The sequence below is a fragment of the Podarcis liolepis genome (assembly GCF_965112155.1).
Source record: "Podarcis liolepis genome assembly, chromosome: 11".
Lineage (NCBI taxonomy): Eukaryota > Metazoa > Chordata > Lepidosauria > Squamata > Lacertidae > Podarcis > Podarcis liolepis.
This window is the reverse complement of record NC_139565.1, coordinates 46,561,756-46,676,009: the sequence shown is the minus strand read 5'-3', so window position 1 is coordinate 46,676,009 and position 114,254 is coordinate 46,561,756. Positions and strand designations below refer to the sequence as shown.

Genomic DNA, 114,254 nt, shown 5'->3' with positions numbered 1-114,254 from the left:
TATTTTGTTTTACCAGTCTGATTTAGATGGGATATCTTCTCCCTTCCAGCCTTTTGCGATTAGGATTCTGGCAGCAACTGTAACATACATAAAGACTCTCCTGAACTTTTTGGGGGATTTCATTACCCATAATTCCTAGCAGGAAGCTTCAGGGTTATATCTAACTTTGCATCTCTATGTCTAAATTAGCACCAGGCCATGGAGAGGCAATGGGATCCTCTCTCACTGCTGCTGCCACTATGGGCAAACTCTGGCTCATCCTCCACCCCGAGCTCAGTGGCAGCAGCACTGGCGGATCAAATCAGAAGCTTTCATAATTCCGGGACTATGCCTGGAAAATCAGGGCACTTGGAGGGGATGTTCTGATACTGAATCAGACTATTGGTCCCACTAGTTTAGCGTTGCCTACACTTTCTGGCAGACGCGTGTGGCGCTGTGGGTTAAACCACAGAGCCTAGGACTTGCCGATCAGAAGGTCGGCGGTTTGAATCCCTGTGATGGGGTGAGCTCCCATTGCTCAGTCCCTGCTCCTGCCAACCTAGCAGTTTGAAAGCACGTCAGAGTGCAAGTAGATAAATAGGTACCACTCTGGCGGGAAGGTAAACGGCATTTCCGTGCCCTGCTTTGGTTTGCCAGAAGTGGCTTAGTCATGCTGGCCACATGTCCCGGAAGCTGTACACCGGTTCCCTTGGCCAATAAAGCGAAATGAGCGCCGCAACCCCAGAGTCGGCCACGACTGGACCTAATGGTCAGGGGTCCCTTTACCTTTACACTTTCTGGCAGTGACTCTCCAGAATTGCAGGCAGGGGACATTCCCAGCCCTACCCAGAGGTGCTGGGGATTGAACCTGAGATCTGCATACCAAGAAGATGCTCTGCCACTGTGCTACTCCCCTAAAGAGCCCAGAAAGCAGATGACAGTCAAAGTCGTAGACAACGCTGGTCTAAATGGATAAACAGTCTGACATGTTGCAAGGCAGCTTACTAGACTCTTAAAAAAAAATTCACCAGGGCTATATTCCACTCCAAGCCAAGCTTTGTTTTATAATCTAGTTCTTACTATTTTAAGATACTTGGGCAGTTACAGGAACAGGCTGTTAGTGTCCCTAGAGGAGAGGAGATGGGTTATTGTTAACATTCCTCCGTATTGCTTAAGGCCTCTCTTGTGAAAGAAAAAGCAGAACCGCCAGGCAGGCTTAGTCGCCAGAAGTTTTGAGACAGACAGACTGACGACGGCTCCTCCTGGTTCTAAATTGCCTTCTTCTCCCGGAGGAGGAATGTTTTCTTCGCTGCTAGTTGCCGTGTAGCTTGAGCGTTTCTCCCAACATGAAGGTAAGGCAATCATTGAGCCAATTTCTGCAGATGAAACCCAAGTCTAATGCAATATTCATTTATGCAAGGCATATGGATGCAGAAGTACCAGGATGTAAGGGGGGGGGAGTGTCGATGGGGACATGGTGAGTTGCAATAACTGGAGCCTTTAAATTCAGCCACACGACTTTCACAGCTTCTTGCCTTTGAGTTCTGCCTGATTTGGATGCGATCCTAACCCCATTTACCTGGGATTTGGCTCCCTTGCAGTCAATACAAGTTGCTTCTGAGTAGGCATGGTTAGGCTTATGCTGTTATACTTGGAAAATCAGTCCAAATGTGAGCCAAACAATAATCCAAGCCTTCCCTTCCTTCTTTTTAGGCCCTTGGAACATTCGTTCTGATGGCAATTGTGGGCTCCTTTCCTGCTTTTTCAAGGTGAGCGGTTCTTTGGCACTTTGAAAAAGGATGAGCATATCTATTCAGCATGTATTTTCCCCTGTTCAGCGGTAGGGCTTGAGTAGCTAGTATAAGTTTAGGATTGAGGGTGATCTTTCCTTCTTCTTATCTAGGTTGCCAACTTTTCTCTCTCTCTGGTAGGGCTCCTGTGCATTTAACAGCTGCACGATAGGCAGAAATTCAGCTGGTATAATAATAATAATAATAATAATAATAATAATAATAATAATAATAATATCTTTATTGTCATTGCCCCCTTCGGGGACAACAAAATTACTTGACTGCTCCATAAAAACACTAATTAAACAATACAGTATAATACAGCAAGGGAGATTAGATGACTTTCAAAGTCCAGGCTTCCCATTCAGGGCCGAGATTGCTCTGGAGAAGAAGCTGTTCTTAAGACGGCTCGTTCTTGTCTTCATCGTCCTGTATCTCCGTCCCGACGGCAGGAGCTCGAAGAGACAGTGACCAGGATGCGATGGATCTTTTACTATGTCCAGTGCCTTCCTATGGCACCTTGTGGCATAAATCTGCTCTAAGGTGGAGAGTGGGCAGCCAACAATACTCTCTGCTGCCTTAACAACCCTGCACAACCCCATCCTGTCCTGGGCAGTACAGCTTCCGTACCACACACATAAGCCATAAGTGAGCACGCTCTCAATGGCACAGTGATAGAAGGCAAGCAGCAGTATAAACAGGTAGACAAAGGCTATTGCAAGGGAGGGGGTGGAATCACAAACTGAATTCCTGCTTTTAATGCAATTGTTAAAGGTAGAAGTCCTGGACACTGACGGCTGCACAAAAATTAGAAAGTCAAATCTGTGATTTCCACCACCCTGCAAGAGCTCGGGGGGAAAGAACCCCATAGCTATTGCATGTGCAATCTCCATATGAGATTTTTCATATTAAGATAGAATCATAGAACCATAGAGTTGGAGGAGACCTTGTAGACCATATCATCTCACTCCAACATCCCTAACAGATCACATCTACACTTATACTACTTTAGCAGTCACGGCTCCCTCCAAATAATCCTGGGAACAATCGCTTTTAAGGGTGCTGAGAGTCGTCAGGAGACCTACAATTCCCTGCAAACAAACCACAGTTCCCAAGATTATTTGGCAGAAGCTGTGACTGTAAGAGCAGAACAAGTGGTACCACTTCAGTTTCTTCAGAGTAAACAGGCTTTGATACTTGCTGCACATTTCCCAGTGCCAGGAAGCGCTGCTGTACAGTGGCACCTCGGGTTACATACGCTTCAGGTTACATACGCTTCAGGTTACAGACTCCGCTAACCCAGAAATATTGCTTCAGGTTAAGAACTTTGCTTCAGGATAAGAACAGAAATCGGGCTCCAGCAGCGCGGCGGCAGCAGCAGGCCCCATTAGCTAAAGTGGTGCTTCAGGTTAAGAACAGTTTCAGGTTAAGAATGGACCTCCGGAACGAATTAAGTACTTAACCTGAGGTACCACTGTACTTTTGTAAAATCAATTGCTGGTGAAGCTGCAGCAACCACTGGCTGTGCTGCTTCAAACTTCCATATGATCTGCTACATAAAAAGCATGGCCTTGTGCAGTAACAGAAGGGGGAAGAGCTGTGGCCAGGCAAGCAGAGAACTGGAGCAGCCCAGCAGCAAGGCAAGAAGAGCAAATGGCTTTTCTCAATACAGTCTTATAGTGGGGGATAGCAATCTTCCTGCACCTCCATTAATTCTCTGTTGTCCGTAGGACGTTCTCCTCCAAATCACTGCCTTCCCATACTTTCTCCTATATCAGTCTGGATTTTCTCTTACCAGGGATACTCCAAAAGGAGAGGGAATGAGAAAATCTGGATTGAGGAAGGAGAAAGTGTGGGAAGGCAGTGATTTGGAGGAGAACGTCCTACGACAAGGAAGAATTGATGGATGCACAGGAAGCTTACTATTGGCATCATATGACCATATGCATGAGCCTCTCATCAGCAAGATGTGCAGCCTAATAATAATAATAATAATAATAATAATAATAATAATAATAATAATAATAATAATAATAATTTATTATTTATACCCCGCCCATCTGGCTGGGTTTCCCCAGCCATTCTGAGTGGCTTCCAACAAACTATTAAAATACAATAGTCTATTAAACATTAAAAGCTTCCCTAAACAGGGCTGCCTTCAGATGTCTTCTAAAAGTCTGGTAGTTGTTTTTCTCTTTGACATCTGGTGGGAGGGAGTTCCACAGGGCAGGTGCCACTACCAAGAAGGCTCTCTGCCTGGTTCCCGGTAACTTGGCTTCTTGCAGCGAGGGAACCACCAGAAGGCCCTCAGCGCTGTACCTCAGTGTCTGGGCTGAACGATGGGGGTGGAGACGCTCCTTCAGGTATACTGGACCGAGGCCATTTAGGGCTTTAAAGGTCAGCACCAACACTTTGAATTGTGCTCGGAAACATACTGGGAGCCAGTGTAGGCCTTTCAAAACCGGTGTTACATGGTCTCGGCGGCCGCCCCTAGTCACCAGTCTAGCTGCCGCATTCTGGATTAGTTGTAGTTTCCGGGTCACCTTCAAAGGTAGCCCCACGTAGAGTGCATTGCAGTAGTCCAAGCGGGAGATAACCAGAGCATGCGCCACTCTGGCGAGACAATCCACTAGCAGGTAGAGTCTCAGCCTGCATACCAGATGGACCTGGTAAACAGCTGCCCTGGACACAGAATTGACCTGCACCTCCATGGACAGCTGTGAGTCCAGAATGACTCCCAGGCTGCGTACCTGGTCCTTCAGGGGCACAGTTACCCCATTCAGGAATCTTAGCCACATTTACTCAGAACTTTCTCCCAAGGAAATGTTCATAGGGCAGTAGCAGCACAGGGTTGTAGCCAATGCTACTCCTTCTCAGAGTAGTCCCACTGATGTTAATGGACATGATTAACTTAGGTTTGTTACCTGGATCTGCTCTGAGCAGGACTGACTATAACTCATAGTTTATATAGGGACTAGGTTGGAAGGGGCAGTGCTGAGCAGGATGATAGAGATGCAGGCCACCCACTAACTCTGGGATTCCTCAAGATTACATTGTTATGGAGGAAATCAACAACTTTTCAAAACAGACAACTACAAGATCAAATGGGAATCTTTACGAGACCTTCCTGCAGATGCTTGTGATTGAACCTGGGAACTTCTGCATGTTCTTTACCATTGGGCCTATGGTCCTTCTCCCAATGTTGAAACCCTGGCAACATTTTTCTTTCTCCCCATATAAAATCCATCAGGGCTTCTCCAGTCGATTGCAGCTGGAATCCATTTGGTCCTTGGTCAGAATGTGATGGCTGTACTAAGACTCAGGTACAGTATAAATGTGTGCCATTTGTACGCTACTCGGGTAGTAATAATAATAACAACAGCAATCTTGTTGCCCAATATTTTACCCAATATTACCCAAGATTTTGTTACCCAATATTTTGAGGATCATATGTTTATTAATAATCATGAATTAATTGCATTATAGAGGTAATTTGTTGATTTTAAGTGGTGGTTACGGATGAAGATCTAGGACAGGAATGGGCAGACTTGTGTGATGCACTTAGTTCTTTTATTAATACTCCAGTATCTACCAACCAGAACCAGGTGCAAATAGCATATACTTAAAATTTTAATGACACACACACACACACACACACACACACACACACACACACGGTGCTTTGAAGTACATTCTGAACCCTAGGGGATTTATTTTCAGCACCAGAATAGAACTCAGCTTAACCCTTTCATGGGAAATCCTTTTAGCTTTCCTTCATTTCAGCAGTCTAGCTGAGATGGGAAAATCATTTTGTTATTACTGTTAAACGACTAAAAAATTGGAAACCCTGGCCAATCTACTGCAGATCTCCCAAAGATCTACCAGTAGATTGCCCACCCTTGGTCTAGGGCACAATCGTTTTGGAAGTTCTCCTGCTCAAGTGCCTTGGAATGGGAACTGCACAGCAACACTGCTGAGCTTCTGCGCAGCCTGTTATTTCAAAAGGGTTTGCACAGGAGAACTTTCCAGAGGATCGTGCCCTAGATAAGGGGTTCCCAAACTGTGGTCTTCAGGCCAGCAGGTGACCTAAAATGTATCTGTGGATTTGTGGTTTAAGATGGGAGATGGTATATCCATCATATTAAATTGGTGTTTGATTGTATTTTTGTTGTTTCTTTTATTTCTTATATTGTATTTCATGGCAATATGAATCCACAATTACACATTAAGTTGCAATACAATGAAATACAATATATAATTTGGGGGGGAAAAAATAAAAATACACTTAGTATCGTACTACCACAATACATTAAAATTGCTACATTGGGCAGAAAAACCATTACAGGGTCCAGCAAGAAGACACTCTACCATTTGCAAGTGGTCTGTGAAGAGAAAGATTGGGAACTGCTGCCCTAGATCTTCTTCTGCAATCATTGCTTAAAGTCATTCTTCTCCAATAACTACAGGTGCAACCAGAAGTCCTGTTTATGAGCATTCATTCATTTATTTTAACTTGGGAAGGTTAAATGATGCTGGCTATTTGAACATTCATTCTGATTTGTTTGTGGGAAGATTAGACAACATTGTGTGATGGGTAGCTCAGTTGTTACAGCATGAGACTCTTTAATCTGAAGGTTGTGGGTTCGAGCCCCATGTTGGGCAAAGAGATTCCTGCATTGCACATAGCTGTCAACTTTTCCCTTTTCTTGCGAGGAATCCTATTCGGAATAAGGGAATTTCCCTTAAAAAAAAGGAAAATGTTGACAGCTATGGCATTGCAGGGGGTTGGATTGGATGGCCCTTGTGGCCTCTTCCAGATCTATGATGCTGTGATTGTGGCAGAGCAAGTGTTATCCCACACTTTCCAGTGCATCTTCCCCTACAAGGCCTCTCTAACTGTGCAAAGTTAATTTGCCAGTACAGTGGTACCTCGGTTTTCAAACACCTCCGTAGTCAAACGTTTCAGAACTCGAACACCAAAAACCCAGAAGTAAATGCCTCAGTTTTCGAACTCGCCTCGGAAGTCGAACAGGAAATGCAGCTTCCATTTTGAGTTCTCAATATTGAGGCTTCCGTTTTGAGGCTTCCACTTTCAGTTTTCGGTTTGCAAATGTTTCAGAACTCGAAGGGACTTCCGGGACGGATTACGTTCAAAAAATGAGGTACCTCTGTATGTGATTGAATCCCACCTGAAACACCCTATATTTCACACCTCAATCTTATTTATGTTTACTCATAAGTAAATCCTACTGAGTTAAGTGGGACTACATGTGCATAGGATTGCTGCCTCACAGGGCAATCTTATGTGTGCCTATGTAGGCACAAGTCCCATTGTGCTCAATGGAGTTTACTCCCAAGGTATAGGATTGCAACCTCAGCTAGCTAAACTACACTACTTTAGCTTTCCTATATTGATTAATTTCCTCGCATCTGAGTTCTCTAGCAGAGGATATATAAATCCAGGAACAGACAGCCTATAAACCAAACCGCTGTTTTTCATTTGCTGCTGATGTGGCCAAATAGAACCGCCTGTTTCTCCCACAACAATAACTCTCAAATTAAAATGCAAATTATTTCCATGTTTATATTCTTTGCTGGTTACTTTTACAAGATTCATTGCCTGAGTGGCTGAAATGTTCCTCGATTAAGGCAGCGCCAGTGAACAATCCAAGTTTTCTTACCAGATTATTAGTTAATTTTCTCTTTAAGCAAACTCCCACACCATAAATGGTGAACATGTGGTCTAGCAATACAGAGTTTTTGGCCTACAGTAACCAATGCAGGGAAACTTAATAAGGTTTTCTGCTTGAGTGACAATTTGAAAGTGGGTCTCTCGTATCTAAATACAACACTTCTGAATATGCGGCAGTATAAAACACACATGGGTACGGTTGCCAACTTTTAAACCAGGTCCTACTCCTACGCCTTATAACAGCAGCTTGTTCTGCAGACAGGTGAACATGTGATGTTGCCAGTGACGCAATTAGGACTGCACTTTGGGGATGAAGTTCATGGCCCTACATCTGACCACTGAGAGCGGCAGATGATGGAGATAGAGGCAAAAAGGCCCAGCATTGACCTACCTGCCTCCACAGGAAATTTGTGACATTCCCCTTTCTTTGAAGGGCACAATTTCAGAGCTAACATATCATCCCCCTTACCCCTAAGAGCACCACCGGAACCTACATCTAGCCTAAAGGATTGCTTTTTGGATTTAGATTCGCAGACGGACCGTAGCAGTTTATGGGCAGTTTGGAGGACAGCCATGTCCAGGAAGTTCCTTTGAATCCCGTCCTTGTGTTCCTACGAGAGGGTGCCCAACAGAAGATGGATGTGGCAATCGTTTTAGATGTTCATCGGGTACGTTGCTTCAAGAATCCAACCGACCTGTTCTTTGTCCTTTCCAACTCTATAATTCTATTATTCTATGACTGTTTCACAGCAGAAGCCAATAGGACCAAAAAGGGGGAGATATGGGAATGCAAGTGTAACTCTTCATTATGATTTTTACTATTCATACAGAGACAGAGAGAGAGTTCTTTACGCAGGGTCTCTAGAGGGACTCACAGTAAATGACTTCTACACTGGTAAATAACAGAACTCTCAGGCATCAGATAACAGCACATAAATATTGTTGCCTGCACCCCAATCTCTGAGCTTTGAGAGACCCCAGGAGTTCCAGTGCTTACCCAGGGTACAGTTTCCTTGGAATGAAGGTTAATGGACACTTGATGTCTTTAGGATATATGGTTTTATTTACACATATATACAACTTGAGGATAGGATAGAAGGGCTCACTACACTCCAGCGGACCTTGCTTGCCCATGAGGTTTCCAGAGAAGCCCCTAAAGGGCCTGCCAAGGAGATTTGCCTTGTCACAAAGGACAAATAACTAATCCAGAAACTTAGTAGGAGGCGGAGGCTGGCTTTCCGTCTCAAATACCAAACCAAAGCAACCCATCTCACAGAAAGAAAATTCCAAGACACTTGAAGAAACATGGAGGAGTCTCAGAGGAATCAGTTCTGTTCTCTAGGTGGGTGCAAGAGTTTTTTGACATCGTTCCTGTGTTACAGTACCTGTCTTTATGGCCATAGGGCAGTGCATTAGCAAATCTTTGGTGTGCAATGGAGATCACGACTGTGAGGAAGATGGCGCTGATGAGGACCGATGTGATGAGATCAAGACAGTGTGTGAAAACACCAAGCCACCTTTGAAGCCGCCTCCTAATGTAGAGCTCACAGGAGCAGGGTGAGTTCTTTGTCATTCTTATTCATTTTGTTGCAATGATTATTGGTTATTTATGAGGAACAACAACATTTAGCTACTATATAGGGCGAAGCGTTTATGTAGTTTCAGGTCTTCAAAGTATTTCGCATCCATTGTCTCATGGCCATATGATATAATAATAATAATAATAATAATAATAATAATAATAATAATAATATATTATTTATTATTTATAGCCCGCCCATCTGGCTGGATTTCCCCAGCCACTCTGGGCGGCTTCCAAAAGAATATTAAAATACTATAATACATCAAACATTAAAAGCTTCCCAAAACAGGGCTGCCTTCAGATGTCTTCTAAAAGCCTGGTAGTTGTTTTTATCTTTGACATCTGGTGGGAGGGCGTTCCACAGGGTGGGTGCCACTACCGAGAAGGCCCTCTGCCTGGTTCCCTGTAACTTGGCTTCTCGCAGTGAGGGAACTGCCAGAAGGCCCTCGGTGCTGGACCTCAGTGTCCGGGTAGAACGATGGGGGTGGAGACGCTCCTTCAGATATACTGGACCAAGGCCGTTTAGGGCTTTAAAGGTCAGCACCAACACTTTGAATTGTGCTCGGAAACGTATTTATCTTTTCATGAGCGTTGTAGCTCGGACAGGCCATTTGGAATTTGTTTTGGGAGGTCCTCAGGGAGAGAGTTGCTCTTAAGGGGCTCTCCTCCCAGAGCACGAGGACCATTTCTTTCTTGCCATTGTTGTTGCTACTGCCCATTTTCCTCTCTCTCCCTCTGAGCCTTACCTTCCTTGCCTTCCTCAAAGAGAGAACAAGGCCGTCTTTAGCATATGCACCACCGGGGTGCAAAGATCCGCCCAGCACCCCCAAATTAACTTTTATTTAGCTCTTTTTTTGGGGGGGGGGAGCCAACGTTGTTGACCTTTTCTGGGGGAGTGGGGAAGCCAAAGTTGACCTTTTTTTTAGGGGGGAAATCACTCATCTGTAACAACAACGCAGTGGGGGGGGGGGACTGCTTTTGTTTCCTGACTCATCAGGAATATTTGATGTTACAGAGTAACAGAGCGACCGGGGGGGGGGGGACTTTCGCTCCATTGCTTTTCACTGCCACTGCTCGAGAGGGACCAATATACATTTGTCACCCCCCAGAATTCAGCTCCCGGGTGCCCCGCACCCCTTGCACACCTGGGTAAAGACGGCCCTGCAAGGCATGAAGAGGTTGCTACTGCTGCTCTTGTCACTGCTTGCTTGAGCAGCTACAGCAAGGCCAGGAGGCCCCAGAGCTCCAGAGGCATGGGCCTTGCGTGACAATGTAGACTTCTGACCAGAAGTGCCATCTTCTCAAGTTGATTGTGGGGGCCCACCGAGACATCTTGACGTCACACATGTGATGTCACGGGAGGGGGCAGAGTTGAACAGCATACAATAATTACCTCAGCTATTCTTACAAAACACACGTGGGATAGGCCAATATAATAATCCCTATGTTGCAGGTGGGGGAGGTATACCCTAGCACCTCCCTGCAATGGCTCATAGGAACGGTCACAGTGAACTACTGCTGCTATTCCTTAGCTCTCGGTGGATTTACCAGAACTTCAGCATAAATGGCAGGTGATTATTTCAAAGCAAATAAATTACAGGCTTTATGTGTCCCCGTGGCCTTGTTGGTGACCTCAATTCAGGCTGAGCACAGGAGGAGAAAAAAGATGCAAGGAGATTGACCATTGTTGTTTGTCAAGTTGCATTAATTTTACCTGGAAATGTAACATAGCAAGGGCAGTTGCCATAGAGATAAAATGCATTAGAATTATCAGGTGCTTGCTCTTTTCTGTTGACACACTCCAGGGGAAACATTTTGTTTTATTTTCCCTGATGTAACTTGCAATGGCAGGGATTTGCATCGTAGCTCTGCCAGTACAAAATCTCATTACAGAGTGCCCTGTTCTTTGCATAATTTAGTTTTGGAAGTAGTCTGCTGATGTATGCTAACATTTAGTTAACAACTGATGTTTCTAAATCCTGTGAACTTTGCAATCTGTGTCCTGACTCTGATTGGTTGCAGCTTTGACGCCCTTACGGGTGAGAGCAGAGGTGGAGTCATCCATACTAAGAGCTTTGGTGGCCAATGCAGAAAAGTGTTCAGTGGAGACCAGAGAGAATACTATCGGCTGAGTGACAGTGTCCTTGCTTACACATTCCAGGTGTGTTTGATTGCTTGTTTTTCAGTCACAGTATCATCTGAGGATAGGAACAGAAGCAGCCCACTGGCTGAGCGGGGGCAGAACTTTAGCATCCTGGCAGCTGGGTCTCTGTTGCCTATCTGGCAAGGAGAAGAGTTTGGTGCAGTGCAAACACACTGGCAAGAGAGCTGGATTGGCTCAGCTGGTGCATTTGCACCTTGCTGAACTACTTCCACTATGCTCCTCCTGACAACCAATAGCAACGCACCTGAGAGCCAGTGTGGTGTAGTGGTTAAGAGTGGTGGACTCGTAATCTGGTGAACCAGGTTCGCGTCTCCGCTCCTCCACATGCAGCTGCTGGGTGACCTTGGGCCAGTCACACTTCTCTGAAGTCTCTCAGCCCCACTCACCTCACAGAGTGTTTGTTGTGGGGAAGGAAGGGAAAGGAGAATGTTAGCTGCTTTGAGACTCTTTCGGGTAGTGATAAAGCGGGATATCAAATCCAAACTCTTCTTCTTCTGTATGGAAGCTAGTGTAGTGCTTCTGTCCCACCCGGCAAACTGCTTCTAGACAGGAGCATAAGAAGCTGCCTTATACTGAGCCAGCCCGTTGGCTCATCTAGTTCAGTTTGTTCTACACTGACTAGCAGTTGCTCTCCATGATTTCAAGCAGGGCTCTCTCTCAGCCCTACATGAAGATGCTGATGCCTGAATCTGGGACTTTCTGCATGCAAGCAAATTCCCTACCACTGGTATACGGTCTTTCTCATGGGCGGCTCAGTCTACTTCCAGTCGGAGTCCATTTTTCATGTGTTCATTCACAAGTCTATGCCAGCTCGTTTTCTCAATTTAAAAAGGACCGAAAAACTTTAAATATACTCATCACATGTTTTTTTTATTTTTATTATGGATTTTGTGGCTTGTTTGTTTTTATATTGTGAATCGCCCTAAGATCTACGGGTATTGGGTGGTATACAAATAATAATCATAATATTAATAATAGGTATACAAATATAAATGTTTTATCTCAATGCACACATTTCTAAAAGCACTTTATTCTGCAGTATGCATTTTAGGTATGTTTTTAAAGCTAAGAACTGTATTGCAATGTAGAACGTGTGAAACCCATAGCATAATTATTTTAAGATCCAGTGATTAGTCCAGGTGATGTGAATTAGGTTGGCTTGCTTAAAAATACAAGCTGAACAACATTTTTTTTAATGCAAAGGTGTGTTGGGGGACGCAAGAATGCACATTATCTTTAGGATTCAGGTTGAGCTATACTGCATGGGCACAGCGTTTGTCCACATTTTCCAGGAAGAAGTCCACAAATGCTCCGTCTCCGAGTGGTTTTTTTGACTTTAGCCTTCCCCACTAAAACCCACTCTTTAAAGCTAAATCAGAGCAGTCAATTTGGGTTTTCTGTGGATGGATGTTTACTCCAATTGAGCTTTAAAGAGCGGTTTTTGAGGGGAAAGCTCCAGAGCAAAGACAGGGGCTTGGAGACACAGCTTTAAATTGTGGGCCTTGCCTGGAAGGAACAGAGGAAAGGCAACTCTGAAGAACCTGCGGTACATCACAATAACTTTAAAGAGAAAGCATGTATCTGGCAGTCATGACAGAATTGCTGGGGAGGGGGACAGGTGTTTTATAATACACTAAATTTGGTGTGGTTTGTGGATTTTTAGGTTTAATGTTTCACACACAATTTTGGGTGGCATGAGTTAAATTTGTACATTTCCTCAAGAAAATAGCTAGCATGGAGGTACCTAGTATCTGGGCTGAGAAACAACAGAATTGCCAATATTTTATTTCTTTCTAGAGAATTTTATATATAGATACCTTTTGCTTCTTTTTAATAGGTGACCATTCAGAATGACTTCAGCGCTGAATTTTACAACAGTTCCTGGGCTTATAGAAAACACACAGAGAGTCTTGCAACTGGAAAAGATTACCGCCGGAAAGAAGAAGATACAATTGAAAATAGCCATTCAAAGGTACCGTGTTCTGCATAATTTCTTGCAAGCAATTTCCCCAAATTTAATGCATTTTTAATGTTATTTTCACTATTTGTGTGCTTTTATACACAAGTGTCTATTAACATACACAGTTATGCGTGCATATTGTAAGTTGGAGACGTGCAAAATTTAAAGGATCACTGTGCTTTGATTTGTGTTCTGTTTTACACATCAAATTCTAAATGTGAATAGAACTGAATTTCTTCCCCACCCCTCATCATCCATTACTGCAGTGGTTTTCAACCAGTGTGCCGTGGCACCCTGGGGTGCCTTGACTGATGGTCAGGGGTGCTGTGGACAACACCGGCCCTCTTTCCTCCTCTCCGTTCTCTGATGCCCTCTTGCATCTCTGCCTCTCAAAGGCCTGCACAGCTGTTTGTTGCAGCAGCCCTGGCTACAGACTCCACAGTAAATGGTGCCTCTGGGGCTGGCCAGGGGGTGCTGGTTGCCAGGAGCTGAGGCGGCCTCGGGGCAGGTGGAGCAGCTCAGAGACTCAGAGACCAAGCAGAGCAGAGAGGAGAGGAGGCTGAGGAAACATTCCACAAGGGAGGGTGTTCGAAAAGAGTGAGAGGCCGCCAGCTCTGCAGGCAAGGGGTGATATAACAGAGCTCCTGAACCCCACAGGGGTGCCGCAGAAATAATGTAGTTGGTCAAGGGAGCTGTGGACCCAAAAAGGTTGAAAATCTTTGCATTACTGGATCAGGGAGTTTGAAATTTCAGTATTTCCCTGTTTGCTGAACTCTGACACCAACTAGCTAACCAGCATGTGGAATTCAGCAGTTAACAAAGAATTCTTTATCCAGGAGATATCAGCTGTAAATTGCTCTTTTTATAAACACTTTCCTACTATTGTGAAAATAACTGCCTGAGTTCTATATATGCTTTTTGCTTTCCTAGAGTAATCTGCTCATGGTTATCGAAAACAGTGTGGAAGTTGCTCAGTTCATCAATAAGCAGCCGGAACTTCTAAATCTTGCTGAGCCCTTCTGGAAAGAGCTTGCTAACCTTCCCACCTTCTATGAATATAATGCATACCGAAGGCTGATTGAACGTTTCGGAACACATTTCCTGCACTCTGGATCTTTGGGAGGACATTACAAAGTTCTGTTTCATGTTGCTTCAGACAGTGCAAAAGAACAAGGTAGTGCACTCATTCCCAAATAGTAAAGGAGTGAGGTAAAGGGACCCCTGACCATTAGGTCCAGTCGCAGACAATTCTGGGGTTGTGGCAGTCATCTCGCTTAACTGGCCGAGGGAGCCGGCATACAGCTTCTGGGTCATGTGGCCAGCATGACTAAACTGCTTCTGGTGAAGCCAGAGCAGCGCACAGAAACGCTGTTTACCTTCCCGCCGCAGCGGTACCTATTTATCTACTTGCACTTATGACGTGCTTTCGAACTGCTAGGTGGGCAGTTGCAGGGACCAAGCAACGGGAGCTCACCCCGTCACGGAGAGTCGAACCGCCAACCTTCTGATCGGCAAGTCCTAGGCTCTGTGGTTTAGACCACAGCGCCAACTGCAGTATAAAGGAGTGAGTTTGGGAATAAAATGCATTCTATTCTTGCATGCAAGCAGCAGAGAAACCCCAAAACATTATTCTCTGTTTATATGAAATGCAGAGGAGCCCTTAACCTAGTAAGCAAGAGTAGAATCTAGTTCTAGAACACTTCCAGACTGTCACTGTTTTGCCGGTGGGATACAATGGTGTAAGGTAAAGGGGACCCCTGACCATTAGATCCAGTCGTGACCCACTCTGGAGTTGTGGCGCTCATCTCGCTTTATTGGCCAAGGGAGCCTGCGTACAGCTTCCGGGTCATGTGGCAATAATGACTAAGCCACTTCTGGCGAACCAGAGCAGCGCACGGAACTGCCATCTACCTTCCCGCCAGAGTGGTACCTATTTATCTACTTGCACTTTGACATGCTTTCAAACTGCTAGGTGGGCAGGAGCAGGGACCAAGCAACGGGAGCTCACCCCCGTTGAATCCCTGTCACGGGGATTCGAACCGCCGACGTTCTGATCAGCAAGTCCTAGGGTCTGTGGTTTAACCCACAGCGGTGTATCAGACATTAAATTCGCTCTCTGTTTTCCCACTCCCTCCCACCCCCAGAGGACCCTCAGAATGCGACTATACTCTTACTTCAGAATATACTTGTTGGAGTTGTTGCTACAAGAGCTCAGACCCCCTTTAAATCACTGGAGTCCTTGGCATTGATCCTGCTTCTTACCCCTATTAGCTGTATGATCCACAGATCTCCTGTTACAGGCTGCCACTGGTATATCCAAACCTGTTTTTCTCCTCCCACCTTCCTTTGGATGCTGCTGTCACTCACCATTTTTACCTGATTTCCTCTCCCTCTTCCAGAGTCTGGGATACTTACCTCTTTAGTTAGCCTTCCTCCCCCAAGATGGTAAAAGATTCATGCAGCTAGCCTATGTAGGTTGTGACACTACCCATCGAAATGGCTATTCATCTGCGTCTTCATCTACTAATATAGGTGATGTCAGCATCTTCATCTCTGCTTGCCAGCTGATTTCTGGCAAGTTGTGCTTGGCCTTGATGGAACCAGAGACTGGAGTCACCTCTTGATGGTTCCTTTACAGTTCTGTTTGAGACCTTAAAAAAAATGTGTAGGCTGCCTTGAAGCCTTTCGCTTAGGCAGAAAGGTGGGGTGCAGCTCTTAATAAACAAGCAAATCAGTAAATAAATCCATCTTGCTTAAGAAGTTCCAAGCTACCTTGGGACCCAGTTCTGTGGGACATTTTCCTGCACATTGGAAATGATTGCATCGATCGTTCATTGATCATCAAGGTTAATGCCCATTTCTTGGCCTAGGTTTGAGCATGCTGGACATGCACAAATGCACTTCATCAGGCTGGAATTTTCTGTTCATAAAGAAGAAGAAAACAGAATGCAACAAACTAGATCAACTGCTGAAACAATCTTCAGGTAAATAGTTGTGTGTGTGTGTTCTTGGAGAGGCTTCCTGATCAATAGCAGTCGTCCGGCTTAACCGATTGGAATGTTTCACTAAAGCAAACAGGAGCCTGCCGGTCCTACTGTATTCAGCTCTGCAGCTCCCTTGTCTCCAAGGGCACAGAGAAGCATGTAGCAGAGCAGAGAGCACATGGGGTCCCTTCTCTGAAGGAGTTCAAGACTGCTGTGGAAACAGGTGGATGAGGAGGAGATGCAGGGGGAAGTGCGAGGCTCTGGCAACTGCTTAACCGAGGCCAGTCTTGCCGTACGTTTCTCTGTTTGTATTCTGTTTCATTGAGCAAAAAATCAACTTGACTGCTTGTCTCTGAGTCTCTGTGCGGACCTGCAGCTGAACGAGCCCTGACCCAATGATGGCCCCCAACCTGGTGTCAGGAGTTCAGCCTACACTCGAGTACGACCCTGGTAGAGACACATGCCTGACTGGCATGTTCCCTCCCTCCTGGTCGATCGTTCGGGAGCTTCATAAGCTTTCTTCAGCCCAAACATCACAGCGACCGATGCCAACAGACACCAGCACACTTAGGGATCCACAGAGTTTGTGCAGTTGCATAACAGAACCCCAGCAACTCAGCATTTTGGCTAATCTACTTTATTTACATATAAACACACACAGAGCACTGCAACATGGCTCCCTCTCTCTCTAGCATCAAACAGCAAAGAGAGAGAAAACAAAGGACAATAGTCCCACTTCACGGAACACAGTAACACAAACATCCTGTCTCCGTCACTTCCCACTCTGTAGAGTCAAAACACATACCGTCATGTGATAGACAAAAATCCCATGACTGCAATCATGGAGCAGGAATTCTAACACTTGGATGTTCTTTACAAAGAGAGTTAGAAACATTCATGGAGATGGCTGTGCTCTGTCTCCAAGGTCAGAGGCAGCCATGCTACTGAATATCAGGTGCCACATTAGGGAAGAGGGCTCTTGCCCTTGAGTCCTGCTTGTAGGTTTTCTATAAACCTCTCATTGGCGACTGTGAGAATAGGTTGCTTAACTAGATCAGCCACTGGCCTGATCCAGAAGGCTCTTCTTTTATGTTCTTATACTATACAGTCGTATGTTGGAAGTCGAACGGAATCCGTTCCGGAAGTCTGTCCGACTTCCAAAAGCATTTGGAAACCAAAGCTCAGCTTCTGATTGGCTCCAGAAAGCTCCTGCAGCCAATCGGAAGCCCCGTCGGACGTTTGGGTTCCAAAGAACATTCGCAAACTGGAACACTTACTTCTGGGTTTGCAGCTTTTGGGGGCCAAAACATCTGAGTACCAAGGCGTTCAGGACCCAAGGTACAACTGTACTTAATTTATATGTTCTTAAGTCCATTTAGATGTCAGTTGTACGTGCCACGACACAACTGTTTGACAATAGAAAACGCTTGTTTTTAAACTGCTGTGCTCTTTTTGTGCTTCCAGGTACCAGAAACAATCAGATTCGAGCTGACCCGTTAGTAGAGGGAGGAAGTCCCGGAGCTGTAGCTGGGCTAAGCTACATGGACATAAATGATCCTGTGGCAAATACGCAACGATACTCCTTCTGGGCTAGATCGGTGTCCCATTCTCCTAGAGTCATTAAGCAAAAGGTAAAACTCTGATTTGTGTGATTTATTTTTTTTATTAGATGAATCATTCTCACACAGTTAAACGCCAGGGATTTTCAGCACATGAAGTGGGAATATGCTTCTGAATACCAATTGCTGGAAGCCAGATGTCAGGGAATTGACATCAGAGCGAGAGGCGAAGGGGAGGCTCTCTGATGATGCGGGAGAAGGACCCAGCCGCAGGGGGAGAAACAGCCCAGTAGAGGGGGAAGCAATTCAGCGCAACACCAGGGATAGAGGGGGGCTGATGGGGGAATTGGAGAGAGGGCTCCAGGATTCTTCATTGGAGATAAGTGAGGAGAGCCCAGGTCCTCCGCTGCCCACACCCTCCCTGCGCAGGAGGCTCCTGCGCAGTGAGAGAAGGCGGAGACTGGGCGTCAAACAACTTTTATGCTGGAAGAGGTTCAAGAAACACCCACTGACGGATTCTGCCAGCGATTAAGGCAGCCACTATGAGAAGGGGCTGCACAGTCAGAAAGGTTTAACAAGGCAAATTAGCCTAGAGAGGCACCAGTTTACGCACGAGTAACTCATACCTACTACACCAGAGGAGGAGAGAGAGCTCTTGTGCTAGAATCCTGCTTTTAGCTGTTCAGCCCCTGTGAGAACAGGATGCTGGACTAGATGGCCATTGCATTGACCCAGCAGGGTTATTCTTATGTTCTTATCATGCTTTTTGTCATTGTTTCCAACCTTCAAATGTTGATCTCATCTTCTGCACAGAGCTTACACACATACCACTTGCATGCTGCATGAACCCTAGAGATAGGTGCAACTGTTTCAGCTACTCTCATTTTTCCAGTCTTACATTCAGTTCTCCACAAAATGCCTCTTTATATGTTCTCCCCAAAATTAATCAGTCTTTTAGTGCACATTTATCCCAATGTAAACATTTTTATATGCCTCATTTTGCCTAATAGACACATTTCTGCAAGCAATTTCTCCTAATATAATGCATTTTTGCATTATTATTTTTTAAAGAATGCTCACAATTTTATGCAAACTTCCCTCCAGACATGTGCATTATTCAACATATTATTTGGTTGGAGAATGGCGTTGCAAAGTTCAGAGACGTGCAAATTTCAAAGGATAGTTTGGTTTCCATTTGCATCTTGGTTTGGGAGTTGTGAATTAGATCGGCTTGCAGTTAATGCAAACTGAACCAAATTTCTCCCTCGTCCCTAAGGTGTGATCTAGTGCACTGCAAAATGCAGGCTTCACCCATCACACACAGAGAGCTTATGTGCATATAATGTGTGCATGCAGATGCTCTGTTTTTACAAAGGAGCAATCAATGCTTGGGTATCAGGAGCAAGGCAGTGGGCATGATGTTGAGCATCCTTGAGTCGTGACCATCTGAGAATGTCTATTGGCTTCTTATAAGTGCAAAAGGAGGACTCCTACTGGAAGGCATCCTGAGAGAGGCTTATGCCTTCAGTTCAATATCACTGAAGCAGCTCTACCATCACTGTCCCTGACATGTTACAGATAGGTAGCCGTGTTGGTCTGCCATAGTCAAAATAAAAAAATTCCTTCCAGTAGCACCTTAAAGACCAACTAAGTTAGTTCTTGGTATGAGCTTTCGTGTGCATGCACACTTCTTCAGATACACTGGTCTTTAAGGTGCTACTGGAAGGATTTTTTTTATTTTGTCCCTGACATGGTTACTGCCACCCAGAACTAGACAAGACTTCCATTTAGTGTAAATTACTCATGCCCACTTTTTTAAAAAATCAAATAAATCTCCTTTCTTTTTCTCCTTCATTGCAGTTTCCCCCAAAAACGCTATTCAAGTGAAAGGAAGTTGCTGCTGAGCTTGCTAAGTCAAATAAATCAAATAAAAGCAGAAATCCCTGTGAGCATTGTACCTTGTTTGCAAGTTAATTAAGGTCCCTATACTCAGCCTGAGCATCTAGTTTGCTCAGATCCAGTGAGTAAGCAGAAATTTCAAGATGTCAGATTTAAGCAAAGCAATTCAGCGTTATTGCATTTGACATAATTAAGATTCATATGCACAATGCTTGCCAGCTGTGTAGCCCCCATGAGCAAGTTTGGTTGGGTATAGGCATCACACAGCAAACATTATCCTGGGTGACTGGCTAACTTCATCTAATGAATGAAACACCCCCCCCCCCCAAAAAAAGAAAAAACCTCAACAGATGCACAGGTCAATACTTACTCACTGTAGGTAGCCATGTTGGTCTGCTGTAGTCGAAACAAAATAAAAAAAAAATCCTTCCAGTAATTTCGTGTGCATGCACACGAAAAGTGTATCTGAAGAAGTGTGCATGCACACGAAAGCTCATACCAATAACTAACTTAGTTGGTCTCTAAGGTGCTACTGGAAGGAATGATTTTATTTCATCTGCCAAAAGATGGACTTGCTTTAGATTATTCAAAGAAAAAAAGAATGTAAACCAGGTTGAGGCAAACACACTGCATCTTGCACGCCACATGTAGTTTTAATTCTTAAAGCAATTCCACTAGCAATTAAAATAGTTTTAACTACTGATTATTTTGGGCTGTTTAGTCATTATTGTTGTCTTTCATCTGTTAATGTTGCTGCTGTCCTTTTGGAAGTTGCTCTAGAAATATGGCAAAAGGCAAAGTTAAATAAAGAAATAAAAATAAACAATAGAAGTTTTCCACTCTGATGTCCAAGGAATAGTCTGAGGATGCTCAGATTCTTTGTCACCTTTAAGCAGGTCTGAACCTACTCACCTCTTGAGCGAAATGCCACCTGGAAGCCCTATTATCAGGATCGTAACAAATAAAGGTCATTTAGGTCCCACTGATTTTTACAGGAATTTTAATCACACAGGACTGACAAGCATTAATGTTGGCTGTGTTGAACATTGCTCCTAGTTTCTTGAGGCAAGAGTAGCATTAATACTGTGCCAAAATTTGGCCTCCAATTTCACAGAAGTTTTCTTCCCCTGCAAAAAGAAAATAGGTTTCATTTTTTTTCCTGCCTAATTTTCAGGGCAGTTGAAAATTCCATTAAAATTTCAGGAGTTTGGAGCGTGCTCCTTGTCATTGCAAGGTGGCTAGGCATTGGGTTGGCGGTCCTGCTTTCCAGTAAAGATCGGACCAGCATTGTGCAGCCTCCCCAGCTGTCCACGCTTACTGATTAAAAAAACAACCACCATGGGAGGAATTGCCTCCAGGTGTCTTTTCCTGGGTTTTAATTGAAACATGTGCACCTTACTCAAAAGTAAGGGAAATTCAACAAAAACCCCACACGTTAATTTCATCTTCTCTCCCTTTGAATAATTTTTGAGTGCATTTTCCCCCTCGTGGAGAAAAAATGGGGAGCCAAGTAGAATGTAAGAAAAAAGTAATGTTCTTTGAAAACAAATAAACAGTTGGACATGTTAATTATATATATATATAGCTCACACCACTGTATGAGTTGGTGAAGGAGGTACCTTGTGCATCCATCAAAAGGCATCACCTGAAACGAGCCATCGAAGAGTACCTGAGCGAAAACGATCCATGCAAATGCCGCCCGTGTCAAAATGGCGGTGAGCCGGCTGTTGTGGAAACTCAGTGCCTATGCTTCTGCAAACCGTATACTTTCGGAGCAGCTTGCGAACTGGGAACTCTTGTGCAAGACCAGCCAGGCAAGTCATTTCTCTCCTGTTTTAGAGTGGAAGTGTTTAAAGCAGGTAGTGCAATGTGTGGACACTACAGGTCCTCCCCTAATGCACACATTATGTTACTGTGATTTGAAGTTACTTAGGGCTTATCCACTCTATATTTCTCCCACTGCTTCCCCACCCCAAGGGAAACCTGATATTTCAGGCTTCCTCAACCTCGGCCCTCCAGATGTTTTTCGTCTACAAGTCCCATGATCCCTAGCTAGCAGTACCAGTGGTCAGGGATGATGGGAATTGTAGTCTCAGAACATCTGGGGGTCGAGGTTGAGGAAGCCTGTGATATTTAGTGCTGACTTGGAGCAAACAGCAATGGGGTTTTCTGCCAGTTGCCTTTTTGTTCTGATTTAGTGCTAAAAAGTGGGCTTTCGGGGGGGGGGGGAGGGCAGTGGGGCATGCTGATTCCCGTACCATCCGCGGGCTGGATTGAGAAGGCTATTGGGCCGGATTCGGCCCCTGGACCTTAGTTTGCCTACCCATGGTTAACAGCTTAGCTATTTTCACCTCTAAGAAGGGAAGCAGCTGAAACTGAAGGCTGGTGCATAGACAAGGGTGCAGTTGGCCCTCACTCCTTAAGGGGAATCAAATATGTCAAATTTCCCAATATTGTCCAGGTTTCAAGCTCTTTCCTCTGGAGGAAGGAGGGTGCAGGTGAATATCTTGTGACGGTGAGTTGCATAGTATCCTGTGTCTGATCCAATGAAAAATGATGCATGACCTTTCCTGCCATTATGAAGGAGTCACTGATGGGAGCTGGAGCTGCTGGTCCTCATGGAGTCCTTGTACAGGAGGAAGGAAATCAAGAAGTCGAAGCTGTAATAATCCCAGTCCCAGTGGTGGTGGAAGGTCCTGCATCGGAGAAGCAACTGAAAACCGCCCATGTGAGGATGAGGATTTGCAACATTTTCGGTAGGTGGAAATGATACTTGCTAAGAGGAAATATGGTTTGGCAAGTCCTGGAGTCACCTGAGACTTGTTGCAAATTAGACATTGAAGAGAGAGTCAATGTATTGCTCTCCAGAAGCTGCTGAGCTACAGTTCCCATTATGCCTGACCACTGGTCATGCTAAATGAAGCTGATGGGAGTTGTCATCCTACAACATCTGGAGGTCAGCCCATATACATGGTGGAGTAAAGTGGTTCTCAAACAGTGATCTTTGGACCACCAGTGATCCACAAGGTTCATTCAAGTGATCTACAGTGCATCTGTGAATTTGTGGTTGAAGACAGAAGACAGGACATCCATCACACTGAATATGCCTATTGGCTTTTATTGGTATTTCAATTGCTTCTTCTATTTCTTATGTTGTATTACAGGCATTCTGTGTTGATTTTGCCACACATCCTACCATTTTTACTTTGTGCTCATAAAGTAGTATGAATAATTATAAAACAACATGGAGGCAGGGAGACCCAGTTTTGGTGCTAGGTGAATGGGTGAATGGCTTGGAGTTTTGAAACTACCACAAATGTCTAACAAGTGTTGAAGATTAAACTTTTCAGTGCCTTCAACAAATGGTTTGGGAGGACCTGAAATGGCAACATTGCAGAAATTGGGCAAGCACAGTTCTGGATGGAAAATCCAGTTGTATGATCAGGATATAAACCCTTTTTTTAAATTGCGATTTTAAAATCTCATTAGAGAATTATTTGTGACCTGGAAAAAGTTAGCTCAAAATACTTTTTTCCATGCAAGGATTTGGAGCATTTCATTTAGGCTGGGACAAGAAAGGGACAAAAGTTAGTGAGCATCCATAAGCTGCTTTTTCTCTATGAGTGTTTGTGTCCCTCTCCAGATGCTGATAATTTAAATTTGATAGAAGTTTAATGGCCTTGCAGAAACAGACCCCTCTGAGAAGTAAAGTGTTTTGAAATGAAAGGTGACAAATCTCTTGAACTCTAAAATAAATTATAATCAAAATGTTTTGCTTTATAGTTCAATAGAACCACACTGCTTTGATGTGTCTACGCTGGGCACAGAATCCTGCCCACCACCTCCTCCCTTGGAAAATGGATATGTGCAGGTAAGTGAAGCACAATAGAATTCCCACCTCATGCAGGTTCTCTGCATACATAAGAGTAGTAAAATTTAGGTTGCAGTTCTGCGTACCTCTAAGGTAGCCCATGCGGTAAGCTCCAGGTGTTGTGGAACTACAATTTCCATCAGCCAGCATGGGCAACAGTCAGGGCTGATGGAAGTTGTAATAATCCAAACAGGATCTGAAGGCAACCTGTAATTCCCAATGCAATTCTGGGCTGCATCAATAGGAGTATAGCATCTAGATCAAGGGAAGTAATAGTGCCACTGTATTCTGCTCTGGTCAGACCTCACCTGGAGTACTTTGTCCAGTTCTGGGCACCACAATTCAAGAAGGGACACTGACAAACTGGAACGTGTCCAGAGGAGGGCAACCAAAATGGTCAAAGGCCTGGAAACGATGCCTTATGAGGAACGGTTAAGGGAGCTGGGCATGTTTAGCCTGGAGAAGAGGACGTTAAGGGGTGATATGATAGCCATGTTCAAATATATAAAAGGATGTCACATAGAGGAGGGAGAAAGGTTGTTTTTGGCTGCTCCAGGGAAGCGGACACGGAGCAATAGATTCAAACTACAAGAAAGAAGATTCCACCTAAACATTAGGAAGAACTTCCTGACAGTAAGAGCTGTTTGACAGTGGAATTTGCTGCCAAGGAGTGTGGTGGAGTCTCCTACTTTGGAGGTCTTTAAGCAGAGGCTTGACAATCATATGTCAGGAGTGCTCTGATTGTGTTTCCTGCTTGGCAGGGGGTTGGACTCGATGGCCCTTGTGGTCTCTTCCAACTCTATGATTCTATGATTCTAATTCCCACTTGCCCAGGAGTAGGCCCCATTGAAATCAGTGGAACTTAACTTCTGAGTCCATATGTTTGTACTTTGATTGTACTACAGTGGTACCTCAGGCTACAGACACTTCAGGTTACAGACGCTTCAGGTTACAGACTCCGCTAACCCAGAAATAGTACCTCGGGTTAAGAACTTTGCTTCAGGATGAGAACAGAAATCATGCTCCGGCGGTGCAGCGGCAGCGGGAGGCCCCAGTAGCTAAAGTGGTACCTCAGGTTAAGAACAGTTTCAGGTTAAGAATGGACCTCCAGAACGAATTAAGTTCTTAACCCGAAGTACCACTGTATATGGATTTCATATATGGATTTCATTGCTGGTTCACTGGTTTATTTAGGCAGTAAACAAGTTTACCTAGGCAGAAATATCCATGTCCTGGGCCACGATGCTGATCATTCAAAAATGCAAATATATAATTCTATAACACTGTATATTTTGAATAATTATGTAAGAATTATTCAAGCATGTAAGAATAGAGAGGCATCCTTCCACTCAGTGACCCTCAATTTTTCTACTTTTTAGGATGCCGATTCATCCTATCCTGTGGGGAAGAGCATCATTTACACCTGCAATAGTGGATATGCTGTTGTCGGGGACCCGGTGGTGACCTGTGGCGAAGGCTTGAGGTGGACCATTGGACAGATGAGCTGCCAGAGTATGTATTTGTAAGCCTGGCTGCAAAGTACAATTCACCATTTACATTTGTGTGCCCAGGCGGAGACCCACCCCCCGACCCCAGGCGACACCCGGGTGGAATAACGACTCGTGACAATGTGTTATGGGATTAAAATTGGCCACAACTTTATTAAAGATTCAGATGTAGAAAGACCTTGGCTTAGGCATTGGTCGTTTATCCCTCCCAGTCCCCGGTTGGGGATCTGGGGCACATCAGGGTTAGCCAATCTGTCTGGGGACTGGGCTGGCTCTGGAAGACGTATGTTTAAGCAGAGAGCCTGCCCCCTATTTCACTGCAACACAGGGGAGAGCACTGACAACCTTTCAGCTTATGGCCAGTGACTTCCCTCAACACAACCCCTTTAACAGGGAACCCTGGGATCGTCGCGGGGGGGGGGGGGACGGGACGTGTGTCACGGCTTCACACCCCCTACCCATTTAGGTAAGATAAACTAAAGGATTCCGCCCAAGGCCTATAACCGCCAAAGTTGTGACGTTTTGCTACGGGGAAGGCGAAACCTGCCAATGCAAGGAAATTCCTTCCCGGGCCTTCAACAGCAACCATTGTAAGACTGTAGCAGTGCCTTGATGAGCTATGCAGAACTGGCTAAATTGACATACAAACTGCGGGACAAGGACAACTGTGACTTTAAGGAAGAATGGGACAGCAAAATGAACTGGACCCCTTGGCAGGTTTTGAATAAACATGCACAAATTTATTGGTTGATAACATGATAGATAGATAGATAGATAGAGTAAGGATATGTATAATTTTATAACATGCAGAGAACAATATGTGCTGAGAAATCAGAGAGAGGAGCTGAGGGAAGTCTTGAGGGGGGAGGGAGGGTTTCAAGGGGGGGAAGGGGAAAATAATGAATATGATATGTTTTGACAGTGTGCATGTTGAAATTGTTAATAAATATATATATATATTTTAAAAAGATTAATATAAAAAAATTAAAAAGACTGTAGCAGTGCCTGCATACCTGTAAAGAAGTAGTTAAACGTAAAGGGACCCCTGACCATTAGGTCCAGTCGTGGCTGACTCTGGGGTTGCGGTGCTCATCTCGCTTTATTGGCCGAGGGAGCCGGTGTACAGCTTCCAGGCCATGTGGTCAGCATGACTAAGCCGCTTCTGGCGAACCAGAGCAGCGCACGGAAACACCGTTTACCTTCCTGCCAGAGTGGCACCTATTTATCTACTTGCACTTTGACGTGCTTTCGAACTGCTAGGTTGGCAGGAGCAGGGGCAGAGCAACGGGAGCTCACCCCGTCCTGGGTATTCGAACCGCCGACCTTCTGATCGGCAAGTCCTAGGCTCTGTGGTTTAACCCACAGTGCCACCCGCATCCCTAAAGAAGAAGTTAACCTGCAATAAAAGGCCTAAACGAAAGGCAGGTAGGCTGGGTGAAGCTCTGGAGCTGACTAAGAGCTCCCATGTAGGCTCCGCCCCCCTTTATGTTTAAAGAGCGGACCCAATCCTTATTGTTCCGCTCACCTGGCTCTGCCTCCCCAGTCGCGATTGGCTCTTTGAACGGAGGTTTGGCGGGAACCTCAGGGTTTGTGACTTGGGGTCGTGGTCCAGGAGCGCTCCACCGGGAGTCATATAGGACCGGGGTGCTGTGCGTGAGCACGAAAAGGGCGCCCTCCATTTGGGGAGCGGTCATTCTATGCCAGAAAAAGACGCCGTTCTTAAATTTCTGTCATGCAGCTGTTCATGACCATTGCCGAAGGAGATGAGGAAAGGGAGTAACAATAGTGTGGTGTAGTGGTTAAGAGCAGTAGATTTGTAATCTGCTGAACTGGGTTCGATTCCCCGCTCCTCCACATGCAGCTGCTGGGTGACCTTGGGCTAGTCACACTTCTTTGAAGTCTCTCAGCCCCACTCACCTCTGTGCGGGAGGAAGGGAAAGGAGAGTGTTAGCCGCTTTGAGACTCCTTCGGGTAGTGATAAAGTGGGATATCAAATCCAAACTCTTCTTCTTCTTCTTCTTCTTCTTCTAGGTGACTGCGGAGAGGGAGCATTTGTTTGCACCTCACAGCCCTCAAGGGCTAGGGATACAAATGTGTTTTCATTCTTCCCTCCCTCTGGATATAGTCCTGACACAGCTCTCCCTTGCCCAGTTTATCTTCGGGGCAGGGCCTTAATGTTCACCCTAATGAACCAGCCCCCACAACTTGGTTCTCCTCTTTATTCCCTAGAAACGGCTTGTGTCTTGCCTGCGTTGGAAGGAGGACTGAGTGCGGACCCAGTGAAACCATTGTATCAGATCGGAGAGAAGGTAAAGCTGTTGTGCCCAGAAGACACGCAGTTGGAAGGAGCAGCTGTCCTTTTGTGCGAGCCCACCCTGAAGTGGTCTCCTAACATCAACAACACCCAGTGCCGGAGGAGAGGTATGTAGTTCTAGGCCTTTTTTTTTTTGGTGCACTTGTAGCCTGATCTTTCTTTGGAAACTTCAGAGCAGCGCCTGTGGGCCTCCAGAGAAACATTCCACTATCCAAACTTAACTGAGCATGTTAAGACCAGATCAGTTTTAGCCATTTAACAACACCCTGCACCGCAAAAGCTATTCACTGGGGGCAGAGACATTAACTGGATTTCAGAGAGTCTTCTCCCATTTGAAGGAAGGCAAGTCTTGTCACTTTTGCCTGTGTGGGATCAGTGTTGTTTTTCTAGAAAAAGAGGTGCCAGAACTCACTGTGAACACCTCTTTTGTTCTCTTAGAATGGCAATGGTGCTCACCTGAGAGGTGCTGGAACTGAGTAATAATAATAATAATAATAATAATAATAATAATAATAATAATAATAATAATAATAATAATAATAATATAATATTTATACCCCACCCATCTGGCTGGGCTCCCCCAGCCACTCTGGGCGACTTCCAACAAAATATTAAAATACAGTGATCCATCAAACATTCAAAGCTTCCCTAAACAAGGCTGCCTTCAGATGTCTTCTAAAAGGTTGGTAGTTGTTTTTCTCTTTGACATCTGGTGGGAGGGCGTTCCACAGGGCGGATGCCACTACCAAGAAGGCCCTCTGCCTGGTTCCCTGTAACTTGGCTTCTTGCAGTGAGGGAACCACCAGAAGGCCCTCGGTGCTGGACCTCAGTGTCCGGGCAGAATGATGGGGGTGGAGACGCTCCTTCAGGTATACTGAACCAAGACCGTTTAGGGCTTTAAAGATCAGCATCAACACTTTGAGTTGTGCTCAGAAATGTACTGTTCCTTTGAGTTCCCCCTGAAAAAAGCCCTGGGTGGGATGATGATGATGATAATAATAATAGTAATGCCACCAATTTGGAGTCAGCTGGTAGGCTTAACTCCTCTCTTTCCCTCATTTTCAATGGGAGAAGGTTGAGTTTCAGAGCACTATAGTGGGCACTTGCTGCAGCATCCAAGGGTCCAGGGGAACTACATTTCCTCTGCTTCCCAGCATTACTAAATTGTGCAGCAACAATGCACCATAGCACCCATGTCCTCAGTCCCAGCTATGGCATTCCTTGGACGCCCCCGCCCCCAACAATCCATGCTTCTTTTCACTGGTAAGTTGCACAGTGTGAGAGGAGGAGGATGGGGAGAACTCCAGAGAATGATGTAGCACAGAATGGGGGAGGTATATGATGGATTGATTAAATTTCTATACCACCCTTCCTCTGAAGATCCCAGGGGAGTTCACAACATAAAAATACAAAATGAAAACACAAAATACAGAATAAAATGAGAACAAAAACAAACCAGTGACAACCCCCAAACACATTTAAAAGGCCATAAAAAGTCCAGTCAACCCAAGGCCTGGTTATGGAGAAACATTTTTCACCTAAAGATATGTAACAAAGGCACCAGGCAAACCTCCTTAGGGAGAACATTCCACAAATGGGGTGCCACTGCAGAAAAGGCCCGTTATCATGTTGCCACCCTCTAGAACTCTCACCAAGAAGATGGGCCTCAGATGATGATCGCAGGGTCCAGGTCAATTCATACGGGGATAAGCAGTCCTTGAAGTAGAAGAAGAGTTTGGATTTGATATTCTGCTTTGAGACCCGAAGGAGTCTCAAAGCGGCTAACATTCTCCTTTCCCTTCCTCCCCCACAACAAGCACTCTGTGAGGTGAGTGGGGCTGAGAGACTTCAGAGAAATGTGACTGGCTCAAGGTCACCCAGCAGCTGCATGTGGAGGAGCGGAAATGCAAACCCAGTTCACCAGATTACGAGACTACCGCTCTTAACCACTACACCACACTGCCTCTTTTGCGGTCCTAAGCTGTTTAAGGTTTTATAGGTCAAAACCAGCTCTTTGAATTGGGCCGAGAAATTAATTGGCAGCCAGTGCAGTTGGGCCAGGATGTTTCAACCATCTTGGCCACTGAATTCTGTACCAGCTGAAGCTTCTGAACTTCTAACTCAGTGCTAAAGCCCCTGCTTTGGATGCAAAAGGTCTCAGGAAGGACTCCAGCTTGAAACCAGCTTCTGCCGTTCTGTGTCAACGATACTGAAGCCAATGGACTGACTCTGTATGAGACAGCTCCCTCTGTTTCCAGTTATGGATCCAGTTCAGAAGGTTTGGGATTCAATTCAAAAGTATATTGGGAGGAGGAGATACCTATAATTTGGCTCCAAACTTCCCCTCCCCACTTCCCCTCCCCTCCTCATTTTGGAATTTGCCCCATGGCCGCTGCTATATCAGGGTTAGCCAACGTGATGCCCTCCAGATGCTGTTGCACTACAACTCCCATCAGCCCCTGCCAGCATAGCTAATGATCAGGGGTGATGGGAGTTGTAGTGCAGCAACAACTGGAGGGCACCGCGTTGGCTACTCCTGTGCTAGATGGTTAAATTCAGCCCAAGGTTGTCAGTTGTTAACCCTTTCAGTACCGTGTGGGCAGAGAGAAGCATCAGTGATGAAGAAAGAGAATGCCTTTTCAAAAAAAGTTCACAAAAGAAATGAGTTGCCTTAAAACAGGTATATTAAAAATGAATGGGCTGCATTAACTGTGTTTGTGAGAGCTTCTAAAGTAAACATAATTGGCCTTTTTGAGTCACGGTACTGTGAAGGAAAAAAATCAATAGATTTTGCCCTCATTGTAAAACCAGAGGGAAAAGACAGGTCTAGTCGCTCCAGAGGCTGCAAAGGGGAAGGATTTTAATTATGTTTTGATGGATTGGGATTACATTTCAAGTAGAAATAACTCAGGACCGGAGGTTCAGTAACAGAAAAGGCCACAAACAGGCCAGTCGTCAAGCATCAAATTTGTGCAGTTTCTTTTCCTGGTCCTTTGGTGGTTGTTCTTTTGTATTGCTATGTGTGCCTCCAATCTCCAAGAAATCTCAGGGGTGGGGCTCGGCATGCATCTCTTCTTGGAGCAAAGGTCACCGGAGTCTTATGGCGTCTTTCTGATAGATGGTTTTGTTTACAGGCTGAGCATAGGCTAGAAGGTGCACAGCATTAGCATTCGCAGCCGATCTTCCTTTCCCATCAGGTTTCTAGCAGGGCCGCCAGTGCCATTTCTTTGGATTCTTGCAGAAAGCAAATCAGACCATTGTTTGTTTTGAGCTGGCTGGCTGTTCTTCTTCCACACTTGCTCCCAGCCCAGGGAAAGAGAGGGAAACTGAGGCCCCATTCCCAAACGGCTTTCCTTCCAGCAAAGCCCATCAACTGAGAGGAACCTAGAATGCTGCCTTATAGCGAGTCAGACTCCATCTTGTTCATTGCGCTGATTTGCAGCTGGGCCAAGCTCAAGGTGTTACTATCAATATATAAAGGCCTTAACAACCGGGGGGCCAGTTTACCTGTGAGATCGCCTTGCCCCATATGTGCCTCCTTGGCTGCATCGATCAGCGGAATTGACACAGGTACCACAAAACACCCCTTCCACATTTGCGAGAATTCAATCTTTCAGGGTGGTTGCATCTACCCTTTGAAACTCCCTGCCTATGGAAATCAGGCAGGCACCTTCACTGTGCTCTTTTTGGCACCTGCTGACAACACAGCTTGAAGGAGCATCTCCACCCCCCGTCATTCTGCCTGGACACTGAGGTCCAGCTCTGAGGGCTTTCTGGCGGTTCCCTCACTGCGAGAAGTGAGGTTACAGGGAACCAGGCAGAGGGCTTTCTTGGTGGTAGCTCCCACCCTGTGGAACGCCCTCCCATGTCAAGGAAATAAGCAACTATCTGACTTTTAGAAGACATCTGAAGGCACCCCTCTTTAATGTTTTTAATGTTTAATGCTGTATTGTGTTTTTAATATTCAGTTGGGAGCCGCCCAGAGTGGCTGGGGAAACCCAGCCAGATGGGTGGGGTATTCTTATTCTTATTATTATCATTAATAATAATAATAATATACTATTCTTTTGACAAGCCTATCAAGAGATGTAGGAAGTTGATGTGCGTTTTGGTCTGCTTTTTAGCCCTATTGTTGTTTTAAGTTTTGCATCAATTTTTGTTTCTTCGGGGATCGTTTTATTGTTTTAACTCTTTATTAAACTGCTTTTAGGTGATTCTTTTTTTTTTACAATCAAGCGGTGCATAAATTTTATGAAATAAATAAAAGATATCATTGTCTACACTGACTGCCAGCAGCTCTCCAGGGTTTCAAGCAGGGATCACACGCCCAGCCCAAATTTGGAGATTGAACCTGAGCCCTTCTGCATGCAAAGCAGATGTCCTGCCACTGAAATGTGGCCCTTCCTGCCGAACCCACTTAATGCTTGGATGGTGTCGAGGTCTTACCGAACATGCTAACAGAGTTAAAAGGGCATCCTTCATAGAATCATAGAATCATAGAGTTGGAAGAGACCACAAGGGCCATCGAGTCCAACCCCCTGCCAAGCAGGAAACACCATCAGAGCACTCCTGACATATGGTTGTCAAGCCTCTGCTTAAAGACCTCCAAAGTAGGAGACTCCACCACACTCCTTGGCAGCAAATTCCACTGTCGAACAGCTCTTACTGTCAGGAAGTTCTTCCTAATGTTTAGGTGGAATCTTCTTTCTTGTAGTTTGGATCCATTGCTCCGTGTCCGCTTCTCTGGAGCAGCAGAAAACAACCTTTCTCCCTCCTCTATGTGACATCCTTTTATATATTTGAACATGGCTATCATATCACCCCTTAACCTCCTCTTCTCCAGGCTAAACATGCCCAGCTCCCTTAGCCGTTCCTCATAAGGCATCGTTTCCAGGCCTTTGACCATTTTGGTTGCCCTCCTCTGGACACGTTCCAGTTTGTCAGTGTCCTTCTTGAATTGTGGTGCCCAGAACTGGACACAGTACTCCAGGTGAGGTCTGACCAGAGCAGAATACAGTGGCACTATTACTTCCCTTGATCTAGATGCTATACTCCTATTGATGCAGCCCAGAATTGCATTGGCTTTTTTAGCTGCCGCGTCACACTGTTGGCTCATGTCAAGTTTGTGGTCAACCAAGACTCCTAGATCCTTTTCACATGTACTGCTCTCAAGCCAGGTGTCCCCCATCTTGTATTTGTGCCTCTCATTTTTTTTTGCCCAAGTGCAATACTTTACATTTCTCCCTGTTAAAATTCATCTTGTTTGTTTTTGCCCAGTTCTCTAATCTGTCAAGGTCGTTTTGAAGTGTGATCCTGTCCTCTGGGGTGTTAGCCACCCCTCCCAGTTTGGTGTCATCTGCAAATTTGATCAGAATGCCCTTGAGTCCATCATCCAAGTCGTTGATAAAGATGTTGAATAAGACCGGGCCCAAGACAGAACCCTGTGGCACCCCACTAGTCACTCTTCTCCAGGATGAAGAGGAACCATTGATGAGCACCCTTTGGGTTCGGTCAGCCAGCCAGTTACAAATCCTTCAAAATTAGCCAGGCGCCAGGCTCATTTTGTGACTGGGGATTGTCAGGAGGGGAGAGCGCTTCGAGAAGCCTTGTCACCGTGTATGGCTGCGGAGACTCGATAATAAAATTGCCGCTGCTGGCACTGAGATTGCGGGAGAGGAAATGCCTCGCCACCCAACTCCAGAGAAAACAAAGCAGGAAGGAACATTGTCGGCTCTGCCAGGGCTATCAAGATAATCTCTGGCCTGTCTGCTCATTCCATTCTAGATCTTCTGTTTCTTCTTTCTCCTCAGTTCCCACCACAGATACTGGGCCAGCTGCCCCTGAATGCCAGCCATGGGAGAAAGCCCAAGAGGCAAAATGTGTGTGTAAGATGCCATATGAATGTGGGTGAGTTGCCATAGGTATCTCATTTCTGTTAGAAAGCTAAACCCTCCAAGGGCATGAGCCCATGACAGATTAGAAAGCTTTGGAGAAATAAAGTGAGCTTTGCTACCAATAAAATACCGTTTTCTCAGCCCTGTCCCACTTTAGTCCTTTTCATCTTTTTACCTGCCTTGATGGAGCTGTCGTTTGGTATTAGTAGAGAGATAGCTTGGCTAAAAGAACAGAAAGGGGAAAGAGGGCTTTGGTTGTGTAAAACAGGGAGAGAAAAGGAGACAAAAACATATATTCTGGAGATTTGGAAGTGTGGCAGCGAGTTACCTTAGATCCTGCAGGGACCTTTTTCTAACAAAGGCAAGTGAGCATGTGAAATAAAAATGGATGGTTTTTATTTGGGGGATGCTAGTCAGATAAGTAATAAATAATTTGATTCCCTTTTTCCACTGAAGCGCTGGAGAATCCGTCCTGTGATATTGGGAATCTCTGTCAAGTAATGTGTGCCCAACCTGACATTCTTCTTTTAAGTTTATTCCTAAGGGCCCCTCCAGACTGCTGGGTGTATTTTTTGTGTGGGTATATTCTGCAACATGTCATTGATGGGTTTATACTGAACTGTCCACACATCATTATTTTGCTATGTGGACTGTAGAGAATTCTGGTTGATGGGAAGCATTTGGCTTTGTGGGTCACAAATTGTGCAGGCTGTCCCCGTAAAGCAGGGATAGGTAACCTGTCACCTTTCAGTTTTTGTTGGGCTTCAACTCCCATCATGCTGGTTGGTGCAGACTTAAGACAGGGCCTTTCCAGTGGTGGTCCCCCAATTGTGGAATGCCCTCCCTATCAAGGTATGTCTGTTTCCCCTTTTATCAACTTTCAGGAGGGATTTGAAAACATCCGTGTTTACTCAGGCATTTGGTGACTGAAGAATACTGTTCCTGCCAACCTGGGATCATTGTTTTTAACCACAACTGCTTTTAGGGTGTTTTAACTTGTAGGTTTTTAATTCTTTTCAGAATATTTTAACTGTTTTGAAATGTTTTTGCTTTGTTGGTTTTTAGAATGTGTTCCGTTTACGAGGTATAAATTCAAAAAAAATTTAAAAAAATCCCTCACCATTTGCTACTCTTGTTGGAACTGATGGGAGTTGGTGTCAAAAAACATCTTGGAAGGCTGCAGATTCCTGCTGTAAATTTCAGCCCCCTGTCAATAGTGTGATTTCTTGCTTTTCCTCCCAGCTCTTCCCTGGACATCTGTGCTACAGACCAAAGAACCAAGAGAAGCACATGGATAACCATCTGCAAGCTACACGCATTGGAGTGCATGGGCAGGCAGTATGCTTTGGTCAGCAAGGAAACCTGCAGGACTCCTGCTGCATCCACAAGAACTTGTGGCTCATGCCAGCTGTGGGAGACATGTCATGGTAAGAGGTTTCCCCAACATCCTTCTGAACCCAAATTCCTGACCAGATAATTCAATTTGTGAGTGCACTTGCTTCCCACCCCACCCCGCTACTTCTAAATGTGAAATTCCCATGCCACCCTACCGACCCCTGTGGTGCCCAACGCCACGCCCCCCCCCCCGTGCAGAACTTAGGAGTGGGCTGTGTGACTATGCCAGATTCTAGAGCACTTGGATGTCAACTGACCAATATGGCTGATCATACAGGTGGCAACTCCACCATTTAACTGGCTTATTTATGAAAGGTTTGCTGTCTTTTGAGAGAGGAAAGAGGGAGAGGTTGGGTGGGGAAACTGAGAGAAAAGCTGAGAGAAGAAAGAGACTGAAAGAGGAAAACAGAGAAAGTATATGGTTAAAGATTTGGAGTTCCATGATTGAGATGACTAGAGGACCCCTCTGCTGCAAGTTGAAGCTTAGAGCAGTTTTGAAGAAGTTGAAGATGACTGTGTTAGAGTATGGCAGTGCATTTTGTTTGGTAGGTCTTTAGCTGTCTCAAGCCATCAGTAACACAACACTTATTTCATATTGTCTTAAAGCAAGCAGATGGACTGTACAGAGCCAGACTTTGTCAGCCAACCTGAAATACTCAAAGGTCATGACTTATCTTGTATCAATAAAGTGGGAGAGAGGCATCTAGCTGAGATAAGGAGAGGTGCAGTGTTTAAACATCAGGGCCCCCTCCTCCTTGCAGAAGCAGCTGTCTCCAAGAGACTCTGGGAGATGGACTCAGAGTCCCGCAGAGGCTGTATATCATCTGCCTGAGCGGCTGAGCTTCCCCAAACCAGCCCCAAACCTTGCATTGGTGCTGGGGAGGATAAAAGGAACGCCTTCGAAGTTGGCTTCTTTTGGTCTTCCTGTAGCTGCTTGTTAATCCAGGTCGTTCAGTGAATTACTGTCTCATTCACTATTGTTTAATTTTTCTCATTTGTGGCGGTTGTTTAGATCCAACCAACCAGTGCACGTGCAAAGAAGCTGGACAATGCGGCGACACAGGAATAAGCATTTGCGTTGAAGTGGAAGGAAGGGTCGCGCAGCAGACCATGACTGAATGTGAGGCTGGCATCCTCAAGTGCCAGGGGGAGAACATCACTGTTGCTAGCATAAGACCGTGCGATGTACAAAATCCCTAGTCTACAGTTTGCTTATTGCACTAAGATAACCACTCGGTTTTCCAGTGTATTATACACTGTATTACATTACTGCTGCAACCTTAGGCCAAGTCTCTCTGGGGCATATAACTCAGTTATGTATACTTGTTGGTTTTTGTTGATTACATTTGTATATTATTGAGAATTGTTTTATTTTGTTTTATCTACCCTGCTTAGGAATCATTTGATTAAGCAGTTTATATGTTCTTCTAAATAAAATAAAAAAGTAAAGGGTCAGGATAATGGTGGGATGAGGATTATTAAAACTAGCAAAATGGATATAACTTTGTAGGTGATAGGGGAAGAGAAGGCTTGTTTATTTCAAGGACATATGGGGGGGAGTGCATCCCTCCCCGATGGCTGTCATAGAGGAGCAGCCCACCCAGTGTCAAAAACAGGATAGATTTTATTCATATTTCAGATGTGTACTTAAATTTGGCACTTCACTTTTTCCTGTGGTGGTAAATGGCATCTGTTCATTGGTATGGGAGAAAGTAAAGGAGGGCATCTGAGGAAACTAGTGATGTGCTATTAAATTGTTCTCTGCACTTACTGACTCACCCATGGAAAACCAGGCCTCCCCTCTCTTCTTCTCTGGTCTCCTTTGGGAGGAAGGTTCAGATATAAATTTAATAAATAGCCAAGAATATCTTCATAGGCTCACAGTTAGCTCTACTTCTTGACTATGCCAGATTCTAGAGCACTTGGACGTCAACTGACCAATATGGCTGATCACACAGGTGGCAACTCCACCATTTAACTGGCTTATTTATTGGAAGGTTTGCTGTCTTTTAAGAGAGGAAAGAGGGAGAAGTTGGGTGGGGAAACCGAGAAGAAAGAGAGTGAAAGAGGAAAACAAAGAAACTTGGACATACAGGAATTCCATGACTGAGATGACTAGAGGACCCTTCTGCTGCAAGTTGATGCTTAAACTGGGTTTGGAGAAGTTGAAGATGACTGTGTTAGAGTATGGTAGTACATTTTGCTTAGTAGGTCTTTAGCTGTCTCAAGCCAGCAATAACCCAGAACACTTATTTCATATTGTCTTAAAGCAAGCAGATGGACTGTACAGAGCCAGACTTTGTCAGCCATCCTGAAATACTCAAAGATCATGGCTTATCTTGTATCAATAAATAATGGTTGTTGTGTTTGTTTGTTTGTTTGTTTGTTTTTTAAAAAAGGCTTTGGTGTGATTCCTGTTCATAATCCCCTTGGAATTGTTTTATAACTTGTTGTTTGCCACCCTGGGCTCCTTTGGGAGGAAAGGTGAGATATAAATTAACTTCCCAGAATGCCTTGGGGGTGATGCAACATGATGTAGCCTTACTCTTAAGACAGTACAGTCGTACCTTGGATCTCAAACTCCTTGGCTCCCGAACGATCAAAAATCAAAAGTGAGTGTTCCAGTTTGCGAATGATTTTCGGAAGCCGAACATCCGGCACAGCTTCCAACGGGCTGCAGGAGCCATGCTTTGGTTTCTGAATGTTTTGGAAGCTGAACGAACTTCCAGAACAAATTCCGTTTGACTTCCAAGGTATGACTGTAAAGGGAATGTGGCCAGTGGGAAGCAGCAGAGAGAGAGCATTGAGCTTAAAGGAAGAAAGAAAAACGTTAGCTACATCCTAAGTTTAAGTAAGGTAAATGGCAACTCCATCTCATATCCCTCAATATTTTTGGGGAGGGATTCATTTCATCACACACACCCATTCCACCTAATGAATGGTTGAAAAAGACAGTTCTGAAATCTTCAGCAATGCTGTACTTTTAGGACATATGTAAAGCACTCCTTACTTCAGTGATTGTCATATATTGATACCAAAGTACTAACGTCCATTGATGTTTATTCTGAATATACCATGCTACCGAAATATGTCTGTCCATAAGGAGATGAGTTTTGATGTCTATTTTAAGGCAAGCAGTTCCCAGGATGAAAGGATTCCACCCTCGTCTTGGTGCACTTCATGGCCCCCAATGCACAGAGGGTGTATGTCCTCTGTGAACGCCCTCTTCTGGTCTGGATGCAGTAAAGGTGGCCCTCATCCTTTGGGCACTGGTTTGGAAGCAAGCAGGTACACCGCGATTCCGTTTCTGTGAATGGGAAATGGCTTCGGGTCAGCTGAGCATGATTTCTGTTTGCTTGTTCAGAGCAGGGGTGGATCACTTTCTGGCCCCCAGATGCTGCTGAAATATAATGACATCATCCCCAACAAACATGGCTGATGGCCTGGGATGATGGGAGTTGTAGTTCAGCAGCATCTTTCAGGCCAAAGGTTCTCCACGACCTGATCAAAGGTTTATACAGTGCATCATCATGTTTTCTACAGCGGCCAACCAGATGCTTATAGGAAACCCACAAGCAGGAAAGTTAAAAAAGAAAAAAGAAGAAGCAACAGTCTTTTCTTGCTGTTGCTTAGTTATTGGTTTAACTTATATCTGCTTTTCCATCAAATGGTACTCAGAGTTGATGAGCTCCATATGCTCCTCACTCCCCTCTAGCATGTGTAGAAACAGCCTTCTTGACTGCTGGACCTACTACTGGTTTCGTCTGCTCCATCCGCCAGAGCCTGTCTTTGCATGCGGGGAGAAGTCCTAACTCACTGAGGGTTTGAGACCCATCAGCTATTCTCACCTGGTTTAGCTGGCCAGTCAAAACCATTCCTGGGTTGTGACTGCTGTCACATGCTGACAGCTTCTAGGAGTCACAGGAGAGAGCTGAGTGCAGGTTGGGGACCAAAGGGGGACAAATTACTCCAAGGAGCACAGTGTCCTCCATGAGAGGTAAAGGTAAAAGGACCCCTGACAGTTAAGTCCAGTCGCGAACGACTCTGGGGTTGCGGCACTCATCTCGCTTTACAGGCCGAGGGAGCCAGCATTTGTCCGCTCCACAGACAGTTTTCCCGGGTCATGTGGCCAGCATGATCACTTCTGGCGCAATGGAACACTGACACCACAGCAGCACACAGAAACACCGTTTACCTTCCCACCAGAGTGGTACCTATTAATCTACTTGCAATTTTTGGTGTGTTTTTGAACTGCTAGGTTGGCAGGAGCTGGGACCAAGCAACAGGAGCTCACCCCATCGCGGGGATTCAAACCGCCGACCTTTTGATTGGCAAGCCCAAGGCTCAGTGGTACCCCACACACTATATAAAGTGTAAAAAATAGGGGATTACACCACGTCAAATATGATCTTTGAATTGATTATAACATAATAATGGAAATGGTGTCCGTAAGCTCCTGTTGCATGACAAGGCCTCCTTCCAAGCATATATCACACATTCATTTTGACACATTGAGGGCATTCAATTGCAATGCCAGCAGTGGTGGTTAATTTAGGAATACCAGCTAAAATACACACCACCTATTTCCGGAATAAATCAGTTGCACCTCCATTAGCAGAATGTTTTAAATAGAATTTGGGATTTTGCCTTTGGGGCCATTCAGACACAATGCCCTCACTGCAATCTGACATGACAAGAGTACGCCAGCACAAGCTTCAGGGTCCTACACTCGCTCCCTCTTCTCGCTGCACATGGTGCAAAAATAACAACGATAGTAATAACAAAGTCTGACCATAGCTTGTGACAAACCGTAGTTTGCTTTTGCATCCAAACCTGTTATACTCTGACAACAATCCTCCATCTGACTCAGAGGCAGACTCAGAAGGAGCTGAGGCAATCGCTTTACCCTCCTCCCAGATAATCCAACGTCAGATTATCAGGTTTTAACAGACCCTTCCAGGCCAGAGTACAGTCCTTCAATTCTATTATTATTATTATTATTATTATTATTATTATTATTATTATTATTATTATTATTATTATTTGATTGATTGGATTTATATACCACCCTATACCCGGGTGTCCCTTAGCACCTCCATGCCATAGAAGTCAGAATAGGGCAACTGCTCTTTAAATGAAAATATGGTTCCTCAGAAGGGGTGGGCCAAATAGGAAGTTGAGGCCAGCCAGCCTTCATAAGAACTCACTAAGGTGCTGGGGCAATAACTCTCTGAGTGAATACTTCCCTGTGAGCTCTCCAGGGTGCTGACAAGCTACCTTTTTGCCCTGGTTGGAACATGGTAGCTCCCTCCTGACTTGCTTTGCAATGGCCTTGCTTTTGGGGATGTGACCTCTGTCATCAGTAAGTGCCTGGTGTTCACCTGGCCTCCGCTAGGACTGTTAGAAGGAGAGAGAAAAATCCAGCAGAAATGGTTTGTTTGGCTACAAACCAGGACTGCAAACTATGAGTACAGGCAAAACAGCAAACTCTCATCTGCTACAAAACATGGCTGTATCAGACATTAGTCTTACTCAGAGTAGACACACTGAAGGTCAACTAATTGTCAATTAATTTCAGTGGGTCTACTCTGAGCAGGGCAGCCCACGGCATTTTGGAACCTCGGGCAGACCCCAGAATGGCTCCTACTCCCGTCCAGGGAGGAAGGGTTGAAGGAAGATCTACATCAAGAACAGGGGGGTTGGGAAGAAAGAGTGACATTGGGATTGGCTGCCCCAGTGAATCTTGCCACCTGAAGCAGTTGCCTCACCTTGCCTTATGGGTAGGCCGGCCCTGACTCTGACTATGGCTCAGTTGGATACAGCCCCATGACTAGAGCTTTCTAATATGTGTCTACATTTGGAGGAGGCAGCACCGTGCCTGCTCACTCTCCTAATGCGAAATCATTAGCACTAGCTGCTTTAAATCAGGTGTCACCTCCCTTGTCAATATTTTGAACCACCACTTGTAAATAATATATAATGTTTTGTTTTTCTAATCTCTTCTGATGCAACTGGAAGTTGCTTCCATCAATGAAACAGTCTAATGACAGTACTGAGACCAAGCTCTTCTACCTAGGGCTGCCTTGCCCTGTAGCAGTCAGATTGTAGCTGCAGAGGGGATATTATTTCCCTGCTTCCAATCACTATATGTCATTTTCATAAAGAAAAATCGTTCTCATCCAAATTGGAAGGATGAGCGAGTGCAGTTTGGCTTCAGGTGTGAAAGCGTCTAGGGTGGTTTCTGCTTCTGCTTCTGGCTAAAAGGAAGATGATCGTCTTGGGTGAGGGGGGAGAAGGGAGAATTTAACCAGACAAACCATCTTTTTCCTGGCAGAAAAATTATTCATGTGTTCTCAGCCAAGGCAATTTACGAGAAAACCCACAATTGTTATCACCCTGTTGCACAGTGAACAACAAGTTGCATAACAAACATTGACACGAGGTTTCGTTTTTGCAGAGATCTACTAACCAAAAAGGCATTTTCTTGCAGCCGCTTTCCCTCTGAAATCCATAAATAAACATGGATCTCACGCATGTTCTCTCTCCCCCCCCCCCCATTTAAGAATATGATTTTGAAATGTCTTGGAAATGAAACAGAATGACCCTCTCCACATTTTTTTCCTACTCAGTAATAAGCCCTCTAGATTTCAGTGCCACTGAACTCTCAGGAAGTATGTGGAGGAGTGCAGAGGCATTAGCAAAATTATTTCAATAGTTGTAGGTTGATCGCCCACTAGCAAACAGACAAATCAAAAGGCAGGTGACTTTTGGACCAAGCTTGACAAGGTGAGAGCACTTTTAGATGCCCAAGTGACAACAGTGGCTAGAGGGGGTTAATCTCTTACCACCTCCAGGTTAGATTAATGTGCTTTGCAAGGGGATAATAATAATAATAATAATACCTTTATTGTCAATGTACAACCTGTGTACAGTGAAATTAACTGAGCCTCCCCCACAACACAAACACTCAATCTCATTGCACTCTGTGTGCTTGTCGCACAACACACCAACCCCGAAAGTCAGTTGCACTATATTATTTTCCGTTCAGCAGCCTAACAGCCCACGGATAGAAACTCTTTTTAGCCTGTTGGTACAACTGATTATACTTCTATATCTCCTGCCCGAGGATAGAAGGTTAAAGAGGTGCTGGCCGGGGTGTGAATTGTCCCTGAGAATTTTTCTCGCTCTCCTAAGGCAACGATCCCTTGCAATGTCATCTAGCGGGCTCAGGGGACAGCCCATGATATCATGTGCTGTGTTCACCACCCTCTGTACCTCTGTAAAGACTTTCTGTCTGTGGCTGTCAAGCCAACATACCACACTGTGATACAATATGAGAGGACACTTTCTATTGTGGTCCGGTAGAAAGGTGGTGCTGTGGTCTAAACCACTGAGCCTAGGGATTGCCAATCGAAAGGTCACAGTTCGAATCCCCACGATGGGATGAGCTCCCTTTGCTCTGTCCCAGCTCCTGCCAACCTAGCAGTTCAAAAGCACATCCAAGTGCAAGTAGATAAATAGGTACCGCTGCAGCGGGAAGGTAAACGGTGTTTCTGTGTGCTGCTCTGGTTCGCCAGATGCGGCTTAGACATGCTGACCCGGAAGCTGTATGCCGGCTCCCTCGGCTAGTAAAGCAAGATGAGCGCCGCAACCCCAGAGTCGTCCGTGACTGGACCTAACGGTCAGGGGTCCCTTTACCTTTTTAGAAGGAGGTCATCAATTGTTGTTTAACATTGTTCTTTCGCAAGACCCTGATAAAATGGAGTCTCTGTTGGGCCTTCCTAACCACCTGAGTTATATTGTTTTTCCAAGTGATGTTTTCATTAAGGTAAACTTCTAGGAATTTAAAGGAAGAGAGTCATATGGGGACTCATAGCCCCATATGGGGATTAATATATCCCATATCAAATGGCAGCGAGGCAAGGAGTGGGCCTGCAGCAATTAGTCCCACCCTGACATCGCATGCTCGCTCCCGGATTCTTGAGTTTACTGCACAAACGTCTGCAGGGAGTAGGCTTCACATATGTAGTTGCCTAACCAGAGGCAACCTCAGATTCTACAACTCTAATTGTTCAGGGTTCCAAACTCACGGTTTGCAATCCTGGATTGTGGACAAACCACAGTTTGTAAGAATTGGATGAAAAGGCAAACTTTAAGTTGCAAGCTAATTTGACCAAACAGCAACAGGAAAATTAGTGATATTGTGATAATCAATTAATAAAATTAATTGTTACTATATGTGTGCTTGTGTTACACACACACACACACACACACACACACACACTGCGATTGCTTGGATTTATATTCTGACCAGTCATGGATTTACATATAAGCTAAACAAGCTATAGCTCAGGGCATCACTCTCTTGGCTCCACCCCCCCAAAAAAAATTAAAGTAAAAAACACCTGGATATACTTTTCCAAAATATAAGATAAAAAACAAAAAAAATAAAACCTACATACAGCAACAGTGTTTTGTGTTGTGTAGGCTCCTAGTTGTTATGTGCAAATGACTTTAGATACCTATTAGGTCCATAAATTACACAAAAAACAGTGACAATTTGTTGTTGACAAAGGACAGCTGGACATATAAAGGGCCTCATTACCTTCAGTAGCTTAAGGCCTCATCAAACCTAAATCCAGCCCTGATTCTGATGATAGAAGCATGCATCTATAGTGTTTCATAATTTATGTATTAGCTGAAATTGTATATTTTCTCTTAACACTTAACTGTCTCTTTTCAACATGCCTTTCAATTTACATTTAAAAAGTTCATCCTTCCAGGTCAACAAACTTACCTGAACATGTTTCCCAGTCATAACACACATCATATCCACAAGGTTCTTTCTTTGTGCTGTTTGCTGAAAAGCTTGCCCTCTCGACGGCCCAGTTCAAAGGCGTGTCATCGTGGCAGGGTCCAGAATGGAGGAAATGGAACTGTTCGGAGCCATTGCACCTTTCAACCAGATACTGGCAGCTCGGTTTTGTAAGGGCTTGTTCAGATGCCCCATCCAGCACACAGATCTCTTCAGAGTAGAGACTGTAAGAGATAAAGGTGAGGACTGGGAGACAATATGGTCCCACCGTTCGTTGCTTGCTTTTCTGAGGTGGCCTTTTAACAGTCTAATGCATCCCCAGAACACCTGATCTTCCTTTGCTGCTTTAAAAAAATTACATTGAAAAGAGCAGTACACAGGCTTTTCACAGCTATTCCAGAGTTCAAGAGATGCCAAGGACTTTGCTGCTTCATATCTGCGCTTGTGTTGGGCTCCAATTTATGCCCTTAATCTATCATTAGGACAAAACTAAGTAATCATTACTCTTGACAGGTGCATTCATCTGACACATCTCACAATTACACAATAATTATTGTATTTTAATATTTTGTTAGAAGCCGCCCAGAGTGGCTGGGGAAACCCATCCAGATGGGCAGGGTATAAAATTATTATTATTATTATTATTATTATTATTATTATTATTATTATTATTTTATTTTACACTGGATAGAAATGCATCTCCCTTCACAACCATCCAGTTCTCCATAAAATCCTTATTTAAGCATGAGATTGCAGGTATTAGGAATTTCAGACTCCTCCAGAAAGTTGATGTGCAATTTCCCCCTCATAGATCGCTGAGCTCCAGGCTCACCCCCCCTCCTGTTCCACTTGTTCTGATCTTATCTTTAACATCAGCTTATGGCCACCATAAAGAGAAGTCAGGACTTTGGAGGGAATCATTAAAATATTTATTTATTTTATTTATTATATTTGTATACTGCCCTTCATCCATAGATCTCACGGCAGTTCACAGCATTTGAAATTGTGTGTGTGTGTGTGTGTGTGTGTGTGTGTGTGTGTGTGTGTGTGTGTGCTGGTGGCTTACCCTGGGCAGACCCTTTTGAACAATGACATCAACACTTTAACAGAGGTCGCCAGTGTGGTGATCACGTACCCACAGGTGCCCACCATGGCCTTCCCTGATGCCCGCAGGGTCCCCTCTCTATATTGAAATTAGATCTGAAAGAATAAGTCTATTGTAGCCAAGAGAACAGTGTGTGTGCTTGGTTGCAGTTTTGCAGCCCATGAAAGTTTCACAGGTTTGCAATGTGCCTACAGGCCCCAAAAGGTAAAAGGTTGACAACCTCTTCTTTAGAACAACAGCATCAACACATTTGCCCTGTTTCTTTTGGCATTTTGACATCAGGTTGTTGTTTCAGAGAGCTTTGAGACCTCCCAGAATCTGAGACGGTTTTTCCTCCTGGCTGTTTTTCTTTGTGAAGCATCTTCTGCCAAATTGCTTTGCTGCTTTTCTTCTTCTTGCTGTTGGTTTTACCTGATTGTTGCTGTCTAATTTGATTAGGTCCAGTTGATTAATTTTTTTTAATACTATTAAGCTTTGATTATGGTGTGTGTGTGTGTGTGTGTGTGTGTGTGTTTGTTTGTTTAGGGCCATGCAAAATTTGCTGGACCCAAAAGGTAGGATATGAATGTATTAACAAATAAATATGGGTGCACAAAGGATGGAGTGAAGACAAGGACACTCCTATTCTTATCACCAAATAAACTTTGACGCAGATCATAATCTGTGAGGCAGAATGCACAACATCAGACGTGTATTATCTGGTCCACCAGGAGCTCAACAATCATCCTGTTTTTGCTGTCCTGCAACTACAGGAAGATTGCTGAGCAACCGTCAGGCCACAAGACCAGGCTTATGGTCAGAATTAACTTCATCAGGCTTACTTACTCACAGTCCTCCTCAGCAGATATACAAACACATTGAGAGTCCACCTCTTTTTGTCCAAGTGGACAATTCCCTCTTGAATTCATCTGCCCATCTGAAGAAAAAGAATTAAGCAAGCATCACATATTGGCAGTTCACAGATACAGGCTTCACAGTGGACTGCTGAGTTGGTGAGCAAAGTTTCATTATCCTAACTAGTCTGGAAGAAGAACAGAAGTTCTGGACAACCCACAGCCCACCAACCCTGTATCATTGCCTATTGAAGGTTTGACAGCCCATTGGGTACCAGCTGGCTAGCAAGCCAGATTGAATAAGCCCTGAGTGGGACACCATATCCTGGCTGGTAGACAGTGTTTGATTTATTGTCTCACAATTTGTGCATGCTTGATTCAGAGCCAGTGGTTGTCCCCTGCTAAGCCTTCAGCACAGGGTGAGGAAAATACAGTAAATGGTGAATACATAAGAAGCCTAAAGTCATGAGTGCAGAAACTGGCATTGGTAGAGACTTACCTTCCTTGCAAGTAAGTGATGTCAAAACAGGAGGTGTCCATGACAGATCAGCCCCACAGGTGTACTTCTTTTGGCCAGTAACAACACGACCACCTGGGCAACTTAGGTGGATGATGTCCCCAATCCGGTACTGGAATTTAAATGGGGTGATTCTGATATCATCGGAGATGGGTGGTCTGGAGCAAGTCGACACTGGAGTTTAAGAGATAAATTTGGATGTCTGAATGAATAAGTTGATCTTTGGATGAAGGGTGGAGGGAGGGAGGAAACATCCCACTTCCTGAAAATGTAATGGGAGAACTGGGATAAATGTTGCACCCAATGCTGTTAAGTGTGTGTGTGTGTGTGTGTGTGTGTGTAATAGAGTTCTGTCTACACAATGGGACTTCACATTCGCTGTGCCCCAAAATCTGCTCTGCAATGGGGTGGGCAGCCTCTGGATCAGATTTTGGATGTGCATGAGAAGCTGCAGGTGGTGGAGAGGAGGAATGTGAAAACCCATTCTCTGAGTCCACTTCCACAATGTTGGATTCTGTCCATAGATGATAAGGAGCTTGACTTCTATTCTTTACACCAGAGACAGGGAACCTGTGGTCCTCTAGATACTGGTGGCCTGTAATTCCCATCACATCTGCCCATTGGCCATGCTGGCTAGGGCTGATGGGAGTTGTGGAGTCCCAAGGAATATCTAGAAAGCCACGGGTTCCCCATCCCCACTTTCCACTAAAGCTATTCTGCTGCTTCTTACATTGGCACTCGACCGTGTGTTGATTCCATGTTTCGTCCGGCAGGCACCTGAGGAACTGGTACCCAACAAGGTTATAGCCACTCAGGCAGACGATTTCTGCTTCTTCTCCAATGGAATAGTGTGTTTTCTCATTCTGCAATCAGGGTAAGAACAAGTCATGAAGTGGGTGATTCACTGGCTAAATGACAAAAACTAGATGACCCCGAGGTCTAGTGTTGAGGGGGGAGAGAGGTAGTAACACTTAATTAAGTATAACATGCAGCTGCTTCCTAAGCAGCAATGAGAAGATTAGAAGCAACGCTGGGTTGTCACACACACCTCCTGGGGAAGGACAACACACCCCCACAGGCCACAAACTTGAATGGTTTTAAAAGCGTATTGGCCAAATTCATGGAGGTCAAGGCTATCAGTGATTGCTATGCTCTGCTTCCATGATTGGAGACAGCAAGTCTTCTGAAGAGTGCTTTTGTGCTTGGGTCCTGTTAGTGGGTTTCCAACAGGTATCGGGGGGGGGGGCAAGGTGGGAACAAGATGCTGAACTAGGTGGGCCATTGGCCTGATCCAGCATGTTCTTACATTCTTACTCCAGGTCTTTTAAAATTGTGCCATGTTGCTACTGAATGGTCTCTCCATCTTTGGTTCTGGTGAACGTCTAACTAGTTCTGGCACATTTTAGTCTGTAAAGGTAAAGGAGGTAAAGGGACCCCTGACCTTTAGGTCCAGTCGTGGCCGACTCTGGGGTTGCGGCGCTCATCTCGCTTTATTGGCCACGGGAGCCGGCGTACAGCTTCTGGGTCATGTGGCCAGCATGACTAAGCCTCTTCTGACAAACCAGAGCAGCGCATGGAAACACCGTTTACCTTCCTGCTGGAGTGGTACCTATTTATCTACTTGCACTGGCATGCTTTCGAACTGCTAGGTTGGCAGGAGCTGGGACTTGGCAACGGGAGCTCACCCCGTCGTGGGGATTCGAACCGCTGACCTTCTGATCGGCAAGTCCTAGGCTCTGTGGTTTAACCCACAGCACCACCCGTGCCCCTATTTTAGTCTGTACATGCTCACAAAACCATTTCAAAAAGGCGATTCTCATTAACATGTTCCAGAATTAGTTCCTTGAGCCAAAGCCTTTGCCAGATGGTTTGAGACACCCCTCCCCCTCCAAAAAACCCCCTTTCTGTTGCTGTTTGTGAAATGTTCCTCACCCTGATGAATCCATTTTCTGGAGGTACTGGAGTCACGCATCCCAAGTCTTGTTCAGGTTGATACAGATCTACTTCTCTTATGGCTTCATCGTCATTTATGCAAGGAGCCCCTCTGAAAATGCATGAGTTAGGAGCTTATTAAACAAACAAGAGTAATAGAGAAGACACTACAGCCTTAGAGTGCAGTAAAGCTGTCACCCCCTCCACATCAGAATGGCTTCATTAGTGTCAGGTTCATTTCTGTTTGTGTACACACCAGGTGGTGTTAACAGAGTGGGGGGTGTCCATGGAGAAGATCCTAGGTCCAGCTCCCAGCATCTCTAGGTACAGCTGGGAAAGACCCTTGTCTGAAACCTTGGAGAGCCACCTCCAGTCAGTGCCTTCCCCAACCAGATATTTTGGACTACAACTCCCATCATCCATTGCCATACTGGAGTTGGTAAGTGTTGCAGCCCCAAAATCTGGAGGGCTAGATAGACCAGTGGCTTGACTTGGTATAAGACAACTTCCTGCATTCCTATGTACCACCCACCTCCTCCAGATTCGGGGGGGGGGCTCGAAAATGCTAGTGCCAGCACTATTTGGGTTGCACCCACATGGTGACCTTGAAAGGGGACTTCATTGTTTTTAATCCAGTGCACATTCACTCCCTCTGGTGCACTCACTTATCTTTCACACATACCATCTCGGGACTATTTAATTGCTCATCGTCTAACATTGTGTATGCCATCAAATGCCAACAGTGTCCTTCAGCTCTCTATATTGGACAAACAGGCCAAATCTTACGCCAAAGAATAAACGGACATAAATCTGACATCAAGAATCACAAAACAGAGAAACCAGTAGGAGAACACTTCAATCTCCCAGGACATTCTATACAAGATCTCAAAGTAGCTGTTTTACTACAAAGGAATTTCAGAAACAGACTGGAAAGAGAAGCTGCTGAATTACAACTCATTACCAAACTTAAAACAATGGAAAAACCTGGGCTGAACAAAGACATTGGATTCTTATCTCACTATACATGACTATACCATTTCTCACCTTCTCACCCCTTGCCTTTTCCTGTAAGACCTATTACAGTCGTTAAGAGTCGTCAACAGGCTCTCCCAGCTATCTGCCTATCTCCCATTCCCACCACCCTTCTGAGTAACACCCCTCCCCACCTTCTCACTATATAGAAGGATCTGGCAACTTCTGTTTCAGTGTATCTGAAGAAGTGTGCATGCACACGAAAGCTCATACCAAGAACTAACTTAGTTGGTCTTTAAGGTGCTACTGGAAGGAATTTTTTTATTTTGACTATGGCAGACCAACACGGCTACCTATCTATCACTTATCTTTATCACTCAGCACTGCAGGATCAGGGGATGGGGCAAACTTTAGGGTACAGTATGATGTGTAGCTTGAGCTTGAGCAATGATGATGTGATTCTTACTTGTCTTCAAACAGTGAAATATAGCAGTCTTCCTCTCCTTCTCCATCACCTTCACAAGGTTTTCCTCCACTTGTGGGCGGGGGATTGTTGCACAACCGAGTTCTCCTCCTCTTGAAAGATGCATCGCATGAACTCCAGGCAGACCAGCAGCTCCAGAAGCCATCTACTGCAACTAGCATTCAACACAACAAGGTGCAGATGTGAGCTCATCTGAATACCACTGGTATCAACAGAAAGCCTGTTACCAAACTCAGTGGCTGCATCCATATTTAATAAAACCAATTTCCTGCTTTATGGTTTAGTATGAACAGACAGAAGTGTACTCTCACATTGCCCGATCACCCCAGCTTCACTTCTCCCCTGGTGTGAGCAGAATAAGCAAACCCTAATAGGCCACTAACACTAGCCAACTTCAAGAGATGACTTGCTTAGGGGGAACAAATCCTGATCTCTGGTTCAGATGCAATGGGACACCAAGGCTTCTTGGATGGTTTGCCCTGCTCATGCCAGGGGAGGAGGAAAGCCTTAGAAACCGGACAAATTGCAGAAGCACAGCACTCATTCCCAGTAAGCCATGATAAGCAGAAAGTCTGGCTTATTGTTCTGGAAAGCCAGTGTGGCAGTGTGGTTAGGAGGACCTGAGAGACCAGGTTCAAATCCCCCAAGGTCACTGCCTCTCAACCTAACCTACAACACAGGGTTGTTGTGGAGATCAAATGAGGAGAGGGATGAAGCATGTATCATCACCTTGAGCTCCTTGGAGAAAAGGTTGCGGATCGGTGGAGTAAATGCTTTGCACGCAAATTATCCCCACTTCAGTTCCAAGCATCTCCAAGCAGGAGAGACCTCTTTTCTGAAACTCTGGAGTACTGTTAGCAGACATTGTAGACATTGCTGAGTTAGATCTGGCTTAGCATAAGGCAGCTTCCTATATCTGAATGCAGCAACTGAGTTTTGGTTCTCTCTCTCTCTCTCTCTCTCTCTCTCTCTCTCTCTCTCTCTCAGCACACCTTTTGTAACAGTGTTGTCTCGCCCCTTTCTGAAACCATCAAAAACAGTTCCACAGCCAATTCCATGATTCATTCATTCAACCAATCTGTGTATTAGTCATCTGACAACAAGTGTTCTCAAGGCGACATGGCGCACGAAAACAGATTTTTTAAAAGATCACGGTCCCATTAGAACAATGATTGATAAAGCAACTCTATAAACAAAGCGAGCACTTCAAAGCTGAGATCTATAGAGTGACAGACGACACGTTTGCCTTGAGCCAAGTGTAATCAGGAGCAGAAAACCTAACAAAATAATAATTCTCAGCCTTTCCATTGTCGCTCTTCTTTTCTACTCCGTGGCCCCATTAGCAGGTCAGATATAACCGGCTATGCAGGCACACCAAGGACTTAGCTATACAGCTGTAAATAAAACATTTTAATAGTGTTGTAAAGTGCATTGTACAAATGTGACACTAGATGGCGATGGTGAGCTATGGCAAATTCAACATATTTATCAAAATATTTTTTAAAAAAAGCATTTTTATGTTTTTTATATGTGTCTAGATACCACTCAAGAATCTCCTTGGGCAGCAATATTTTTTATGGCTATCTACAAAGTCATGCTTTGGGGGGGGGGGAGGAGCGGTTTCCAGGATCCCTTGCAACACTGAGTTTTAGATGGCAACCTCTTTCATTGTGCACAGCTGTTGTCCCTGTGGCGATCACACAGGGTCCCCAGATGTTTCACTATCTATTGATCCCTGTGCCACCACTTTATTTCTCGCTGCCACCACCCAGGCTCTACCTGGTACAATACTGAGTCCAGTCAGGGTTAAACTGGAACATAAACTTTTGTTTATTTATTGCAGTTTAACAAGTGTGTGATTTCATAAATGACATTGGTCAATTACAATCATGGGGTGCCTATCCAGACCTATAGCTTCCGCTACCTGCTCTCACTCACTAAACCACCTCTCAGATATTTACTTGTCTTCCTAGCCCCTAACTGTTCCTGACTCAGCTTATTTAGCTACACTAACTCAACCTACCCACAGACTCTATCCCAGTTCACTTCCACTCCAACCAACCACCCAACTCCCAACGAACTCCCCCCTTCGCCCCTCCCAGAGCTGGTTTTATAGTCCCTCTGACTCCACCCTCCTGAGTTCTGATTGGGTAACCTGTTTAACTATTTCACCTCCAGCACTCTCTCATATGTTAACGTCACAGTCCCCTTGCCCCCAAAATAGCACTTTTCACAGGACTCCAGGAAACACCCCAGAGGCTGTGTCCTGCAGCTACATGGGGCAGCAAAAAATGTTGCTGGTCAACCATTCTGATATGTTCACTCTTACTTTCACCAGCTTGTGTCTCAACCATTTATCACTAGCACCAACATTTCAGGTGAGACTGCTGCAGTGCATTGTACCTGGAGCTGCCTTTGAAGACCCCGTGATTACTTCACTCAGTACAAAATGTAGCAGATGGGTAGCCAAGGCTCAAATGGTACAAGATACCATATGCATGGTGAATACCTGACTGGTAGTCTGGGGCTCGTATCTCACAGTTATCACCGTAAGTTCCAGCTTTGCAGATACACAGGCATTCGGTCCCAGATAAAACAGGGTGACCATTGTTGGGGCATGGGGCACATCGGCATGGATCGTATTTCTCCATATATTCTGAAAAAGCCTTCCTGAGATTCCTGCGTTTGGTCACAGCACATGGGAAGTTCTTCACCAAATCCAAAATGGGGGTCACCTAAGAAGGAATTACGCAGAGTTTCTCAAATGCTGTCATGGTGAAATCCCCTAGGCCTTGTTTGGCCCAAGAAAAAACAAATGTTTCCCTTGTGTTTTCTGCTTTTTCTGTACAAGGGCAGTTGAATTACAGGATCATGTCACTGGAAGAGGTGTCTAGTCCTATTGCCAGAGGAAGACCAGCCAGGTGCCCCCAGCATAGATTAAATGAAATGGAAGGAATCAGGACTTCCACAGACAAGGAACAATTTTACATAAATCAGCACATATGCAAATGGAAAAAATAATAATCCTCACTTCTTTTTTTCTAGGAGAAGTGAGCATCTTACCATCACAATAAGACCTTTTTTCCTTGTATCTACTCTTTATTTTGGGATGCGGGTGGTGCTGTGGGTTAAACCACAGAGCCTAGAACTTGCCGATCAGAAGGTTGGCGGTTCGAATCCCCGCAACGGGGTGAGCTCCTGTTGCTCGGTCCCTGCTCCTGCCAACCTAGCAGTTCGAAAGCACGTCAAATTGCAAATAGATAAATGGGTACCGCTCCAGCAGAAAGGTAAACAGCATTTCCGTGCACTGCTCTGGTTCACCAGAAGCGGCTTAGTCATGTTGGCCACATGACCCAGAAGCTGTACGCCAGCTCCCTTAGCCAATAAAGCGAGATAAGCGCCACAACCCCAGAGTCGGCCATGACTGGACCTAATGGTCAGGGGTCCCTTTACTTTACTCTTTATTTTGCTTTCTATCTCTTACCTCAAAGTCAACCACCACTGGGTTTTCCTTGGTTGATTCCATCCAGTCGGTAAAGATAGTTTGCCCCGGGAAAGACCCTTTTTTCTCCCAGCCTAGCGCTGCGGCATACTGTGCCCTTCCACCCTTGACGAAGGAAATAGATCGTTCAGATGACTTCAGCATGGAACCTAAGATGGATATGAAATCAGCAAATGCAACACACACAGAGAGAGAGAGACACAGAGTAAGGTGATGAGCGATGGTTATGAACTGGAAGTTCCAGCTGCCAACTGGGGGTACCAACTGGAGGTGCCTTACTTCCTGTACCCTTCTTGGTCTGGGCTTTGAACCGGTCAGTTAGAGGAGGATCCATAATGCAAGAGTGGCCTCTCAGCTATAGTACTGACTTGAGTGATGTCAGCTGACCCCACAACCAGAAAGTGATCAGCTGACTTCGTAAACCATTGGAGGGGGACCAATACCTATTCCACCCTCCCTCCCTCCCTCCCTTTCTGTCTCGTTTGAGCAACTTGTTCCAATGGCTAGTAAATGTCGTATCTCCCACTGGATGCAGAACTCAAACTTGGATTACATTTTCGTCCAGAAACTTTTATGTTAATTGTTAGTGTTTTGAATTTTATTGTATTACTTTCTTCCTTAGTGGGTCATGCAAACCACTATTCTGAATAATGCTTTTCATAGGGTAAAGGGGCACTGGGGGCGATGTTATAGAACCAAGTGTGGGAGGCAGCCTGCAAAAGTTTAGATACTGCTCAGACTTGGCCAGTGGTAACCAATGTGGTGTCTTTCGGACTACACTTCCCAACAATTGTGACCATTTGGTCATGCTGCCCAAGGTTGAATTTCAACAGCTCCTAGAGGGCACCACATTGACTACCCTTGGACTAGTGTCTTGGGAATCTTGAATGCAGAATATGGGGAGCCCTAGATGCGGGTGGCACTGTGGGTTAAACCACAAAGCCTAGGACTTGCTGATCAGAAGCTCGGCGGTTCGAATCCCTGCGATGGGGTGAGCTCCCATTGCTTGGTCCCTGCTCCTGCCAACCTAGCAGTTCGAAAGCACGTCAAAGTGCTCCGGTGGGAAGGTAAACGGCGTTTCCGTGTGCTGCTCTGGTTTGCCAGAAGTGGCTTAGTCATGCTGGCCACATGACCCGGAAGCTGTACGCCGGCTCCCTCGGCCAGTAAAGCGAGATGAGCACCGCAACCCCAGAGTCGGCCACGACTGGACCTAATGTTCAGGGGTCCCTTTACCTTTACCTTTAGGGTAGGATAGCTACCTTCATAGCTCTCGGTCATTTTACTTCTGACGCAATCGTAATTAATATCTGTTTTCTTAATGAAGAAAAGATAGGTTCTTGTCGTTTCTGTTCGTACACAGTGTTCCATTTGTTGCTGGGTTAAGCCTAGACACCATTCAACAGCAAAAATAGCAAATGACATTTCACAAAGGAGAACTGAGCATCCACGATATCAAGCACAATGGCATCTGATCCTTGAAAGTGGTGGTTGTCAGGCTGCGGCCAGCAGCTCACACTCAAACCACAAGGCACGTTTGAAATATTCTTCCACTATGAGAATGTCACGTTTTTCTTTCTTTCCCTTTTTCAAGAGGAAGATCCAATATCTCATGGCTGTGCAGGAAATTTAGCTTTCCCGTTGTTCTAATTTAGCTTCCCTGCTAAAGCTAAGAGGGTTTGGAAGAAACAGCTCTATCACTTTAACCCATTTCTTGCCAAAAAAAGCATTTCCTTTATATCCATTTTTCTCTCCCCCTCCCACATGGAAGTGTAGTTCGAGGAAAAGCAGTATTTTACCCTTTTCCAATACACGTTGAAAATCACCCCATCCCATTTCACCCCATGTTTGAGGCTGGGGCAAACAGCCTCACCACTTCCTACAAAATGTTATTTGGATTTCACTAGTCTGGAAACAGAGTTGCTATCTCACTTCCAGCTTAAAGCAGTCTTAAAGTCTGATTCTTTGATTCTTGATTCCAAGCAAACTCCACAAACCCAGGGTAGAGAAATGTTCCCAGACTCATGTTCCCCCATTCCATTCTCTGTTCCTTGAAAAAGTACCAGTTATTGTCTCACGATGTAGATAGGCATACCTGAATTTTTTGTCTGCTCTTCACTGTACTGGTAAAGAAGGTCGTATTTGCCTCCCATTGAGCCAGATTTGTAGTAATGAGTCCCAAAGTCATCAAATATCCGGCTGTAAAGGGCATAGTTGTATTCCAGAGGCAGGCTGTTGAGGGCCTGTAAAAACACTCCAGAGAGGTGCAAGCCCGACTGCTTCACTGTGAAATTCGACACAGCAATCACCTTATGGACCCTAATGAAGTTGGAATTCTTGGAAATGGAAAAAGATTGATCAGGATGAGAATTATTGTGTTGTCTCTCCTCCACCCCTCTGCCCCGGCCTTAAAAACAACAACCCTATTTATCCTCTCTGGCCTATACAATGAACAACTTGGTCGAGGGTGGGAAACTGGTGGCCCTCTAGATGTTTGCTGGACCCCAACTCCCAACAGCCATGCTGTCTGGGGATGATGAGAATTGTAGTAGCAGTAGAAGAAGAAGAGTTTGGATTTGATATCCTGCTTTATCACTACCCTAAGGAGTCTCAAAGCGGCTAACATTCTTCTTTCCCTTCCTCCCCCACAACAAACACTCTATGAGCTGAGTGGGGCTGAGAGACTTCAGAGAAGTGTGACTGGCCCAAGGTCACCCAGCAGCTGCATGTGGAGGAGCGGTGACGCGAACCCGGTTCACCAGATTACGAGTCTACCGCTCTTAACCACCACACCACACTGGCTCTCAAAACCTCTGGAGGACAGAGTCCAAAACCTCTGGAGGGCACCAGGTTGACAAAGGCTGTCTAGCACAGAGCTTCCATTTATCTGTGAGATCATCTTGCCCCATATATGCTCACTGGACTGCTTTGATCTGCAGAACTGGAACTGTTATAGGTGCCACATAATAGTCATTCCACACTTGCAAGAAATCAGCCTTTACATGTGGCAGTCCCTCCCTGCCACATCAAGCAGGCAACTTTACACTTTTAGGAGAGCCAGTGTGGTGTAGTGGTTAAGAGCGGTAGTCTCGTAATCTGGGGAACCGGGTTCGCGTCTCCGCTCCTCCACATGCAGCTGCTGGGTGACCTTGGGCTAGTCACACTTCTTTGAAGTCTCTCAGCCCCACTCACCTTTCAGAGTGTTTGTTATGGGGGAGGAAGGGAAAGGAGAATGTTAGCCGCTTTGAGACTCCTTAAAGGGAGTGAAAGGCGGGATATCAAATCCAAACTCTTCTTCTTCTTCTTCTTAGGTGCCACCTAAAAGCATTTTTGTTTAGGCAAACCTATGCAGATATGTTAAATATTTGCATGTGTTTAAATCTGTGTTTATTTTATCACTGATTTCAATTATTATTTGACCGTTTTAAATACCTGTTTTTAACTGTCTTTACCAATAATTTTATTGTTTTACTCTTTTCATAAACCATGCTGAGAGTTGTTGTTTTTTAACAATCGAGCAGTGTATACCTTTTATTTAAAAAGCAAACAGACAGACAATGAATAAACAGGAAGCAGCCTACACAAAGGGCTACACATTCTCACCATTTTGTGGGATGCTTTGATGGCTTCGTGGAAGGAACTCGATGCCGTAGTTTCTGCGTTTGACGTTGACCCCCATAAATACGGAATTCCCCAATTATCTTTCCCGTGTCCCCTGAAATTCTGCACATTGCTAGAAGAACATACCAAGGATGTTAAATCTGTATAATAATTTGTTTTCAGGTCATCTTCTCGATGCTTCACCTGTCAAGAGAGATCCACAGATTCATGTTTGGGTTGGAGAAGAACAATGGAAATAAAAGCCTCTGGCATACAGCCAAGTGAAATAAATGTTACTTTTAAAAAGCCATTGTTTACAAAAGAAAAGAAAATGAACATGGATTTCAAAGAAAAACAATATTATGAATTGGTACTGTTCAGAATTTTATACCATTCATACAGAATTTGACTTCACCCCCGGAGGCTTACTGTCTCACAAGACAGACAGATGCCAACAACAATAAGTCTACAGAATTTTGGACAATTTTATATACAAGTGCTGGTATAGCACAGAGGCGAAGAGGTTGAAGGCTCGCTGGCCACCTTAGTTGCTAGTCCTACAGAAGGCCTTGCCAAGCCACCTGAAAGTGGACAGCCTCAAGGTTTGCAGGCACACGAAATGTGCTCCTTTTGTCTTCGCTCTTCAGAAGGACGCAGCTCCCGCCATAGAAAGAAAAATCCAGGACTTCTCCTCGGCTCTCTCCTGCCAGAATATGGTATCTAGAACGAAAGGTGGATTAAGCAAAGTTGTGATTAAACAAATAAAGATTAGATTACCTTGAAATGATAGAAAGCCTTTGTTGCTGTCTTGCACCTAATTTGAACCAAATCACCAAATTTGTTAGACGTCACTCAAAAAAGTACCACAAAAACAAACATCTCAGCACTCCAGGGTGGTCTCACCTTCATGGATGCTCTGGTTGGGCCCTTGCTTAAAGTTTGATTACCCTATTTCATAATTTTTAATGTAAATATACAGCATATCCCACAAGTGTCCCAGAAAAAACAGAGACATCCCGTTTTTTATCACAAGAGAATGGCAGCCATTTTGGTTGCTGGGATTCTGCGCAATTTTGCGCTGTCTTTTCAGGGCCGCAATCTTGCGTGGCAGCCAAAACAGACATTTTGGGGCACTGTGCCTGAGAAAATACTTTGCAGGGGGCAGTGCAAAATAGTGCAAGATCACGGCATCCAAAATGCTCTCACAATAAACAATACAGTATAAGCACTTGTGGCATTTGTACAGAGCCCCCGGTGATCTCACGGACTATTGACCCGTACACCACTAATCCGTTGCCACCAACCAGGTCTTCCCCGGTAAATCACTTAGTCTCAGTCAGGTTCGTAAGTTAACAAAGAAGAGTGTAGTTTATTGCAGACACAAATAAACTTTAACTGCATTCAAAACGTTGTTACTCTTTACCTTCTTAGTCTTATTTTTATCCTGTCTCTAACTCTTCTATCTCCCCTCACACAAGAACCAACTGCACTAACTGTCTCTCTGTTTCCAACTATCTGCCAGCTGCTTCTCCAACTGCCTTTCCCAACCAACCAACTAAAACCAACCAACCCAAACCTTGGGCTAAGCCCTTTTATAAACAGGCAGGCTCCGCCTTTGGCTTTTCTATTGGTCTACCTACTAACTCTTTCTCTCCCCCTGTACAGACATTTTCAAACAAACGGCAAACGCCACAGCACTGCTCCCCCCGTAGCATCACATTCACCTAAATTGCCCCTATGAAGCCCAAGTGAAAGCAATATACCCCAGGCCCATGAGTTGCACACTGGGTATGGTCTTGACTGTTGAGCGGCAGGTGTTCTTTATCCTCCCACAGTGCCTTTCATCTGAATTGTCTCCACAGTCATTGTCTCCATTGCATCTCAGTTGTCTGGCAACACAGCGACCTGTTTCGGAGAAAGAACAGCAGGCATGACGACTTTGAGGTACGAGTAAGCCTCCCTCACAGCACAACTCAAGTTGTGCTAGCTAGGACTAATTGAACAGCCCAGCAGTGTATTTAATGACTACTTCAACAGATCATAACCATATGTGGGAGAGAGGTTGTTTTTCGTTCTTATTTTCATTATGTATTTTGTGCTTTTAAATATTGTATTTTTATGTTGTGAACCATCCTGAGATCCACAAATGAAGGGTGATATACAGATTTAATAAATAATAAAATACTAACAACAAGAAGAAATGTGCTGGTTTAAGAGCACTCAAAATTGACAGGCCCTGAAGTAAAACAGCATCATAGAATCCCTGTTCCAACCATATATATAGGTGTGGTTTTTTTAATTGGAAAAGGGTTGCTTTTGTTTGTTTTATTTGTTTAGAGGGCGCTAAACATGTTTAGAAAGTTTGTACGAGTTTAAACTTGTTTTAGTCTTTCCTGTTGTAGTTTTAGCTTTCTGTATGTTTTAAATTGTGGTTGCAAATCTTTTAGCGATAATTGTTTTGTTTTTATTTTTGTAAATTGCTTTGAGGTATTTTCTACAATCCAGCAGTATATAAATTTTATGAAATAAATAAAACAAATAATGCTTTTTGGAGTAGTGGTGGTGGTTCTGAGCATCATCAGTTTTTCTTCTGTGAATTGGTTATTTTGTGGTGGGCAGAACAGTTTATTATTTCCAGATGTGTCTTCTCACCCAGAAAAGTTGGTGACCTCAGGCCTTGAGGTTCAGAATCCATGAGGTAGAAATAGATAGATAGATGATATAGATAGATGATAGATAGATAGATAGATAGATGATAGACGATAGACGATTGATGATAGATGATAGATGATAGATGATGATAGATGATAATAGATAGATAGATAGATAGATAGATAGATAGATAGATAGATAGATGATAGATAGATGATAGATAGATGATAGATAGATAGACACCATCAATTGTTTCCCACAGAGAGATGTATAAATGCAGAAAATACCATTTTCACACTGGAACTTGTTCCCACAATTGACTTCCACTATCCTGCATAACTTTGTGGGGAAGCATCTCCGGAAATCTGTCATCTGCTCAGTACAGGGTTGACCTCCAAACTGAGATGGCTGTACCAGAGACCTGACACGAAACTGAAACAGATGGAAATACAAGGGTGAAATCTTCCCACCTATGTCCATTTGACTCACGATCAACTGCATATACATGCAGGGCTGACTCGTGCCAGAGCACTGGAAAAACGGGACACCTCGGGATCCAATCAGAAACCAGGATTGGCTTCTGTAATTCTGGGACATCTCACATCAATCAGGATTGTTGAGTGGTATGGTATAAGATCCTCCGGGCTTGGCTCAGCGGGTTGGATCTCGGCTGAGCCGGGAAGGGGAAGTCACAACTGTGTAGCCAATGCCGTCTCAAGACATTTTGCTGCCAGAGCCGAAGGGCAAGATGGGGGTCTTTCCCAAGGCAGAAACAGAAGCCAGTGGAATGACATTTGAACCCTACTTTAGTACTGGTGTCTTCCCCTGTACTTGAGGGCAGCAGGCTAGCACATAGCTGTCAATCGTCCCTTAATTGGCTGGAAACTCCCTTATCCCAGTGCCGTGTCCCACTGCTGTCCCTTATTGATGATGTCTCTTAAATTTCCTGGGTTTCAAAGGAAGCAGCTCCTCTCCCTCCCTCCCTCCCTGCCAGCCAGGGAGGAGGGAGGCTCCAACTGGGTTGCTTGGCTGCGTTGCTCACCCAATAAGGAGTCTAAGAATGACCTGGGGGGGTGGAGCTTGCATGCCTTGTGCTGATCAAATCGGCTGCATTGCCTGGGGACTCGCCTTTGCTCAGCGCTTCCCAGCGGAGAGGTGACAGTGGTTTTCCTTGCTGCATCCCCTTTGCTGGGTTGCTGCGCTGTGGGAACCACCGCTTGAGGCTTCGTTTGGCTGCTGGCTGGGCTTTCTGCCTTTGGCTCGGAGGGGCTCAGAAGTTGAACATACCTGTGCTTGGAAAATCCCTGATTTTGGCTGCTGATCCCTTATTTTCGAGGCTGCTGGTCCCTTATTTTCAAATCTGTAAGTTGACAGCTATGGGCTAGCATAGGGGTTATAGGGCAGGCCACATGGTACTCACAGCTTTGGCCACTCCCCGCACCTCAGTGTCTGCCGCCTGAGGCACAAAGGGAGATTACAGAGTTCCCGTTTTTTCATGTGTCCCTGCAGTCAAATTGCTTACTTGCTTTTTAACGCATGGGTCACACTCTGACCAGGAGCCCCAGTCACTGATCTGGCAGTTGATGGGGCAGACTTGCTGGTTGCAGGCCCGCGTCTCTCTCCACGTGCACAATCTGTCGCAAGAATTCTTATAATAGTAGGCATCGTAGCTGCTTTCCCTGCAAGATGAAGGTGCTGCAAATCAGTGCTGATTCTAAATGGCCCTAAACGGCCTTGGTCCTGTATACCTGAAGGAGCCCATCGTTCAGCCCGGACACTGAGATCCAGCACCGAGGGCCTTCTGGCAGTTCCCTCATTGTGAGAACTGAGGTTACAGGGAACCAGACAGAGGGCCTTCTCAGTAGTGGCGCCCACTCTGTGGAACACTTTCCCTTCAGATGCGAAGGAAATAAGCAGCTATCCTATCTTTACAAGACATCTGAAGGCAGCCCTGTTCAAGGAAGTTTTTAATATTTAATGCTGTACTGTTTTTAACATTTGATTGGGAGCCGCCCAGAGTGGCTGGGGAAACTCAGCCAGATGGGCGGGGTATAAATAATAAATTATTATTATTATTATTATGTCGGGGAAATGGTGGAGCGGGGTAGGGGAGGGTGTACATACAGTCCCAACCCTGTCATATTCATTCCAGGCATGGACAGGGCCCTCCCTTGCTGGCAACAAGTATCTTGACCACCCACCCCCTCCAGTCACATGGGGAGTATGAGAAAGGGCCCTATGCAATTCTCCATTTATGTGCATAGGACTCCTCAGCATGAGGCAGGAATCCTGGGCCTGTCAGGATGCCCTTCCCATGGGAGAGTTCTATATATGTCATGGAATCATAGAATTGCAGAGCTGGAAGGAACTCCAAGGGTCATCTCGTCCAACCCCCAGCGATGTAGGAAACTCAACACATGGTCTCCCATCCAATCTGAAATCGCATCAGACCCTGCTTAGCTTTGCAAATGTGCTGGAAGTTTTATTGCTGCACCACGGATCTTTACTGCATGACACCCATCCCTCCACTGCCCCCTGGAAAGCTCTGTTGGGGAGGGGTGGTCCCAGATGATTCCTTGTCCAGGACCCTCTTGAATGTGGCCCTTGCCAAAGCGTTGGTTACTGATGGAAGCAACTAATGTAGGAAGCTTTTGCTTCCTTTCCTAACCCTCTCCTTTCTGGTTTGTCAGACAAAGCAAATAATAATTATGAATGGATGACTATATAAATTCAAATTATTGCTGTTAAGAACTTCATGACAGTAAGAGCTGTTCAGTAGTGGTACAGACTACCTTGGAAGGTGGTGGACTCCCCTTCACTGGAGGTTTTTAAACAGAGGTTGGATGGCCATCTGTCAGGGATTCTTTAGCTGTGATTCCTGTGTTGCAGGGGGGTTGGACTAGATATGGTAAAGGTAAAGGGATGCAGGTGGCGCTGTGGCCTAAACCACTGAGCCTCTTGGGCTTGCCGATCAGAAGGTCGGCGGTTCGAATCCCCATGACGGGGTGAGCTCCCGTTGCTTTGTCCCAGCTCCTGCCAACCTAGCAGCTCAAAAGAATGCCAGTGCAAGTATATAAATAGGTACCACTGTGGTGGGAAGGTAAACGGCATTTCCATGCACTCTGTTTTCCATCACGGTGTTCCATAGTACCAGAAGCAGTTTAGTCATGCTGGCCACATGACCCAGAAAGCTGTCAGTGGACAAATGCCGGCTCCCTTGGCCTGAAAGTGAGATGAGCGCCGCAACCTTACAGTCGCCTTTGACTGGACTTAACCATCCAGGGGTCCTTTACCTTTTTACTAGATATGGATTCCTTCCAACTCTACAATTCTATGATGATGATTATTTCTATAGCATAATTCCTGAAATTTAGTATGAGTTTGTTATGAATGAAGGTGAGATCTTTTCGCCCTCTGATGTTCTAAAGGTGGGGAGGAGATCTTGTAATTGCTAATACCAACCTTGATCTGGTTTGCGTCCCATGATTACAAGTCTGTGAACAGCTGGACCAGGAGCTCCATGGGTAATGGTCACAGTAGCACCCAAAACTTTTCCTAATTACAAGGCTCAGTAGGATAAGGAATACCAAGCTGGTTCTCTCCATCGCCTGAAAGCGTCCATTTACAAAGAATATGCAAATAAGTAGTAGTAGTAGTAGTAATGTAAGAATAATTTAATTCACTGTTTTACTTGTAGGAATAGTCAATAAATACACTATCCTATTTCCAAGAACCAATAGTATGTCCTGGATAATCTTTTACACACCATTAAGGACACGGGTGGCGCTGTGGTCTAAACCACAGAGCCTAGGGCTTCCAATCAGAAGGTCAGCAGTTTGAATCCCCGCAACGTGGTGAGCTCCTGTTGCTCGGTCCCTGCTCCTGCCAACCTAGCAGTTTGAAAGCACAACAAAGTGCAAGTAGATAAATAGGTAAGGAAGGTAAATGGCGGGAAGGTAAATGGCATTTCCGTGCGCTGCTCTGGTTCACCAGAAGCGGCTTAGTCATGCTGGCCACATGCTGGCCACATGACCCAGAAGCTGTACGCAGGCTCCCTCAGCAAATAAAGCGAGATGAGTGCCACAACCCCAGAGACATTCGCGACTGGACCTAACAGTCAGGGGTCCCTTTACCTTTAAGGGTCTTCATTGGGCTGTGTTGTTGTAAACCCTGAGCATGCTGACACTTCCACCATGTTTCTTGATGTCTCCAATTCTGTTTGTACTCACTAGTTGCATTTGCAAATAGAGAGAGTGTGGTGTATGGGGTGTTAGGGGCAGTGGCGTAGCGTGGGGGGTGCAGGGGGGGCTGGCCGCACTGGGCACAACATCTGGGGTTAGGGTTAGGGGGCGCAAATCCACGGGTTAGGGGGCGCAAATCCACGGGTTAGGGGGCGCAAATTACTTGCCTTGCCCCGGGTGCTGACAACCCACGCTACACCACTGGTTAGGGGCAGGGTAGTACCTTTGTTGGGTTCATGTTTTTCTCCTCTTGGGGTAGTTTGTCCACCTTTGCTCCCCAAATTACCCTCAGCTCTCTCCTGTGGCTCCTAGAATCTGTCATCATGTTACAGTGGCCACATGCTAGGAACAACTTTGCTTGACCAGCTAAACCAAGTGAGGGTCGCCAATGAGCCTCAAAACCTCAGTGAGTTAGGCACTTCCCCTGCATGCAAAGACAGGCTCTAGCAGGATGAGACCAATAGTGGGTCCAATGGTCAAGAAGGCAGTTTGTGCACAAACTGTAGAGGGAAGTGAGGGGCTAATGGGGCTCATCAAGCTGGGAAGGTAACCCATCTAGGAAAACACTGATCCTAAACCTCTGCTGCCTTGTGGGATATTTTCAGAAGGAAAGGCTAAGAAGTAAACCCTACACAAATCCAGAGTGGAGTTCCTAAAATGGTTGGCTGGTACCTTGTATGCCTCCTTCCAGCAATTCCTGGAGCCAAGCAGGTGCCAAATTTCACCCCTAGAGAGGCACTCGCATTGTCGCTTGAAACAGACAGATGCCAACCAAAACCTTAACTAAATGGAATCTCTGTGTCCAGAAGCAACAGAAAGAAGGCCGTTTTCAAGCCCTGCTAGGGGCATTTCTCACAATATACATTTAAAGCATATTCATTCAACATATGTTTAAAGCACATGACTTCCCCCAAAGAATCCTGGGAACTGTAGTTTGTCAAGGGTGCTGGGAACTACAGCTCTGTGAGGACGAAACTACAACTCCCACGATTCTTTGGGGGAAGTCAAGAGCATTGAATGTGCTTTAAATGTACACTGTGGAGCAGTTCTAGAGGCATTTGAATGTCCTTTGTTTACAAAAGAGGTTGTTGATCTCAATAAATCTTCATGTGACCCAACATGGCAATTCGTAGATTTGCATATTTCCCTGAATTAATGCACATAAAGCCCAATATGCAAATGAATCGAGCATCTGTCAAAGAAAGAGACTTACCCTGCTTGGCCAAAAACCATGTATAGGAAGCCACAAAATGCCAAATCCACTTGGTAAGAGAAAGAGAAGATTTGCAGATTCAGTCCCTCGGTCTACTCACAATTAGTATTGAATTATTTTCTTTTCTTTTAGCTGGCTATCAAAACTAGAAACTGGGTTGGCCTTTCTGATGAGACGTTTATTTGTATTAGTTACATTTTAACAGAACAGAAACTTTATTCCCCAAATGTATGTCAAGCGGACTCGAGGTTATGCTGAACACAGAATGGCGAGGCAATAGGCAAATACATATTGTACTACAAAATAGCCCCCAAGCCACCTACATTAGACAGGATTCTAACCATCACAATATGCACCAGTGGTGATTGTGTGAAACCAGAATTACATAATAGCCCTAAAACTGCCACTTTCTGAAGCTCTGGACTTCCCAGGGAAGTTCTCTGAAGCTGAGGAAAGCTTGCATCATCCAAACATATCTGGAGTGTGGCCTCCTACACTCTTGGTTGGCTTCTGAAGTCAAATTTACATCTAAGGCTGCATTCACATGGCAGCTCATTCCATTTCCCCACATTCCCTGTCAATTTCCACATTGCATTTGATCTTTCGCACAATGTAAGAGTCACTTCTGAGAATCTAATGGAAGTTTAGTGCTTATTTTCTTGTTAACTGGCTCTGGAAATAATCTGTTTGCAACCTCATTAGCCTAGAAAATTGATGGAGTAAACATGATGGAATTTGGGGTGGTATATACTGGCATGCTGTTCTTTCCTGTCCTTTTCGTGGGTGAAGAGAGAAGCAGGCATGTGTGGAAAGGGCAGGGGAATAGAGGCATTGTCCAAAGGCTTCCATTGTTGGGCCACACCACGCCCACTGGTGTGAGTGAAATTTAGTGTGACATGCCGGTCAAAAAGCCACAGCATGCAACAGGTTCTGTTGTGTGAAAGGAATATTAGAACATAGGACAGAAGTAGTGGCATTATAAGCAGGAAAACAAATACAACGTTCCTTGCATCTGAGCAGTGCTGGATTTATGTATAAGCTAAACAAGCTATAGCTTTGGGCCCCATTCTCTTGGGGCCCCCCAAAAAATTAAAGAAAAAACAACTGGATGTACATTTTCAAAATATACGATAAAAACAAACAAAATAAATCCTACATACAGCAACAGTGTTTTATTTTGTGTAGGCTCCTATTTTGTTATGTGCAAATGGCTATTATGTCCATAAATTACCATATGGTATATATTCAACACAAAAAACAGCGACAATTTGTTGCTGACAAAGGACATATGGACATATAAAGGGCCCCATTACCGTCAGTAGCTTAGGGCCTCACCAAACCTAAATCCGGCCCTGCATCTGAGGAACAAGGAAGCAGCTGAGGGAAAGCCAGCGGCAACCTTGTGAATTTGTAGAGCTGCCTTAGAGCAAGTCGTGCTATTGGGCTGTCTAGCCCAGTCTTGCCTGCTTCAGTAAGTGGTGACTCTCCAAGGCCTTTCCCAAGCCTACGTTCTGAGATTCATTCTACTGGAGGTGATGAGTGTCAAACCTGGACATTCGGCATGCAGAATATGTGCTCAACCCGACCACTGATCTTCCAGTGAGGCAAAAACACTCAAAGGGGGTGCAAGGCAGAGCCAATGAGTGGAGTGGCCTGAGGAGAGACAGAAAGGCCCGGAGGGTCACATTTCGCCCTGAGCCTGAGGGTTCTGTCCCCTGGAATAGATTGCCAGCTCATGTCAGCTCTCTCTAGACTCATAGAGGGATATCTTTGCCAACTGGTAGGTCTGGCCCTGACATGCAGCAGTTGAAGCAGCATCCTCCCAGAGGCAGTATGAAGGGGATAGAAGGCAAGAAGGCAAAACCTAGTGTCTGAAGAGTGAAGTAACAGTTTATAAAACTGTAGTAGGGAGGCATCAGTTGTGACCCACTTCTGGCAGCAAAATACATCAGGTTGACACTGCCCACCGTCCCTAATTTTACTGAATTCTTACTGTTCAATATTTTTATTTTCTATATTTTAGCATTATGATCATGTTGAGAGGCACTGTCACAGGATTTTCATAAAGCGGCTTCTTGGGAGAGGTAAAGCACTCCACACTAGGACTATATGCGTCTTGTAAGTAGAGAAGCTGGCTTCCTTCAAAAGAAGGACACTCTACGCACGGCCAGAGAAAGTCAGCTAATGGAAAGCAGGATTGGCGTGGCCTTGAACCCCCATGCGTATTTGAGCTATGAGAAGAAATAGCCCTGAATCGGAAAGCTCAGCCTTTGAAATCCAAGCTGCATGTAGAGGCCCAGAACGAATGCAGCCACGCAAGCTGCAAACCCAGCAGTGACCCCCAAAGGCTCTTAGTCCAAGCAGCGTCCTTCATGCACTACTTCAAAGTTCATTTTGGAGCATTTCATGGCCCCCAGTGTGCAGAGGTTGGCTGTCATCCTTCTGTGCCGAACGTTGAGGCAGAAGAGGTGCTCCTCACTTGGCGGACACTGGCTAGGGATCAGGCAGAAGCAGGTATTGTGCGTCTCTGCAAGAAAGAAACAGGTTTTTGTTTCACTCAAATGGTACCCAGAGAAGAAGAAGTGGAAGAGTTTGGATTTGATATCCTGCTTTATCACTATCCTAAGGAGTCTCAAAGCAGCTAACATTCTCCTTTCCCTTCTTCCTCCCCCACAACAAACACTCTGTGAGGTGAGTGGGGCTGAGAGACTTCAGAGAAGTGTGACTGGCCCAAGGTCACCCAGCAGCTGCATGTGGAGTAGCAGAGACGCGAACCCGGTTCCCCAGATTACGAGTCCACCGCTCTTAACCACTACACCACACTGGCATGTTAAAGGCTGGAAATATTATAGAAGCAAGACAGAAATACAGCGTCTGGCTGGAGTCTCTTCCAGCCCAACTTTGAGGTGCTTGGGATTGAACCTGGCACCTTCTGCATGCAAAGCAGATGCTTTGCCACTGAGCTATGACTGTTCCCTAGGTGGTTCACAGCTCCTGACATTAGGAGCTGCCAGGTCAAAAATTAAAAAGTTGTCTTCTTTTCCTGGTCTTCTGGAGATGTGCTCAACTCACCCACTGAGAAACAAGGTACTAACTTGTGTTAGCTTATTATACTTCAAAGAAAAGAGTCGATTCTCTTTCACAGGCCAGCCTCATTCTGACCTCTCTCCACACAGCCAGTGTCCTTCCCTTTCTTGGCTGAACCGTTCGGTGCAACAGGCCAGCCAAGAAACATTTCGTAACCTTACGGGAAAAGCCATGGTTGTTTCTCCCTCGTTGCACAATAATGCTTGAACAAACAATCCCACGGGGATTTCACTTCTTAGCACAGGCACGCACTCAGAAATATACCAGATCGCTTTCATAAAACAAACAGTACTTTCCCTTCCCAGCTGCTGCTATTTGTACAAGATGGAGCTTTCAACTGTGTGTTGGGAGCTGGAAGGGGATCACAGCTCTCCTGGGACCACCCTGGGACTTCCAAGATGGATAACATTATTTTCCTCTATTGGCCATTGCTGGCATTGGCAGTTGGCCGTGTTGGGTGCTTGCTGCAGCTTAGTTGGTATAGTAACCTATAACCTGGGGTGGGGAACCTCCAAGTCTGTGGGCCAGTCCACATTAGCCCACGGAACCATTTCTCCAAACCACACCCACCCACCCATCAACTGACATCACTGGTGACATCATCTGACGGCCGTGAGGGTGGGTTGACTGTATACACCTCTGTTCCAGGGCAGCCAAATGGGCAGAATTTAACCCCTCACTCATTAGCTGATGGACAGGGGGTTAAATCATAGAATCACAGAATTGTAGAGCAGGAAGGGACCATGAAGGTCATTGAGTCCAGCCCCTGTCCCAAGGAGTCCAATCTTTTGCCCAGCTCGAACCCATGAACATGAGATTAAGAGTCTCATAATCCACCATCTGAGCTATGCCAGCGCTGCTCAGTTTGGCTGAATTCCATGCCATGGAAACTCCTGCTAAAACCCAGGTTTGGCCCATGGAGCCAAAAAGGTTCTCGCCTCTGTTTTAATCGGTTAATCAAATTAATTGACGAAAGATGCAACTGTAATTGCTGCAAGTGCGATCACAGTGCTGAGCATTAGCCCAGAGCCACTGAAGGACTGAGGAGTCATGCTTACCTAGGCAGCTCTCCCAATCATAGCATGTGTCGTAGCCGCAAGGTTCTTTCTTTATGCTGTTTGTGGACATTTTGGCCCTTTCCTTGGCCCACCACAAGTCAGTGTCACTGAGGCAAGGGCCAGCATGCAGGAAATGGAGCAAATCCTCTGCAAGGCATTTTTCTGCCAAATACTGACAGCTGGGCTTTGTAAGGGTTTGCTCAGAAGCGGCATCCAGGACACAAACATCTTCAGAGTAGTGTCTGCGAAAGCACAAAGAGAAAGAATTTAGTGGACAGTAGGAGGAGTGAAAGGAGAAGCTAATTCTAGTTTTGTCCCCATATTCCTCCCACTGCACAACAAAAAGGAGGAACCTGACAGCTAGTGTCACCTTCTGAATTGGTTGCAAAAAAGAGGGCAGGTTGAGGTTAGTGGGGCAGTGCCCTGTTTGCCCGAATGAAATAGTCTCTGATGGATGGAAGGAAGGAAGGAAGGAAGGAAGGAAGGAAGGAAGGAAGGAAGGAAGGAGCAGCCTAGGTTCCATCATCTTTAAAGGAGGACAGTAGAACAGTTGATTGTAAATAACCTGAAGCCTGCTCAGCACATTGGAGAGATTCAAGGAGACAGTGAATCTAAAGTCTGGAATGTCCCTAGGCTTATCAGACAGCTTTATGAGACTAACATAAATCTGACATGGAGGCAGATGATGCTTTGTTTGTTCTTCAGAGTGTTGAAAAAGGTACATAAGAAGTATCATTGCTCTCTGTGAGTACAGTAATCTCTCGCCAAACAGGTTTTGTAGTGGGTTTTCTTTTTGGGTGGGGACGCAGCACGGTAGTGTTTCAAAAACTTATTTGACCAAGGATGACAGTGGAACAAAAGAAATGTGTGTGTGCATCAACACCTCTGTCATGCTGCTTAATAGCTATTGTCTGTTTCTTTATTTGCATATGTATGGGGAATCCCACAAGCATTGAAATCTCATTGAAACTTCCCACTCCAGCTAAAGAAGTTTAGAGCTATAGATATTTCAACATGTTACATGTGGGTGGGGAGGGGATGAAGCTTTCCTTACCCACAGTCCTCTGTTGGCGACAGGCACACACACTGGGATCTAGCCTGCTTTTGGCCTGGCCTGCAACTGCCTTGAGCTTGAGTGTGACCATCTGGGGAAAACAACAACCAGCAAATCATGATTTTCAAGGGGCTTGGAAACACAAATACTACTGCAGATAACATAACATATGAAGTTATTTTATGCTGAGTCAGACCTTTGGTCTATCTAGCTCAATACTGTCTGCACTGACTGGCAGCAGCTCTCCAGGGTTTTAGGCAGAGGCGTCTCTCTGGACATGCCAAGGAGTGAACCTGGGACCTTGTGCAGGCAAGACAGATGCTCAGCCACGGAGCTGCAGTCCTACACCTGCATAGAGCATTGGCAGACGTAGAGACTTGAAAGGATTAAGTTTGAATATGGTATGAAATGAGAGAAGGCGGCTTTGAAGAGACGCATATGGAGAACTGATATATTAGAAGCAAGAGAGCACAGTGGCAATGAAGCCTAAAGTCACAAGTCAGGACTGGAAAGGAGGACATTACTATATCAGAGAGGTGCATAAAAAATGGTTTTGGTGGGTGTCCATTTATTTATTTGTTGCATTTTTATTTCTCCCTGCTCCTAGAGAGTTCAAGGCACCATTCTTCTTCTTCTTCTTCTTCTTCTTCTTCTTCTTCTTCTTCTGTCACTCGTAGCCAAGTAAGATTGTCTTCCATAAATATGGTTTTAACAATGAGTCCATAAGTGACTGTGGAGGCCAATTCTGGATCCACACGTCCTTCCAAGTGGGGAGATAGGTTTTCAGGTGGGACTTAATCATGGTGAGGGTTTCCCTCAGCGTGTTTCTCCCTTTCGTCCTGAGTTTGAGCACCTTCAAAGTCCATGACACTTTTGGTAAAGGCTGCTCTCCAAGTGGAGTGCTCACAGGCCATTGCTTTCCAGTTGTCAGTTTTTATACTACTATGTTTTTTAGATTTGCCTTGAAAGCGTCTTTGAGTCTCTTTTGTTGACCACCAGCATTGCACTTACCATTTTTAAGTTCAGAATAGAGTAGTTGCTTTGGAAGACGATAATCAGGCATCCACACAACATGACATGACATATGTAGTCATGCACTTTTATCTTCACAACAGCCCTGCAAAGACTGAGAAGCAATGACTGACCCAAAATCAACCAGTGAGCTTCATAGCTACATGTGAATTTGAACCTGCACCTCCCCAGTCCTGGTCTGGCAGACTACAGTGGTGCCCCGCAAGATGAACGCCTCGCAAGACGGAAAACCCGCTAGACGAAAGGGTTTTCCGTTTTGGAGGCGCTTCGCAAAACGAATTTCCCTATGGGCTTCCTTCGCAAGACGAAAGCCCATAGGGAAATCTCTGGGACAGCGGGGAAGCGCAGCGCGTCTTCCCCACTGTCCTCGGACCTCCTCCGAAGGCTGGCGGTCGGGAGAAAAGCCCTTCTCCCCGCGCCAGCCTTTGGAAGGCTCCTCCGAAGGCTGGCGGTGGGGAGAAAAGCCCTTCTCCCCGCGCCAGCCTTCGGAAGGCTGCTCCGAAGGCTGGCGGTGGGGCGGAAAGCCCTTCTCCCCGCGCCAGCCTTCGGATGGCTGTCCTGAAGACTTGCGGTGGGAGGAGGGTTTTCCTTCCCACCGCCAACATTCAGAATGCTGTTCTGAATGTTGGCGGTGGGGAGGAAAAACCCTCCTCCCACCGCAAGCCCCGGGAACAGAGGAGAAGCGCTGCGCCCCTTCCCCTCTGTTCCCGTACCTGTCCTGAAGGCTTGCGGTGGGGAGAAAAGCCCTTCTCCGCACCGCCAGCCTGGCAAGCGGTTTCCATAGGAATGCATTAATTGATTTTCAATGCATTCCTATGGGAAACCGTGCTTCATAAGACGGAAAACTCGCAAGAAGAAAAAACTTTCGGAACGAATTAATTTCGTCTTGCGAGGCACCACTGTACTAGCCACTGAACCACATAGAATCAATTTGCATCCCTTTACCTTTCTCACAGGTGAGCAGGCTCCAAACAGGAGGCTTCCAGGATGGGCCTTTCCCACAAGTGTATTGTCTGTGGCCACTTAGGATATAGGTTGCAGGGCAGCTAAGTTGGATGGTTTCTCCAATGCTGTAGTCACTTTTAAATGGAGAAATGGATACACCAGGAGATGCTGATGGTCTGAGACAAGAGGATGCTGTAGCAAAATAAAATAATAAAATAAGCATCTTGTTATAAAAAGCCTGCAGGTTAAACATGCAATTAAAGATCCACTCATATGTTTAGTTATCCCTTTGCTCCAGATTCAACTAAACAGTTGCACTAGCAGAAGCGAGAGCAACAAGTCCCACTAACACAATGGGGCTTTCCCCCTTCTCCTCCTCCCCATAAATCGGCTTTGCAGGGGTTGGGAGAACCCACAAAAGGTCACACAGTGGGAGGGGGGAATCGTTCTATCTGGCAAGGGTTTTTCTGGCTCTTACGCTGGCAATCGACAGGCCTCTGTGCCCACGTTTGATCTGGTAGGCAGAGAAAGAACTGATACCCCACAAGGTTGTATCCACTCAAACAGACAACTTCAGCTTGTTCGCCAACAGCATAATAGTTCTTTTCATTCTGAAATCAACAGGGAGAATTGCTTTTACTCGCTGAACAAGTTTTAAAAAGTTTTGGAATCACAACTTGGATTGGTAACACGAAAGCTCTTCCACAGAACCTTTCTTCAGGATATCACTAGCTCTTCTATTTATCTGGGCAAATGCCACCCCATTCTTCTACACAAGTACTCCCAGGGAAATTAGTGTATCCATAAAGTTCTCTACTGTTCCTTTATCTGTGCAAGAACCCTGTAAAGTAGGTGAGGCTGAAAGTAAGCCAATGGTTCCAGTGGGCTCCATGACTGAGTGAGAATTCCCAGGAGGATCTCCCAAATCCTAGTCTGACAATCTAATCTCAAAAACATTAATGTTTTATCTCCTCCACATTCCCTCTGATGAATTGAGGGAAATTAAAATGGCAGCTCTCAGCTGCTCATAGAACACTGCTGGTCCTGCCACCAACATGGATGAGAAATTCCAAATTGGTCCACTAAGGCAAGAAGGGGCCCTTCAGAGGCCTCTCAGGCCATCTCTTTGCTGAAGACAGGAGCAAGAGCAAGCTAGGCATTGAGATAAAGAGAGAGAGACAAGTTCCAACACTCACCCTGATGAACCCATGTTCTGGAGGGTCTGGTTTGAGGCATCCAGATTCAGGCTGCTCAACCAAAATATCCTTTTCCTTTTTCTCGTCACCATCGTTGAGACACAAGGCCCCCCTAGAAGAAAAGAACCACTGAATTCTTGCAACCTTTATTTGCTTACTGCTTACTAGAACCACCAGAAAGACTCTAGGACTCTTCCAGGTTCTTAAATATTAATTTAAATAATTGTCACAAAGACACCAGTCTCCAGTAACCTTAATTCTGAGGAAGCCAAAAACAAGGTAGGTGCTTCCTGCCAAAAAAATCCTCTTACTGCTCAGAGATTTGGGTGGACATAAGAATACTATCTTCACTGAGGAGCAATTGCTTTTTAGGGTTCTGGAGCCCTGTCTGGAGATACCAGGGATCGAATCTGAGATGTAAAAAGGCATCATTTTCCATTGTCTCTTTATTTGTCACATGCAGCACTGTTTCCGTTCCACTATAGATCATCTTCTGCCAAAGACTACATTATTTGCCTCACTGCCTGCTGTGGTGGACCTATCTGACTTAATTAATTATGTAGATTATGTAACTGACATTGTCATTACATTATTCTACCTTTTGATTTCAACGCAAAGGAGACACAACGCAAATTGTGTGTGTAATAAATGATGTGTTGTTTGTGGAATGAAAGGAGCAACAAAACCGATCATATGCACCAGATTTATTTCTATCCCAGACATGGAACAATTAAGTGAGCATTGGCATTTTCCACTCCTGGCTCCATTTTCATTGAAATTCTGCAAATAGGGAAACTGCAAAATCCTGACAAATGGAAATCAATGGAGCTACAGCCCTTCCCACAATTAGCCCTTCTAGTTCACTCTTACTTGTCAGCAAATATGGAGAGGTAGCATTCTTCCTCTTGGGCCTGTTCACCTTCACATGGTTTCCCTCCATTTAGCGGTGAAGGATTGTCACACTCACGGGTCCTAGATCTCTTATGGCCAGCATTACAAGGACTCCATTGAGACCAGCAGTTCCAGTGACCATCCACGGCGACTGAAACAGACGAGAAGAGAAACCTCTAACAAGCCTGGAATAACCACAAGCTTCACTGAAATGTTACACAAAGTGAGAACAACACACGCCTATACCCAGCGCTAATAATAATAATAAATGATAACAATAACAATTACAATTTATTATTTATACCCTGCCCATCTGGTTGGGTTTCCCCAGCCACTCTGGGCGGCTTCCAACAAAACACTAAAATACAATAACCTATTAAACATTAAAAGCTTCCCTAAACTGGGCTGCCTTCAGATGTCTTCTAAAAGTAAGATAGTTGTTTATTTCCTTGACATCTGATGGGAGGGTTTTCCACAGGGTGGGAGCCACTACTGAGAAGGCCCTCTGCCTGGTTTTTTAAAAAATGCAACACCGGTACTTATGTTTTCTTAAAAGTGTCGTGGGTGCCAGCACAAAATGGCTACTATAAACAGCAAAAGAAGAAGAGAAGGTGATGGTGCCCTGTACTGGTGAGCACTGTCACACAAAAATTCTTCTTCTAGGTGTTATAGTTGTATCTGCACTTCCCTGCATTTCTGCCATGGTATCAGGACCATGCGAAGCTGAAATGTTGTTATAAGGGTTGTTGCACGTTGTTATATTTGCTATGACATTGCTGTTTTATTAAGTTATTATGAAACTGTTCTTGCGGTGGTTGCCTGAGGTGCATCCCTTTTCTTTGAGCATGATTCTTTTTGCGTAAAAGCAGCATGCAAATAAAATTATGAAGGACTATACCAGATTTGTAATCAGGTGCTTTCATCTCACAGTTGTCGCCATATGTACCAGCCTGGCACACACAGAGGCATTCGGTTCCGGAGAGCACAGGCCTGCCATTGTTGGGGCAGGGAGCGCATCGGCACGGGTCAAATCGCTCCGCGTATTCTGCAAGAGCTTTCCTGAGGTTATGCCGTTTAGTTGCCGCACACGGGAATTCCTTCACCAGATCCAAAATGGAAGCCAGCTAAATGAAAAGAGCCTTGCGGTAACATCAAGTGCAGTGCATCTTTATCTCAGGAACGGGGGACATGTGGTCTTCAAGATGCCGTTGGAAGCCAACGCTCATCACCAAATGGGCAGTGTTCAGGATGATGGGAGCTATTTGTTTGGTTCATAAAATTTATACAGTGCTCGATTGTTTAAATTCTAACACTTAGAGAGCCAGTTTGGTGTAGTGGTTAAGAGCGACAGACTCGTAATCTGGGGAACCGGGTTTGTGTCTCTGCTCCTCCACATGCAGTTACTGGGTGACCTTGGGCTAGTCATACTTTTTTGAAGTCTCTCAGGCCCACTCACCTCACAGAGTGTTTGTTGTGGGCAAGGAAGGGAAAGGAGAATGTTAGCTGCTTTGAGACTCCTTCGCGTAGTGATAAAGCAGGATATCACATCCAAACTCTTAAAAGGGGGGGGGGCGACGACTCAGAGTGTTTTACAAAGAGAATAGTTATGTGGTTGGAGTTCCACAACACCTGAAGAATTGCATCTCTCCTTAGGTGCTTTACAAAGTTATAAGAACACAGGGAGCTGCCTTAAACCAAGTTGGACTATTCTTTTACCCACTTCAGTAGATACCCACCAATTGTCTATACCACTGGTCTTCATCTGGTGGGTAGGTGCCTCCGATTGAGTTGTGGGCTGATATTATATTATATTTTATTTATTTATTTATTTATTTATTTATACATACCCCGCCCATCTGGCTGGGTTTCCCCAGCCACTCTGGGCGGCTTCCAACAAAACATTAAAATACAATAACCTATTAAACATTAAAAGCTTCCCTAAACTGGGCTGCCTTCAGATGTCTTCTAAAAGTTTGGTAGTTATTTTTCTCTTTGACATCTGATGGGAGGGCGTTCCACAGGGCGGGTGCCACTACTGAGAAGGCCCTCTGCCTGGTTCCCTGTAACTTGGCTTCTCGTAGTGAGGGAACCACCAGAAGGCCCTCGGCGCTGGACCTCAGTGTCCGGGCAGAACGATGGAGGTGGAGATGCTCCTTCAGGTATACTGGATCCAAGGGGAGTGCCAAGAGGAACTCTACCACCATGCAGATGTCTGGCCTAAGATTAAGAAACAGGTCTCCCAAAAACATGTTTGGGCTAAAAGCAGGTTCGAAAAGGTTGAGGAAACCTAGTCTACACTGCCTGGTTTCAGTCCTGGCTTGAGATGCAAGGGGTTGAAGCTTGGATCTTCTGAATGCAAATCAGATGTTCTACCTATCTCTTTAACTTTATTTTGTGACCAGAATATCCACAACAAGATTAATAAATGCTTTCCCCATTGTGAACCGAGGACCTATGTTCATCTCTTTGTGGGCTAAAAGGATACACTGCTTCATTGCTTCTGCTTTCCTACCTCAAAATCAACAACGATTGGATTGTCTTTGGTCGATTCCAGCCAATTTGTGTACACGGCATGCTCTGGGAAAGATCCTTTCTTTTCCCAGGCCAGGGCTGCCGCGTATTCAGACCTCCCTCCTTTTACTAATGAGATAGACTTTTCAGAGGACTGAAGAAAAGAACCTGGAACAGATTTGAAAGGAGTGGTTTTTGGTTACCAGATCAATGCTCAAATTCACAGCATCTATTCAAAATCGACGCAGACGGTGGTTTGCAGAAAACCACCTGAAAGAATGAATGACATACTGGCCATGACAAACCTCCAGCCCATGGGCATAATTAGGTCTATTAGGTCTCTCTATTTGGTCCATGAAGCCATTTTGACCAAGCCATGCCCACCTGCTTGTTTCTGTCATCATATATTATGTCAAACGTGAGTCAGCTTAGCTGAAAATGAGGTTTGTTTTGAAGGCAACACTGATGGTCAGTGCTTGAGCTACATAGCAAGTGCTGGCATGATTATTGGCACACAGGGCTTTGCATGCACCAGCTATCATCTGAACGTTGGCAAACGTTGGCACCTGCCACTTGCAAGCTGGTTGTCGCCGCTTGCAGAGATGCTGTTTTTTTGCCCACACAGTTTAATCCCAAACTGTGCGAGCAGAGAAAAATGGGTTACCTAACATCACTGAATGTCACCTTAGTGAATTAGAGAAAAAGCCACTAAATAGTCCAGCGAGGTCAGTGGCTATGGAATGCTGACTGACTGTTGGAGGGGAAGTAATCAGAAAATTGGGTGGGAGGGGGAATGGAATAAGCTTGTGCTGAACAAGAGCAGAGCAGACTGCAGTATTACATCAGTGCACCAAAAGAATAGAGACTTATACACCAAGGAAGGTCACTGGGTAGGGCAGGTGTAAGTTCATTTAATTTACATAGTGTATGCAAGATGCAGGATGGAGCTTTCCACAGTACATTCCATTTCTTTACTTACGTTTCTTCCTTTATTAGCCACTTGTCAGCTGAAACTGTCAAGATCAAATTAGAGTCGACATGCATTTGACACTCTTTTTTAAAAAAATAAATAAATAAGCAAATAGCATCTGCTAAGGGAGGTATTAGGGACACGGGTGGCGCTGTGGGTTAAACCACAGGTCAGCGGTTCGAATCCCCGCGACGGGGTGAGCTGCCATTGCTCGGTCCCTGCTCCTGCCAACCTAGCAGTTCGAAAGCTGCTCTGGCGGGAAGGTAAACAGTGTTTCCGTGTGCTGCTCTGGTTCGCCAGAAGCGGCTTAGTCATGCTGGCCACATGACCTGGAATCTGTATGCCGGCTCCCTCAGCCAGTTAAGCGAGATGAGTGCCACAACCCCAAAGCCGGTCATGACTGGACCTAATGGTCAGGGGTCCCTTTACCTTTACCTTTACCTTTAAGGGAGGTATTTCCTCCTAATGAAAATAGCAGCTACAGAAAAAAATGAGATTTCCAAGGACAGCAGCAGAGAAAGCGCTAAATTCCTTGACCATGTCTGCTTCAGTTAACCCTCCCCAAAAGCAATTAGTCTCTCACAGTGCTTTGAAATCCTGAACATTGAGACTATTCTAGAGCAGAATTTAATGGAGGTTATTTTTTAAAGAATGAAAAAAGCTGAATCCCTGGATATCAACATAATGCACTCTTTGCAAGTATTTGCCACTGGAAAAACAAAGGACATTGAGGTTATTGCTTATTCTTACTATTCACCACGACACACTTCGAGGCAATAGGATCGCTAGAAATCCACTATCCTTTATAGCTACCTTCATGCTTCTCACTCATTCTGTTGTTGATGCAATCTGTATGCACTTGCTTTTTCTTCCTGAAAAAGATACGCCTCGTTGTTTCTGTCCGGACACACTCATTTGCTTCTTGCTCTGTTAAACCTGTAGTGGGGAGAGAAATCATGTCCCCAGTACTTAAAAATTCACAAAGCAACTCAGCATTCATGTTATTTTTACTTATTGTTCTGCCTTGCAAACAACACTGTGGGAATAGCTCACTGTCTCTTTCCGAAGTGGAGAGCAAATGTTGTTCATCAGAACTGGCTGAAACTGGTCAACGCACCTTAGTGAGTAAGCAGAAAGGAGCAGCTCCTAAGTCTCATGTCTGGCAGCATTCTGCTATTACAGAAAAATAACAATATGTGCCTGGTTTGGAATCAGAATTCCAGCAATCTTAAATAATACAAAATAACACAAACCTAGGCTGGTTCTAGACACATCAAATAAGTGTTTCAGGAAAATGCACTGTAAACTTTGTATGAGAAATCGCATTGGTGTCACATTGTTATAATGCATATAAAACGCATATAAAACACTTTTTCTTTGCCAATCTAGCTGAGCCCCTGATGAGTTCTAGGGGTATGCTTTGACCACAAGATTCAACTTGCTTCTGCATGTGCAGCTTTGGGAAGCAGTAGGATCTGTTTCAATGGTGCTCTCTGTCTTTCCAGAGCAAATCATTTAGAACCAAATTGGATCCACCCAATTAACTACAATGGATGATGTAAAAATGCCCCCACCTGCCTTTTTCTAGATGAGGATGAAATTGGCAGAGAGGATGAAATTTGTAGGTACAGCAGCCCATCCAGAATGGATTGCTTGCCAAATTCTAATCTAGGCAGATAAATCCACAGGAGTCTTGTGCAGCAAACTTTAAAGTATGATTTTTCAAACAAAGGAAAAGTCTATACATTTTTCATTTCTATATTGCCAGAACTGGATGTGAGAGGATGAAGCATGCCAGAGTTCAGAAACCTAGCTGCCATGGTGTTCCTGCAAGGGCAAGGTTTACAGGTCTGTGGTAGAAACAATGGGAGTTATAGGGGGGTGTTGCTGAGGAAGAGTGGATGGAACCAAGGAAATGTCACACAAACCAAACATGCACACAACCAAATTTACTCAGTTACTCAAGACGTCATTGGTCAGAGCAGGCATAAGAGAGGAACTGCACTGTTCATAATTTAAACATTCCTCTTTGTGCCCTCTTCATGGGAAATCTAAATAAACATTCCTTTTTCAGGTCCCCTGCCCCCAAGATTTGGTACAATATTCCCTCATGCATATCATTATATTTCATTATATCACTAAAGAGACTTCTGGAAAAGTTTGGTTTTTTAAAAAGAAACTGTTGCATACCCTCTCCCATTCTCTCCCAAACAGGGCCATTTACTGCTGTCAAAATGGTGATGTGATCTTCCCTAGCTAACTGCCACATACCTGAATTTCTCAGCTCTTCAGCACTGTATTGATAGAGGAGGTCATACGTGCCCCCCATTGAACCAGAAGTATAGTAATGAGTCCCAAAGTCATTGAATATCTGGCTGTAAAGGGCATAGTTGTACTCCAGAGGCAGGCTGTTGAGGGCCTGTAGGAAAACTCCAGAGAGGTGCAAGTCTGACTCTTTCACTGTGAAGTTCGACACAGCAATCACCTTATGGACTCTAATAAAGTTGGAGTTCTAAAATGGAAGAATTAAAGTTAGAGTCTGTCCCAGTTGCTAATAAGGCACTTATTTGATTTTTATGGCCATTCTTCACCAAATGCTCCCAGGGCACGTTACATAAAATGACAATGGTTTTAAAACAACATAAAATTCATTAAAACCATGAATTAAAAGCACAACGCTCAACAAGATCACATGAGCAGCAAAACAGGAGTGCAGCAACATAAAATAGCAGGAGGGGGAACTGCTACTCATCCAAATGCCTAGGACAGCACCTTGATCCAAGGCCAAAAAAAGTATATCAATTGCCACAAGATATACCTGGAAATAGATGGGCATTCCAGAACACCTTGGAGCCACCACAGAGAAAACCATTTCATGTGCTGCTGTCACTTGAATTGTAGTGTTTCTCAGGGCTGAAAACATACCCCATAAGTGTCCCCCAAAAAACCTGGACATCCCATTTTTTTATCACAAGAGAATGGCAGCCATTTTGCTTGCTGTGATCTCACAGTGCAATTCCCCCCTACTTAGCACTTTTGGGAGGGCCATGATCTCATGTGATGCCCCCAAACACACATTTATGGGTGCCATGCTTGAAAAAAGCAATATTTTTTTTTTGCCTGGGGGGAACTGTGATGTGAAATTGCACAAGATCATGGCAACCAAAATGGCCGCCATGCTGTTGTGATAAAAAATGGGGAAGATGGCATACAGGAAGATGGTGTCCCAGATTTGGGCTTCAAAGAGGTGGAGGGTATGTGAATACAGTGGAGCAGTTCACAGGTGAATACCTATAGTACATACCTACACACACACACACACACACACACACACACACACACACACCCCTAATACCTCTTGTTTATCATTTGCCCAATTCTGGATGAATTTGTGTCAGCACTCAACATCTGAGTTCACCATAAGTGGGAGTGATGGCTAATAGCAGCCAAAAGGACTATCCCTCCATGATTATGTCTCTTCACCTTTGAAGGCCAATAAAACTAGCCACCTGCGCCACATCTTACGGCAATGAATTTGTTGGTGAGAAACTTAACTTTAGTTCTTTCTTGATTTTTGGTTCCTTTTATTGCAAATTACAACAATTCTGTCCAGAATGTTCTATTTATTACATGCTATCAGTAAATGGACAAATCACTAGCTCCGGCTCCAACAATTTATTTATTTCTAAAATCTTTTCCCATTTACAATCCCTGGCTCTTGTTTCTACTGTGATATTTTATACAGTATATGAATGAATAAATAAACTGGTTTAAGAGAAAAGCTTATCTCTACACTGCAGACACTAGAGTAATTATGTTCATATTTGTTTCACTTGGGAAAAGAATTTTTTTACTTGTTAAACAAATGCTACCAAGAACATTACTTTAAAAAATAAACATTATACCCCATAACACCCACACTTTTACTGAAACATAGGTGTCAGGGAACTGCCATCGGAGGAACAGGTGGGGAGAGGGCTCCTGGAGGCTGGGAGGGACTCAGCAGCGAAAGTAGGGACCAGCAGAGGGAGAGATGGGTCTCTGGAGGAAGGTCTCAGGAATGCGGAGAGAGACGCAGCAGCTAAAGCAGGAACTAGCAGGGAAGGGGAAGGATCTCTGAGGGAAAGCGAGCAAGAGGGAGGGGTCCGGGACACGTCCAGCGAGAACAGTGGGGAGGTGTCAGAAGCTCCCATAGGGAGACCCTTTCCTCGGCGGAAGCTGTCACGTCGTGAGTCCAGAAGACGTGTTTCCGTTAAGGAGCTCCTATGCTGGAAGCGCTTCCGAAAACAACCACTGTCGGAATCTGCAAGTGACTAGGGCAGACATGTCTGAGGAGCTCTGTCACACACAGAGGTTTGTGGAGTTGCACAAACTCTGAGGGACCACGATTTTACGCACAAGCAGCTAATCATCCCATCACAGCAGGCTATTATGAATTCATTTAGAATTTACAAGTATACATTAGAAAGAAAGGACAAATGTTGCACCATGATAAAAAAACCAACTCACCATGCAGAATATGCTTTCCAGAAAAAAAGAGAGATTTGCTCATTACATTTATATGCCATTTTTCCTTTAAAGAATTCAAGCCACAGTGCAAAAGGTCCTCCCTCCCATTTTATACTCATGACAACCCTGAGAAGTCGGCTAGGTTGAGATGTCATGATTTGCCCAAGGTCATCTAGTGAACTTCCTGGTCAAGCGGCAAGTTAAAACCAGGTTGCCTGAAATCTACTTCAACACTTTAGTCCCTGAACCACACTAGGTCTCATCTTAACTGTTGCCAGAGATATTAGGGCAAAAAGGCATCTAGATTTAGCACCAGTGATATCTGTGCAGAATAGGTATGGGTGAATCTGTCAGTTTTGGTTTCTGCCATTTTTTCCTATCTCAATCTAGTTCTCCACATTTCCACAGCAGTCTACCATTTTTTAAAAAATATAATCTTGAAAACTCATCTGCATTTTAGTGAAAAATTCTCAAAAGATATATATTTTTACTGGACAATCTGAAATTTTTACTGAAACAATATGCTATGATGCATATTAGTCTGCTATTTTTCACCAATATATGCACACTTTATCCTAGTATATGCAGTTTTGTACACATTCCTTGACTGGGGAACTGCATTGCAAAATTCAGACAAGTGCAAATTTCAAAAAACGGCTCTGTTTATATTGTTTCAAAAAGTGTGGATGTTTGCTTTTAAATGCAACTCGGATCTAAATTCTCCCCTTTCCCTAGTGCAGAATAAATATAACTGGTTTGGAAGTAAATTCCCTTCGTTTTTTTTGTCAAGACATGAAAAGAATTGCCTTGCTTGATCAGATCAAAAGTCTAAACCAGCATCACAGCCTTCGATAGCAACCTCAGGCGGTGAGTGTCGACAAAAATGGAGTCACGGAGACAAGAATATTAGCATTCTCTGGGGGACTTCAGTTTTGGCAGAAGTACACAAAACCTAAAACAAACAGTAACATACACCCACACCCACCTAAAATTACAGCCCAGTGAGGGCTGAGTATTTTCAGCAGCCACAGAACATTGATGGTCAGATGGGAAACAGAAAACTGAAAATTAGGTGGGCAGAGAAATGCAATACAACTTCCTGAGTTCCTTACACTGATATCATCCTGGAGATGGGTATGGCTGGGTGGCAGGAACCCTGAACAGGAACACCACTGCTAGGAAGTGAGGATACATCACACCATTTTGTTGCAAGCCTCACTTGCTCCAGTGATCTTTGGTTGTCAGATTTAATGCACATGGTTGTTGAAAGGGTGTGTGTGTAAAAGTTGGTATTAAATAGCAACGGAATGCAAAAGCTCAGTCTGCGGTTAATTGCATAAATGTATGCAAAATGAGTGTGGTGATCTTCCCTGATAAAAATAGATTCATCTCAGCATCGCTGCAGAAACTAACAGCTGTATTGAAACAGGAAAAGCATTGTCTCTGTTCAAACACAAATGCATAGAAGTTTTTGATCAGATGCAATCAGGACTACTAACCTTAATCTCAGTACAGAAACATTCTCAATAGACACGTCTTAAACTTTATGATAGTGTTTCTCCCCCAGCCCTGATTGCAATGTATCTAGTATTATCTGTCTTTCCTGCACCACCAGACGTTGCTAAACAAGAAAAGATCACTCTTATTTCAGTTGTATTGTAGTGGTTTCATTGGGCTTAGAAAAAGTCTAATTTCACCCATCAGGAGACATTTAAAAAGAAAAAAACATATAAGCTGTATATGAAATATAATGTCTCTGTATTCCCTTTCAATGATCTGAATGGACTGCTCTAAACTAATCTGCTTTGATCAACACTTTCAGACCTATGATACAATTTTCTGCTTTCCCACAATACAGATACTTCAGTAGAGGAAAGGTTTTGTGTTCCCTGGAAAATAAACCATATCCTTTTCAGCTTCTGCTGGTCAAGACTTGAATTCAGCACTGGTGGACAGAGACTGAAAAAAAGGAGAGAACAAAAACATGAGTACCTTTTTATATGACGCTTGCACAGCCTCTCTGAAGGAGGATGAAGATGTGACCTCCACTTTAGTCTTTTTGGAGAAGAGCAATGGGATTCCAGAAGATTGTGTGTCTGAGCTAGAGGAAGAGCTGCTTCCAGAGGAAGAAGACTCTAGAGGAATTAAATCACTGTAAAAATCAGATGCAACATCGTCCTCTTCATTCTCTGTCTGTGGAGAGGGAAAACAGAGACACCCTTTTTAATGATATGCACCCACAATAAATATAAGGCATAGTTCTATTCAAAAATTATGTCTCCTACATCCAGATCAGCATGTCACCAAGGAGGACTCAGGTTCAGATGTCCCAAAAGTCACCCCACTTGGGGGGTAGGGAGCCTTCAGCAGCACTTTCTCCATTATTTTGGCCTAAAAACATGGTTTCCCCTTCATCTTTGGACTCTGGGGATGACTCCACTGTAGTGCCTGCAATTCCACAGCCATACAGGAACACGAAACTACAGGGGGGAAATTACATGACTCCCAGAGAGGGTAGAACCACAAAAAGTCTTCAGATGATCTGATCCTTTGCTGCGACAACATCTACCATAGCTCAAATAGTGGGGAACTGTCCAGGGTCCTGATTTGCTTGCTCTGCCTGCTTCCACTTACCCAGCAAGCCTCAAATCCCAATAGAACAGGATGAATATTGCCCGAAGATGCATAGATTTCTGGAAAACGTCCAGTCCTCTGTTGCTAAAGTAAAATATCATTTGCCTTATAATCATTGTAGAGCTTCTGTATGCAAGATCTGGTGTTTTGTATTTTTTGACCGGTACCTGAAAGCTGACCGTCTCTAAGTTTGCAGGAACCCGAAATGTCTTCCGTGTATCATTATTTTTCACAAGTGTACATTTGCCTCCATTAAAAGAATTGCCAAGAACTTCTCCTCTGTTCTCCTGTGCCATAATATGAAATCTGGAGAAAGGGAAGATTTCAGAAAGTTTGGTTGGTCACAAAAAGCACCAAGGGCCAACTTGTCAGTCAAATAAGATGGATAAATGAGTTGACTGAATAAATAACACTGTGTGCCTATGCATACTTATTGGGAAGGATAGCCTGAAAACCAGTGGGACTTAATTCTGAGTAGCTAGGCTGGAGTATAAACCTATCCCTCTCAACTTGTCCACTGCTCATGTCTATCCTAGCTAGGGATGCGGGAGAGAATTGTTTAGTTCACATTTTAGTGTGAATCTACATAATGTGCACTTCCCAAACCAATACAGGAACAAAAACACAAACTATCTTTCAAAATTCACGCTTTTGCAAATTTTGCAATGCAGTTCTTCAACTAAAGAAGGAGAAGCATGGGGAAATGTGAGAAATGTGCACAAAGATGTGTAGATAAGTGAAAATAATGTAGAAAATGCAATATATCAAGGAAGACTGCTTGCAAAAATGTGTCTATTAGGTAAACGTGCATACAAAAATGATTATATTAGGAGAACGGAATATGAAAATCCATACAATTTTGCATGGAGACTTAAAAATAAATCGCAGACTGAAGTGGGAACGAGGCAACCTGAGCATAAGATTGGAAAAATGAGAAACCAAGAGAAACTGAAACTGATTAGGTTCATCCATCCCTAGTCCCACCTTTCCCATGTATTAAGAATGCCTGTTTATAAAAGCAGAACCTGCTCCTTCATAGCTAAGCAGAAGTAAAGGTAAAGGACCCCTGGATGGTTAAGTCCAGTCAAAAGCGACTATGAGGTTGCGGCACTCGTCTCGCTTTCAGGCCCAGGGAGCCGGCGTTTGTCCACAGACAGCTTTCCAAGTGGCCAGCATGACTAAACCACTTCTGGCACAACGGAACATCATGACGGAAGCCAGAGCACACAGAAACGCCATTTACCTTCCTGTCGCAGCGGTACCTATTTATATACTTGCACTGGCATGCTTTCAAACTGCTAGGAGCTGGGACAGAGCAGCGAGAGTTCACCCCGCCGCGGGGATTTGAACTGCAACTTTCCGATCGACAAGCCCAAGAGGCTTGGTGGTTTAGACCACAGCGCCACCCACGTCCAGCTAATCAGAAACCAGCTTTAAAACCACCTCCTATCAGCTCATTCCATCTTTCTCAGAGTTAACGCAATTCATCGGCATGAAAGTTAACCACAGCTTTTGGAGTTGTTTAAACATCAACTCCTCTTCCCAGGGAACTCTAGGAATTGTTGCTCTGTGAGTGGAATAGGGGGTCTTCTGGGTTTTAGATCGTGGGTTATTCTGATCAAGTGAAACTTCTGTAGGAATTTTGAGGTATCTTAAAAATAATTTAAATGGGATTAGCAAGATTTATCAGTTTGCTCTGCTCCACCTTGTGGTGGGGAAAGTGTGAAGGCAAGTGGCTTCATTATATGGGGGGAGGCGGGGTAGAGTGTCTGCTGCAGTTGAACTAGACATTTGGGAAATCCAGTCATTGCAGAACAATTGCAAGAGGATGCAATTTGTAGAAGAGGGAGGGATTAATCCTTTCTCTGCCTGTCATTTGCTCCTTGTAATTCCCCCTCCAGTCAAATAAATCCCCCCAACAAATATAAGGAAAAGCAATGTAAAAATACAATATTAAAATCAGTTAAAACAAGTTAAATTATCAGTCATGTTATGGTAATCAATATATTTTTCTGTTTACAACAATTTTTAGGAAACCACAGTGATAATAGTGCATGCAGAAAGCATACTTGGATGGTATATTTATATTCTGTTTGTAAGGTGTTCTTTTTAACTTATTCAATAGATGTGAGCAAGCAAAAGGCATCTAAGAATAGCTTCCTTACCCATGGCCTATTAACTGCACGCTAGGAATGCTCTCATGCCTTCTGTTGCACACAGCCTTCACACGGCGACAGTTCCTTTCATCTGAATTGTCCCCACAGTCATTTTCGCCATTGCATTCCAAGTTTCGGCCAATGCACCGACCTGTTGTCAGTAACATAAGAAAAGACCTGCTGTATCGGGGCTAAAGACCTATCTAGTCCAGTACTCTGTTCTCACACAGTGACTGCCCACAAATTTATCTAGTTCACTTTCAAAGCCATCCACATTAGTGGCCATCAAGCCAGTCAAGATGCCTGCCAAAATAGATTTGGTAGGCATGGGCCCTGCCTTTCACACCATAGTGTTAAGAGTTAGAAGCTATTGTTTTAGATTATTGAACACCCACACCAAGAATGTATTATTTCACTAAGTCAAGGATAGGGAACCTGTGCATGGCCCTCCAGATTCAGATGCTAATCTGGAATGGAGAACTGGTTAGAGAGCCTAAATAAATGGTGTCAGAGCTTAAATAAATAAATAGGGCTGTATCCAACAAAGTTATTGCACAAGTGGAACAGCTTCAACTCATGCAATGGAACTTCCCCTCCTTCTGTTCCTTCTGTTTCCCCTACACCCTCCAAATTCACTCTGTGTGTTCCCCCAGCAGATTGGAAAGGAGTGTAGGGGTGCAGGGGGGAAGGAGACAGTCAACTGCACACATGGAACTTGCTTCACTACTAAAATGGCTGTAATTTTTTTTAATGGTGCATCTAGATTGAAGGAATCAAGATACAAATCTGGGTTACCATTTTCACACTGGAATTTATTCTCGCAGTTTACTTCCTCTATGTTGCATTGTTTGGTTGGGTAGCACCTCCGGGAATCTACCAGTGGCTCATTGCAGGGTTGCCCCTTAAACTGAGAAGGTGTGATAATGGATCTGACACGAAACTGAAAGGCAGAACAAGGACATCACCATCACCACCACCACCGTCAAGTAATTTATATTCTGCTTAATTGCCAAAATGGCTTCTAAGTCATTTACAAGTATAAAACCCATGACCAAAAAATAGAAACACACATTATTAAAATACACAGAAAGCCATTCCACCAAAACATTAAAATAAACACCCCCAATACAAATGTGCAATTAAAAAGCCCATTAAAATAGAACAGCAGTTAACAGTTACAACAGGATTTGTAGGCCAGGAGATCAGAGGACTGCTTGTATAACAGCAGTGTCTTTATAAGCCGGTGGCATGCCAATACTGATGGGGGTCTATTGTAGTTCAGCAGGGAGAACATTCCGTAACACTGGTGCCACTAGTGAAAGCAGAGTATGAGGAGAGGGCAGTGAGATTTTGCCTCCCCTCTCCAGACAAATTTAAAGAAACAGTGCATGTCTTGAGTTGAATAGTTAGTGGGAAGATAGGAAGGAGCCTTAGACTGAGTCAGACCAATGGTCAGTCTAGCTCATTATTGCTTACAATGACTGGCAGAAGCTGTGCAGGGTTTCAGAAGGAGAATCTTTCCCAGCCTTACCTGGAAATGCTGAGCATTGAAGCTGGGACTTTCAGAATGGATAGTGAGCTGTACTTTGAATGAATCAAAATAATACAAAAGGCTCACTCGCATTTCTCATTGTCTGTCAGGCTTCAGGGACTCAGTTTCCTCCCCCCCACCCCTTGCTCGTAGACAAGCAGAACAAAGAGAAAGGAGTCTCTTACCAGTTAGAACTTTAATGATCACAGCTAGAGAACAAAGAATCCATTTCAAAGGAATGAAGGTTCTCCCAAGTAAGGGTTCCACCCACTTCCTCCCTAGTCCCATCCCCCGGTGACTTCCACATCTTGCATCCTGATCTCGCAACCACTGTGCTTCCTGTGCTGCCACCATATCTGCTCTCCTTGACCTTGGGCTGAGTGGCTGGACCAGGCATAGGCAAATTCAGCCCCCCAGATTGTTGGGAATCAAGCCTTTATCAGAAGAAACTGGCAAATCTCCAGGCACCCGGCTTGATCTCCTGATGACCTCCCTGTCTGCATTCCCCAGCAGGATACAGGCTAGATTGCGATAGGCGATCCTTCTCAGCGTGAGAAGAACACCCCCCCCCTCTTTCCTGCCCCCCAGGCAGGGGAAAGAGATAGACAGAAACGTATTTACATGCCTTTATTTCTGTCTTTGCAGCTCTCTTCAAACTCCAACAGCCGAGAGACAAACTCCTCCTGTACTTCCTGTACAGCTCATATTACACTCTGAGCTAATTCCAGTGCCCTCTGCACTGTGAATTGACTGTCCCTCTGTTTCCCACGGAACAGTCCCAACATTCCCATTATGTTTTGCTTTCAAGCTACCAGCTTGCGGCCGCATTGCTTCTATATCGTCTTGGGACTACAACTCCCATCACCCCTAGCCAACAGAACCAGTGGTCAGTGATGATGGGAATTGTAGTCTCAAAACATCTGGAGGGCTGAGTTTGCCTATGCCTGGGCTGGATGCTTTCCAACGACAGTGAGTCTGTTAACTCTCTCTCTCCCAGTTCTCCTCCTCCTAGCTGTTCCTCACCCAGTACTTCCCAGCTTCTGCCTTCTGAACTATGTCCCTCTGCAAACCACTGTTCCAAACCTATTCAGGATCCTGATCAGGGGGAGGGGGAGGCTCCCACCATTCCTCCTCAGTGCAGCCCTCCTCAGCACGGTCCCTGACATTGACTTCCTTTTGTGCCCACCTCCCTTCAATTTTTGCACTTACTTGTTTTCTAACACAGGGATCACATTCTGACCAGGGACCAAAGTTTCCAAGCTGGCAATTGATAGGGCACATCTGCTGGTTGCAGGCCCTGGATTCCTGAGTTGTGCAGAGTTGGTCACAGAGGTTTTTGATATAATAGTCATCCATCCTGATTTGCCTAGAATACAGGGGGGGGGGGAGGACATGTTCGTGGTCAAGGGTTCCTGTCAAGGGAAGCAAAATAATTCCCACCTTGGAACCTGCCGGTGAAAGAGGACAAATGAAGATGAATTAATGTGCAATTAGCTGCTGCAAGGAAGCCTTTTGTCTCAAGGGCACCTGAATGGACCTGGAATGCTGCAAGTCGCACTGGCTCTGCCACAAGGGACAGAGGATTGAGATGCCTGCCTTGTCTGACAGAGGGCTGATAAAAACTAAAAGAAAAAAGTTTATTTGAAACAGTTCAGGTTTTCCAAAACTTTGGGGAGGAGGATTAGCAGTGAGTCGCAGGGGTGGAAATTGGCAGATAAAGGGGAAACAACATGTGTTACTGTTAGTATATAAAGCTCTTAACAGCTTGGGGGCAGTTTACCTGCAATATCTCCTTACGCCATATACACCCACTTGACCACTTTGATTTGTGGAACTGGCACTGTTACAAGTGCCACATAATACAGGAAATGACCCCGGCTCCCATTGGTGGCACATAAGCCAACTCCCCCGTTATGCCTCATTGTGCCCTGTTACTCCCCCGTCCCACCCCATCATGCCCCCCCTCCCCAGTTACACTTCCGGGTCCCCCCGATGCACAGGTGTCCAGTAGCACATCAATTGGTCATTGCCTGTACTTGTTCTACATTTGCAAGAAATTGATCCTGCAGTGTGGCAACACCCACTCTTAGACTGAATCATTGAATCGTTGAGTTGGAAGCAACCACGAATGTTGTCTAGTCTGGAACTCCCTTGTGACATTAACATATTAGAGTTCTGGAGGTGAAATAGTTAAACAGCTTACCCAATCAGAACCCAGGGGGCGGAGTCAGAGGGACTATAAAACCAGCTCTGGGAGGGGTGAAGGGAGGAGATTGTTGGGAGTGGGGTGGTTGGTTGGAGCGGGAGTGAATTGGGGAGAGTCTGTGGGTAGGTTGAGTTAGTGTAGTGAAATAAGCTGAGTCAGGAACAGTTAGGGGCTAGGAAGACAAGTAAATATCTGAGAGGTGGTTTAGTGAGTGAGAGCAGGTAGCGGAAGTTATAGGTCTGGATAGGCACCCCATGATTGTAATTGACCGATACCGTTTATGAAACCACACGCTTGTTAAACTGCAATAAATAAACAAAAGTTTATGTTCCAGTTTATCCCTGAGTGGACTCAGTATTGTACCAGGTAGGGCCTGGGTGGTAGCAGTGAGAAATTAAGTGGTGGCACAGGGATCAATAGACGGTGAAACGTCCAGGGACCCTGTGTGATTGCCACATCCCTGTCTACAGACATCAGGCAAACACGTTCCCTCTATCCTTGCTCAATGCCTGCTGAAAACATTTTCGTCTAGGCGTATTCCTAACAGACAACTTGAAAGATAAAAAGGTATCAGTTTGTGAAGTCAAAGGTGTCGCATCTCTCCTACCTTTGCCTACTTTGAGTGCCATAATTACAAGTCCTTGAGCAGCTAGACCAGGGAGACCATGGGTAATGGTCACAGTAGCATCCCACGCTGCTGTCAATTGTGGCATGGAGGAGGAGGAGGAGGAGGGGGATGAAATTCATTTTTCTCTCCATAGCTTTAGGCAGGGAGTTAGCAAAAGTCAGCAAAGTCTGCAATGCAGAAAAAGAAGTTGTCATTAGAACAGCTCAACATCCGTCGTTATAATATGGCAGCTTAATAGCTAATCTACCGTGCGGTGCCCTGCAGTGAATGACCGAAGCCGAATCAAACTGTGATAATCACTGGAAGTGTATGGTGAAAGCAGGATGGGACCCCAAGGCCTTTAATATGTACCACTGTGCAGTGGCGTAGCGAGGTCAGGTGGTACCCGGTGCGGAGAATTTCTTGTCAACCCCCCACAATGAAATCTAGTTGGACTCCCAAGAGACTGTGATCTACTCACAGTATAAAAAGACTGCCTGTGATCTACTCATTGCTTTTTGTTGTTGAACTTTTTTGGGATTCCAGGGTTTGGGTCCAGAGTTTCCTCCACCCTCTGCTTGTTTACTTACCTGCCTCTCCCTACATGCCTGTATGCCTCCTCCAGCAGCCCAGGAGTGCGGGGCTGTCAAAACGAAGGGGGAAGGAAGGAACTCTGCAGCTCCCCCCCTTCCCCAGACAGATGGGGAGTCACAGGCAGGCGGCGGGCCGAATGTCACCCCCCTCAGAAATGACACCGGGGTGATCCGCATCCACCGCACTCACCTTGCTCCACCCCTGCCACTGTGAACAAGCAGTGAGAAGAACTCAGGCTGCAATCCTAAACCATCTTGCCTGAACTCAATGGGACTTACTTCTGAGTAGACATGCCTAGGATTGTTCCACAAAGGCATATTTATGAGCAAAGTGTGGATGGGGGCAGCAGCTGCATGCAAGCTCTGCCCCATCCTTCTCATGCACACATTATTTCCACTCAGACATCCACCTTTCCCGTGCTGAAAAAGGAGCCATACAGCCCCTCATTTTTCATTTCCCCCCTGATACTAACATTCAGTCATCACATTTAAAGCACATGACTTTCTGGGAACCAGGAATCTTTTACTGACTCTTAAAGGAATAATAAAAGAGCTTTCAATGTTCTTTCACATCCGAGAATAATTAGCCTCCTCAAGAAATATCTCTGCAATGCTAATTCCTCTCAAATACAGCCCATAAGCAACTCACAAAGCATCAAAACAGTTGTGAACCTTATAAACATGTTAACAATTACATTGCAACAGTTCCTCTCATCATTAAACTTCCCAATTCATGATAATATTCACCTCATTTTTAAAACAACCCCCTGATCCTTTATATATTTAGCTTTCACATGATGTGACAGAATTTTCTAACCATTTTTATCCCCGTTTACAACATTTCAAAACATTTTGTCCATATCTGTTAGAATTGCTACCTATTTCTTCATCGACCAGAAAAAACAGCAAAGCTCCAGACCTGCCTCAATGCTAGAACAGTTTTACCGGCTTAATTTTCATGAATCAGGACTCTTTTAAAGGTGCAGGAGCAGAACAGGGAAATAAAAAGGTCACAACCCAAAGAACAACATTACCAGTGCCATGAATAACACCACTGTTCTTGCAAAAGTTGCTAAAGGACTGCCATCGAATTTCAAAGCTATCATTCACCATACTTGATTCATTCCTTTTAACTAAGCCCCTATTTCACATACTCAACAAATAGCATTATAAATCAGTTCCTACAGAGCTCGTAATTGCAGTCCTTGGGATCAAAAAATAATTCTCGAAGTTCTCCTCTGTGACAAAGCATTCCCTGCAGGAAGCAGAAATCACACCTCATTAGCAGCTGAACCAGATTAACAACTTATCTTATTCCCTAGAGGTTTTTTTCAGCTCTGAGACCGGAAGGGGTTTGCCACACCCCCATAAAGCATTTTTGGTGCATTCCTTATTTTACTAGGAGGATATCAGTTGGATCTTTTAGAAGAGACACCCAAACTGGAGATCTGCTATGTAGGTTTATTGACAGTAACCACAAGTCACCTTGCATACAAATACAGCAAAAACCTACCTGTGCAATTTGTGTGAAAATAATAATTCACAAAAGGCTTCTGCATGCAAAGTGAATCCCTTTGGCGGCATCTATCAACCTAAATGCAATGTGGACATTAGCCCATCAGAACAGGAGTCTTTATACGGCGATGGTGCAACTCATAGGTTTTGTTTGCATTCAATTAAAATGTAACCCAGGGATCCAATCCTAAACCTGCTTAACTATGGGAGCAAGTCTCATTGACATCGTGCTGTATCATGACTCATGAGTAGACATAGTTGCAACTTGTACTTACAACAATCGCATAAGTGTCTGTAGCTTCCACAACAACAACAAAACCACCAATACAAAAAAATTCCTTCCAGTAGCACCTTAAAGACCAACTAAGTTAGTTCTTGGTATGAGCTTTCGTGTGCAAGCACACTTCTTCAGATACACTGAAACAGAAGTTGCCAGATCCTTCTATATAGTGAGAAGGTGGGGAGGGGTATTACTCAGAAGGGTGGTGGGAATGGGTGATTGGCAGATAGCTGAGATGAGCCTGTTGACGACTCTTAACGACTGCAATAGGTCTTACAGGAAAAAGCAAGGGGTGAGAAGGTGAGAAATGGCTTTGTCATGTATAATGAGATAAGAATCCAATGTCTTTGTTCAGGCCAGGTCTCTCCATGGTTTTAAGTTTGGTAATGAGTTGTAATTCAGCAGCTTCTCTTTCCAGTCTATTCCCACCACCCTTCTGAGTAATACCCCTCCCCACCTTCTCACTATATAGAAGGAACTGGCAACTTCTGTTTCAGTGTATCTGAAGAAGTGTGCTTGCACACGAAAGCTCATACCAAGAACTAACTTAGTTGGTCTTTAAGGTGCTACTGGAAGGAATTTTTTTGTTTTGACTCTGGCAGACCAACACGGCTACCTATCTGTAACTAAAACCACCAATGAATAAGCAAACCAGTGGAAGTCATTTACTTACCGGATGTGTACCTTACCTTTCTTGCTATGAGTTCATATGCCAATAGATTCTAAATACAGTAGTGGCCAAAATTGTGGCAACCTTTTGGGGAAAGTGTATTTCAGAGGTTTGATGGCTCATAACACCTGATTGGCTCTCTAAACGCTCATGCTCATTGGCTACATTCAAATGAAGGAAAGCTACTGCCTATCAACCTAAGCAAGTTGTGCTCCCCTTTTCTGGTTATTTGGCTATAACTTTTGATAGAATACAAAGTTCCTCTTGCTCTTCCTTTCTCCAAATGCCCCAGTGCCATCTCTAGATCTGCTCCAGAAGGTTGGGGAAAACCCCAGAACAGATTTAGGGTGACACAGTTGGGTGCATGGGATCAGGAGAGAGAGGAGAAGTTCCTTTGTGTAGATCTGTTTTGCTGGATACTGCCCGCAACCCCAAGTTTTGCCTTGCAATGTTATCAAATGTTTTTATGTGCTTTCAATTTAAAAATAAAATCAAATTGTTCCATATATGTTTTTCTTTTATTTCTAATGAACATGTTTTATCACAACTGTGTTTGCTGCCTTGGGCTGCTTGGGGGAGGAAGGGTGGGATATAAAATTTCATTAAGAAGCTGTGTAAGTAGAATGTTATTTTGCTATGGAGCAAATAGACTTTGCAGGCACTTTGAGGGAAAACAAAACCGCATATAAATAAAACCTTGATGAGTCAGTGCAATTTCTCAGGGCAGATTTTGCATAGTTCCAGGTTGGTTTGTTAATTAAATAAAGAACACCTGGAATGGTACACTTTCCAGGAACATGTTTCTTGCAACCACAACCACTTCCTGTAACATTTCTAAATCCATTACTGGAAGCCAATATGTGTGGGTTTGTGTGTATGTGTGTGTGTGCACCCGCGCTTGCACACTTGTGTGTGTGTGTGTGTGTAGTTCAGCTAGATCTGGAGAGCTTAATGTTACAACAGCTGCTATAGATATAGGCACACACAGAGACTCACACCTTAAATAATTAAGCCACAGATTCACTGGAGTTAAATATATAAATGTATATTGAGAGCTCATTATTTTTCTTCCATTTTTTTCTTCAGTTTCTTCTTTAAACTTTCAAGAAACTTCACCTGAAAGGACTTCAGCAGATCCAAGGACTTCAGCAGATTCAGAAGTCATTCTGCCTTCTTTCCTTTCATTAGGAGATGGGATGCAGAGTTTGTGTGTAACACTGCTATTCAATTCTGAAAGAGGTGCTGTCAGGTGAAATTTATAAAGCTGCTTTTCAGGAAAGCTGAAGGGTGGGTTCAGAGAAGTCTAACATTTTGAATAGATAAAGAAATTTAGAGTGGTTCACAATTCAAGGCGAATCTGCCTAAATCGCACTTTCCCAAACAATTTGTGAACCAAAAATATAGATTCCAGCTCTAGAATTCTATGATTCTATAGACATCCTTCAAAAAGTGAACTTTTCTGAATTTTGCAGTGTCAAGTAATATGCACAAAAATGCATATACTAAGGTCATGTGTGCATAAAATGCGTACTTGCAAATTATATTGGTGAAAAGAACATACAAAAATGAATTGGGTGGAAAGGAATGTTTGCAACAGATGCAGACATGCTTGCCAGTCTAAGCTTAAATGTAGTATCTTCTTTGAAAGGCCATGAACACAAAGACAAAATTAGCTTGCAGGTTTAAGCAGGCTCACAGCCAAATGCCCATCTGCTATAGTAACTGGGCAGCAGGTGGGGAGAAGTCGCACCTTGGATTTGTATAATGACAGGATGACACCTGGTGTTTATTAAAGTTCCTTTTTCACACACTGCCTGCCTGTCAATCTCACACTCCCTGGGTTATAGACAGTCAGAGCATGGCAAACTGCCATGCACTTGAATAAGCCCTCTGTTCTGTGACCTCTCAGTAGCATCCGAATTCATTCAGCTGTGTTAGCGTTGCCGTATCAGCACATGTTGGTGTCATCATATAAGAAGCATGGAGTACCAATAGGAGGGTTGCTGTCTGGTAATGCATGGTCATTTTTCGTTTCAAACACACGCTTCTGAACCACAGGGGAAGAGCTACAGATCAGCCTTCTTTGTGGTCCAGCTCTCACTTCCATATATCACTACTGGGAAAACCATAGCTTTAACTATACAGATCTTTGTCAACAAGGTGATGTCTCTGCTTTTCTTTAAAAGGTAAAGGGACCCCTGACTAGTCACGGACTACTCTGGGGTTGTGCGCTCATCTCACTCTATAGGCTGAGGGAGCCGCAGACAGCTTCCGGGTCATGTGGTCAGCATGACTGAGCCACTTCTGGCAAACCAGAGCAGTGCACGGAAACGCCGTTTACCTTCCTGCTGGAGCGGTACCTATTTATCGACTTGCACTTTGACGTGCTTTCGAATTTGCCATCCCCACCTGGGATCTACCTAAGGAGGGCTTGGAAATAAGTCCTGACCATTCAAAGCCTGGTTGACATCTGTTACATTACCAGGGTACACATAGGTGCTTCTGAAGGAGCAGTCAAGGGGTTAAACAGGCAACGGAGGCAGGATCCTCTTGCAACAGAAGTTCCTACAGGTCGACGCTGGCATCACTCTTTCCTCTTGTGTCAATCAACCAACACAACACAAGAAGAACGTGTTCATTGCCCAACTTCTCCACTAACTTATTTTCTAACTTTCTTGACATGTGCTGCTAATTCAACAAATTTGCATGCTTCCGGTGACTGCAGTCGTGCGAAACTAAACTTCCAGCATCAGTTCAAGCTCAAAGGTTAGAAAGTTAGATTGATCATTCAACAAAACATCAAATGGGAAAAGTTTCCCCTTCCCCCCAATTTCCTAAGGCTCTTAAAATTTGTCATTGATTAACCAACTGATGGTTTAGAGGTAGAGTTGCATGGGCTGGGAGCCACTTCAATCTTCCCCATGTATCTTTAATGTTTACTATTGCTTAAGGATTAGTCCAGGCAGTAAAATCTCTCCCTGATGGGGAAATACCCAGCCGTTCCTCTTTCATTTCTAATGAAAAGAAAGGCAATCATTTCCTGCTTCAGTATCAAAATGTTCATGAAGTCCATGTTCTTTGGTGCTCTGCCAGACTCAGGGTGGGACTTCCCCTTTGCTCCCTGTGATGTTCTCTCAAATGTGCCAGTAAGGGCTGATATCAGATTCCATCATACAATGTTGTTTCATTTATTTAACCATCAGAGGGTAGTTTCAGTGTTTACTTGGTCCTGTTCTGTGCTAGCTGTCCCCCAAAGCTAAGGCTGATGGGAGTGGTAGTTCAGCAGTGTTATGTACTGAGTTGAATCCACTCTCAACTCCAAGTATATTTCAAGCAGCATCTGCAGAGCCATAATAATAATAATATAATAATAATAATAATAATAATTTATACCCTGCCCATCTGGCTGGGCTTCCCCAGCCACTCTGGGCAGCTTCCAACCAAATATTAAAATACAGTACAGTGGTACCTCAGGTTACATACGCTTCAGGTTACATACGCTTCAGGTTACAGACTCCGCTAACCCAGAAATAGTGCTTCAGGTTAAGAACTTTGCTTCAGGATGAGAACAGAAATCATGCTCCGGCGGCGCAGTGGCAGCAGGAGGCCCCATTAGCTTAAGTGGTGCTTCAGTTTAAGAACAGTTTCAGGTTAAGTACGGACCTCCAGAACGAATTAAGTACTTAACCTGAGGTACCACTGTAATACATCAAACATTAAAAGCTTACCTAAACAGGGCTGCCTTCTAAAAGTTTGGTAGTTGTTGTTCTCTTTGACATCTGGTGGGAGGGCATTCCACAGGGCGGGCGCCACTACCCCATTCTTGAAATAAGGGGTGCATTTAGGTAGAGAATGCCTTCAGGAAAGGCTCATGGCCAAATGGAGGATGATAAAGCATATTTTCTTGACTCGCTTCATTGCACTTTCCCTTTTCATCTGTTTTTCTCACGGCTTATTATGTGCTGTTTAAAGGTACACTCAGGTAAAGGTAAAGGTACCCCTGCCCTTACGGGCCAGTCTTGACAGACTCTAGGGTTGTGCGCTCATCTCACTCTAAAGGCCGGGAGCCAGCGCTCTCCGCAGACACTTCCAAGTCACGTGGCCAGCGTGACAAACTGCATCTGGCGAGCCAGCACAGCACACGGAAACGCCGTTTACCTTCCCACTAGTAAGCGGTCCCTATTTATCTACTTGCACCCAGGGGTGCTTTCGAACTGCTAGGTTGGCAGGTGCTGGGACTGAACGATGGGAGCGCACCCCGCCGCGGGGCTTCGAACTGCCGACCATGCGATCGGCAAGTCCTAGGCGCTCAGGTTTTACCCACAGCGCCACCCGCGTCCCCTACACTCAGGTAGATTACTTATTTATTACTGAAATCGCTAATTCCAGGGAATAATAGGGTTTCAAGAATATGGACATATTCATGATTATGTTAATGGATGTTTTCAGGCCATTTGAATTGAATCAACTTATGTAAAGATCTGGTGAACACGTTATATTACATTGTCAATGTTTCTGTCTGCCATGGTGAACGATCCTCAATAAAACATTGATAACCAAAAAAATCAACCTTCCCTAGATGAAAATATCTTGTATGAGTGACATTTCCATACTCGCCACTCCGAAGAAAGGAGTTCATATATTTTCTCAATATGAATTTAATTGCATTTCGACCACAGGAAGTCAAAAACATTCTGGACAGCCACTGAGTGAATTATTTAGGCTTGCTGAATTCTACAGGGCTGCTAAGACTCCAGTCTCCCTCTTTTTTGTCATTAGAACCCTTAATTCATTTACTGCAGAGTTTGGAGGACCTTGTTTTTAATCAGAATTGTAAAAGATTGCCATCCCCACCCGGGATCTACCTAAGGGTGGACTTGGAAATAAGTCCTAACCATTCAAAGCCTGGTTGACATCCATCTGTCTTGGGAGACAATGGAGGAATGTGCCTTTGGGGGTGAAGTCAAACTGTTGGAAGGTTCCAGCACTTGCTCCAGCTGTAGAGACATGTTTTGTTGCAGCTGGGGCAGATGAAGGCATCTGATTGTGCTGCTGCAGGTGTACCATGGCGTTTTTTCTTTCCACGCACGCTCCTCCCAGTGGTCATTCCTCCTCTGGTCACTGCTGCAGATGCACAATCTGACTGATTGTTTCCAGGCACTGTGGTCGTCTGGCAGGGATTCCCCCATGGCAGGGTTAATGCTGCTCGCCTTCATGTCACGTTTACAGAGATCTTCAGAATATAAATGTTATGTACTGAAGTTCTCACCCTGGGCCAGCAGGGGGATACTGTAGATAGTTATGCAAATAAGGGATCGAAAGTGACGTTCAGTGATTGGATAGTTTTAGAAAATTGTTACAGTTACGTTGTACTGGAGCTCTATATAAGCAGGCTGGCTGAACCCTTCAGTTCAGTTCTGTTCTGGCCTGTGAATAAACAAGAGCTGTTTGAAGAATCACTGGGTCATCTGATATGTTCACCCACAACTTAACAATAAACAAGCAACTATGCAGTCCTATAGATGTTTACTCAGAACACTGTGCTTAGAAAGTGTGTTTAGGATTGGAGCCTAAGGGCTGCTTCTTGTACTTATGAGTGAACAGAGGGACATTAAAAGTTCAGAACATTGTATTATCTCTGTATTATCTGCACTGCCCTGACTGATCACAGCTGTCCAGAGTCAAGCATATTAAGGCAGCTTCCTGTGGGTTCCTACACATACTGTATTTAGCATCATACAGTGGTACCTCGGGTTAAGAACTTAATTCGTTCTGGAGGCCCGTTCTTAACCTGAAACTGTTCTTAACCTGAGGTACCACTTTAGCTAATGGGGCCTCCCACTGCTGCCGCCATGCAATTTCTGTTCTCATCCTGAAGCAAAGTTCTTAACCTGAGGTACTATTTCTGGGTTAGCGGAGTCTGTAACCTGAAGTATCTGTAACCCGAGGTACCACCGTATTGAACTATGGCTGCCTCCCACTGTAGGTGCTAGCTCCTAGAGACTGAAGCACTTGGGGGGCAAAGGTTTTGTTTCCCCCAAGGGGGTCAGGCCCCCTCAGTGTTCAGAGGGCATTCAGCTCCAGCCCCTGGCTCCTGGCGACGTTGTGCACAAGATGTCAGAACATCGCATCTCCTTGATCACCCTGAGAAGCTGCCGCTTCTGCCTCCCACAATTTGTATACGTAATCAGGAGCTACAATAATGTGTCTACTCATAATCAGTGGTTTCTAAAGGAACCATTTCTGTTGCAAGCATGACCTCTATATGGAATACCTGCTAGAATTTGGGGTGATGTTTTTCAGATGTTTTTTCCACTGATGTTTTTTCTTCTGTAGGACAGTTCATGGTCTAATTAGAATCATAGAATCATGGAATTGTAGAGTTGGAAGGGAACCACAAAGGTGATCGCTGAAGCTATATTTACAACACTTTGAGCATTCCTACCTTAAAGCAATGTGTTAATAATCTCTATTTAGTAGCTATAACTATTTTTGCTGCTGTTAAAAGGCTTCCTGCTAACTCCAGATGCTTCCTTTTTAAGACCTCTTTAAGACACCCAAGTAAAATATACAGAAGATTAGCAGACACAGATTTCACACACGTCTCTATCTTCTTTGATCCTTTTTTATGGCCACACTAGATTTGGGCCAAAATTGGGGAGGTTGTCTAAAAGGAAATAAAGTACATTGCACTTAGTGAGAAAATGGCACTTCTTAGAAGTCTGTTCTCCTCCTCTCTCCCCTCCCCCCCCCCGGCTTTAATAAATAGTTTAAAGGATTTTAATAGTGACTGTTACTATGACAACTTGCTATAGTAACCAAGCAAAAACCAAGGTTTTGCACTCAAAAAAGGAAACCAATCTTTGCTGCCAAATGAAAGAGACATATTAGCATTTTCCTGTGCTTAAGTCCGTCAGTTTAATATAATGCTGAAGAAAAACCAATTCAGAATAACCGAAGCCTTTCATTACAGCCAAACATTTCCTGGGCTTGCAAGATAAAAATCTTACGGGCCATATTGGCTCAGCCAAATATAAATCACAGGCATTGAAATAATATGTATGATTGAAACTGACTGGTGTTTAAAATGCAATGTTTGAGAGCTTTAGAGCTGCACTGATGGAGCTCCTCTCTTCATGGATCTGCCCATTTCTGTAGGCTTTGATGATTCCACAAGGGAATGGAAACTACAGTTGGCTTTGCTGAAATCAGGAAGGACATCTAACTTGTGTTTCGTTTTGCAGCTCATCCAGGAGGTTAACACACCACTACCCTCTCTGAAGTGAGCTTGAGGTTGTGAGCCAAGGAGGTGCAGTAGATTGAGAATTAGACTTAGACTAGAGATGTCGGAGAATTCCAACAAAAAAATGAAAACAGGAGAAGAAATTGCCAGTGTTTGCACATTTGTCCGGTATGCAGAATGTACATCAATCTAGCAACTATTATCATTATTCACTGTTGCTTTTAGTCTGAAAATGGTACAGTGGTACCTCGGGTTACAGAAGCTTCAGGTTACAGACTCCGCTAACCCAGAAATAGTACCTCGGGTTAAGAACTTTGCTTCAGGATGAGAACATAAATCGTGCGGCAGCAGCGGGAGGCCCCATTAGCTAAAGTGGTACCTCAGGTTAAGAACAGTTTCAGGTTAAGAACAGACCTCCAGAACAAATTAAGTTCTTAACCTGAGGTAGCACTGTACATAATAGGTTATGCCCCCCTGCCATTTGCATTGCATTTCCTTTGCATTGTAAAGAATGGGGTTGAATTATTGCTGTTGGCATCCGTCTCAAGAGACAATGGAGTGCACCGCTGGGGGTGAAGCCTAACCTCTGTGTTTGCAGCATCAAATCAACCTCCCCTTGGCTGCAGGAGTTGCTGGAAGCAGGCATACAAGACACCATCCAACCGCCTTAGGGACTCCACTCCAGATTTGTGTAGTGTTTATCCTTAGTCTTTTCTTCTCCAAAAGATATCCTGCAAGGGAGCGGAGGTTTAGGACCAGAGTTTCCCTTCCCCTGGATGGGTGATGTTCCCAAATTGACGAGCCCCATCTTCCTCTATGGCGCAGAATAATATAACCAAAAAAAAAAAATGTATGTAAGTTATGTCAGTACCTGCTAAAAACATTTTTATTTAGGCCAGCCTACCCTGATACACGAGGGATGCGGGTGGACTTGGGGGTTAAACCACAGAGCCTAGGGCTTGCTGATCGAATCTACGCAACGGGGTGAGCTCCCCTGCTCGGTCCCTTGCCAACCTAGCAGTTTGAAAGCACATCAAAGTGCAAGTAGATAAATAGGTACGGCTCCAGCAGGAAGGTAAACAGGGTTTCCGTGTGCTGCTCCGGTTCACCAGAAGCGGCTTAGTCATGCTGGCCACATGACCCGGAAGCTGTACGCCGGCTCCCTCGGCCTGTAAAGCGAGATGAGTGCCGCAACCCCAGAGTCATCCGCGACTGGACCTAATGGTCAGGAGTCCCTTTACCTTTACGCAGAATGTTTACATGTGCAATCACTTATTTAAACTATTGTTTGATTTTTTTTTTTTTGGAATAGCTGTTTTAAACTATTTTTACAGCAAATTTTATTGCTTTATTATATTTGTAAACTGCTTTGGTATTGTTGGGTTTTTTACAATCAAGTCGTATATAAATTGTATGAAACAAATTTTAAAATACATTATATAATTAAATTACTTAATTTTGCCGCAGCAGACAGAGATAAACAAAGTAGGTTTTTTGCAGAAGGTGAACTGCAGCGGAACAGTAACAGTGTTGCATGCAACAAAGCCAAGCAGGGTCCAATATGGTTTCAGATTGGATATGGCCTCCCCACATGTTGAGATTCCTGCATTGCAGGGGGCTGGACTACATGACTCTCTACGGTTCTATGATTCTACGAAATACATCCTCTTCACTGACATCTTCTAACTGAGCTCTAAAGACTCCCAACTCTCATCAGCTCCACCCAGCATGGGCAATGGCCAGGGACAATGTGAAATCTAGTCTAGCAACATCTAAAGGGTCACAGGTTCCCCCATCCTTAATCATCAATGTATACATTATGTATAGCTAAGGCTTTAATAATTTAACACCATCTCTGTGTATCATGCAGGTCTAAATGAGAAAACAAAAATAATATTTTCTTCATTCAGTTATAAGGTTGCCAGGTTTTAAAAACTTGCTCTGTATTTTTAACAGCACCCTGACACACAGAAATTTAAGGATTCCTCATTGTTTACCTCCATACCAGGAAAAACTGGTAATTTCTGTTGTAAGGGATATAAGTTCAGGACTAGCAAAAAAAAGAGGCTGGCAACACTTTTCTCATGGGGGAAGACAGAATGCTATCTACGGATTGAAATCTAAGGTCTTCTGGTTGCTATGTAGTGAGGCATCAGATCTGCAAATATGCAAAACTTATGCCATTTTTAAAAAATGCATAATTGCCTACTAATATATATTTTGTTGCATAACCCTGAGAAAAATTAATATCCTATACTTCAAAGCAAACTCCACCACTAGGGAGCACCAGCATACTAGATATTCAGGAGGTCTTCTTCTATTAAAAGCAACAAACACAAATACCCACTGGAATAGTTTAAAGTCAACATACTCAGGTAGCTTCAAGCTTCCATCAGGCAAGCAGCTCAAAGAGCATTGTCCCATTGATTTTAAGGAAACTGAGACCATAATCAATATGCCACATATTCCTGAATCCTGAATCGTCCAACTGGTTTAATAAAAAAAAGCATTGAAACTCATGGATTACATCCTGAAATGAATGAATGCAATATAGGATACTTCCACATTACCTGTTTCCCTGCTGGCATTGACCTTATTTACTTACTCATTTACTATCTAGATATCTCAAGATGACTCACCTTTTCCAGCTGAGGGCCACAGTTGACTCATGGTCAATCTGCCAGGGGCCACGAACTGATAGTGTAATCCCAATCCTGCCTACTCAGAGGTAAATCATATTGAATTCAATGGGTCTTGCTCTGAGGTAAAGAAGGAGGGCTTTTAGGATTTCAGACATGGTGCATTGAAAGCCTTACCTGGGCATGCCAGAAATTAAACCTGGAACCTTTTGTGTACCCTGTACCACTGATCCACATGCGTCTCAAAAAACAGATGCAATTTGACACTGGACAGAAGCAGCCAGCAGCTTTTCTGCAAAAATCTTCTACACAACAGCAAAAAGAACTTGGAATTTTAGAAGCATATTCCTTAATGGCCCACCATTGTTCTTAATTTGCCCAGGTTGTAGGAGGGGTGAGTTAGGATTAGGACCTCTCTCCTACTTACATTATTGTTGTGAATGAGAGCATAAAATGAGTTAACACTGGCAAAAGTATTCTACCAGGTAGGGCCATTGGAGATGGGGTGAACCCCAAGTCTTTTGTACAGCTCCCCAGATCTCCTGCCTCTTCCTGTCTCTTGAAAAACTGTTGTTATTATTATTACTATTTTTTTTAAAAAAAAAAGCTTAAGACCTAAGATGTTGTCTTATGGTGAGTGAAACAATGCGTCCATCTAGCTTAGCGTTGTCAACATTGATTGGCAGTGACTGTCCCAGATTTCAGGCAGGGAATGTTTCTCAGCTGTGCTTGGAGATGCCAGGAATAAATTTGCAAATGGGATTGTGCTCTGAGTGGCTGACAACACCCCAACCGCCGGTGTTATCCATCAGATTTTTATTGTTTGCGACCAATGGCTAGAAAACATGTAGCAACAACCTAATCCAAGAGTGAATTAAGCATAGGCATATTCAGAATGGCAAGTCACCAACACAAAACGCTCATTTACTGTTTAAAAGGCAGTTGACACCATCTGGGGTCAAAGCCTGTCACTTTCTTACCACCACAAGGGAATATAATGCTATCTTGAAGGTGTGTGTAGTGGTTAAGAGCGATAGACTTGTAATCTGGGGGACCGGGTTCGTGTCTCCGCTCCTTCACATGCAGCTGCTGGGTGACCTTGGTCTAGTCACACTTCTCTGAAGTCTCTCAGCCTCACTCACCTCACAGAGTGCTTGTTGTGGGGGAGGAAGGGAAAGGAGAATGTTAGCCGCTTTGAGACTCCTTCGGGTAGTGATAAAGCGGGATATCAAATCCAAACTCTAGCAAATTGGTTTGCATCAGCCAACAGCCATCTAATTTTGAAGTCACCTGACTGACCTTCTAGAAAATTATGAATCTGTTCGTAGGTGAGTTGTAGAAAAGGCAAGACAGGCACAGTGGGGTGATTTCTCATGCAACACAAGCAGAGTTCCAGTCAAGCCACAAGGCCTCCCCTTCCTCTCCTCTCCCCCAAATATGGTCCAGAAGCACCCCCTCCAAATCTCTGGAGCAGACTTTGAGAGTGCATGGGGTGGTGTGGGGTGGTGAGGAGCTGTAGGGGAGATGAAGGGGGAGTTCTACTGAGCAAAGGGGCATCTGCTTCACCAGAGAAACAGCAGGGTTGGCTACAACTCAACATCTTTGATCTGATCTTTGATCTGATCTGAACTCCCAACTCAAAGATGGTCATTTGATAGCCTGTTAAAGAACTCACCAGCTGCTAGTAGAGAATGTTGGTGCATATGGGGCCCAGCAACTTAGAAGTCTCTGGGTGGAAATGCACTAACTTATCGCTATGACTTCTGGCAGGCATCTCCCACCCACTGGCTCGGCAGCAGAAATATCCAGAGGACCGTTTCCATAATGCGGCGCAATAAAAAAAGTCACGGTGGCATCTGTGCTTTGTTTATGGCTCCATTAGCCTTTCCTGAACTGCAAATTATTTGGCAGCAGCTGGGGAAGTGGAGGAAAACAACGCCAGAACATCACGACCAATTCAAGCCCTTTCAGGCTTCACTATCTGCAAAGGTATACACTTACCTCTTGCCATTTAGAAAAGACGGGGAAAAACTCATTAGCGGGGGAGCCGCCGCATTCATAGCACCTAGATTAATGCAGTGCAATGAAACATGGAAAAGCTTTAGAAGGGTTTTAACAGCAAAAGCCGTAATCATCTTATAGGGATGTTTGGCATGTACATTTTTTATATTATTACTGCAATATTCAAAATAAGCCCACTGATTGCTTTTTTCTTTTTCTTTTGCGGAGCAGACAAGAGAAGGAAGCACAGTGAAAGAAAGAAAGAAAGAAAGAAAGAAAGAAAGAAAGAAAGAAAGAAAGAAAGAAAGAAAGAAAGAAAGAAAGCTGCAGACCGACATATCAGAACTTCAACAGGTACAGATTTTCCTGGCATAGAGATAAGGAAGGTGAAAGAGGAAGTCAACTGCTACATTTCTGTGTGTCAGATAGCTAATACAGTGGTACCTCAGGTTACATACCCTTCAGGTTATATATGCTTCAGGTTACAGACTCCGCTAACGCAGAAATATTACCTCGGGTTAAGAACTTTGCTTCAGGATGAGAACAGAAATTGTGCTCTGGCGGCGTGGCCACAGCTGGAGGCCCCATTAGCTAAAGTGGTGCTTCAGGTTAAGAACAGTTTCAGGTTAAGAACAGACCTCCAGAACGAATTAAGCTCTTAACCCAAGGTACCATTGTAAAGACACAACTTAGCTATTTGAAAGCACGCCAGTGCAAGTAGATAGATACCGCTGCGGAGGGAAGGTAAACGCCGTTTCCGTGCGCTCTGGTTTCTGTCACAGTGTTCCATTGCACCAGAAGCAGTTTAGTCATGCTGGCCACATGACCCGGAAATCTCTCTGTGGACAAACGCCAGCTCCCTTGGCCTGAAAGCAAGATGAGCGCCACAACCCCATAGTCACCTTTGACTGGACTTAACCATCCAAGGGTCCTTTACCTTTTACCTTTAAAGGCACAAGAGCAAGGCTGGGTCAGGTGGGGTGGGAGAAGTTGCCAATCCTAGAACCTGGCAGTGGTTTTTGAATTATTACATGGCTTTGTAGACTCTTCATTCATAAAGTTCATGCAGATGGCCCCAGGTTCAGTCCCTGTCATCTACAGCCCAAATAAGACCTGTGGTTCCTGCATCAGGCAGGGGGTGGCCTACAAGCAGAGCTGGCCCGCCCATGAGGCAGCCCACTCAGGTGGAGGAATGCCAAGAGGTGGTGCCCCTGAGGACACCTGTCCAGCCTGTTGCCTCTGCCACTGGCTGAGTAGAGGCGGAGCAGTGGTGGCTTCCAGCAAGATCTCAGGAGATTTCGTGCACTCCATGAGATCTCACAAGAGCTCTGTGAGATCTCATGGGATTTCACAAGAACCCACCACCACCACTTTGCCACAAGACCCAAGTAAAGGAGCTGTGTGCCTACTCACGGTATTAATTTACACTTTCATATAGGGTTCCAAGAGTAAAATTAGAGAGTCCATGCATAACATATAGTCAGTCATCACTTCAATTTCCATTGCTCTGTTTTCCTAGAATTTTTAAATTTGGGGTCACATCCATAATATAAGATTTTCTACATGCATTTCAATTGCGATTTTGGCACAGAAGCTGCTTTGGTTATCCTGTGTGATGGCTTCCGTTGGGACAGAGACAGGGGAAATGTGTCCTGGTTAATTCTCCTCAACCTCTCAGTGGCTTTCAATACCATCAACCGTGTTATCCTTCTGGAGAAACAGAGTCAGGGGAGGAGAGGAGAGTGATCTTTTGCTGGGTGCTGCATTAAAGGTAAAGGGACCCCTGACCATGAGGTCCAGTCGTGACCGACTCTGGGGTTGCGGTGCTCATCTTGCTTTATTGGCCGAGGGAGCCAGAGTACAGCTTCCGGGTCATGTGGCCGGCATGACTAAGCCGCTTCTGGCGAACCAGAGCAGCACACAGAAATGCCGTTTACCTTCCCGCCTGAGCGGTACCTATTTATCTACTTGCACTGGTGTGCTTTCAAACTGCTAGGTGGGCAGGAGCAGGGACCGAACAACGGGAGCTCACCCCGTCGCGGGGATTCGAACCAACCTTCTGATCGGGAAGTCCTAGGCTCTGTGGATTAACCCACAGCGCCACCCGCATCCCCTGGGTGCTGCATTAGTGATGGATTTATACCAAATAGTCCACATGTCATTCTGCTTTATTAGTTCTTGTACTATGATTTCCCCAATGTCACTGCATTATTGCTGGTCTGGAGAGGCGCTCTTGCACTCCAGTGCAGTAAAAGCGGATTGAAAAATAAAATGTACCATCTGTCATGTTGCAGGGTTTCAGTTGGAAGTTCTGGGACATTCACTGAGTGGAAACAAAGCAGTATGTCTAAACCAGGGGTCTGCAACCCGCGGCTCCGAAGCCGCATGCGGCTCTTTTACATCTTTGCTGCGGCTCCGGGGCGGATACTAGTGAGGGGAGGAGGTGCATTGTGCGCCCCGACACTCCTCACTGTGGCGCGCGCTGTACTGGCTGTGACGTTGCATGGGGGCGGTGCGTGCATTAGTCACGCACCGTCCCGACGTCACCTTCCCGCCCGCTGTCAGATCGTGGCTCCGGAGATATATTTGTTTTAAATGTCGCAATGGTTTTGCGGCTCCCAGTTGTTGTTTTTTCTTCGGAAACGGGTCCAAGTGGCTCTTTTTGTCTTAAAGGTTGCAGACCCCTGGTCTAAACCAAAACATCTGAAAGCACAAATGGCATTGAAAGCAGGACAGTGCATAACTGCCCTCATGAGCACTAATGCAGAAAAGGCCCTAAGATCATCAGTGACTACTATAGCCAAGTTGAATGAGCCCAGCAGCTGAAGGCCAAATCTCTATCAACTACATTATTTTGACTAATGATGGATAAGTCAGCTTCATCCTTTATAAGTCAATTTCATTTCTTACACCAACCAGCCTATTTTTTATTAGTCAATTTCATCATTTCCCCCTTTTTTGCCTGGCTGAGAAACTATTCAAAAAGACCTTCAAGACCTTTGGAAGAAGACGGAGAGAGATTGCAACTGCCTCTTTAAGGGAACTTGAAGACTTATCAAGTTGAGGTTGGAGTGCAGTAGGAGCTCCCTCTTTTTGCCCCTTTAGGCCCCTGTAAAGAAGCAGTCTGCAGCTAATAGCATCAGGAAGCATCAAGCCCTGATAGCATCTGGAGCATCACAAGTAACTCAGCCCCATGTAATTATGTTAATTGCCTTTAATTGCGCCCAGAGACCCACACACACTGCTTCACAGACTGCGACAATCAAATAGTAGTGAGTTAATTTAGAAAGAAGTTCAACGAGCATGTAAGCCAGAATACAGCATGGTGGTACTCTTACTTACTGGGCTCACAGAATTATCTGGGAGCAGTTGATGCCAAAGTACCCGGGGAAGGGCAATGGGGAAGCATCAGTTTTGAATGCTCTGCCAAGGTCCTAGGTTCAATTCCTGGCATCTCCAGGTAGTTCAAAGCCCTGTCTGAAATTCTGCTGCCAATCCGTGTAGATCATACTGAGCTGGATGGACCCAACGGGTATAAGGAAGTTTCCTATGTTCCTGCATCATGAGGTGGAAATGTCTGATGAATCCCTGTGTGGTAGATAACTGGGAGTCCCATGTAAGCTGCTTCAGCCTAAGGAAGTGGAGGGTATAAGCAGAACTAATAAATTACCTGTTTATAAATCACCTGTTTATACCTGTTTATATCCTATACAGTGGTACCTCTGGTTGTGAACGGGATCTGTTTTGGAGGCCCATTTGCAACATGAAAAGGGTGAAATCCGCAGCGGTGCGTCTGCGCATGCGCAGGTTGTGATTAGCCGCTTCTGCGCATGCGTGAGTGGTGAAACCCAGAAGTAACCCTTTCCGGTATTAGGGTAGCCAATGTAATGTTCTCCAGCTATTGCTGAACTACAACTCCTATCAGCACCAACCAGCCTGGCCCAAGGTATTATATGTCTAACAACATCTCAAGGGCATATTGTGGGCTATGCCTGCCATAGATTGAGGACAGCTTACAATAGCTGGGGCAATCCTAGCATGAAAGGGCTTTTTTTTTCAGCTGGAACTCACTGGAACTCAGTTCCGGCACCTCTCAGGTGGGCGCCATTGCCATTCTAAGAGAACAAGGGAGGTGTTCATGATGAGTTCTGGCACCTCTTTTTCCAGAAAAATAACACAGGCCGGAATGAATTTGGCCTGCTATTGTATTTCTGAACTCACGCGCTGCTCTCTTCTCCGACCCTTCTTCGGTTTGTGTGCTCAATTAAAAACACCTCAATCCTCGCCTTCACTTTTCCTCTCTTGCCTCTCTCTCTTCACTGCTGGAGTCGCCTCGTCCTTGTTAGGATCCCCACATGGAAGGCTCTTAGGCAGTTGTGGGTGACAGTTCTTCCTAAGCTGTCTTGACTATTAACTTCTCACATTCTTGAGCCCCATAGTGAGAAGTGGGAATTGGCAATGTTGCCTGCCTTCCTTGTCATCTCCTGTGACATTTCTCTCTATTTTGATTGCAATTTTTATTAAAAAAAAATATTATGCTCTCTCTCTCTTTCAGCTCAAAAAATTGGCTGATGTAGGTATGATCTGGTTAGGCAGTGAAGCAGGGCATGGAGAATTGTAGACTGTGGACCCCAATACGCCTCTGTTTCTGTATGAGCTGAGCACACCAATTTATCAAAATGCTATGCAGATCATAGGCTGAGAGCGCAGGTGTACACTTGGCTACAAATGCCCACATACTGCAAGATTAGAATAACTTTGCCATTTCCCTCTTCAGTATAAGCAAACCTCAATAGTTGTCTTCATGTTGTTTTCTGGCAAGCAAAGCATTTTCAACATGTCTGGATGAAAATTGCACAAAACAGAGTTGCTCTGGAAAGGACTTGGGTGAACTTGTTTCATTCAGGGTCAAGTTCAGACTATTCCCTTGTTTCATGATTTATTTATTTTTAATTATTATATCTGGGTTGAAAAGCACCTTCCATTTCTAAGATTTTTGGTCCATGGTGTTCTGACTGGCATGATCCTTCACATTTTCCTCCTTTGTTTCAACTCTGCTAGGCTATCACAGATGTTGCCAAGCGTGCCTCATCATGCAGGGCAAATGCTGAGCTGAACTGTGCCATATTAGGAGGAAAAAGCAACTGACTGCCATCTCTCTCCCACCTTTTGAAATGAGAACTCTTTAACGCTGGGAGGTTCTGCTTCTGTTGCCGCCGGTATGAAACACAGAAACAGTTACACAAACTGGCACCATCCCCAGTGCATTCTCTTTCATCAGTGGAAATGGTTTTATATTCCTTAATCAAAATTGCTTGAAACAAACATGTGAGCCACAACACACCAAAGCAGAGTCGAGCGGTTTTTGTGTCCTGCCACCAGGACACCACTGTAGGAGCACAACACTCATATGTGTTCATATTATCTTGTATTTACACTGCATTATGGGTTTAGTGGAAAGCAATTCTCCCCAGGCACGCTCTTCAACAGCAGAGATGCAAAATTTGACCCCAAATCCATTTTAGATGCAATTATTATTATTATTATTATTATTATTATTATTATTATTATTAATTTTATTTATACCCTGCCCTCCCCAGCTAAGACCAGGCTCAGGGTGGCTAACAACCAATAATAAAAACAAGTTGATTGAAATACAACTTAAAAACAAGATTAAAAAACAACATTAAAACATTAAAATGCAGCATCATCACAGGAGGAGGAAGGGAAAAAGAAAGAGAGAGAGAAAGAGGGGAGAGAGCATCAAATCGATTCCAAGCCAAAGGCCAGGTGGAACAACTCTGTCTTACAGGCCCTGTGGAAAGAAATCAGATCCTGCAGGGCCCTGGTCTCATGAGGCAGAGTGTTCCACCAGGCCGGAGCCAGTGTTGAAAAGGCCCTGGTTGAGGCTAATCAACTTCCTTAAGGCCCGGGACCTCTAGGATGTTGCTATTTATGGACCTTAAGGTCCTCCGTGGGGCATACCAGGAGATTCAGTAGCTTCTGTAGATTGAAATATATCACACATTCAGGATCCTCCTTTTCATCCCCATTGTCCTGACAGTTCACAACAGAGCATGATTAGGAAACCAACAACAGCGATAATAATTGCAGCAGTGGCGGTGACAGGAAGACAGCTCTGCCCCACCACACTGCCCCTCACTGTTGCTCCCTGAAGCTAGTTCCATCTCCTGCAAGGCAGCCCCTCAAGAGTTTTGAAGATGGCCACAGGAAGCCACACTTCTGCACCACCTTGCAGCGCCCGGTTTTGTACATGGCTAAGAAATGCCAAAGCACCACGGCCAGAAGATTAAATGCTTAAATATTATTTCGCTGAGCTGTTTGGGAATTTATGAATTTGAACAATGATCAATTTCCTCCCTAATCCCGGGAGAAAGCTATAAAACCAGGTTTTAATTAATTTAGTCACAGCAGAACATTGTTACCGACGTTCGGCGGCCTCATCTGTATGCAGCACCACCAGCCTCCGTGCGATAAGAAGTGGGCAGCCAGGCCGCTTTATTAGTTCGCCTTCACCTTTTGCCACCAGAGCTAATTTGCATTGAGATTGCTTGAATCAATGCCACCAGCAAATTGCCACATCTCGTAATTCATAACAGAGCCGTTCTTAAAGCGCAGCCTGAAACCATGAACTCGAGAGCACAAACAGGGAGTGAGACCCATCACTTCGACAAAAGCAAGCGATGGAAACAATTCAATTACATTTTGTGCAATGACCTATAAAACGCTCTCTCTCTCTCTCTCTCTCTCTCTCTCTCTGTGTATGTGTGTGTTTCTGTAGATGTGCATTGCGAAGGAGAGCATACAATTGTTCTTGTGCTCCAGTTCTGCTGAAGTGGTTTTCCTCTTGCTTTCAGATAGTCTTCGTGCTAAATGCTTGCTACCTTTTCCATTTGCTCGGACAAAAATGGCAACCTAGATTAAAAAGTGGAAAGTACGACAGACGAGGCTCCGTGAGTTCTCTGCAGAGCATGCGGCCTGTGTGTGCAAATTAGCATCACTTTTGCACATTTTGCGTGTGCATCGGATTGTAGTCCTCATGATTATGGGGGTCAGTTGGGAAGCATGGGGACAGAAAATGAGGAAACTGTTATGTACTGAAGTTCTCACCCTGGGCTAGCAGGGGGATACTGTAGATAGTTTTCACTCAGGTCCACATATGCAAATAAGGGATTGAAAGTGACGTTCAGTGATTGGATAGTTACAGAAAGTTGTTACAGTTGCATTGTAGTGAAGCTCTATATAAAATGGCTGGCTGAACCCTTCATTTCAGTTCAGTTCTGTTCTGGCTTGTGAATAAACAAGAGCTGTTTGATATGTTCACCCACAACTTAACAGAAACCATGGCATGCAGTCTGCAAGAGGCATATGAAAGACTTTGGTGCATTAGTATTTTCAAAGGGAAAGGACCTTAAAAACCCAGAGCAAAAGGCACGATAGATATATGCAGCATACAAAACCTTTATCTGCATTTTGGAAACTTGTTTGTTTTGTTTATCTGTTTGCTAGACACTTGGACCCCCCCATAACCAAATTTGACAGGAAATCATTGCTTGGAAACAGTTGGACACCATTTTGAATCAAAATGGTTGGCAGAACCTTTCAAAATCCTCAGTTTTCAGGGGTTCTTGGAATTCTGGAGCAGCAGTCTGGGTAGTAAAAAAGAAAGAAAGAAAACAATGCAAATACAGAGCAGATCACCTGGTGTAGACTTACCTTTCAAACAGAGCTGGAAGATCTCCGTCAGTAAGAGGGCTCATTAAAACATTTGGCCTGGCACAGAGAAGATTAGGGACACACATGAGAGGTGCCTTCCAATATCTGAGGGGCTGCCATGTAGAATATGGCGCAAACATATTGCTCCAGAAGGTGAGGCATCTAATCATAGCCTGCATTTTTATCAAGGCTTATAGTTTGATTAGGGTCTGTATTTTAAAATGAGCTTAAAGATTTTCAAATGTTTTATGCCAGGCAGAAGACCAGCTGCCTAAGTACTTTGGCAAGATGTTTATCCTCCTGGACAAGGGGGCCCCCTGATTTATAGCAGAAAACAATTCTCAAAGTCGTAAAAAGAGAATTACAGGCTGAGGGCAAGGTTACACTGACCCTACATAATTAAGAGTTGGTAAATAGTAAAATAAAACCATGTGCCTCCCATTAAACTTGAGCCATATCTTCCTAAGGTTAAAGGCCAAGAGCAAATGGAAAAGAAAGCAACTGGCTGGAGAAGGGGAGTGTAAACAGAAGAAGAGGCTTTTTTCCTATTTTATTTTGAGGCTGTAAACTGTTCCTTCCTTTTACTTTGAGAAGGTTTATTCTTCTAAAAAGCTATCTATGATAATGTATGAAATATACTGGCTTAAATGTAATTATGCAAAGGATCTAGAAAGAAAGAAATGTTAAATTCTTATTTCATAGAGTCATATTGCTGTAGGAGACCAGAGGGGCAAA

At 44.6% G+C, this 114,254-nt stretch overlaps 3 protein-coding genes across 6 annotated transcripts; 1 reads left to right on the top strand and 2 right to left on the bottom strand.

Annotated features, from left to right (window-relative positions):
• Nucleotides 1-1,048: 1,048 nt before the first annotated feature.
• On the top strand, nucleotides 1,049-36,972 carry C7 (complement C7). Its single transcript, XM_083465854.1, has 18 exons — nucleotides 1,049-1,331; nucleotides 1,693-1,748; nucleotides 5,020-5,092; nucleotides 7,988-8,129; nucleotides 8,865-9,018; nucleotides 11,066-11,204; nucleotides 13,045-13,179; nucleotides 14,098-14,341; nucleotides 16,038-16,151; nucleotides 17,616-17,782; nucleotides 21,195-21,423; nucleotides 22,194-22,365; nucleotides 23,393-23,480; nucleotides 24,860-24,992; nucleotides 27,218-27,409; nucleotides 33,113-33,209; nucleotides 34,439-34,623; nucleotides 35,604-36,972. Exons 1-18 carry the CDS (start codon nucleotides 1,326-1,328, stop codon nucleotides 35,789-35,791), a joined length of 2,514 nt encoding a protein of 837 aa, XP_083321980.1. The 5' UTR covers nucleotides 1,049-1,325; the 3' UTR covers nucleotides 35,792-36,972.
• Nucleotides 36,973-37,634: 662 nt separating this feature from the next.
• Nucleotides 37,635-64,603, bottom strand: LOC310688883 (complement component C6-like). Its single transcript, XM_083465810.1, has 18 exons — nucleotides 64,455-64,603; nucleotides 62,463-62,608; nucleotides 60,523-60,679; nucleotides 59,288-59,432; nucleotides 58,112-58,253; nucleotides 56,930-57,068; nucleotides 56,352-56,552; nucleotides 54,844-55,084; nucleotides 54,011-54,136; nucleotides 52,734-52,900; nucleotides 51,759-51,984; nucleotides 49,232-49,403; nucleotides 47,794-47,905; nucleotides 46,592-46,724; nucleotides 45,844-46,035; nucleotides 45,337-45,427; nucleotides 43,389-43,630; nucleotides 37,635-37,898 (listed from the first exon to the last, which is right to left on the bottom strand). The coding sequence occupies exons 2-18, from the start codon at nucleotides 62,603-62,605 to the stop codon at nucleotides 37,717-37,719; spliced, it is 2,811 nt and encodes a 936-aa protein (XP_083321936.1). The 5' UTR covers nucleotides 62,606-62,608; nucleotides 64,455-64,603; the 3' UTR covers nucleotides 37,635-37,716.
• An 8-nt stretch (nucleotides 64,604-64,611) lies between these two features.
• On the bottom strand, nucleotides 64,612-93,936 carry LOC310688880 (complement component C6-like). 4 transcript variants are annotated; one of them, XM_083465798.1, is made up of 19 exons: nucleotides 93,919-93,936; nucleotides 92,948-93,026; nucleotides 90,842-91,029; nucleotides 89,238-89,394; nucleotides 87,293-87,437; nucleotides 86,507-86,648; nucleotides 84,509-84,647; nucleotides 83,700-83,900; nucleotides 79,470-79,710; nucleotides 78,012-78,134; nucleotides 76,230-76,396; nucleotides 74,616-74,841; nucleotides 73,697-73,868; nucleotides 72,827-72,938; nucleotides 72,109-72,241; nucleotides 71,631-71,822; nucleotides 69,654-69,744; nucleotides 68,600-68,841; nucleotides 64,612-66,981 (listed from the first exon to the last, which is right to left on the bottom strand). In XM_083465798.1, exons 3-19 carry the CDS (start codon nucleotides 90,991-90,993, stop codon nucleotides 66,806-66,808), a joined length of 2,811 nt encoding a protein of 936 aa, XP_083321924.1. In that variant the 5' UTR covers nucleotides 90,994-91,029; nucleotides 92,948-93,026; nucleotides 93,919-93,936; the 3' UTR covers nucleotides 64,612-66,805. The 4 variants fall into 4 exon arrangements, with proteins under 4 accessions (XP_083321924.1, XP_083321922.1, XP_083321923.1 ...); XM_083465796.1 differs by lacking the exon at nucleotides 93,919-93,936 and adding an exon at nucleotides 92,620-92,689 and having other exon boundaries at nucleotides 92,948-93,027; XM_083465797.1 differs by lacking the exon at nucleotides 93,919-93,936 and having other exon boundaries at nucleotides 92,948-93,089.
• Between the last annotated feature and the right edge of the window lie 20,318 nt (nucleotides 93,937-114,254).

What these genes read in the sequence shown, in the direction of transcription:
- C7 (XM_083465854.1), top strand. An exon ending in TCGTTTTAGATGTTCATCGG is followed by an intron (nt 8,130 to 8,864) that starts GTACGTTGCTTC and finishes TTATGGCCATAG; the next exon opens with GGCAGTGCATTAGCAAATCT. An exon ending in CTAGAGTCATTAAGCAAAAG is followed by an intron (nt 17,783 to 21,194) that starts GTAAAACTCTGA and finishes ATATATATATAG; the next exon opens with CTCACACCACTGTATGAGTT.
- LOC310688883 (XM_083465810.1), bottom strand. Translation starts at nt 62,605, where the DNA reads ATGGAGAGAACCAGCTTGGTATTCCTTATCCTACTGAGCCTTGTAATT. An exon ending in TTGAGGCTGTCCACTTTCAG is followed by an intron (nt 56,553 to 56,929) that starts GTGGCTTGGCAA and finishes CTCTCTTGACAG; the next exon opens with GTGAAGCATCGAGAAGATGA. An exon ending in AGAGCAGACAAAAAATTCAG is followed by an intron (nt 54,137 to 54,843) that starts GTATGCCTATCT and finishes AATGGTGTCTAG; the next exon opens with GCTTAACCCAGCAACAAATG.
- LOC310688880 (XM_083465796.1), bottom strand. Translation starts at nt 93,018, where the DNA reads ATGCCGCCAAAGGGATTCACTTTGCATGCAGAAGCCTTTTGTGAATTA. An exon ending in TGCAAGCGTCATATAAAAAG is followed by an intron (nt 79,711 to 83,699) that starts GTACTCATGTTT and finishes CTTCCATTTTAG; the next exon opens with AACTCCAACTTTATTAGAGT. An exon ending in AATGAGTGAGAAGCATGAAG is followed by an intron (nt 76,397 to 78,011) that starts GTAGCTATAAAG and finishes AATCTGTTCCAG; the next exon opens with GTTCTTTTCTTCAGTCCTCT.